The 144,179-nt window shown below is 39.5% G+C and overlaps 6 protein-coding genes and 1 long non-coding RNA gene across 7 annotated transcripts; 6 read left to right on the forward strand and 1 right to left on the reverse strand.

Annotated features, from left to right (window-relative positions):
* Positions 1-5,451: 5,451 nt before the first annotated feature.
* LOC124287806 (probable glutathione S-transferase 5) lies at positions 5,452-10,042 on the forward strand. The gene is made up of 5 exons (XM_046724268.1): positions 5,452-5,654; positions 7,526-7,618; positions 7,764-7,879; positions 8,357-8,464; positions 9,619-10,042. Exons 1-5 carry the CDS (start codon positions 5,522-5,524, stop codon positions 9,775-9,777), a joined length of 609 nt encoding a protein of 202 aa, XP_046580224.1. The 5' UTR covers positions 5,452-5,521; the 3' UTR covers positions 9,778-10,042.
* Positions 10,043-12,280: 2,238 nt separating this feature from the next.
* Positions 12,281-17,028, forward strand: LOC124287805 (probable glutathione S-transferase 5). Its single transcript, XM_046724267.1, has 5 exons — positions 12,281-12,534; positions 14,286-14,378; positions 14,523-14,638; positions 15,116-15,223; positions 16,719-17,028. Exons 1-5 carry the CDS (start codon positions 12,402-12,404, stop codon positions 16,875-16,877), a joined length of 609 nt encoding a protein of 202 aa, XP_046580223.1. The 5' UTR covers positions 12,281-12,401; the 3' UTR covers positions 16,878-17,028.
* A 5,735-nt stretch (positions 17,029-22,763) lies between these two features.
* LOC124287819 (glutathione S-transferase 2-like) lies at positions 22,764-29,850 on the forward strand. The gene is made up of 5 exons (XM_046724282.1): positions 22,764-22,971; positions 26,516-26,608; positions 27,016-27,131; positions 27,900-28,007; positions 29,335-29,850. Exons 1-5 carry the CDS (start codon positions 22,839-22,841, stop codon positions 29,491-29,493), a joined length of 609 nt encoding a protein of 202 aa, XP_046580238.1. The 5' UTR covers positions 22,764-22,838; the 3' UTR covers positions 29,494-29,850.
* Positions 29,851-32,148: 2,298 nt separating this feature from the next.
* LOC124287817 (probable glutathione S-transferase 7) lies at positions 32,149-57,417 on the forward strand. The gene is made up of 9 exons (XM_046724279.1): positions 32,149-32,385; positions 34,148-34,240; positions 35,534-35,649; positions 36,525-36,573; positions 48,897-49,121; positions 53,793-53,885; positions 56,297-56,412; positions 56,811-56,915; positions 57,229-57,417. Exons 1-9 carry the CDS (start codon positions 32,253-32,255, stop codon positions 57,382-57,384), a joined length of 1,086 nt encoding a protein of 361 aa, XP_046580235.1. The 5' UTR covers positions 32,149-32,252; the 3' UTR covers positions 57,385-57,417.
* Positions 57,418-59,859: 2,442 nt separating this feature from the next.
* LOC124287820 (probable glutathione S-transferase 7) lies at positions 59,860-63,605 on the forward strand. Its single transcript, XM_046724283.1, has 5 exons — positions 59,860-60,047; positions 61,482-61,574; positions 62,249-62,364; positions 62,991-63,095; positions 63,407-63,605. The coding sequence occupies exons 1-5, from the start codon at positions 59,915-59,917 to the stop codon at positions 63,560-63,562; spliced, it is 603 nt and encodes a 200-aa protein (XP_046580239.1). The 5' UTR covers positions 59,860-59,914; the 3' UTR covers positions 63,563-63,605.
* An 8,041-nt stretch (positions 63,606-71,646) lies between these two features.
* LOC124287835 lies at positions 71,647-86,446 on the reverse strand. Its single transcript, XR_006901323.1, has 3 exons — positions 86,343-86,446; positions 74,524-74,534; positions 71,647-71,656 (listed from the first exon to the last, which is right to left on the reverse strand). It is a non-coding gene; the product is annotated as an uncharacterized LOC124287835 (long non-coding RNA).
* LOC124287834 (probable glutathione S-transferase 6) lies at positions 84,601-97,237 on the forward strand. Its single transcript, XM_046724297.1, has 5 exons — positions 84,601-84,764; positions 88,855-88,947; positions 93,986-94,101; positions 95,892-95,996; positions 96,964-97,237. The coding sequence occupies exons 1-5, from the start codon at positions 84,632-84,634 to the stop codon at positions 97,120-97,122; spliced, it is 606 nt and encodes a 201-aa protein (XP_046580253.1). The 5' UTR covers positions 84,601-84,631; the 3' UTR covers positions 97,123-97,237.
* The last annotated feature ends 46,942 nt before the right edge of the window (positions 97,238-144,179 follow it).

The raw sequence follows: 144,179 nt of genomic DNA on the forward strand, positions 1-144,179 counted from the left end.
ACGGTGGTATGTAAGTAATCGATTCTGAACCAGCAATTGAAACCAAGATCGGTACGATGACAAACATCAACCAAGCCAGCGAGCCTGACCACCTGATCCCGTTAATCGATTCTTACTACAGGCCTGGGTTGCTAACGATAGATTCTAAACCAGATATTCACCTGTCACAACTTGTTTCTTGGCGCGCTGTTCTTGACTCAAGGTGTGTGGAGACAACCCGACGTGTGACGATGGCGTCAACTGTGAACGGTCTCCCAACTAACAATTTCACGTTGTCACAACGTTATGCATCATTATGCTTGTTATTCTGTGGACTCCCATTTACGTTCTCACATTCGTTGTGATGCGTCATTTTTACCACAAGGTTAAAGTTATTTGATGCTAATGTATTTTAACTATTTAACGTTAATAGTTGAATAGTTTTCTAGGTAGTGAACAGTACATATGAAACAAAGCAGCAATCTACTTCAATGTTTATTCGTCAATTTGCATGTTGTCTTTTAGCGGCATTTAGAAGTTGTCATAGATGACCAAGATATTTTATGGATTTAAGCTTCTTTATTCTATGACACTGTGACACTATGACGTCCTTGTGGATTGTGATGTCACTTGCATTGTGACGTCATAACGCAGTTATGACGTCATAGTGTCGACGTCAGTAGTGTCAGCTGTCACTTTAAGCTGGGCCCGGTCTCGCATATCGCAAGTTAGAGCGCGCAAAGGGAGCCGGGAACCAGTTTAGTGTCACTTCACCTGATGAAGATATCTGTATTGATCCCGGAATGGTATGTTGGAAAGAATAAAGAAGCTTATATCCATAAAATATCTTGGTCAATTTGCATGTTGTTTTGGTCGTGTGTTTTCTGAAGCTGTAGCTGAATAGTAAAGAAAGAATCTCTGAAAGGTTTTACAGAAAACTCTATCGTGCCACCAAGTTATCAGAAACGTTGTTATAACGTTGCGAGGAGCACAAAGCATAACGTTTCCTCAGCATAAATTTGCAACGTTGCTATTACGTTGTGACATAACGTTATAAAATGACGTAATAATAACGTTGTGACAACGTTGTGTCATATGGTTATAAAATGACGTAATAATAACGTCGTGACAACGTTGTGTAATGACGTTATAAAATGACGTAATAATAACGTTGTGACAACGTTGTGTTGTGTCATGACGTTACTAATCTACAACCTTCCAACAATGTTCCTAAACGTTGTGTGTCAGCTGGGCTTCTGTTAGAGCTTCATTTAGAAAAATGAGGTCAAATGTTAGAAAGGGCCGGTGACAGAGTTTAACCAGTATACACCACCCCTGTTTTAGCCCGCTCGTATCCCAGAGAAGTGTAAATAACGTAACTACGTGACAAAGAAATTCGGTCAAATCGCCACAGGGTCGTTCAGAGTTGACTGAAATACGAGTAATAATTATGGAGCCACTCTAAGACGGTGTTTTGTATGTACCAGGCAAACAATCTGATCACAGTGATCACAAAATATTGTACTTACTTACTCGTGATGTAGTTTTGGCGTAAACTAACGACGTTTTTATCTGCCACGTAGGTGTTTAGGTCAGGTAGATCATATCTTTATCAACTGTGTGTAATGGCGATTTCACACGCCGCTAGAGTATGGATCGTCATTCTGTTTCTGATGCTGATTGACAGAAAATAAATGTTACATAAAGAAAGGCAGCTTACAGTCTTCACTATTAACTTGTGGTAATAGAAACGTTTAGACAGAGGAAGGTCATGGTCAACGCGTTTACACCGAAGAAATCGACGGAGCACGTTCACATCGTGGAAATAGATGTGTTGCGGTTTTTAGTCAGCCAGTTGTGTCACTTGCTCGGCCATTTCGACGCTTCATATATCTATAGTTATACAAAAACCAAAGACGTTTTTGGTCACCAACAACTTGAAAACTATTGGTTGGATTGTTTTTAAGGATAATAGTGAAAACGGACCCCAGCGAAAACGAGAAAACGGCCATTATATATACAGAAACAGAAACAGAAAACTACATGTAGTTTATTTTGCTTTAATCCATCTCTAAATCACTATTATAATAAGAAGGCAATAACAATGATAAGATAGTCATGGCAAAGTCCCGTTTTCACTTTCAAATTCCTCTAATTGAAATGTTGATGATGATATTTAATTTTTTTTCAGGAATAACAACAATTCACAATTTGTGTACAAATGTTTATGTGCTAAGTATTGATGTTCAGCTGAAGCTGGGTGTCACGGTCGGGGTTATTAGTATAGTGATCTTGTTCATACATTTTGCTTATATACACAAAGAACTTAATTAAGCACCCCTGCATTTTAGCAATGATAGGTTTTCAACACGTACATAAAATTCTCGTGGTGACCATGATGGAATAGCATGAGGTTTTCTGATTCGTATGAACCTTTGACTCATACAAAACGACAAAATGATTGGAATCCATGCTGATTTTATGATGATAATTGATTATTTTTTTAAAAACCCACTGGTTTTCAAACACAACCATGTCTGTACAAGTATGGAACTGGAATGTTTAATGTTGAATATTTTGGTGAATGTGAACATTCAAAATGTCACTTTGCGTGTCTTACACGATTCAAGGTCAATACCGAGTGTAACCTCCATGTGACTGTATGACAACCAGCACCCTCCTCCTCATAACCCCTGTCAGCCTCCTGATCCTCTGAAGGGCCAGTCTACGCCATTCCTCGTGTAAAACAGCTTCCAATTGGGCCAGGTTCTGTACATGAGGATCCCTTTGTTGTACACGGCGACCAATCTAGTCCCAGATACGCTCCAAAGGGTTATATATTAATTAGGATCGGGGCTCATTCAGTCGTGAGATATGTCAGGGGGTACTTAACTAGGTTCTTTGTGAATATTATAATTCTTTGTGTATATTATAATTATGCCTCATCCGCTAATCCCCATTGGCTCAGCACCAACTCCTCACGTCATATAAACGTGATATTGTGTCAAAGTCGTTTTGACACATTGTGCCTCTGCCCCAATTTCTGTCCATGATACGCGCGACATAATGTATAGAGTGGAAGCTGTCTAAACCGACACACGTCGGGACTGAATAAATAATCCGGTTTGAACAGCGTGCCGGAATGTAGAGCTGACATGGTTACCTACGACTAGAACTAAACCAGTTTTATCACTCTCATATACATTGTTGTATAAGTTGGTTCTCTCAACTCACTAATTACATGTACAAGTACACCCATACTGAACTAAGATTAGATTATCTTTGTTGGCAACCATGTAGTTTCAAGACAGGATTACTGACTCATTGCCACGCGCCGGATTAGACAGCGCTGATTACTGTATAAACACATATTCGGGCGGCTCATTTCATGTCGAGATCCGGAATTGACAGCTGCCGGATTACAGAGCCTTCAAATGATGATAAATGTACTAGCCATGGACGTGACTGAGATTTTACGCCGATATTGACAACTTGCCGGATTGGACAGCTGGCGGTTTTGACAGCTTGCACTATATATTGTTTGTAGGAGGCGAACCAAGATTCCGACATGGATAACATGAACATGCTGAACAATAAGAAAGACAATAAGACATGGTCCAATATTGAATGCAATATGTGAAGAAAACGTAAAGCTTAAGAATCGTTACGGTAAGAAAACGAGACCCTCCCCCCCCACACCCCCTAAACCGATTTATATTAACCACGCCAAAGCTTAAAACACGTTTGAAAGAGTAAACATAAAAATATTGTATAGTAAGTGAATTACAAAAAAATCATTCAAAATATTCACCGAAACATTTTAGTTTAATTATAAAAGTTTAAATATAAAAGTGAAACGTGTAAGGAATTATATATCTTTTTAACGATATTAATTCCAAACAATATGATGATCACGACCTGAGGCATGATCTTGAAGAAGGGGAATCAAATGAATTTAACTGCGGTAAAGTAAATGAAACAATCATAAGGGTTCAGAAAAGAATTTAAGTCTTAAAAACATCCAGGAGCAGGTTCAGATTATATTGAGAACGATTGTATTATCAATTCCATTGATATATTTATAAGTTTCATGGTTTACTCTCATACCTACCGCTGGAAACGATCCCGAGCAATGGTTAATTATAGACATTAAACCAATATAATATAAACATTGAACCAATCTATAATAAAAGAGGATACAATGTATCTTGACTCTGTCTTGGAAAGATTTTACGGGTATTCTGAGTTCACCATTCATCAACTTATCACATATTTTAAATTATAATACACCGCCTGAAGACAGTAAGAAAGAAGCAAACTTGTATGTATGTATGTATGTATGTATGTATGTATGTATGTATGTATGTATGTATGTATGTATGTATGTATGTATGTATGTATGTATGTATGTATGTATGTATGTATGTATGTATGTGTGTCTGCATATATGCTTGTCTGTCTGTATGTATGTATGTATGTATGTATGTATGTATGTATGTATGTATGTATGTATGTATGTATGTATGTACGTACGTACGTATGTGTGTATATGTGTCTGTATATATGCCTGTCTGTATGTCTGTCTGTATGGGTGCGTATGTGCATGCATGTATGTATGTACGTGCGTACGTATGTATGTGTGTGTGTGTCTGTCTGTCTGTGTGTCTGTGTATCTGTATATATGCCTGTCTGTCGGTCTGTATGTGTGTATGTGCATGCATGTACGCGTGTATGTATGTACGTATGTACGTATGTACGTACGCACGTATGTATGTATGTATGTATGAGTACGTATGTGTGTGTGTGTGTGTGTCTGTCTGTCTGTCTGTGTCTGTGTATCTGTATATATGCCTGTCTGTTGGTCTGTATGTGTGTATGTGCATTCATGTACGTGTGTATGTATGTGTGTGTGTACTTACGTACGTACGTATGTATGTGTTTGTATGTATGTATGAGTACGTGTGTGTGTGTGTGTCTGTCTGTGTGTCTGTCTGTCTGTCTGTCTGTATGTATGTATGTTGCACTTATTGTAGGAGTAAAACGTGTACAATTTCACTGAATGCCATCTACTGTATTTCGGTGACTACCTGCTTGTCTAGCTATAGTGTCACACATACCTGAAGTGTGCGATATGCGATGACGCCCACCCAGACCAAGGCAAGGGCTGCACGTACTATCAGCTGCACATATTTTATAGATAGCCTAGCTCTGAGCAGGAGTAATATGACGCATGCATTGACACGTCTCAACACATTGTGTTATATTCAGTTATATTAGAATGAATACGTTCATACTCTGTGCCTTTGGAAACACTAAAATCAATCTTCTTTATCGAAGCGTTGCTATTGACCAAGAAAAAGTGTTTACATGTATTCTTAACCAATCAACGCGTGCGTTAGAAGTCACGTGACAACGACAACAGCGTCCTTGGAGAATGTTCCTATGAATCAGCAGATTTGATATCTCGCTGCTGTAGGAACTTTAACCCTTACCAGTCGACTTGAAATTCTGACGAGGGACGGACGCAATCCACCGAACAGACATGCCTACCTACAAGTTTAAATATTTCAACGCCCGAGGGTTCGGCGAGGTGTCTCGCCTTCTGTTTGCCCTAGCTGGACAAGAGTACACGGACGAGCGGTTCACACAGGAAACATGGCCAGCCGAGAAACCAAGTAAGCAATTACTAGAATATCTATCTGTATTACTGGAAACACAGGTTGTCAGGAGATGCATTTCGGCCGTTGGGTGGTTGTCGGCACGTATGAACTCGGAATGTAGGGGGGTATACCTGACAACGATCCCAACTGCCACGAGTCAAGGTGTTGGGTTGCATCCTTTTAACTGGGCCAGGGCGCAGAGTGTAAGGTTGCGACATACATACATACATACATACATACATACATACATACATACATACATACATACATACATACATACATACTAACATTTGTATAGCGCCGATATCCAGCTCAGCTCAGCTGCTCAAAGGCGCTTAATGTTTTCCGAGCTCATTTGCTGGGAGGATTTTATAAAGGAACCTTTTTGGTATTTTTTCATTAACAAGAACACCACCAAACTGACCTGGGCAGAAAAAAGGCTTTAATACAGGGTCACGTGTATCTCAAGTAGAACAAAAGAATTTAAATGTTTTTAATGTAATTGGCAAGGACAATTACTGACGCTCAAGATATAAAGTGACGTCACTCACAGATCTCATTAAGTTATTCTTTCTGATGCAATATCTTTCTTACTAGAAGATCAATGTAACTGTCAGTGGACTTTGCACTGATCAAGGTCAACGGTGCACTCATTGACTCAATATTTGCAAGTATTTTATGTCGCTTCCTATTAAGCGAGATTCGTTTCTGTTGTATATTTTACGCCTCACCCAGCCACAATTGACGGACAGACAGACAGACAGAAAAAACTTTATTTCGAAATATCGGCCTCATGGCCTATAATACAGTCACAGAATTTGGCAGTTTCATGAAAAACAGTGGTCATAATTTGTATTGGGATCTTACTTTAAAAACATAATGTGAAAATAGTGTTGTGCCGTATATAACTTGAGGGTTTTGCGATTGCAAAATTGACGTCATAGTTCGTGGGCCTTTGTAGGTAGACATTGGAGTTGTTCAAAATAGTTGTCTCTGTGCTGCTGATATTTGTCAGATCGCAAGAATACATGATTTTCAGTTTCTTTTTCTGCGGCATCACTGAGTGAACACAAGCAGTTTGTACTTGGTGCATCCTCATTAAGCCTGTACATGTTCACTTTAAAGTGAAGTTGTTATTCGGAATGCGAAACCTGATAAGTGCACGGTGTTTATATTTTTTTAGTTCTGTTATGTAGGGCTCAAGGCGAAGTTCATATGTAAACATATTCATATTTATGTGAATAATGGCTGAGAAAAGTGGAGCTGTTGATTTCGTTGTGCCAAGTTTGGTAGGCAATATCCTTCAATCGGTTGTCTGTAATGGTTGGTCCAGTGATTGATATCATGAGCATTGGTCTACGCAACGACACCCAAAACGACAAGCATGGGTTGCTGAAAACTCTCAGCATGAATCGGTTTAACTAAGCAATGTGAAAGTAAGGATTTTGAGTAAGAACTATTAAAAGATACTTCTCCTTCCTCCTTGAATTAAGATTTTGAATCACGTTCAGATATACATGTGTTTAACCCTTTCATATAGCTCAAAAAAGGTTTCTTTGAATATCTATTTCATATACAATAGTTAAAATAGACATTCATCGTTGATTAAGTCCTTGTTCTATATTCTAAACAGTTACTTTTGTATATTGGAGGCCAAAAAATCCCAGCTAAATATAGGGTGGCCAATGGTGTAAGGCGCCCACCAGAGCAGGATCCGCTGATCGTCAGTTCGAATTCCATTGTTGACCTTATTACTCTCCTTGATTTTGTCAACACAACCTCAGCGCGCATAAGTAGCCCTTCATCACTTTGTACGTGAAAGCTTCTGAAATTGAAATATTAAGCCTCTTTAAAAAATCGATAATGTTTGTTCTCTTATGTTGCAGACGTTCTGCTCGGACAGATGCCTGTTCTGGAAGTGGACGGGGCGGCATACGGACAGAGCAGCGCCATTGCCAGATTCCTCGCAAGAAGATTCAGTAGGGATTCAAACTCATTCTTTCTGCAATAGATGTTTGTTATTTAACGCCGCACTTTGCCTCGTTTTAGCGTATCAATAATCGTTGCAGTTTTTTAATAGAGAAGCTGGTTATTGCTGTTCTAACTGTGAGTGTTGTGTTGTAGATTTCTATGGTTCGGGAGACATCCAAGCCCTTGAAGTGGACCAGGTCCTGGGTGTAGTCCAGGACATTATAAATGCCATGATCAAAGCCTTTTATGAGAAGGATGAAGCCAGGAAGGTAAGCTACAGTGCCTTGACTCGTCAGCATCCTATACGTGGCGACTGTGGCGACGTAACAAACACGTTACGACATGCTACTTGTTGTTACCCTGTCTGGTTCTTGTCTTCTAGGGGGACACAATGAGTGAGTGAGTTTAGTTTTACGCCGCACTCAGCAATATTCCAGCTATATGGCGGCGGTCTCTAAATAATCGAGTCTGGACCAGACAATCCAGTGATCAACAGCATGAGCATCGACCTACGCAATTGGGATACGATGAGATGAGTCAACCAAGTCAGCAAGCCTGACAACCTGTTCCCGTTAGTCGCCTCTTAAGATAAGCATGGGTTACTGAAGATCGATTTCATACCCGGATCTTCACGGGTCTAGGGGGAAAGAGCGAGGACAATATATACTGCCTCCGAGTAAAATGTGTCGGGGCCGGTGGGTTAGAAACCATACTCACCTTAAGGAATTTGTGTTGGATCTGAACAGGCGCAGTTCATGACGGAGAACAAAGAAGAAAAGCTGCCGCTGTATTTGGGGATGCTGGAAAAGCTTCTGGTGAAAAACGGCAGTACAGGATTCTTCGTCGGCAAATCGGTAACCACATGTCAAATTGTGCTTCTTCAAAACCCACATGAATCTACCTCTCCACATACAAACAGTAAACTCCTTGTATAGCGAACTTGCTTGTAACGAACTGACGGATACAAGGACCTGCTGGTTTTAGCTGTCGTGTAACGAACGACGGTTATAACGAATTAAACTTAGTGGCCCGTTACCTGCATGGACCCTAGTTGGATTTACACCATTCCTTCAGCCGCTGGCGATTGTACTAAATTTTTGCCATCGCATACAACAAACATACTACGATTAAAAGCTTGGTAGAGCTAAATTTACTTTTAAAATTCTGGGACTTACGTGCCGTCTCAGGAATTGTCTTCATGAAATGTAACAAAGATCACAATATTATTATTGTCATCACAATCACAGTGTTCATAACAATCGTATCATAAACCGATTATTTATCAGTCGCTGTTGTCACTATCAGAAACATATGAAAGAGAATCACAGCTATGAAAATCACCTGTCCAGTGATCATGAAAATATCACCATGTAAGTTTCATTCATCGTCAGCTGATGAAATCCACAATCCTACTCCGAACACAAATAATTCAGATAAAACATTTCACTGAAATCACGGAAATGTAGGTCTGTGTGATTTCATAACGAAAAGAAAATAGTTGTAACCATTCTTTGTGAGAATATTTCAAGAAGTCAATGGACCCGTTGTTAGTGTATGGGACATAGCATTGCTAAAAAGCCAGCTTAACTTGAGAAAATAGTTGTAACCATTCTTTGTGAGAATTCGGTGGTTTCACATTAATGTTTGACATTAATTCTAAATGGCATTGTGTATTTCATAATCTTTGACTCGCTGTGCGCATGAACTGTTATCACACGCAAAAACTATTCATAACAGCTTTTCTTTAGAGTGTGTTTACACTGTCGGTAAACGTACGACCAAACCGGAACTAGGCCAGTGGATATTTTTACACGCTCTGCGCATGCGCACAGCTGGTCTAAAAGTAATGTGAAACCACCGAATAGTTCGATAGTTTCGAGCAGACTAGGGACCCGTTGCACAAAGTTACGTTAGAGCTACAACCTGTCTGTGTCAAAGTAATGGAGACTTAGTGCTGAGATCTGTTAGTACAAGTGGGCCCAGCAGTATAAATGCCATCTGTTTTCAGATTACCCTTGCTGACGTCACTGTGTTTGACATCTGCGACAAGATCCAAGCAATGGTGGACTTTGACAAGTTCCCGCAGGTCAAGAAATGCCGGGAAAGTGTAGCTTCTAACCCCAAAGTCAAGAAATGGGTTGACACGAGGCCCGTCACAGAAAACTAGTTCAGTGACATCATAAAGAAACGTTTTGTTCATATATTCATTTGTTTTACACAAATCGTTGAATGATTCCAACATCTAACCTGGACGTCACTGTATTGATCCTGTTATTGCAAACAATTCACGTCCGTTTGTGAAAAGTACCCACTGTACTTATATAGTGCTGTGTGTTCTTAAGAGAAAGATGAGTCAATATTTTCATGATTTTGTGTTCCTCATGTGCTAGTAGTGTTGTTTACAATGTTTACAAATAAAGTTTTTCAAAATTGTTGATTTTTTTTATTGCTGTTTTATCGCGCGTGTGTCTCTCTCTCTTTCTCTCTCTCTCTCTCTCTCTCTCTCTCTCTCTCTCTCTCTCTCTCTCTCTCTCTCTCTCTCTCTGTGTATGTGTGTGTGTGTGTGTGTCTGTGTTTCTCGGCAGGTATGTGCTTGCCTATTTTGATTTAACAGTCTTAACCTAAATACATTTTCATGTAAACAGACTGGAATTTATTCCACTTTTAATTTTATTTCCAGTTCAGTGAATCACACTCATCATCAGTGAAATAAAATTATGTTTTATCAGATAAATTCAGTTATACCACTATACACATAATTCGCAATACGTTATAAATAATGTATGTATTTTTTAATGGCACCTATATGAGTAATACACTTAAAGAGAGAGCCTTCAGAGATGTCAACTTTGGCATTAAAAGACCCTTCCCTTTTATAAATATGTAGACACGTTGACTATCAATGGTATCTATCAAAACGTAGCGTAGTGGTTAAAGCGTTAGTTCATCACGCGGAAGACCTGGGTTCGATTCCCCACATGGGCACAATGTGTGAAGCTCATTTCTGGTTTACCCCGCTGTGATATTGCTGGAATATTGCTAAAAGTTGCGTAAAACTAAACTAAATTCACTCACTCTATCAAAACGCAGCGCAGCAAGAAGAAATAACATTGTACAGACAACGTTGAACATTGCGCACTGTAGGCTCAAAACACGACAAAGTTTTCTCAAAAGTCGCTATGGATGGAAGGATGACGTTTTGCGAACACAAACAAAAGATAAACATTTAAATAATATTTCGAATATGGAGCCAGTGCATGTAGTGTTTATCTCAAGATTATAACTGGTACGTTGTTTTAGGTTACACAAAATCCAATGTTTCCCCTCAGACTTCCATAGTAACGTTATACTGTCTTAAACATATCCAGGCCTTTAACAGTCAGTACCATATGTGTTTGCCTTAACATGGCAATGTCCCCCGCCGCTAAAGAAGCATGAAATATAACATATTTACTCATTTCTATCTATTGGTCAACAGTAGATTATCTTTTGTGTGATGTAGTTTTTAGTCATGGTCACTTCTCAGAATCTTCTCTTAACTCTGGAGTTATTTCAGGAATATATCCAATGCACATATCCAATGTCAGTCTCATTGTGTATTAGGGGTGGGACGAGTCTAAATTTTCTACCCTGGTACCCCACCCTCTATTACCCTACCCTACCCAACACTATCCTGATACCCGTTATGTTAATTCCTGACATCAAATTTGTAAGAATGGCAATATATTCTTCAGCTCGAAGGCTAAAATTTCGAGTTTTTCAATGTCTTAACCATGTATTATATTCAAAACAGGTGTCTGTAAATAATGTCTAAATCTTCAAAGACAATACAACATTTAAGTGACTGGTGTCTGCGTAATCATCCAATGTAGGTTGTCACCAAATTTGAAGACATTGGGTAAAACAGTTCATGAGATACTAATATCCCGTTAACAAGAATCAGGACGTACGGATGCTGCTAAATACATAGTCCCCCGTTCCGCGTTGGGGGGGGGGTGGAGAAGAGAACAAAATCACAAATTTTGGCCAGGTTAACAAATTCCTTTTTCGAATACAGGAAGTTGAACACACAAACTCCAGTTCCGCACCAAATGTCACCTACTTGAAAATATCTCTGCACACATTCAGCTCAAGTCATTTTGTCAAAAATCCAGTACTAAATATTGAACATTTTGGTCCGTTATAATTACTCGATGAATGTATATTAAATGTCTGTCTGTCTGTCTGCCTGTATGTATGTGACTGCTGCACTTATTGTAGGAGTAAAACGTGTACAATTTCACTGAATGCCATCTACTGCATTTCGGTGACTACCTGCTTGTCTAGCTATAGTGTCACCTAATCTCGACCCGAGTACACACATACCTGAAGTGTGCGATATGCGATAACGCCCACCCAGACCAAGGCAAGGGCTGCACGTACTATCAGCTGCACATATTTTATAATAGCCTAGCTCTGAGCAGGAGTAATATGTTGCATGCATTAACTCGTCTCAACACATTTGTGTTATCTTCAATTATATCAGAATGAACACATTCATACCCTGTGCCTTTGGAAACACTAAAATCAATCTTCTTTATAGAAGCGTTGCTATTGACCAAGAAAAAGTGTTTACATGTATTCTTAACCAATCAACGCGTGCGTTAGAAGTCACGTGACAACGACAACAGCGTCCTTGGAGAATGTTCCTATGAATCAGCAGATTTGATATCTCGCTGCTGTAGGAACTTTAACCCTTACCAGTCGACTTCGAAATTCTGACGAGGGACGGACGCAATCCACCGAACAGACATGCCTACCTACAAGTTTAAATCTTTCAACGCCCGAGGGTTCGGCGAGGTGTCTCGCATTCTGTTTGCCCTAGCTGGACAAGAGTACACGGACGAGCGGTTCACACAGGAAACATGGCCAGCCGAGAAACCGAGTAAGCAATTACTAGAATATCTATCTGTATTACTGGAAACACAGGTTGTCAGGAGATGCATTTCGGCCGTTGGGTGGTTGTCGGCACGTATGAACTCGGAATGTAGGGGGGTATACCTGACAACGATCCCAACTGCCACGAGTCAAGGTGTTGGGTTGCATCCTTTTAACTGGGCCAGGGCGCAGAGTGTAAGGTTGCGACATGCTTTTAATGTTTTCCGAGCTCATTTGCTGGGAGGATTTTATAAAGGAACCTTTTTGGTATTTTTTCATTAACAAGAACACCACCAAACTGACCTGGGCAGAAAAAAGGCTATAATACAGGGTCACGTGTATCTCAAGTAGAACAAAAGAATTTAAATGTTTTTAATGTAATTGGCACGGACAATTACTGACGCTCAAGATATAAAGTGACGTCACTCACAGATCTCTTTAAGTTATTCTTTCTGATGCAATATCTTTCTATCTAGAAGATCAATGTAACTGTCAGTGGACTTTGCACTGATCAAGGTCAACGGTGCACTCATTGACTCAATATTTGCAAGTATTTTATGTCGCTTCCTGTTAAGCGAGATTCGTTTCTGTTGTATATTTTACGCCTCACCCAGCCACAATTGACGGACAGACAGACAGAAAAAACTTTATTTCGAAATATCGGCCTATGGCCTATAATACAGTCACAGAATTTGGCAGTTTCATGAAACTGTGGTCATAATTTGTATTGGGATCTTACTTTAAAAACATAATGTGAAAATAGTGTTGTGCCGTATATAACTTGAGGGTTTTGGGATTGCAAAAATGACGTCATAGTTAGTGGGCCTTTGTAGGTAGACATTGGAGTTGTTCAAAATAGTTGTCTCTGTGCTGCTGATATTTGTCACATCGCAAGAATACATGATTTTCAGTTTCTTTTTCTGCGGCATCACTGAGTGAACACAAGCAGTTTGAAATAGGTGCATCCTCATTAAGCCTGTACATGTTCACTTTAAAGTGAAGCTGTTATTCGGAATACGAAACCTGATAAGTGCACGGTGTTTATATTTTTTTAGTTCTGTTATGTAGGGCTCAAGGCGAAGTTCATATGTAAACATATTCATACTTATGTGAATAATGGCTGAGAAAAGTGGAGCTGTTGATTTCGTTGTGCCAAGTTTGGTAAGCAATATCCTTCAATCGGTTGTCTGTAATGGTTGGTCCAGTGATTGATATCATGAGCATTGGTCTACGCAACGACACCCAAAACGACAAGCATGGGTTGCTGAAAACTCTCAGCATGAATCGGTTTAACTAAGCAATGTGAAAATAAGGATTTTGAGTAAGAACTATTAAAAGATACTTTTCCTTCCTCCTTGAATTAAGATTTTGAATCACGTTCAGATATACATGTGTTTAACCCTTTCATATAGCTCAAAAAAGGTTTCTTTGAATATCTATTTCATATACAATAGTTAAAATAGACATTCTTCGTTGATTAAGTCCTTGTTCTATATTCTAAACAGTTACTTTTGTATATTGGAGGCCAGAAAATCCCAGCTAAATATAGGGTGGCCAATGGTGTAAGGCACCCACCAGAGCAGGATCCGCTGATCGTCAGTTCGAATTCCATTTTTGACCTTATTACTCTCCTTGAATTTGTCAACACAACCTCAGCGCGCAGAAGTAGCCCTTCATCACTTTGTACGTGAAAGCTTCTGAAATTGAAATATTAAGCCTCTTTAAAAAATCGATAATGTCTGTTCTCTTATGTTGCAGACGTTCTGCTCGGACAGATGCCTGTTCTGGAAGTGGACGGGGCGGCATACGGACAGAGCAGCGCCATTGCCAGATTCCTCGCAAGAAGATTCAGTAGGGATTCAAACTCATTCTTTCTGCAATAGATGTTTGTTATTTAACGCCGCACTTTGCCTCGTTTTAGCGTATCAATGATCGTTGCAGTTTTTTAATAGAGAACTGGTTATTGCTGTTCTAACTGTGAGTGTTGTGTTGTAGATTTCTATGGTTCGGGAGACATCCAAGCCCTTGAAGTGGACCAGGTCCTGGGTGTAGTCCAGGACATTATAAATGCCATGATCAAAGCCTTTTTTGAGAAGGATGAAGCAAGGAAGGTAAGCTACAGTGCCTTGACTCGTCAGCATCCTATACGTGGTGACCGTGGCGACGTAACAAACACGTTACGACATGCTACTTGTTGTTACCCTGTCTGGTTCTTGTCTTCTAGGGGGACACAATGAGTGAGTGAGTTTAGTTTTACGCCGCACTCAGCAATATTCCAGCTATACGGCGACGGTCTCTAAATAATCGAGTCTTGACCAGACAATCCAGTGATCAACAGCATGAGCATCGATCTACGCAATTGGGATACGATGAAATGAGTCAACCAAGTCAGCAAGCCTGACAACCTGTTCCCGTTAGTCGCCTCTTACGATAAGCATGGGTTACTGAAGATCGATTTCATACCCGGATCTTCACGGGTCTAGGGGGAACGAGCGAGGACAATATATACTTCCTCCGAGTAAAATGTGTCGGGAGTTGGGGGTTAGAAACCATTCTCACCTTAAGGAATTTGTGTTGGATCTGAACAGGCGCAGTTCAAGACGGAGAACAAAGAAGAAAAGCTGCCGCTGTATTTGGGGATGCTGGAAAAGCTTCTGGTGAAAAACGGCAGTACAGGATTCTTCGTCGGCAAATCGGTAACCACATGTCAAATTGTCCTTCTTCAAAACCCACATGAATCTTCCTCTCCACATACAAACATTAAACTCCGTGTATAGCGAACTTGCTTGTAACGAACTGACAGATACAAGGACCTGCTGTTTTAGCTGTCGTGTAACGAACGACAGTTATAACGAATTAAAATTAGTGGCCCGTTGTAGTTCGATATAACCGTAGTTTACTGTATAACTGTTACAAATAGAACCGATTCTGTTCTTATCGTATTGTTATTTATAATTTATATTATAAAAAAAATAGATGTCGACGAAGTACAGTAAGACCAACTGGAATATCACAGCATCAAGAATTAAAATTAGCATCTACCCCTAAAATTGGATTTCAAATTAGGAAATATAAAAACTGCCTGAGTATCGCCAACAACTGAAGGTAGATCACCATACTAGGGACCACGGGGACAGTACTTGTGTTACCTGCATGGACCCTTGGATTTACACCATTCCTTCAGCCGCTGGCGATTGTACTAAATTTTTGCCATCGCATACAACAAACATACTACGATTAAAAGCTTGGTAGAGCTAAATTTACTTTAAAATTTCTGGGACATACGTGCCCTCTCAGGAATTGTCTTCATGAAATGTGAAAAAGATCACAATATTATTATAGGCATCACAATCACAGTGTTCATAACAATCGTATACCGATTATCTATCAGTCGCTGTTGTCACTATCAGAAACATATGAAAGAGAATCACAGCTATGAAAATCACCTGTCCAGTGATCATGAAAATATCACCATGTAAGTTTCATTCATCGTCAGCTGATGAAATCCACAATCCTACTCCGAACACAAATAATTCAGATACAAACATTTCACCGAAATCACGGAAATGTAGGTCTGTGTGATTTCATAACGAAAAGAAAATAGTTGTAACCATTCTTTGTGAGAATATTTCAAGAAGTCAATGGACCCGTTGTTAGTGTATGGGACGTAGCATTGCTAAAAAGCCAGCTTACCTTGAGAAAATAGTTGTAACCATTCTTTGTGAGAATATTTCAAGTAGTCAATGGACCCGTTCTTAGTGTATGGGATGTAGCATTGCTAAAAAGCCCACTTACCTTGAGAAAATGGTGGTAACCATTCTTTGTGAGAATTCGGTGCTTTCACATTTATCTTTGACATTAATTCTAAATGGCATTGTGTATTTTATAATCTTTGACTCGCTGTGCGCATTAACCGTTGTCACACGTAAAAAACTATTCATAACAGCTTTTCTTTAGAGTGTGTTTACGACCAAACCGGAACTAGGCCAGTGGATATTTTTACACGCTCTGCGCATGCGCACAGCTGGTCTTAAAGTAATGTGAAACCACCGAATAGATCGAGCAGACTAGGGACCCGTTGCACAAAGCTACGTTAGAGCTACAACCTGTCCGTGTTAAAGTAATGGAGATTTAGTGCTGAGATCTGTTAGTGCAAGTGGGCCCAGCAGTATAAATGTCATCTGTTTTCAGATTACCCTTGCTGACGTCACTGTGTTTGACATCTGCGACAAGATCCAAGCAATGGTGGACTTTGACAAGTTCCCGCAGGTCAAGAAATGCCGGGAAAGTGTAGCTTCTAACCCAAAAGTCAAGAAATGGGTTGACACGAGGCCCGTCACAGAAAACTAGTTCAGTGACATCATAAAGAAACGTTTTGTTCATATATTCATTTGTTTTACACAAATCGTTGAATGATTCCTACATCTAACCTGGACGTCACCGTATTGATCCTGTCATTGCAAACAATTCACGTCCGTTTGTGAAAAGTACCCACTGTACTGCAATTAGGTATGGAAAAGGTTGCTTTCAAGCTTTTGTGTCCCTGACATATATATAGTGCTGTGTGTTCTTAAGAGAAAGAGGGGCGGTGGGGCGGTGGGGTGGTGGGGCGGTGGGGTGGTGGTGGTGGGGTGGCCTAGTGGTTAAAGCGTTGGCTCCTCACGCCGAAGACCCGGGTTCGAATCCCCACATGGGTACATTGTGTGAAGCCCATTTCTGGTGTCCCCCGCCGTGATGTTGCTGGAATATTGCTAAGAGCGGCGTAAAACCAAACTCAGTCAGTCAGTCAGTTAAGAGAAAGATGAGTCAATATTTTCATGATTTTGTGTTCCTCATGAGCTAGTATTATTGTCGCTTCGCTACATGTGCTTATGAAGAAGATGTTTTCAATATTTACAAATAAAGATTTTTCAAAATTGTTAATTTTTTCTGATTGTTGTTTTATCGTGTGTGTATCTCTCTCTCTCTCTCCCTCTCCCTCTCTCTGTCTCTCTCTCTCTGCCTCTCTCTCTCTCTCTCTCTCTCTCTCTCTCTCTCTCTCTCTCTCTCTCTCTCTCTGTGCTTTTCTCAGCACGTATTTGCTTGCCTATTTTTGGTTTAACAGTCTTACCCTAAAAACATTGTCGTTTAAGCAGACAGGAAGTTATTCCGCTTTTCATTATATATTTCCAGTACAGTGTGAAATAAAATTATGTTTTATCAGATAAATTCAATTATACCACTATACGCATAATTCGCAATACGTTATAGCTAATGTATGTATTGTTTTAATGGCACCTATATGAGTAATACACTTAAAGAGAGAGCCTTTATAGATGTTGACTTTGGCATTAAAGGACCCTTCCCTTTTTATATATGTAGACACGTAGACTATCAATGGTATCTATCAAAACGTAGCGTAGTGGTTAAAGCGTTCGTTCACCACGCGGAAGACCTGGGTTCGATTCCCCACATGGGTACAATGAGTGAAGCTCATTTCTGGTGTCTCCCGCTGTGATATAGCTGTGATATTGCTCAAAGCGGCGTAAAACTAAACTAAATTCACTCTATCAAAACGCAGCACAGCGAGAAGAAATAATATTGTTCAGACAACATTGAACATGGCACACTGTATGCTCAAAACACGACAAAGTCGCTATGGATGCAAGGATGGCGTTTTGCGAGCACAATCAAAAGCTAAACATTTGAGATGATATTTGGAATTGGAGCCAGTGAAGGTAGTGTTTATCTCAAGATTATAACTGGTACGTTGTTTTAGGTTACACAAAATCCAATGTTTCCCCTCAGACTTCCATAATAACGTTATACTGTCTTAAACATATCCAGGCCTTTAACAGCCAGTACCATATGTGTTTGCCTTAACATGGCAATGTCCCCCGCCGCTAAAGAAGCATGCAAAATAACATATTTACTATCTTTTATCTATTGGTCTACAGTAGATTATCTTTTGTATGATGTAGTTTTTAGTCATGGTCACTTCTCAGAAACTCTGGAGATATTTCAGGAATATAGTAGATTTGAATGCACATATCCACTGTCAGTATCAGTGTGTATTAGGGGTGGGACAGGTCTAAATTTTCTACCCGGGTACCCCACCCCCTATTACCCTACTCTACCCTACCTGATACCCGTTATGTTAATTCCTGACATCAAATTTGTAAGAAATGGCACTACATTCTTCAGTTCGAAGGCTACAATTTCGAGTTTTTCAATGTCTTAACCATGTATTATATTCAAAACAGGTGACTGTGAATAATGTCTAAATCTTCAAAGACAATACAACCTTTCAGTGACTGGAGTCGGCGTAATCATCCAATGTAGGTTGTCACCAAATTTGAAGACATTGGGTACAACAGTTCATGAGATATCGTGTTAACAAGAATCAGGACGTACATACGGACGTACGGGCGGTGCTATATACATATATACAAAAACACAAATTTTGACCAGGTTAACCAATTCCTTTTTCGAATACAGGAAGTTGAACACACAAACCCCAGTTCCGCACCAAATGTTCCGCACCTACTTGAAAATATCCCTGCACACATTCAGCACAGGTCATTTTGCCAAAATACCGGCACTAAATATTGAAAATCATGGTTCGTTTTAAGTACTTGATGGATGTCTATTAAAAACACAACACTCCTCAACAAACAAACAAACAAACAAAAAATAATAATAATCCAATCACACCTGTCAGGTAATTCTGTCTGCAGCGCAGGCTACGGAAGTTGCTTGTTTATCTGAATCACACTTCGGCGCAGTGATGACTTAGCATAACATCACTTCCACAGGCTAATTTGCATATCACGTGACCGGACTTTTTCTCTGTAAACAAACATATGAGAGGGCAGATTTAAGATTTAAGAAGTTTTATATTCTTTTAGTCTTATGTTGAAGGGCCGACAAGTTTCTGTAATATAGCTGCTTCCACAATCACAACTAATTCTGTAGACGCATCTTTTGGGATTGGGTTTAGCCTGGTTGCTGCCGCCTCTGCCGTTTGCTCTCAGCATAGTTTTCAAGCTTTTGTCAGAGTAAAATGTCACATCAACACTGGCAGGTTTTCGAAGAAGTCGGCTGATGTGATGGCTAATCTGAGTTTGGTAGTGAATATTGATTCTGATGGGAGCTGGTTCGGGTTTAGGAGGACGGTCATTTCGTTGGTGGAGGTTGGTGACTATGGTCTGTTCTACAAGTTGAGGGTGATGAAGGTTGTTTTGAGGTGGTCTACTTCATCTTGGAGTTGGGCTGGGTGGCAGATTGCCTTGGCGCGTCTGGTCGAAACTATGGCTCGTTTTATTTGTGGATGGTGTTTGGATAGATAGTGAATATACTGGTCAGAGTGTGTTGGTGCTCTATAGACAGAGGGAGTGATCTTGTCGGAGGAGTTGTCGAGCGATACATCAGGCTGAACCAGTGCCAGAGGATAAGTCATTGTCGGTCGTACATATAAGGATAAATAAACACGAATGACAAACCGCATTCGTCTAATATACATTTAACATTAGCAAGCCATGGTGAAGCACCCATATCATATTCTAGCATTTGTGATAAAACATTGTGAATTATAACTGACATTTTACTTCGATGTACATTAGTAGCAAGTTTAGACCAATATCAAATTATTCGCTATTTAATATTAATACAGAGATAGAAAGGCGTCCAGTCTCTCCATAGGGCATGTAGATTGGTGTACTCTTGCGTAGTTTCAGGAAAGATTACATGAATAACCTGTGAACATATTCTTAAATGTTTATATTTGAATATCCCCCACCTCGTAACCATATAACATGATTGGTAGGACCGTGCAGTCAAAACATTTCTAGCATTTGAGAGGATAACAGGCACTGCTTTTAATGCTTGATAGTGAAGTGCCCAAATAGCTTTTGTGAATTTACGATTTTGGTGAAACTGTATTCCAGGTAGACATAATCGTCAACGGTAAACTTATTTTTGCTTTTCTTTGCTGGTCCCGTTCCAAAGATGACCACATTGGTTTTGAGTACGTTTACTGTTAACTTCCAATATCTGTGGAAAAACTCCAGGCAGTGTTGTAGTTGTTCCCGGTTGTCAGCTAACAGAACTGTGTCCTCAGCGTATAGTAACAGCATTATCTTCATATTGTATGGAATTGCTTCCACTGTAACTCCTTTACAATGATAATAATTTATATGGATTTCGATGTGGTTTAAAATTAGAGAAAATAATAGTGGTGATAGATGTTCTCTTGCCGGACACCTTTTCACAGCGGAAGAATCCTGCGATTTCATTGTTATATTTGATACAAGATTTGATATTGTCAGACATGTTGAATATTACTGAACATAATTTTCCATTTATTCCATATGAGAGAAGTTTCTGCCACAGTCCAATTTCTCGATCCATTGTCGAAGCCTTATGAAAGTCAATGTATGCAGAGTATCATTTGGTCTTTGTTGACTTCAGTAGATCTATTAGGCTGTTGAGTACAAATATATGGTCTGTAGTAGCGTATCCCTTTCTAAAACCTGCTTGAAAACATCACGTTTCCTTGCTAATCTCTCACTCATCTCATCATGCACAATCTTCACAAAATCATCATGACTATTGCCTATATATGCCTGGTCCTGCACAGACGCTTCTAACCGATTAATCATATCCAACAGTTGTCTACATGTAAAATGCTTGTGGTAACACTTGTTGGAATGGATCAAATATAAAACTGGAATCAATTTAGAACCAAATGTAACACACATCATATTTAGTTACAAAGAAAAAAGAAACGATGTACTAAACTTGATTTTTATTGTTACCAAACATTACATATATACATGCAAATGCCAGACAAAAAGACGCACATAAATGGCGTTAAACTATAACGTCAGTAAGCAGCTTCTCTATACAGATTGTAGATCTGAAATTTTTCATCTCCTTCTAATACCCATGCCACAACCTTTTTACATATTCCTTTTTGTCACACTCTGCCATATTGAAATGTGTGCCATAAAACAGAAACTGTCTTGATCTACAAGGTACGCTATTTGGAAAATGTATGTAGTACATGTTGTGATACCTACAAAAATGAAATAAAGTGATTAAACAAACCCAACAGTTGTTTCAGAGTATGTGGTGGATCAGAAGGTGGATCAGATGTGATAATTTCTCAAAATCCTCAGTTTCAGTATCACAAATTTGAGGGTCCAGTTCTATCATCCAAGGGGCGGTGGGGTAGCCTGGTGGTTACAGCGTTCGCTCGCCACGCTGAAGACCCGGGTTCGATTCCCCACATGTGTACAATGTGTGAAGCACATTTCTGGTGTCCCCGACGTTATATTGCTGGAATATTGCTACAAACGGCGTAAAACTAAACTCACTCACCCCATCATCCAAGAAAGAAAAAAATGATACATTTTCAATAAAACATCCCCGTCAAACATGCCCACGCAACCAGCACTGTTAACTAGCTCAGGCGGACGCAGCACTTTGAAATTGTTACAATTTTCTAAACATTCATATGAAACAAAACAATAATCAATGACGGATGAGCCAAAATTAGAAACATACTTATAAACCTCTGCTGACGCCATCCCTTTGTTTAGCGTCGCACCATCACCTGTCAGTAAGACCCGGACGACACCAAGATAGGTCTATCTGAGACTTAAATACCTCAGTATCTGCCCTACCTGACCCCCTTGCGGTCTTTCTACATGCACCAGGACCTCGTCTTCGTATCTCAACCCTTACGTAAAATCATCCATTCCATCACATCGCCCATTCAACATACACATATCAGATCTCACCAACAAGTCCAAACATAAACTACCGCTGTTGTTTACAACATACTCCACAACATCCCTAACTGGAATAATGTCAACACCTTCAATATAATCTGCCTCGGTGAAGCACCCACTGTTAAAATCACCGCATATGAGAGTCATATTTGCATATTTATATAGTTATGCAAGCAAAATATCATAAAAAATATCGCATATTTCTTGTAGAGGTATCTGGATGCATTTATCAGACATATGTGATTAACACTTCTGTTTACGTTGTTATATCGAGCTTACCAAAGTATACCTTCAAAGGAATTGTCTTTTACTGATACTCAATGCACGTTCAAAAGTTCAAGACCTCCCCCTGCTGACCAAGTGTTGCATCATGCATGTACATGTAGAAGGTCACGATCATGTCTATTCCATGTCCATAGACCGCAAGTCATGGTGACTCACGTGATCACGTCACTTTCAACAAGACCCTGCCTTATAAAAAGGGGAATCATTTATCTGAAGCGACTATACCTGGAACAGACCAGACATCACACACAAGATGCCGACATACAAGCTCAAGTATTTCCAATTCAAAGGTCGCGCCGAGGTATGTCGCCTCCTGTTCGCCTTGGCTGGTCAAGAGTTCGAAGATATCCGCTACAGTCAAGATGAATGGAAAACGGAAAAAAGTAGTGAGTTGAAACCGGTTGAATGAATGGACGTGTTGGTATGTTGTGGTCCTATAGGTCCAAGGTTGCCATTTGTCCCGAGACTATTTTTAAACAAACCGAAACATGAGTCTCATTAACCAATTCAGACAATGACCACCTTTTCAGCCGATCCGAATTTTCTCGTGTGAATGTGAAAAGAGGCACTACTATGGTTACACTGAATTCCACTTCCTTGTTTCATAAGAAAAATGGCATTTACAAATTGATTTTAATTTTAAAGTTTTAAACAATCGTATTTCTATATTTTATGTCGAGGTTTAGGCAGCATGTGGTTAACTAAGACGTCACAGACTGGCCCTGTTAGAAGAGGTCGTACAATGATTCACAATTCATCTGGGTCACTGGTTACACCTGTTATGTGTTCTTTGCGCTTATCAAGTGTATTTTTGTAACGTATAATGTGATTGATATAATATCAAGTCTGTACCACACCGCCAGACTTTTCTAGCGGCCGAGCCTCGTTTTGAGATTTCCACGATTTGCAGATTTCCGTTTGTCAGAGCACGCTGTACGACAGAGCACGCTGCTCGACGTGTTTGCAAGGATTAGATGAAGCGAGGTGTTGCAATATATACAAGTGATTAGATGTATCAAATAATACTGATTAGTATTTATATATCCAGTTGAATGAGTCTCAAAATTCTGGACTGGTTATTGTACTAAGTTGCGCAACAGGACGGAACCCAGTCAGCAGGAAACGAGACTGTTGTGTTTCAACTGTTTTGACTTGCATAACAAGACGCCCAAGTACTGTAATTTTTACGTTTTTAATACTGTAATGTAATATTTTTATTTTGGTGAGTTTCGGTTTGATTGTTGATCTTTTTGTAGACGGCTTTCATATGCCAACCACGTCAGCGAGTCTGACCGCCCAAACAGGTTAGTCACCTCTAACGACAAGGATCAGGATACTAAATCGTTAATCAAAATATCACATAGCTGTGTTGGTATTGAATGTCTTTGTATGTTTGTGTGTATGATGTATAGGAAAGCAAGTGTGTGTCTCTCTCTCTCTCTCTCTCCCCTCGTCTTCCTCTCTCTTCCTCCTCTCTACCTCATCTCTCTCTCTCCTCTATCTGTCTCTCACTCCCTCCTCTCTCTGTGTCTCACTCACCCTCTTTCTCTCCCTTCTCTCACTCTTTCTCTCTCGCTCTCTCTCTTAATATCTATGTAGGAACCAGATCAATATTCCATCATGGAGAACAGGATTATGCTTAACAATGCTTTGCAAGTTCTTGCGGTGAGGGGTCCATTTCAGTGTGGATAGAACACTACTTTATTTCGGTGACTGCCTGCTTGTCTAGCTATAGTGTCACCTAACTTCGTCCTTGTTACACACATTCCTCTATGAAGTGCTCTATCCAATAAGGCACACCCAGACAATCGACCTTGGCAAGGCCTGCACGTACTATTAGCTGTACATATTTTATAGACAGCCCAACTCTAAGCATGAGTGAAATGCCGCATGTGTCACCGCGCCTCAACACACTCTGCCACTTTCAATTCCAGAATAAATACAATCATACGCTGATCCTTTCGAAATACTTCGATCTTCTATACAGAACCGTTGCTATGGACCGATACAAAGTGTTTACATTGCATTCTTAACCAATCAACGCGTGCGCTCGAAATCACGTGACAACGACAAACGTTAGCCCGGAAAATGCTAGATTACTCCTATGAATCAGCAGATTTAACTGGGCCAGATCGCAGAGTGTAAGGTTGCGTAATGTTTTTGTATGTTTTCCGAACACATTTGCTAGTCGGATTTTCTTAATACCATATTGGTATTTTGTTTTTAACAACAATACCACCAAACTGACCTGGTCAGAGAGAAGGCTTTAATACAGGGTCACGTGCATCTTATGTAAACAAAATATTTTAATGTTTAAAAAAAATGTAATTGGCAAGGACAATTACCGACACTAAAGATATATAGTGACGACACTCACAGAACTCATCGAGTTAATCTTTCTGATAGAATGTCTGTTTTACTATAAGATCAATGTAACTGTCAATGGACTTTGCACTGATCAAGAACGCATCAACGGTGCCCTCATTGACTATATTTGCAAGTACTTTATGTTCCTTTCAGTTCAGCGGCCCGATTCTGTGGTGTAGTGGTTAGAGCGTCCGCCCGGAGAGCGGAAGGTCGCGGGTTCGATCCCCGACCGCGTCATACCAAAAGACGTTAAATTATGGTACTGGTTGATCCCTGTCTGGCGCTCGGTATTAATGGGTACAACAAGGACTGGTCGGCTCGGAGTCAGTATAATGTGTCTGAGTGGTGTTTTCAAGCTTCACTGCGGCATGGTATCTCAGTGGGATAGCACTATTAAACCAGATTAAGTCTTGGCAAGTACAAGCAGCCGCACATACACATACACACGCATGCACGTCGTCATATGAGCGAAATATTCTCAAGCACGACGTTAAACCCAATTTCACCTCACCTCACCTTCAGTTCAGCGTGATTCCTTTGTTTGTATATATTTTACGCCTCACCCAGCCACATTCCAGCCACATGACGGCGGTTTGTAATGTAATCAATCCAGTGATTGATATCATGAGCATCGATCTACGCAACTGGGATACAATGACATGCGTCAACCCAGTCAGCGAGCCTGACCAGCTGATCCCGTAAGCCACCTCTAACGACAAGCACTAGGTTGCTGAAAACTTTCAGCATGAATCGGTTTAATTATACAATGTCAGAATAAAGGGACTTTGAATTAGAACTATTTGAATATATTTTTCTCTTTGAATTAAGATTTTGAATCACGTTCAGAATGGATATAAATGCAACTGTTTAATCCTTTCATGTTACTAAAGAAAAGAGTCTTTATGAACGCCATTTACGAATATATCTTTCATACGCAATAAACATCGATAGAGTTAAAATAGACATTCATCGTTAATTAAAGTCCATCTTGTTATATATTCATGACAGCTTTTTTCATATTTGAGGCAAGAAATTCGAAATCCGTTGCGTGCGCTTAACGGTTTGCGCTGTGGCATGGTAAAGAAGATGTGAGGCTTTAATACTGTCTGTGGCTTCTTTTAAAGGAAACGTTGCCACAAGCTGCATCGGAAGCCTGTCTTCAACATGCACTAGGCTGTTGTGTTTGGGCGTTTAAATCAAAAATGGTGCTGGTGTGTTTCAGCACCCTGGTTTTTCGCTGTTTTTAACAATGTTTCATTTCACTCAAACTCTCAAACTCGAGGAACCCATGCTCGGAGAAGTAATCCTTCATAAATGAACTTTCAAGTACAAGGGGGCGGTGGGGTAGTCTAATGGTTAAAGCGTTCGCTCGTCACGCCGAAGACCTGGGTTCGATCCCCACACGGGTACAATGTGTGAGGCCTATTTGTGGTGTTCCCTGCCGTGATATTGCTGGAATATTGCATAAGCGGCGTAAAACTCACTCACTCCAAGTACAAAAGCGATGCGTTCTAAACATTGCATTCTAAGCGTATTTGAAAACTTTTTCGCCCTATGTTTCAGACGTTCCTTTCGGACAGATACCAATTCTCGAAGTGGATGGGAAGTCTTACAGTCAGAGCAGCGCCATTTGCAGCTTCCTGGCAAGAAGATTCAGTAGGGATTCAAGCTAATTCTTTCTGCAATAGTTGTATGTTATTTAACGCTGCCGGACTCAGCAATTGTTCAGTTATATGAATGCGGTCTGTGACTAATCAAGCCTGGAATAGGGCACCCAGTGATTGACATCATGAGCATCGATCTACGTAATTCGGATACGATAACATGTATCAACCAAATCTGTGAGTCTGACCACCCGATTCCCTTACTTATGATACGTATTGGTTACTGAAGACACATTCCAAAAGTGTGTTACGATTATACGGATAATACTTTATATTTTCCTTAATAATATTCTTAACTTCAGTTTACCCAGATGCATATTTCGTTTGTATTCGTGACAGGGTACACAAGATAGTTTGAAGCTGGTTATTGCTGTTCTAACTGTGAGTGTTGTGTTGTAGAATTATATGGTACGGGAGACATCCAAGCCCTTGAAGTGGATCAGGTCCTGGGTGTAGTCCAGGATATATCAAATACCGTGATCAAAGCCTTTTTTGAGAAGGATGAAGCCAGGAAGGTTAGCTACAGTGCCTTGACTCGTCAGCATCTTATATACTTCGGCCCCGTGCGTCTGCCTCTACAAGAGAAGAGTTTGTAGCTCGATAGACGACGCTGGGGGTTGTGGGGTTGTGTGTGTGTGTGTGTGTGTGTGTGTGTGTGTGTGTGTGTGTGTGTGTGTGTGTGTGTGTGTGTGTGTTCTCATGTTAAACTGCTGCGTGGTGTTTCTAAAAGCTTGCACGATGAACATTAGTACGGGCTGCTAGTAGAAGCAGCTAAATGCACACACAGAAACACACCCGCACGCACGAAATAATAATGAACTTGGCGTTAAACCCCATCTCACATCGCCTATACGGCGGGTAAAGGGAGATGGGACAGGAGGTTTGGTTCCAAAGCCCATGCATCTCAGAACCGTATCTTAGTTCTTCGGTTTCAACGGTGTGCCAAAGGGGTTTGATTCCCCACATGGGTACAATGTGTGAAGCCTATTTCTGGTGTCCCCCGCCGTGAACATCGTCGGCTGCTAACAGCGGCGTAAAACTTAACTCACTCAGTCACCAAATGCTTCCTCCTTGTACCTTTATTAACATGGGGGAAACGCACGGGAAAAGTTTTGATAATATATACTCAGTCTGTCATAAATATATTAAAACTTTGTGCGTTTCCCCCATGCAATGTGTAATGCCCAATTCGGTTGTCCCAAGTCGTGATATTGCTGGAATATTGCTGATATTGCTAAAGCCATACTCACTCACTTTAAGGAATTTGTGTTGGATCTGAACAGGCGCAGTTCATGAAAGAGAACAAAGAAGAAAAGCTGCCGCAGTATTTTGGGATGCTGGAAAAGCTTCTGGAGAAAAACGGAAGTACAGGATTCTTCGTCGGCAAATCGGTAACCACATGTCAAATTGTCCTTCTTCAAAACCCACATGAATCTTCATCTTCACATGCAAACAGTAAACTCCGTGTACAGCGAACTTGATTGTAACGAACTGACGGATATAAGGACCTGCTGTTTTTATTTGTCGTATAACGAACTACGGTTATAACGAATAAAAATTAGCGGCCCCTTGGAGTTCGATATAACAGTAGTTTCTGTATATTATTACAAACTAAATCGATTCTGTTCTTATCATATCAATAATGGTTGTAGTACCATTCCGCCAGCTGATGAAACACACAATCCTAAATTTCAGGTAAAGGCACTTCATATTTATAAAAAACTTGTTTCTGAAATTGTGAAATCAAATTTTTAGAATAACTTTGGGAATAAGTCCGTGAAGATCCGGATTAGAGTCTATGTTCGGCAACCCATGCCTGTCGTAAGAGGCTAACGGGCTCGTATATGGAGGCTTGCAAAGTGGTTCAATCATCATCTTATCCTACTTACGTAGATCAGTGCGATATCAGTCACGATATCAATCATTTGATTGTCTGGTCTACTATGGTGTCTTACAATTAAAATGTTAGTGTGGCGTTAAACAAAATATGTCATTGAACCCAGTGCGCTAGCTTCTGGTAAAAACTGATTAATGAGAATCGTATGGATGACCTCGTTGTTGGTATGTCATTGTAACCCAAGAGCGGCGATTGTTCTTCATATTATCAACCACTGGTCCATGGCATTGCTAGAAAGCCAACGAAACTTGAGAAAATGGTTGTAATCATTCTTCATGAGAATAGTTCAAGCAGACAAGGTACCGGTTGCACAAAGCGACAGGTACCATATCTGGGTTGGAGACAATGAAGTTGCGATCATCTTAGTGCTGAGATCGCTTAGTACATGTGGGCAGTGTGTGAAATAGCCACTGGCCCGGTAGCCCGTGGCTAGTAAAAATCCATTCGGGCAATTAAATCTTCACAGTCACTGGCCTTACTGGCTGGAGAATTTTCATGCGGACATTAATTTTTGTAAATATATCAATCTCTCCGACTTGATAAGTTATAACACATTTTTCAACCATGCAAGATTATGGTACGATACAAATGTTCATCATATTACCAGCTTAATAATGAAACCAGTGTCATGGCGACAATATCTTATTCTCATCTATTTTTGTGATCTTTGGCTTAGTTTCCACATTCAATTTTCGGGCTAGTGAATTATTTTGTGGGCTAGTAACTTTCAGGCATAGCTATCCCGACTGGCTAGCAAAACTGGGCCCCAGTGGGCCACTCGTGCAAGTGGACCCAACAATATATATGTACTCTGTTTTCAGATTACCCTTGCTGACGTCACTGTGTTTGACATGTGCGAAAAGATCCAAGCAATGGTGGACTTAGACAAGTTCCCTCTGGTCAAGAAATGCCGGGAAAATGTAGCTTCTAACCCCAAAATCAAGAAATGGCTTGACACGAGGCCTGTTACAGAAGGCTAGTTAAGTGACATCCACAAAGACCATATAGAAACGCTATTTTTTATATATTCATTCGTTTTACACAAATCGCTGCATGAATCATACATCTATGCTGTATGTTTTAGTAACTGTATTGATCCTGTTATTGCAAATAATTCACGTTCATGGGTGACAAGTACCCACTGAGCTGCAATTAAGCATGAAAAAGTTTACTGTTGAAATTTGGTGTCCCCGACATTCCTTAGTGCTGTAGACGATATTCTATAGAAAGATGATTCAATGTTTTATGATTTTGTGTTCCTCATGTACAAAATATTGTTGTACATGTTATTATGAGAAACATGTTTTCAACATTTACAAATAAAGGTTTTCAAAATTGTTGATTTTTCTGCTTGTAGTTGTATCGTTTGCGTGTGTGCGTGCGCATGTGCATATGCGTGTGTGCGCGCGAATATGTGCTTGCTGATTTATTTTAACAGTCTTACAAGAAAACCATAGTCATTTACACAGACTGGAAGTAATTCCGCTTTGAAATGAATTTCCAGTACATCGTGAAATAACAGTATTTTTATCATAAAAAATCAATTTTACATATAATTCGCAATAGGATGTAAATGATGTGTATTTTTTAATGTCACCTCTGAGTGATACACTTAAAGGGGGAGCATTTACAGATGTCAACTGCGGCATTAAAAGACCCTTCCGTTTTATAAATATCTATATCAATGGTGTCTATCAAAACGAAACAGAAAAAAAGAATCACTTTTATACAGAGTTATGTCCCTTGTCATGGTCCGAACATGGCGCATTGTATGCCCCAAACACAAGTTTTCTCAGAAGTCTCTATGGATGCAAGGATGACGTTTTGCAAGCACAATAAAGAAAGATAAACATTTGAAATAATAATTTGAAAAACAAATCAATTTTGGCTAGGTTAACGAATTCCTTTTCCGAATGCAGGAAGTTGAACACACAAACCCTAGTTCCGCACCAAATGTCACCTATTTCAAAATTTCTCACACGTTCAGCATAAGTCAGTTTTTCAAAAATCCAGCACTAAATATTGAAAAATATGGTCCGTTTTAATTACTTTAATTACTGGATGTCTATTAAAAAACACAACACTCCTCAACAAAAAAAAAATAAACAAACAAATAATAATAATTCAATTACACCTGTCAGGTAAATCTGTCTGCAGCGCAGACTACGAAAGTTACCTGTTAAGCTGAATCACACTCTCGCGCAGTGATGGTTTAGCATAACATCATTGCCAGAGGCTAATTTGCATATCACGTGACCGGACATTGCTCTTGTTTGTAAAGACCCGCGCATATTAATCATATTGTTTTACATCGTTATATAGATAAGTGCGACAATGAGGCTGATGACAATAGTTTAAATGTACTGTATTCCCATAATGCCATTCAAGGACTCCAGACGTCCTTAGAATAGTGAGAGTGAGAAAGAGAAAAGTGTCTCATGATGTGGAACGAAATATATAGACATGATATGATACGTTAAAAACAGCACCCGACCAGTTGGTCTACGAGACACTTATTACTTGATAGTACATATAATATATAAAAGTGGATAAAATACATACATACATACATACATACATACATACATACATACATACATACATACATACATACATATATTCCAGCTATATGGCGGCGGTCTGTAAATAATTGAGTCTGGACCAGACAATCCAGTGATCAACAGCATGAGCATCGATCTGCGCAATTGGGAACCGATGACATGTGTCAACCAAGTCAGCGAGCCTGACCACCCGATCCCGTTAGTCGCCTCGTACGACAAGCATGGGTTACTGAAGATCAATATTCTAACCACAGTCCATTCAAGATTTTGTCTTTAACCTGTTTTATCTATAAACATCAGGTTACTATCTAGGCAGTAAAAAACGTATTCATGCTCTACACAAGTTAACGTGCTATTTCCGCCATATAGCTGGAATATTGCTGAGTGCGGCGTAAAACTCAACTCAACTAACGTCCTATTTATTGTTGAACTTGAAAATCGGAATATGTAGGCACTTTGTGAGAGTGATGTCCCTTTGTTGACACGATACATGCATGTTGTTAATATTGACCGTCAGCTATTTTAGATCATAATGACATCCCCGCGCGTATTTATGACAAACTAATAACCTATTAGTAATCTACTCGTATCTTCTGTTTAATATGATATTCTGAATTGCAATCTAAAAAAACGATAGGTCGGCCCGTGTAAAATTATGAAAACAACATAAACATTCACATTGTACGAGTGAACATTTAAAAACACTTAAAAGTAATATTATCGTATTAAGTTTACAAATTAATTTGTCATGTATGTATGTTTCTTGAATGAAGTCGAAATTGTCGCAACGAAGCACACAGCTGACGTCATCATTATGCCGGGACTCGACTTTTATTCGAGATATGCGAGTTTGTTGTTCTTATACAAAGAGAAAAATCACCTGATATTGAAATTAGCCTGTGGCAGTGATGTTGAAGTGATGATGAAAAGTCACCACTGCGCCTATGTGTGTAAATGATAGACGGTAAAGGGTTAAAGAACTTACCGGTGAATACAGGTTACAACTAACCGAGAATTGCAAATCATTGCCTATTAACAAGTCACGTGAGTCACGTGATCACAACAAGCTTCAGCGCACACGACCCAGCCTTATAAAGGGAGACGATAGTTCATGTGAACTCAAACGTCAAGTCATCTGAAGCGACGATAACTGGAACAGACCAGACATCACACACAAGATGCCGACATACAAGCTCAAGTATTTCCAATCGAAAGGTCGCGCCGAGGTATGCCGCCTCCTGTTCGCATTGGCTGGTCAAGAGTACGAAGATATCCGCTACAGTCAAGATGAATGGAAAACGGAAAAAAGTAGTGAGTTGAAACCGGTTGAATGAATGGACTTGTTGGTATGTTGTGGTCTTATAGGTCCAAGGTTGCCATTTGTCCTGAAACTATATTTAAATCATAACAAGGCACCCAAGAGCTGTGCATTTTATTGAGTTTCTGTTTGAGGTGGATTGTTGGTCTTTTTGTAGACGGCTTTCACACATGTATGTCAAGCACGTCAGCGAGTCTGATCGCGCAAACAGGTCAGTCGCCTCTTACGACAAACATGGGGTGCTGGAAATCAACAACCCGGATCTTCGCGCGGGTGGGTGGGGGTGGAGGGGGTGGGGACAGCTCTTTATAATAACTCGCATATTATCTAACTCGTGATGGATAAATCCTTGCATATTTCTGTTGCAGGTTTATTGTTGATTTTTGTTTTGTTTTTGTCAACGTTTGTTTATCATCTAACGTACCATCAATACAGTCCAGTATATTGACCAGATGTCCGAAGAAATGTGCGTTAGCGTAAAATATAAAATAGAAACATAAGATATGATTCATATATAGTTCAGATGTGTTGCATTACATAAATATGTCTGTCATTTAAAATGTGAAAACATCCTGGTTGTATATCAAGCCGGATAGATCTAACTGGTTTAAACTGGTTTTGCTTTCACAATAAACATAAATTTCATAGTCATTGTACACGATTGAATCACTAGCACAATCAATATCAAACTGCGTGCTTATAAATACCAATGACAGCTATGTAAAACAGTAGAAGAAGACAGTGTTTATTTACTGAATGATCTGTTTGCCAGGGGCGTAGCTACCACTATAAAAAAGCCCGGGCTTACACATGATTGTTGCTAAAAAGGTTGGGGCAAGTCTTCAATACTATCTAAATAAAAACCTTTGCAACCTATCGGGCTTACACGAAAAAAGGGCTTGCTACGCGCCCGTTTGCTGTTTCACAAACTCATCAACATTCCTATATAAGAACATCCAGGCCTAACAATCCAGTGATGTTTATCTATCTACGCTGTTGGGATACGATGACTACCCGATCCCGTTAGTCGCCTCTTACGACAAGCATGGGTTACTGAAGACCAACCCGAATCCGGATCTTATTTGCATTACCTTACCTAGTTTACATGAGCAGACCTACATTGAATAATGAATAGAGGCTGTGCGTCTCGCTCGCTGTAACTTGTATGTTCATAATACTATGTATATCGATCGCTGTTGCGACATGTGTTACAAGCCACCTGAAACAGCATTATAGCGTGTGAGTGAGCATAGGCAACGAGCCAAACCCTGTTTAAAAAAACAACAACCCCGCAAACACCAAACACCCCCACCCCCACCCCCCGCAATCCCCCACCCCACCCCCACACAAATAAACAGTCCCCAAAAACACAATATCAATTATATTATCTGACAGGTTCCTAGGTCTACATTTAAAGTATTATATTTAACAAAGTGATTTGTTGACTAATAATATTCTCATAATTTACTCATTAATGGTTTTCAAACGGATTATTGGTAAACGGTCAACATATACCTAAGCCGTCAAAACGTGTATGTGTCGTAGGCTATGATAATGCAAACATCATTGTGCTAATACAGGACCTTTCTTGTTCTTTTACTTCAACCAATCTACCTCTTCTCCTAATGAATATTCATGTTTCAGACACGCCATTTGGTCAATCAATCTACCTCTTCTTCTAATGAATATTCATGATTCATACACGTCACTAGTCAACCAATCTACCTCTCTTTCTTATGAATATTCATGTTTCAGAGACGCCATTTGGTCAGCTTCCAGTGTTGGAAATTAATGGAGAACCGTATGGGCAGAGTTCAGGAATAATCGCCTTCTTGGCCCGAGAGTTCGGTATGTACTATGTGCACGGTATTTAATACTATTTATACAGTTATTAATTAATTTAGCACTACAGGTCGTGTTCTGGCAACAGTTTAACCAACACCAACACCAAACAAAACGAACCATTAAGGACTTGTGATCGTGTTATCCATTCTCCGATATTCACTCAAACAAACATGTATTTTCCTTTCCATCATTGGGGAATATAATCATCATACTTCTATATCCACTTCAGTACATCCCGTGGCTATCTTCGTGGTCAAGTCGATAGTACATTAATTTGTGGAAATAGGCTGTTCGATTCCCGACGATTCGTAACAGATGTATAAATAATGGTAACTGTTATTGCCTTGCCTTTCGTTCGATAGTAAAGGGATAAAAGTCGAGGCACACACACACACACACACACACACACACACACACTTCATTCATCTACGAGTATACGCTGCTCTGTTACTTAGCACAGACTTGTAGTATGATTTGTTTGTTGTTGTTTATCCATATCCCTGCTACATGACACAGGTCTGTAAATATTTGAGGTCAGACCAGACAATCCAGTTCCGTGTTGACATGAGCATCAATACATCGGCCATGATTCCACGTGTCAGCGGTGGTCTGTAAATAATCGAGTCTGGACCAGACAATCCAGTGATTAACAGCACGAACAGCGATCTACACAATTGGGATATGATGACATGTGTCAACCAAGTCAGCAAACCTGACCACTCGATCCCGTTAGTCGCCTATTACGAAAGAGCTGGCTTGCTGGAGATCGACTTTAACCCGAATCCAAGATAGCTTTGACATGAAGGGGGGAGTAGGTAAAAGTCAAACCATTTTGACTACCACTGCTAACATCAAACTACTGCAACAAGTGCAGAACAGTACTGCTAGGATGCTGACTGGAACCAGGGAACTGACCATATTACCCTCGTCCTGAAATCACTTTGCTGGGTACCCGTAGAGCACTTCATCACTTTCAAGACTCTTTCACGTATTCAGCCATAAATGATGAAAACGCCCCAGCCAATATTAGGGACATGTTACATCGCAACCAACCAACACGAGCGTTAAGATCAGCCGATGATAAACTGCTTTAAGTTCTAGAACTAAAACAAAGATGGGAGAAGTGGTTCTGTGCTTTGCAGCTCAAAAACGTTGGAATGCTCTACCACTGGAAATCTGAAGACTCTGAAGACTTATCTCTGTTCCGCTCTCAGTCATATGTAATCTGGAAACCAGGCGGTATACAAATCAATTATCATTCATTCATTTACTTTTGTAATTATATTTTATTGCCAGGTATTCATGGAAAAACTAGCCTGGAGCAGCTGAAGGTGGACCAAGTGATGGGCATCATACAAGACATCTACACACACATGCTGAAACACTTCTATGAGAAGGATCCAGCCAAACAGGTGAGCCCTAGGACCAACACTGGGTCAGTATGGCTTCACGCCCATTTTAGCAATATTACAGCTATATCACGGCGGGGGACACTAAAACACTTTGTACCCATGTGAGGATACGAACCAAGACCTTTGGCATAACGGATGAACGTTTTTACCACTTGCCTGTCCGCCGGCCGTTAAGCGACAATGAAACATTACCACCATATGACATTTTAAGTGCTTTATTGGGATGACTGTAGTCAGTGTGATATATTGAACCCGATAACTGCTTACAACGACACGGGGGCGGTGGTGTAGCCAAGTGGTTAAAAAGTGCTGAAGACTCGAGTTTGATTCCCTATATGGGTACAATGTGTGAAGCTCATTTCTGGTGTTCCCAGCCGTGACATTACTAGAATATTGCTAAAAGCGGCGTAAAACTAAAATCACTCACTCACACTCACACTACGACATGATGTTTTTCTATATTGAAAACTTACTGCAATATTCAGCCTCGGAGGCGGTCTGTAAATAACTGAATCTGGATAATGAAAACGAGTGAGTGGCATCAAGAGCATTGATCCCAGCAATAAAAAGTCTCACCATGATCACTGATCGTGCCCACCCCTTTCAGTCAGTCACGGACACGTGTCACCGTATCCCAGTTGCGTAGATCAATGCTCATGGTGTTGACCACTGGATTGTCTGGTCAAGACGGCGTTAAAAACAACAAACAAACAAACATCTAGACACGACAAACATACATGTGGAGTGCTGAGATTGTATGTTGAGAAATATGTAAACTCTTCTTTTGTTGAAACGACCTGATTAATCATAATCGCCATTGGAAGATGTGGCACCAATACGTCATCATGAGTATAATATAGCATCGTTTTTTTCAGGCGGAGATACTCAAGGAAAACAACAAAGATCATTATCCAAAATACCTGGGCTTTTTTTGAGTCCATTTTGAAGAAGAATGGTAGCGGATTCTTCGTGGGAAATAGGGTAAGTACACGCACATCGGCTGCAGTCAAAAACGGTTGTGTCGAAGTTAAAGCGAACTGCGCGAATACTTCGAGATACCCGAAGTTCGACACAACCGGAAATGAAGAATTAGCAGGGACAATATTTTGACTTTGAGATACCCGAAGTTCGACACAACCGAAAAAGAGAGAATTCGCAGGGACTATATTTGACTTCGAGACAACCGCACCTTCGACACAACGGTGTTTGTACTAGTTTTTGACCAGCAAATTGTAGACATAAGTGTACTCTCTCCTTAAAAACACATATGAACTAAATAAGATCTAGTACAGTAAAACACTGTTGTGTCGAAGTTAAGGGTCCAGCGTAAATACTTCGTGTTATACTAGGTTCGAGATGCAAAAGGATGACTAAATTGACAGCTTTGTTCAACACAAACGTGTTTAATAGCATTTAATATAACATTTGGAAACTGATACAACGCCTTGTTACTTGTTTTTGTCAGACATTATGGACAGCTGTGCTTTTATCTTCCATTTTGACAAATGCGAAAGAATGTAGCGACCTTAGCTATTGCTCGATCACTTAATCTCCATATTCACCAATCGTTGATAGGTGGTAACTAGTGTTAGGAATTGGTTAAAATCTCATAATTGATGATTGGTTCATTACAACCGTTCAATCATCGAAAGTAATTGGTTTGCGTCATTTATGAAATTTTCCTGGTTATTTTTGTTTTCACAAAAAACATTAAGTAAAAACATGTAGTTCTTTGTGTGTGTTTTTTTTGCAAGTTGCACATCTTTAAAGGATGACTAGTATGTTAGGAATATACATTTCTTGGGGTCCTTAAGATAAATTCAATGGAACGAGCTTGTAGTGTTAATGAAATGTAACAGACAAAACCACCCTTGTGAAAAATTGTTAATGCAAAAAGTGTTCCAGAATTGTTTGTATTCGATTACGAGAAAACATGATCGATTGCTTGGTCGTTTAGTCACTGCGACCAATCCTCGATTATTTCAATTAATCGGACCACTACTAAAACAGGCATAGCTTAACATAGGCGGATCCAGGAATTTTACTAATCGATAGTCATTTTCAAATATGAGCATCAAGAAGTTTATTTTACCCCCATTGTTAAAGGTTCGTTTACAACTCTTCCAGATAACCCTGGCTGACATTGCTGTGTTTGACACCCTCGACGGGAAGATTGACGCCAGTTTAGTAGAATCTTTCCCGCTGATCAAGGAAAACTGCAAGAAGGTCCGCGCAAACGAGAAAATAGCACAGTGGTTGGACAAACGTCCCAAAACAGCCTACTAGTTACGGCCAAACTCATATCGTCTACAGAGGCGGTGGGGTAGCCCAGTGGTGTAAGTGTTCGCCTGTCATCGAAAGCCCAGGTTCGATTCCCGAATGGGTTCAATGTCCGGCGACCGTTGCTTGTGTCCCCGCCGTGATATTGCTGAGATATTGTTAAACACGACTTGCAACGTTACTATCTCTCTCCTGCGTCACTATGATAACATCTGCTAGGCTCAGAGTTTAGGGCTGCCGAACCTTTACCGTTTCCAAGTCACAGAGGGTAAAGCAGAAACTGTCTTTCTTTTTGGTTTTGGTACTAAATTTCTCTGGATGGCGACTAAAAGTGTTCGGAAGCTATTTAATGCTTCGAGTTGCATATGTCGCAAAGTATGTAAGATTTGTGGCGAAAACTGAACAATATGCACAACTATGTTTCTTAACGAAAATAAAATATTTTAATAGCTGGACTAAGTGTATCTTGTGAATGCGTATTGATACTGTTACTACACTTCATGTTACCGTAGTTTCTTGTGTTATAACTGCAGGCTTCCTGGCCGGTTAGACCATAAGTGTTGATACTGTTACTACACCTCACGTTACCATGGTTTCTTGTGTTATAACTGCAGGCTTCCTGGCCGGTTAGACCATAAGTGTTGATACTGTTACTACACCTCACGTTACCATGGTTTCTTGTGTTATAACTGCAGGCTTCCTGGCCGGTTAGACCATAAGTGTTGATACTGTTACTACACCTCACGTTACCATGGTTTCTTGTGTTATAACTGCAGGCTTCCTGGCCGGTTAGACCATAAGTGTTGATACTGTTACTACACCTCACGTTACCATGGTTTCTTGTGTTATAACTGCAGGCTTCCTGGCCGGTTAGACCATAAGTGTTGATACTGTTACTACACCTCACGTTACCATGGTTTCTTGTGTTATAACTGCAGGCTTCCTGGCCGGTTAGACCATAAGTGTTGATACTGTTACTACACCTCACGTTACCATGGTTTCTTGTGTTATAACTGCAGGCTTCCTGGCCGGTTAGACCATAAGTGTTGATACTGTTACTACACCTCACGTTACCATGGTTTCTTGTGTTATAACTGCAGGCTTCCTGGCCGGTTAGACCATAAGTGTTGATACTGTTACTACACCTCACGTTACCATGGTTTCTTGTGTTATAACTGCAGGCTTCCTGGCCGGTTAGACCATAAGTGTTGATACTGTTACTACACCTCACGTTACCATGGTTTCTTGTGTTATAACTGCAGGCTTCCTGGCCGGTTAGACCATAAGTGTTGATACTGTTACTACACCTCACGTTACCATGGTTTCTTGTGTTATAACTGCAGACTTCCTGGCCGGTAAGACCATAAGTGTTGATACTGTTACTACACCTCACGTTACCGTAGTTTCTTGTGTTATAACTGCAGACTTCCTGGCCGGTTAGACCATAAGTGTTGATACTGTTACTACACCTCACGTTACCATGGTTTCTTGTGTTATAACTGCAGGCTTCCTGGCCGGTTAGACCATAAGTGTTGATACTGTTACTACACCTCACGTTACCATGGTTTCTTGTGTTATAACTGCAGGCTTCCTGGCCGGTTAGACCATAAGTGTTGATACTGTTACTACACCTCACGTTACCATGGTTTCTTGTGTTATAACTGCAGGCTTCCTGGCCGGTTAGACCATAAGTGTTGATACTGTTACTACACCTCACGTTACCATGGTTTCTTGTGTTATAACTGCAGGCTTCCTGGCCGGTTAGACCATAAGTGTTGATACTGTTACTACACCTCACGTTACCATGGTTTCTTGTGTTATAACTGCAGGCTTCCTGGCCGGTTAGACCATAAGTGTTGATACTGTTACTACACCTCACGTTACCATGGTTTCTTGTGTTATAACTGCAGGCTTCCTGGCCGGTTAAGACCATAAGTATTGATACTGTTACTACACCTCACGTTACCATGGTTTCTTGTGTTATAACTGCAGGCTTCCTGGCCGGTTAGACCAAAAGTAATTGATACTGTTACTACACCTCACGTTACCATGGTTTCTTGTGTTATAACTGCAGGCTTCCTGGCCGGTTAGACCATAAGTGTTGATACTGTTACTACACCTCACGTTACCATGGTTTCTTGTGTTATAACTGCAGGCTTCCTGGCCGGTAAGACCATAAGTGTTGATACTGTTACTACACCTCACGTTACCGTAGTTTCATGTGTTATAACTGCAGCAATCTCTGCCCCTGCTCCCTTTTTAAATCCAAATTGAAAGGGGTGTGGACAGTCTTTGTATTCTTTTGCCCACTTTTCAATTCTACAGAACAGAAGCCTTTCAAATAATTTACCAGTGACGGAAGGAAGCGTAATCCCTCTATAATTAGAGGGATTACCCTTACTTTTACCATGGCCTTTATTTACTGGTAAAATGCAACCAATATTAAACATCTGCTGAACATATTCATATGAAACAATATCGTTATACAACGTAAGGATATGAGGAAATAGCGATCTTCCCGCACGTTTAACATGTTCATTAAAGATGCCATCTGATCCAGGGGATTTACCACATTCTAAACGTTTAACAGATACAAACAGTTCATCATTGTGGAAGGGGCATAATAATAGTGGATTTACATTTTTGTGACAATAACTATGGTCTTCTTTGGATGACAAGATATCACCAACAAAATTATTAAATGCTCAGTAAAAGATATATCAAATGATTCATCATGATATGGTTGCAATAGGTCGTTAAAGTACTGACCAAACAGATTACATATATCCTCCTGTGTGTCGCACGAGTCACCATTGTAATATAAAACTCGTATATGATCTTTATTGCGTTTGTTACGCTTTGTAACTCTGAGATATTCTTCTATGTCAACTTCAGCAGCTTCATATATATACTGAGTCTCAAAAGAAATGTCGCACTGATAGGGGTTTCTTAAAGCACACACTTTAATTCACTCTAATTAACAATCAAAACAGAGGACTGAGTTCAAACTTGACAATTATGGTTAACACATTTTCGGGAATCACATTTAGAGCTCACACAAGCAAATCACCAAAAATGGTACCATTAAGATACCCCAAAGACAGTATCGTGTGTGGCGTCTATGGGCATCGATGAAATCGTTGCATCGTCTGTACATGGAATGAATTAGCCGGTCGATGAAGGTCATACGCACTTGGGTCCATACTCTGCGAAATGCCTGATCGAGTCTAGCCGTAGTTGTCGGCCTTGGTTGGAGTCCATTCAGTCTTCTTTGAATCTCGTCACAAAGATGTTCTACTGGACTTAAATTCAAGAGTGCAAGATTTTGTAGGGTTTGGATGCCATGCTTTCTTATGAAGTCCAATGTTGCTTTGGCACTGTAGGCACGATCGTTGTCTTGCTGGAAGATGTGATTTCTGTAACGTCTAAAATGTGGTACAACGTGGGGTTTTATGACTTAATCGACATAGCGAGCAGCTGTCATGTCATTTCCTCATCCTGGACCAAGATTCTGGAACACCACGGTATTAAGTAACTGGTTCAGACCGATTGCACCTCACACTATGATGCTTGGACCACCCCACGACTCTCTTTCAACAATACACTCATTGGAAAACATTTCACCACGCCCTCGCCATACTCTCACTCTGCCATCGACTGTCGAAACACAGTATCGGCTTTCATGAGATAACAGCACAGTTGTCCATTGTCGATAACGCCAATTTCGATGCTGAGTTGACCATTTTGGTCGGTTTTGGCGGTGATGAGCGGTGAGGACAGGACTACGATATGGTCTGTGACAGCAGAGGTTTCTTCCGCGCAAACGTCCACGCACTGTATCGACACTGATGGGTCTGTTGTGAGTCCAAATGGTCTGCCCTGCTGTTTCCGTCGCTTTGGGGAAGCGATCCTGCAGATGGTTGCGCACAGCCTTCCATTCTTGACGTTGTGATGTTACTGAAGGTGGCCCACTTCGTGGACGGTCTTGAATGCTGTTAGTGACCTGATACCACCCCTGCTGTCCTAACATGAACATTAAAATGATCGTCTACCCTCCATGCAGTCTGGACAACTTGCAACCGTCCCACGACTTGGTTACTCTGATTTCTCGTAAGACGTGGCATGGTGGTTGTGTCAAAATAAAAATTATTTCAGGCGAGTTTGGGACTCGCTTTCATGTCACGACATGCACGTGCATTTTCTTTTTCACGAATGTCATACGGAACCTTTTACCATATGTCTGCCTTTTTCTGTGCGTTTGGTCCATATGCTGTTTCATCAGAAAACACACTGATGTTGGTAATAACTGTCAATTTGGATTGAAAAACATGTTAAGAAAACGGTACAATCATAATAAAAACACAACCTTGCAAGAACAGAATTGCGCATTTGGTTTTGAAAAGCGACGTTTCTTTTGTGATTCAGTATATCTTGATATTTATCATTTTGGAATTTACTTTTGGAATGATGATGATGTTTTCTAAATATACGCTTCACTTGTTTATATTTTACATAATATACATCGTCACTATTGCGTGGTTTTCCATGTGAGACCCATTCTTTATGAGCAACTCGCATTGAATTATGGTTATGTTTTAGATTATGGTTTTTCCAGTAAGGTTTCAAATGGGATTGGAAGTTTGCTGTCGGGATAAAAATTTCAGCTGAAGCGTGAAGTGACTTGACTATGTAATCAAGATAATAATAATCGCTTTAGGGGAGGAAAAACCATTTACACTGAAAGAGACGTTTCTGAAATAGTTCTCAGTCTCATACCTATATAACATAAAGTCAATGTCACTGGCTTTCCTCCAGTTTACACGAGCGTTACCACAGGACCGATGACGAGCATCTGTAGCTAAGTATACCTGTATGGGATAGTGGTCAGATATACTGAAAGGCTGACGGTAATCTATGGCGTAACCAATAACATTACATCTATGCCCTGTGTTGACAAAAACAATTAATCATAGTTTGGATATCCCTACATTAGCTTGTATAAGTATGTAAAATAGGACTCACAGAGAGGGGAGAGTGACAGAGAGAGACAGAGAAGAGGGAGAGAAAGGGGGAGATGAGAGAGAGAGTGAGAGAGACAGAGACAGAGAGAGTGAGAGTGAGAGAGAGGCAGAGAGATGTGGGGGAGAGGAGAGGTGAGAGAGTGAGAGCCAGAGAAAGTGAGAGTGAGAAAGACAGAGAGAGAAGAGTGAGAGAGAGAGAGACACGGGGAGAATCGAGAGAGACGGATATAGCGGAGGGAGAGAGGGAGGCACAGAGAGAGAGGAGGGAGAGAGAGACACAGAGAGAGCGGAGTGAGAGCAAGAGTGAGAGAGAGACAGAGAGAGATAGGAGGGAGAGGGAGAGGAGTGAGAGCGAGAGACAGAATGAAGAATGAGAGAGAGACACAGAGATAAGGGACAGAGACGGAGGGAGGAGGGAGAGACAGATAGAGAGAGGGGGAGAGAGAGACAGTTAGAGAAGAGTGAGAGAGAGAGACAGAGGAAAAGGGGAGAGAGAGGCGAGACAGACAGAGCGGAGAGAGACACAGAGAGGAGAGAGAAACAGAGAAGAGTGAGAGAGACACAGAAAGGAAGAAGAGAGCGGGAGATAGAGAGAGAGAGAGAGGGATAGAGAGAGACAGAGAGAGAGGAGGGAGAGGGAGACAGACAGAGAGTTTTGGGAGAAAGCGAGAGAAAACCTTTGGTCTACCCAGTCACCCAACCCACAAACAAGCTGAGACGGGGAGGTACCAGTTCTTTAGTCCCAAGAAAAACGCTTACTCATGTATCATCATCATCATCATCAAACTCTTTATTACGTATGAAGGCCACAGGCCCATATACATATTAATATACATATTCGAAACAGGTATGAAAACAGGAAACAATTTCTTACAAGGTTTAGCATTTACCTGTCTACCTGAGTAGATTTTCTTACACCCCCAGTGAAAAATATCAGTAACATATATATGTACATGTATAGCTGTAATGGATTTTGTTTAATAATTTTAATACCTATTTCTATTTTTCTAACTTTTCTCTTATTTTGTATGCATAATAGATAAAACGGGCTAGATTATTTATGTCTTCAGTTTTGTTTTGTTTAAGGATATTTCTAAACGATATTATATTTACTTGCAAATTCTTAGGCAAACATCTATCCAGAAGATCTTTATAAGCTGGACATTTCAACAAAAAGTGATATTCATCTTCTAAATCTACTTTACATGCAGGACAATTTCTTTGAGATACATCAATATTCTGCCACCTACCAACGTTATTCTTTAAACGTAAGACACCAGCTCTGAATTTGACCAATACTTTACTGAATTTATATTCCAAATTTGCAGACAGATACCCCTCAGGCTCAAGAAGACTCTTATATTTTGCATATAACGTATAACGTGAAATGTTTTCAAGAGTAGATGTCCAATTTTGGTAAAACATATTGATCAAGCATTCTTTAAAATGTGAATAAAAGCGCACGGATCACCGACAGCTTGTGAAAACCAGACAAATCCAAAGCCGTGTGAGCAAAGTATATGGCGGATCTCAGACGCCCATGTGTGGTACCCAGCAGTATCTAGGTAGTATAACATATTATATGCCTTTTTCGGAATTCGTCCATCATGCATTGTCATTAACTTAAGCCAATATGTCATCGTTCGAACGTAGGAATTAATATAAACTGGAAACCGTCCACACTCTCCATATACTATTGCATTTGGTGTCTGTGGACCGACATTTAAAAATATTTTGCATACTTGTAAGTGAAATTTTTCAATGCTATCGTATCTTTTAACCCCCCCAAACTTCTGATATGGTACTTGTTGGTCCCTGCTTAGAGTTCGGCATTAATGGGTACAACAAGGACTGGTCGGCTCGGAGTCAGTATAATGTGTCTGAGTGGGGTATTCATGCTTCACTGCGGCATGGTATCTCAGTGGGCTAGCACTATTAAACCAGCTTAAGTCTGGGCTAGTACAAGCAGCCGCACATACACATACACAAGCATGCACGTCGTCATATGAGCGAAATATTCTCCAGCACGACGTTAAACCCAATTTCACCTCACCTCACCTCTGACCCATACAAGTATATTGGCTGAATTTGGCTGTCAAATATTTAAAAAAATACTTCCAAAGGTATTGGTCCTAATTTCCTTAAATTTATACTTAATTTCATTAAAGCCTTCTTACTACGAGCTGCAAGTTCTGAGACAGCTTGCCTGAAACTACAATTACACGTGAACACAAAACCTAGATATTTGTAGCTGTTTACCGTTTCAATGTTTCTCCCATTATAAAGCCAATTTTCCTTAACCGCTATTTTCCCACCTCTCCTAAAAACAAGAACATTTGCCCATTTTGTTCGTCTTTCATGTAAAACACTAGTATATATTTTCCCAAGCTGAGTAAAGATATCCCCCGGTAATTATCGGGAATATTAACATCACCTTTTTTGTGCAGAGGAACTATAATTGCTTTACTCCACACTTGTGGAAAACAACCGTTTGAAAATAGTTTATTGAACATTGCCACTAAAAAAGACATTATTTTAGGTTCGCTTGTTTTAATCATTTCTATAAGGACGTTATCAATTCCTGGAGATTTACCATTTTGCATATGCCGTATAGCCTTGTGAATTTCTTCCTCAGTTATAATGGATTCAAGTATCTCCTTATCAACTTCACTCATTTCTACAGATTGGTCTAAATTGAGCAGTACATCTCTGGTTCAGTTATATCTCTCCTTTTGAAAAGTTCATGAAAATGATCGTACCATCTTTCTTTAGTTATATCATTCGTATGGGATTTTAGCTTCGAAATCTTTCTCAGCTCCCTACAGAATACAGTGGAATTGTTCCTTGCAAGATATAGTTTATTTGTTTTGTGGTATTGGTATTTACGTTTCCACTGTCTACATAAACCTTTACATATATTTCTAAGTCTACAATATTGAGTTTTACACACTGAAGTTCTGTTTCGTCTAAATATACGTAAACTACGTTTAGTTTCTTCTTTTTGCCTTATGACACTCTGGTCCATAAAAGGTGAATACTTTCGGAATAACGGACACTCTCTTTTGCATACAGTCTGCAGCATCAAGTAAAATTCTTAAAAATGAGTCAATGGCTAAATCTACATCCTACTCTAAGACATTTATGAAATTGTCGAAATGGAAACCTATATCTGATACATTTTCAATGAAAGTGCTAGCGTGATCATTATTCCATCTATACTTGAATGTACTTGCACTCATGTCTTTAGTTACCAGTGTTTCACCTGGACCAGTGAATCTAAGGATCAAAGGCATGTGTTTACTCTCTATTCTATCTCCTACATCGAAGTTCGAGAAATACTTAAATAGTCCAGGTGATGATATAACGTAATCAATTAGACTACAACCCTGTTCGGAAACACAAGTAAACATTCCTCCAGTATCTCCTTCCACCCGGCAGTTTAAGATATACAAGTTAAAAACCTAACACAAATTTAACAGAAATTTCCCAAATCTATTTACACAAGCGTCATTTGTAAATCTAGCATTTACAGAGACCGCTTCACCCTCGGGAAAATAGTCATCAAAGTTTTCACTCTGGATATCTGGAGGCTGATTTCCAGTCCCAACCAGAGCATTTAAATCTCCACACAGAAATATATAGCAATCCGTAAGATAATTTGAATTATCTAATAACCACTGTTCTCGAATAACCACAGTGTTTCCTGTGAGTTTATAGTAAGAAGATCCCTCTGGGGGAGCGTATGCTACACGAAGTAAAACATCACGATCTGGAGATTTACCATTTTACCCTCTGGGGGAGCGTATGCTACACGAAGTAAAACATCACGATCTGTGTCTATAAGTCGCTTATCTAATCGGATACAAACTGCGTTATCAATATCAATAGGAACCCTCGAACAAAATTCAGAAATGTTTTTTATATAAATATATAAATACCTCCCGAAAGTCTGCCATATTTAGCTAGTTTTATGGCTGCACAAAAATACACTTCAAAGTCACAGAGTTCAGGAATGTCAATATACTTATCAGCAAATGTCTCTTGCAGGCATATGAAATCAAACTGGAGCAGAAAATACATAAAGTCACCGTCAACAAGCTTATTTAACAGGCCGTCAGTATTCCGAGTAAGAATCGAGAACGTCGCGGATTGACGAGAAGAAAGTTGACTGGCTAAACCAGAGTCAAGTGGAACATTCACATTCTCACAGCTCGAAATTCGCGATGAAACCCGGCCGCATTCCTATTACGTGATCGTACGTTTGCGTTTGGTGTCGAAGAGCCCGTAAACTTATATATATGCGCAAAGGTCTTGGTCCCGATGTTTGGTTGATTTCCCTCTGCATTTGATTTGTCCACAGTAACAGTCCTGTTCAGCTGAACAGCACTATCTGATTCCGCACTGGCTACTTCAGAGTGTGGTACTCGGGGATTAATGATGAGACGCCCGTTCTTAAAGTATGCAATAAGCCACTTATCTCTTTGCTCAGTCAGAATATTACGTTGACGTTTAGTCAGGTCATTTGATAGTCCAATCTGTGAACTCTGGAATCTAGCACTGGCACTTTGTCCTCTGTCAACGTGATCCTCGCGATCAGTGGCCGTGGCCGACGAGTGCTATCGTGTCTTCCTATGCGATGCGCCCTTATAATGTCTGATCGACGTCAGGTGCGGTCTTGAGTGTGCTTGTTTAAGGTATCTATAACAAGATCTTTACAAGAATCATAGCATTCATGCTCACTTTCCTTTATATTATAAAACACCACATTATCTCTACGGCTGTGTGCCTCAAGCTTGTCTAGGTCCTCGGCCTGCTTTTCTAACTTGCATTCCACTGATTCCAGTCTGGGTGTGTAGGATAAAGCACGGTTCCGAGGTTATGGTTGGGAAAGTAAGACCCGAGACCGGAGGGTGGGGAGAAGTAAGACCGAGAGCGCTAACCGAGGAGGAGTGCTTTATCATACATATATACCGTCAATGATGGATAATTAGATGATCATGTAATGAAGCTACATAACAGTAACTGAAGTGCTAGTACAATCATTTGAATGACAGTAGGCCTAACTATAAATAGATTATTCAACCCTCTTTGTCGGCCCGGTGGCTGTGAGGTAGAGCGCCCGCATATGAATTATACGGTTCCAATCCTGCTAGGGAAATCATTTGCACATTTAAGTTGATCTTTGACGATATTTTTCAATTGATTTCAAACACTAACATATCATCTGAATTTGAATGTTGATGTTAATATAGAGTAAGGAAAAAGTAAAACCTGGGAAGAGGTCTTACTTACGAAAGGTAAAACCTGGGAGCAAACCTCAGATGCGGTAATTCCGGGAAAAGAAGCCATGTCTAATATATAGTGAGAAGCAACCTTCAGATTTATATGTGATTTATATGTGATTTCCTGCTGGTGCTCAATTCTGTTCACATCATCACCAATAATTTTCACAGCACTGTCCAACTGATCAAATTTTGTGCTGAAATCTTTAGCTGAATTTTAATTGAATCTACTTCAGTTTCATGGAACTTCTGAAGTCTTTTAATTCATCCAGTATTGCTGACTTTACATCATTTAAATCCTTCATGGTAAGAGGGCCTTGGTTGCTTTCAATGTCATTTGATAGCGTAAGTTTATCCCGCACAAAACTGCTGGGCACATAGAAGACATCAATTGCATTCTCAATGTGAACACTGCCTTGATACGATACGCTGATCAAAGGTGTGCTACGTGTGACGTCACCCAAATGGCTCGCATGTAAAGACACATTTGGTAAATATTTCACCCAACCTTTGCTGGATTTCGTGCGGCAGTATTGTATTGTGGCAAATGTATGGTGGCTGATTAGGGCTCCGAATTTTAAGGCGAGAAAGCGTTGGCCCTAATCAGTCACCATACAAATGACTCATGTATCGCATTATTGCAAACTGTGTCACGGACACTGAGTCGTCTGGGTCCTACGCTCGAGTCTGATAAGCCTTACTGCACACCCCGAGTTACACAGAGGAGAAGAGCACACTGCACAGCGAGCAAGCAACATGCCTTCTTACAAGCTGATCTACACGAACAATAAAGGGCGGGGTGAACTGTGCCGTCTGTTGTTTGCCTTGGCTGGACAGGAGTATGAAGATGTCAGATGGACAAGGGAGACCTTACAGGCCGAAAAACACAGTGAGTTTTGTATATGAACATAAGGCACGTCAGGAAGTAAACTGTGTGAACGCCGTGTGTTGTGGTGGTAGTAGTGTGTGCGTGCGTGCGTGTCTGTGTGTGCGTGCGTGAAGGTGGAGATTGGGCAGGTTGAGCGAGGGGTGTAGGAGAGGGAACAGTTAAAAATAGATATTCATAAGACCGAGTACTATAGTATGACCAGAAATTATTGAGAATTTTAGGAATATGTTTAATTGGATTTCTAGTATAGACAACCTTGACCAGCTATCAAGTGCTTGGTTTCATTCAAGAGAGACAACTCCGTTAATCCTTTTTCATTAGTTTGTGAAGAGTTATCCCCCTTTGTTTACTTGCTAGCAGACGACATTTCAGTGATCCTCAGTATGGATGATTTAGAGAAGAGGAAGTTGATTTTAGAGTTTTATAACAAGGACATCAGATCAGCTAAAGTGATTTCAAGTAGAACAGGCATCCCTTTGTCCACTGTTTATCGTGTTTTGAAAAATATTGCAAATGGATATGGCATTGAGCACCAGGGAGGCACAGGTAGGCGCAGAACATTGACTGTCGGTGACAGGAGGCGGCTTTAGAAAAAATAATGCTGGATATGATTGATAGAGGAACTGTGGCTGTCTGTAAGGAGACAATAAGAACTGAGCTGCATGCAATGGTTGGCAGAAAAGTCGAGGAATTCCATCACCGATCATGAAACCTGAACAAAAGGAGCGAAGGTTGAACTGGTGCTTACAGCATAAAAATTTTAACTGGGACAATGTGATTTTCTCAGATGAAAGTTATGTGTTGCTGTTTCCTAAGACACTGAAATTCTGGACCAAACAAACTGAAAAACCTTTGTATCAGCGCCCAAAGTACAGTCCGAAATTTAACGTGTTGGGTGGCATATCTGTGTTAGGGGTAACGCCCCTCTGTGTATTTGAAGGGAATATGAACAGTGAGCGGTACACAGATATTCTCGAGGGACATTTACTTCCATCTGCTCACGTGTTCTATGGAAATCTTTGGATTTTCCAGCAGGACAACGACCTAAAACATCGTTCAAAACATTCACTGGCCTGGTTTCGGACCCAAAATATGACATTATTAGATCGGCCAAGCTATAGCCCTGACCTAAATCCAATAGAAAATGTTTGGGGACTTATGAAGGAAAGTGTCAATAAGAAAAATCTGACAAATATTACTGAAATGAAAGAAGAGGTGGTCCGATATTGGGACAGCATGGACCACGACTTTCTAACGTCTTTGATCAGTAGTATGCCCCGCCGCATTGAAGCCTGCATTGCTGCCCATAGTGACTTGACAAAATACTAACTGTTCACCTGTCTTTGAATCTGGAGTTATGTTCTGCTAATATTCACATTTAATACGTGAGTAATGAGTGAAAAAATATATAAAAATTACAATGTTTAAATTCTCAATAATTTCTGGTTGTACTGTTTCTGTGTGGCAATGTGTCAAGAAGTCCGAATACAGACACAACATTAGTAAAGCTGAGTGAGGTCAACTTGACCCTCGCCATTGTTGGATCTCTTGAATTGAGCTGTTACAGCACGGCGTGATGTTCAAAGTGGCATTATGACTTAAACACACAACACCTATCACGTTATTATGATTACTATTTATATGTTGTTTCTCTAATATAATCCGAGACTACACAGTTTTAGTGCGTCAACTAATGATTGTTTTTTTAAGAGAATATTTGAACAACTTTCGAAAATGGTAAAATATGTCTTTTTCCTGTGATGTTATGTTGACGGTAGAACGCACAAAGTGATGTTACATTGATGGTAGAACGCACAAAGTGATGTTATATTGATGACAGAACGTACAAAGTGATGTTGTATTGATGGTAGAACGCACAAAGTGATGTTATGTTGATGGTAGAACGCACAAAGTGATGTTATATTGATGATATAACGCACAAAGTGATGTTACATTGATGGTAGAACGCGCAAAGTGATGTTATATTGACGGTAAAACGCACAAAGTGATGTTACGTTGATGGTAGAACGCACAAAGTGATGTTACATTGATGGTAGAACGCGCAAAGTGATGTTACATCGATGGTTGTGGTACAAATGAACACAGTGACTGATCATTTTATGACCACTTCAAGGGGTATTCAGGCCGTTGTTTCCATTTTTTTCTGTTATTGTTCTTGTTATGAATTCTTCAATTTTACAAATGCCCTTCATTGTTGAGATAAATATGTAAAATGATAGGATAAGCTGTTTAAGACTTAATGGCTATGAGTAAGATATGATTAACTATGTGAGTGTTTGAGCCTAAAGCAAAACATTACAGAGTATGTTGTTATTTCAGATTATTGTGGAATTAATGAAATTCTCTATTTTCTGCCAGAAGCTGAAAACAGTCTGACACTCATATAATACATGTAAAATATTTTTCTGATTCAATTTTAAAAAAAGAGCATAGATCATCATTAACTAACTTCATTTTCATCTCCTTTTTTATGTATATTACTTTGTTAATGAATCTATACTGAAAGTCTAATAGCTTGCAATCATTTGCACATTTCATATACCAAACAAAGGCATATTTCCAGTTGATATCAAAATCAGAGTTCAAATGTTCTAATACTTTGGGAATATAATCCTTAAAATTCTTAATCAATATATCATAAAATATCCTTGAGCTTGCATCATTTGAGATCATATCGAGATTAAAACTGTTGATATTCAGCTGACATAAATGATGTGTTTTATTTCTAATAAGATGCCACCAGTGATGATCCTTGGTAGAATAGGTCTACAGCAACCCATGCATGCAACAAAAGGCGACTATGCTTGTCGTAAGAGGCGACTAACGGGATCGGGTGGTCAGGCTCGCTGAATTGGTTGACAAATGTCATCGGTTCCCAATTGCGCAGATTGATGCTCATGCTGTTGATCACTGGATTGTCTAGTCCAGACTCGATTATTTACAGACCGCCGCCATATAGCTGGAATATTGCTGAGTGCGGCGTGAAACTAAACTCACTCACTCACTCTAATAAGATGCTTCCAAGTATCTGGGATATTGTGTAAAAAAGCGTTGATAATCCAGGAAAGTTAATTTTATTATGTACATCTGTTGGATTTATTCAGAGCTGAGAAAGCCACTTTCACCACAAATATATCTGATACTGTGTAAACCATGATCAAACCAAGTCTTTATCATATATGAGGATTTTAAATGATGATTTAACCACAGTGGTTGTACCATGATTTGGTCTACATCTTCATAGTCTAGGTTGTGTTTTCTATAAAATACCCCCCAGGCTAAAAGTACATCTCTCCAAAAAGGGTTGTCTGAATTAGGTAAACAACCAACATCATTTGAGCCCAGAGTTAGCAACTGTCTTAATTGAAAGATGTTATTAAAGCTTGTATTCTTCTTTATAAAGCGTTTTAATGACGATAGTTTCAATGCATTGATAAAAGAATCTAGGTCTGTCATTCTGAGGCCACCTTCATGATAATTTCTAGTTATGGTTGTTCTTTTAATTTTGTCGTTTTTATCACGCCACAGACATTTGAAGATTATGCTGTTCAAATCATTAATAATGGATTTGGGTGGGTTAGGAAGTGCGGAAAAGATGTGTACTACATTTGAAATAGTTTTAATGACGGGGATTTTTCCAATTGAAGTGAAATTCCTTTTTCGCCAACTAGCAAACAATCTTTTTATATGTTTTAAGCGTCTCCTTGTGTTAATCACCCATATGTCATTTAGTGAAGCATTCAGTGTAAGTCATAAAACTTCAAAGTTTCCACAGTGCCAGTCAAGATTCAAATCATTGGCTAATGTGAGTTTACTGAGTTTGTTCACAAACTGCCAGCAGAAAAATGGGTCCCGGTCGGATAATTCATGTGACTATAACCTTCTAGTGCCTCACAGGCAGCTTGGGTTATCTGGTTTAACAACGAACTTTGGTGTGGAGTTTAGCAATATAAAAGCCATATTATTATTACTCTTCTGACATTCTTACTTTGTGGCCGGCGGTACCCCCGCTCAAAGCGAGTGCTTACATTGTATATGATACCACTACTTTTGCATGTTGTGACTAGTTGCACGTACATCTAGCTGGGTCACTGACAACAAGCACAGGACGAATATATCAGCGAAAAAAACTTGACCTGCTAAACCCAACCCCGTGTGACACAATACTTGGAAACCTCTTTAGTCCGGACTCTCTGCATAACGGACAATAACGTTTTGAACATCAATATATGCAATATATATATATATATATATATATATATATATATATATATATATATGTACAAATAATTTTTTATTCAGCAATGGTTCGGTCATCCAAAATATTTCAATCCGGACGAAGTCACTGGGAGCGGTACCGTCCGAATTAATGAGGTTCACTGTATACATACAAATTCATAATATCGCAGATTTAATCTTTGAAAAGACTGACTGATTTGGTATTACATTATTATTTTTACATCATAACTTTCATGTTTGTAAGTTCAAAGAAAGAGTCGATGAATCGATATTTGCCATTCGTCATTCGAGGTAATTCGCTTGTTAATGTCTCAAGACAAGTAGGTATGCTAGCATACTTTCATTAAGCTATCATTTGAATACCTAATGTAATGAGAGTTAAATGGTTAATCGAGGGTCTTTTCTCTTCAGATCTTCTATTCGGACAGATCCCGGTGCTTGAGGTGGACGGCAAACAGTATGCACAGAGTATGGCCATTGCGGGTTTCCTAGCGAGGGAGTTCGGTAAGCTGAGGACCCATTTACCTTATGCCACCTGTATCGTTTAACATTTCACATCTCCAACTTCATCCAACAAGAGAGCAAACGGACGAAAAAAATACATATAAATAATGTTTTTCGTGAACTGTATAACCTATTTCATAAAATCTTAAGATTTAGATCACCCGGTAGTGGTGATTAAATACATTTATTCTCAAGATCGAGTTGCTTTGCTTCGGAAACAATTTAGAAAATGAAGAAAGATCAGACTGACCTGTTTTTTTATCAAATTAGGGCATAACAGAAACCTGGAAATCGTGGAAATCTCAAAACAAGGCTCTGCCGCTCGAAAAGTTTGGCAACCTGGCACGGACTTGATATTATATCAGTCACATGATGCGTTACAGAACTACACTGAAAAAACGCAAAAGGCACATAACAGGTGTTACCAGTCAACCAGATGCGTTGTGAATCATTTTACGACCTCATCAAACTGGGGCAGTCTGTTAAAAGTTACGTCTTAGTTAAGGTCATGCTGCCTACACGTCCCCATAAAATATAGAAATACGATGTTATTAAAGTTTAAAATTAAAATTCATTTGACGTAATTACGATTTTCTTATGAAACAAGGAAATGGAATTCAGTGTAAACATAATTGTTTGTGATGTCTATTTTCACTTTCACACGAGAAAATTCGGATCGGCTGAAAAGTAGGTTATTGTCTGAATAGGTTAATGAGACTCATGTTTCGGTTTCTGAATCGCCTCCTATGATAAGCATGGGTTCCTGAAGACCAATTTTAATCCGGATCTTCACGAGTAATTGCCTGAGAGAATGAATAAATGGTATTTACAATATTGAATCACATCAGTAATCAGTAATTCAGAAAGTCGGGAAGAGTAAGTCTGTAATACGTTTTCACTTTGAAGAAATGAAGGAACTGTATAAACAATCAGCTTGAAACATCTGTTCAATCAATCTTTATTTTCTTTGTAGTGGAGGCCATAGGCCCAGGCTACACTTTAGGATTTCAGATCGGTACATATGTGCATATATAGTTCAGAAGATAATAAGTTAATTTACAAAATGTACAAAAGGAAATACGATATTATTGGCACAGAAGTGAATCTCTAAGTTTCATTGCATTGTGTATATAAATAGCTAGGCTTTTTACAATATATGGATTGCCAGTTGACATGAGCATATTAAACTTATGAATGGTGGGATTCGAATAAAAATTATGTTTGTAAATACAAACATCTGTTGTTCAGAGAGACAGTATAGCCCATAAAGGTTCACAGAGACGTAAAATTATTCATAATAATTTCTTCTTCATTTTAAGACGTTTATAGGCTTTACGTGTGGTGGTCCACGTGTTGGTGGTCCTGTGATTAAAGCGTAGGTTTGTCACATCAAAATTGTTTGAATACATATATAAAATGTATGGCGACCTTTCAATTGGTCTTTAGCGCCCCTTCTGAATGCCCTTGGTCTTGAGAACCCATTCTGCATGTCTTTGGTCTTCAGTGACAAATCTGTATGCCCTTTGTCTACAACGCCCATTCTGCATGCTCTTGCTCTTCAGGACCCTTATACCTTCAGAAAACCACCCTCATTTAATCTGGGTTTCAGTCGCGGTCTTAGTTCAGATTGTCGACATCTGGTCATCAAGACTGGATCACTTACAGACCACAATCAGATAGGTGGAGTCAGTGTGTGACGCTTTACGCCGCTCTAACAGCACGACAGCAATATCACGACGTGGGACACCAGCCAGAGTTCGTGTGTGAGTTTAGTTTTACGCCGCATTCAGCAATATTCCCGCTATATGGCGGCGGTCTGTAAATAATCGAGTCTGGACCAGACAATCCAGTGATCAACAGCATGAGCATCGATCTGTGCAATTGGGAACCGATAACATGTGTCAACCAAGTCATCGAGCCTGACCACCCGATCCCGTTAGTCGCCTCTTACGACAAGCATGGGTTACTGAAGATCAATATTCTAACCCGGACCTTCACGGGTAGTGGGACACCAGAAATGTCCGATAGGCAAAATATTGCTATGAACTGCCTTACACGAGAAGCAAAACTTTTTTTTTTTTACATAACTGGCATATACAATTAACACAGTTCATTGTCTGCTGAACATAGTTCATTTCTCTGCATTGCACAACACGTTTATTAAACTTTAAGTTTGACCAGGATATTATTTTTACGCCAATTGTATTGTGGATTCAGCTTTTGATTCTGTGTCCCAACAATCCCAATTACTTCATCCTAGGATCAGCATTCTGACTGAGCTTATTTTGTGTAATTGTTCCCGACATCCAGAGACTCTCATTTCATCGTGTGGCTCAAACTAGAGTATTTAAAGACAACTGTCATTTAGCTGAGACGTTCTAAACTAAGGCACACTATGTTGTCATTCAAAGGATTCCATGGGAAGACCAGCGTTGAGCAGATGGAGGTTGACCAAGTGATCGGCATCATCAACGACATCTTCAGTGCCCTCATCAAACAATTTCTCGAGCAGGATCAAGAAAGGAAAGTGAGTGCCATCGCCATTATCAAACCAATAAGCGCCAATCAAGCAGTACACTTATTTGATGTAAGCCCAGTGCATAACTTTGACCTAAACACTGCATGGAAGGATACTAAGGATCAAATCTTGGATTCAGACCCACGATCGGAGGATCTTAGCACAGCAAAGGGATGCAACTCTGCCCCAGCAAACTGGAACTGTAGCACCTTCAAGCAGTGGTCGATCTGTGTTTTGCTTAAATAAGATTATTATTTTGAAACTATTTAGTAATTGTGCTCTCCCCGTAACAATATTCTCAAAACAACACAACAATTTATGTGTAGTGCATAGATATACGTATCAGTGAATATTTGATACACAAACAATGTCGTAACAATCTGGAACCTTTTTTTCATTATTCACAGGCTGCCATAACAAAGGAAAACAAAGAGACAACTTTTCCAAAAGTCGTTGGCTTTTTTGAGAAGATTTTAAAGAACAACTCTACAGGATTTTATGTGGGGGACAAGGTAAAGTGGATGTATATTATTACAGTATTACAGTATTACAGGAACATGCATAATCACAAGGTCGGTCAGTGTTGTGTTCACGATATGACCAAGGCCTAAATTGATGTTGTTGAAGTATGCCCATGATATGACAATGGTCGGTTAGTGCTATGTCCATGATCTTATCTAGATCTGATCCTAACATGACGTTCCACAACATTAAGATCGAGATCAAACAAGGAAGGTATGGCTATCAATAATTTCATAATTCCATTGTGTATTGGTATTTGTACTGTACACATGCTAACCAACATTTGTCTGTATCTATTTACAGCTTGGATTTGCAGATCTCGCCGCCTTTGACACCCTTTCCAAACTGGAAGGAATCAATTTGGATGATTTTCCCTTGGTAAAAGCAAATAAGGAGAAAGTGGAGTCCAATGAAAGAATTGCAAAATGGCTACGAGAGCGACCGGACTCCGAATTGTGAACATGCCAAAATGGCAGTCAGATATGCCCAAAATGAAACAAAAGCCCACCATGGTCGCCAAGAACAAGGACATTGCTACATAACCGAGTTTGTAAATTGTTAGACAGCTTAAGATTGAAATAGTACAACACCTGCGCTTCAGGTGTTCCACTATGGCCAGCGGGTTGGGGTTTATATACTACCCATCAGAAGTTTAGACTCACTTAAAGCACTCACTATACGTGGTTACATCGAAGATGAATTTCTCCGCTAAATTGGGGGAACCAACTGCAAACCTTATGCAGATGAATTGCATGAGGATCATGCATCAAATTGCTGTAAAACATGTGCAAATATCGTCATGTGAACAGCTGCGTTTTGGTGTAAAGTTTTAAGAATTCTCCAATTTCACGGATTTTTATCATTTATTGAACTCATGACAATAATCTTTTCAACATTATGAATTTGTTTTACGATACATCAGTTCATGTGTAAACAGTACCTTTAAACAGTATGGAATATTTTGCAAATCTAGTTTAGGACAGTTGACTGAAGTAAGAGGCTACATTTACACTAGTGAGTCTAAACTTTTGATGGGTAGTATATAAAGCTTCAGATTTTAGTAATAAGTGATCTGTGTCCAGGTGAGGCGATCTCTTTGTAGAATTAGTGTTTGATACATTGATATACATGAATCTGTATAAGAATTACGTGTTTAAAAGATTTAACTTGAATTCCCTAGGACTGCCAATTGTTTCGATCCTTGTCCCATTTTAACGAATATTCATATATTCTTCTGTTTCAAATAAATAAATTTATATCTTGCCTCAGATCATCTTCTTTGTACGATAAACACATCAGCAAACAACCACGATTAACTCACATAACAACATCAAAACAAGTTCTATATTACAACTACCACAATTCACACAAACATTTAATAACCATGAAACAGCCATGTAATATGAGATGGACACGGCACTTACATGCCTCGTCTCGTAAATATGGACATTGTTATTGTAGAGTGTGAGCAGCTGACCTCGTTAGTTAGCTCCATCGTCTGGAAATAGGCTAGGCTTGGCCTCACATTCATGACTGACATTTTGGTCTCCGAGTTGAATCATTTGGGATACGATAACATGCATCTACTGAGTCAGTCAGCGTGGCCACTCGATCCCGTTTATCGCCTTTACTGACCTGCAAGGGGTCAGGAGCTTCACGGAGTTAAATAATACTATGGTATACTGCAGTAGTGCAGTGGTAAGGTGTCTGCCTATCACGCTGAAGGCCCGGGTTCGATCCCCGGTGGAGGCACCTAGGTTCGGATCCCGAGGTGGGCACATTTTCGTAGTATCCTTGGACAAGATACTTAGATCCACATTGTCTCAGTTCACCCAGCTGTAAAATGGGTACCCGTGAGGATGTGCTGGCAATGTGAGTGTTTAGTTCATTGCGCCTGACAGACAGCATGGCTGTATGATCCCCAGGGAGTTGAAAAAGTATCGGAAAGTACGATAGTGTCCTATGACCGGGGATAGTAATGTACGTAGCGTCCCGCGAGCAGGCAATGTGCCTGGATGTGAGCGCCATATAAGTGGACTATTACTATTACTAAATTACACAAGATGGAAAGTTATGCAATGTATATGCCTCGATGAGTTGATACATACAACTACAGTTATCATATTGTATTGAATACATGTATCATTAACATCTTGAACGAAGTAATTAACACAGAACTTTTGTTAATCTTAACAAGACCATCTGAAATAACGAGTTAGTTGCACGAAAATTCAAAGAAACAAAGCAATAGACAAACAGGCTTTCCGTGCTCATTCACATGCTTCTTCATGTATCGCATTAATGTGTACAGAGACAAGGACATCGACTCATCTGGGTTATGTTCTAATTCGTAAACTCAACCGAACATAAAATATTTACAAATAATCACACAACTCTGTATTTGGGTACGTTCACGTCAGCCTGACAGGGCGGCAAGTTTATTGAAATACATTGAATACGAAGTTTACATCCACGGCTGGAACCGATTTGAATGGCTCCTCAGTGCTGTGTTATCTGGGTTGCAGATCTGTCCATGTGCTCCAGTAGAGATTTCCGATTGGAATTCCTGGAAGCCTGAAACTTAGAAAACGGTTTTAATACATTGTAACATATTCGATATTCATAAATTATTATACTGTATTACATTTTGAATCACAAATCAACTTCAACTGATTTTTCACTTTCATCATGAATCTTAAGATGGGTCCAGTGACATAGTACACGGTAGGTCCAGTGACGTATTACATTTGTATATGGGAGGCCCAGTGACCAAAATCAACCTGAATACAGTTTTGCTGTTTAGGAACCACTGATATAAGTTTCACCTGATCCATATTTACCTTGACGGATGGGCGGGTGGGTGGGCACATATTATATACACAACCACGTATTAGTAAATATATTCATACACGCGAGTCTGATAAGCCTTATCGCACACCTTCATAAGATACACAGAGTGGGAGTACTCACTGCACAGGGAGCAAGCAACATGCCTTCTTACAAGCTCATCTACACGGAAAATAAAGGGCGGGCTGAAGTGTGCCGTCTGTTGTTTGCCTTGGCCGGACAGGAGTATGAAGACGTCAGATGGTCACGGGAGAACTTCCAGGCCGAGAAACGAAGTAAGTGTTGCATGGGAACACCAGACGCGTTGGGAAGTAAAACTGTTTAAAGGCACAGGCAGCTTTCCAAACAATGGAATAACAAAGGTCTAATTATCCAGAAATCACTTGAGTTCCGATTAAGTATAATCTCGAAACGAACAGTTGCTTTTTATAATTGTACATTTGACGTGATCAGTCATTGCTATCTGTTTTTGAGCCTATCTATGTTGTTTTGTTTGTTTTTTTCATCAAAGTTAGTTTTAAGGCCTGTCGTGAGGAATTCAAAAGTGAATACCGCTATTTAAGCACTCATTATATAACCTTCTGAAAATAATTACATGTCCGCAAAATATTGAATGAAAGCAAGTAGTGAAACGTTCGAATACTGCATGTAGCCATCAAACCTAGAATAATATGTAGGACAGTTCTTGGTTTGAGTGAGTGAGTATGGTTTAACGCCGCTTTTAGCAATTCTCAAGCACTATCACGGCGGGGAACACCAGAAATGGTCTTTGGCTACGAGTGAGTGAGTGAGTGATTGCGGGACATGACTTGATATTGGAAAAACACCCAAAGTGATGCAGGTCTTTACCACTTTGGTCAACACGGATATTAATATGACAAGGCGCGCAAAATTAGGATTGACAAGAAACGATCACATGATTCTGACGCCCTAAAGGAGAGTAACTCTTCAGCTCCTAAGGCGGCCCAGCTCTAGGCGAGTGCTTGTATGATAACACTACCTTGCATGGTTAAACAGTGTCAAGTAGTACGTACATGTAGCCGGTGCACTGATAACAGAACAAGATGGAGATATCAGCGAACAACTTGATCTGCTAAACACATCCCCGTGTGACACTTTACAATGAAACCTCCTTAATCCGGACACTCTGCGTAGGGGATATTCATGGTTTGAACGTCAATACATGTATATATTCAAATACATTTATCACTGGTTCGTATAATCAAATATTTTCACAACATCTGAAACATCTTAAGTTCGGAAAATCTTATTTCCAGACATTAGTATATTGTGCGTCAAATAGATTCTCAAACAGATTCTAATTCATCAATGTTTCGTTTATCGATAAAAAGTATTTAAATCCTAAATGAGGTTCACTGTACATGAACTCAGAACATCCCAGATTTGATTCTGTATTTAAAACCCCCCAAATAAACACAACTGTTATCTCCAACACTATCTTACATCACAACCATCATTTGGGCAGTTCAAAGAAAGAGTTCATGCATTACGTGATGATTCGATATTGTCCTTCGAGATAATTCGTTTGAAACTGTCACAAACAAAGAGGTGTGTTAGCATCAAGGATGTAGTTTTTTGCTGCCAAATGAACCATTTCCTTCTTTGATGACCTTCATAATGCTGTCATTTGAATCTCAAACTAACGCACGAGTAAGTTTAGTGGTTAATCGTGGTTCGTTTCTCTTCAGATCTTCTATTCGGACAGATCCCTGTGCTTGAGGTGGATGGCAAACAGTATGCACAGAGTATGGCCATTGCAGGTTTCCTAGCGAGGGAGTTTGGTAAGCTGAGTATCCATTTATCTTATGCCACCAGTATTTGTTAAACATTTCACATCTCTAACGTCAGCCAGCAAGAGAGCAAACTGACGAAAAATAAATATAAATACTTAGTTGATGCAAATAATCGAATCCCTATGCCGTAGATCGATGCTCATGATGTCAATCACTGGATTGTGTGGTCCAGACTCTTTCATTTACTCACCACCGTCAGATGGTGAATGTGAGTGAATATATTCGGATTTACGCTGCTTTTAGCAATATACCAGCAAAATCACAGTGGGATTACACTAGAAATTCCACATAGCCAGTATTGCGTTACAAGCGAAAGAAAAGGGTTCTTTTTATATACAACTAGGATGTATAATTATTGGAATCCATTGTGAGTTGATGACAATGATATCATTTTTGTGGTCTGGCACAAACTAGACAATTTGAAGACAGCCGTCATATAGCTGAGACGTTCTGAACTGAGACGTCAAACACTATGTCGTCATTCAAAGGATTCCACGGGGAGACCAGCCTTGAGGAGATGAAGATGGTCTTCATTGCCCATTCTGTCTGCCCTTTGTCTTCAAAGCCCATTCTCTTTGCATTAACCAGATTAATTAAAGACAGCCGTCATATATCTGAGACGTTCTGAACTGAGGCCTCAAACAATATGCTCTTATTCAAAGGATTCCACGGGAAGACCAGTGTTGAGCAGATGGAGGTCGACCAAGTGATCGGCATCATCAACGACATCTTCAGTGCCCTCATCAAACGGTACCACGAGCAGGATGAAGAAAAGAAAGTGAGTTTCATTTCTTTTATCAAAACAATAAGCGCCAATCAAGCATCATTCATACTTGTCGTTACCCCAGTGATAACATTTGTCATTAAACATAGCATGGAGCGGAAAACCAAGGATACATGTTTCGGATTCGAATCCACGATCAGAAATCCGAGAACAGCAAAGGGATGCAACTATGATCTGGAGCTATGGCGCCTTCAAGCGGTGGTCAATCTGTGATTTCCTTAAATTAAATTACCATTTTAAATGTTTGGTAATTTAGGTGAGAGAGTGAGTTTAGTTCTACGCCGCACTCAGCAATATTCCAGCTTTATGGCGGCGGTCTCTAAATAATCGTGTCTGGAGCAGACAGGGATCAACAGCATGAGCATCAATCTACGCAAATGAGATACAATGGCATGTGTCAACCCAGTCAGCGAGCCTAACTATCCGATCCCGTTTGGCGCCTCTTACGACAAACATGGGTTACTGAAGATCAGTTCTAACCCGGACCTTCACGGGTCTGGTAATTTAGGTCTCCTCACTCATGGCAATATACTGAAACAATTTATATGTAATGCACAGATACATGTGTGAATGAAGAAAAAGAATGTAACAATCTGGAACATTGTGTTCCTTATTCACAGGCTGCCATAGGAAAGGAAAACAGCGAGAAAACTTATCCAAAATTCGTCGGCTTCTTTGAGAAGATTTTAAAGAACAACAATACAGGATTCTATGTGGGGGACCAGGTAAAGTGGATGTATATCATTAAGTCAAACACACACTAACACAGTATTACAGGTCGGCGTCGGTCAGTGGTGTGTTCACGATATGACCAAAGCCTAAATTGATGCTGTTGAAGTATGTCCATGATATGACAATGGTCGGTTAGTGCTATGTCCATGATCTAATCTTGGTCTTAAACTAACATTCCGTTCCACAACATTACGATCGATATCAAACCAGGAATGTATGGCTATCATTACTTTCATAATTCCATTGTGTATTGGTATTTGTACTGTACACATGCTAACCAACATATGTCTGTATCTATTTACAGCTTGGGTTTGCAGATCTCGCCGCCTTTGACACTCTTTCCAAACTGGACGGAATCAATTTGGATGATTTTCCCTTGGTAAAAGCAAATAAGGAGAAAGTGGAGTCCAATGAAAGAATTGCAAAATGGCTACAAGATCGACCGGTCACACAGTTCTGAACATGCCAAAACGGCAGTCAGATATGCCCCCAAAAAACCAAAAGCTACGAATTAATTTTCCCAAGAAACAAGGACATTGCTACATTACCGAGTAATTGTAAATTGTCAGACAGCTGAAGATCGAAATAGTACAACACCTGCGAACCGGCATCTATAGCACTTCAGGTGTTCCACTATGGCCAAAGGGTTGGAGTTTATATAAAGCTTCGGCTTTTAGTAATAGGTGATTTGTGTCCAAGTGAGGTGATCTCTTTGTAGAATTAAGACAATCATTGTTTGATGCATTATGATGTATAACAAAGATGTATTTAAAAGAATAAAATAGAATTTTCAAGTACTCTTTGTCCTTTTTTAATACATACATAACCTGTCCTAGATTATCTCCGTCTTTTTATGATAAACACATCAGGCAACAACCACGATCACGCACAAAACAAAAAATCCCATAGGTACTTTATTCAAACTATCACAAGTCGCACACATTTTACTACACCTTTAAATATTAATCGTATTACAGCAGACACAACCAAAACCAGTCCCTGTCAGTCAGACCGCCTCCGTGGTGTAGTGGTTAGAGCGTCCGCCCGGAGAGCGGAAGGTCGCGGGTTCGATCCCCGACCGCGTCATACCAAAAGACGTTAAAATATGGTACTTGGCGCTCGGCATTAATGGGGACAACAAGGACTGGTCGGCTCGGAGTCTATATAATGTGTCTGAGTGGGGTATTCATGCTTCACTGCGGCATGGTATCTCAGTGGGCTAGCACTATAAAACCAGCTTAAGTCTGGGCAAGTACAAGCAGCCGCACATACACAAACACACGCATGCACGTGGTCATATGAGCGAAATATTCTCAAGCACGACGTTAAACCCAATTTCACCTCACCTCACCCTGCTAGTCATGAAAACCCACTTTCCTGGCAATTACTGTCCATATAATATGAGGTGGACACGTCTGGACATTTGTGACGCCAAGGCAAATACAGTATCTATCTGTTCACTAACGCTGCATTGCAAATAGGCTGGACTGAGCCTCATAGTCCTGTGATTGACGCCTTTAACGACCTGCAAGGGTTGAAGACCAGAAACTCTGATCTTCACGGATGGAAAGCTATACCATATACATGTATCCATGTGTTGATACATTCAATTAAAATCATCATACTGGATTGAACACACGTATTATTCACATTTTGTCAGATTTACACAGAATTATTTAATCTTAACAAGCGCATCTGAAATAACAAATGAGTTGCACGAAAAATCAAAGAAAAAAAATATGAGGCAAACAGGCCATCTGTGCTCACTCCCAATCCAAATATAAAAATTTATAATGGATATGCATTTTACAGTTGATGATTAATCACGAAAATCGTCATCAGAAACTTGCCAACCACTTGATCTCAGCTTTTTCTGATTGTTGCCCATGATGTTTCCCTGTCTTAAGATCCCAATCACTGGTAATTACAAAACCTTTGGTTGATATCAATTTAAAGGACCAGCATGGTATATCATCAAAAACAAATTCGCCATTTTCTGTTTCATGATCTCTTAGGACACGCACGACTTGTGCTGTGACGTGATGTTCTGGTCCAAGGTGGATGTTATGTGCTCTGAAAACACGAAATCCTGAGTCCTGAGAAAATTTGAAAGCTATTCTAATGTCTGCACCATTCGAAACGGCATTTGAAAGGGCTGATATGGCTCCCTGGGAAATGCTACCATTTCTAAGGGTGTGCAGTAAAAGGAACCATCGTTTTGTGTCAACAAACCAAGTAAAAGACTTCCTCTCTGTTATAACACTCTGGTAAACGGTTCTTGAGAATCCTAAACGGTAGGTTTTTACAGTTCCTGACGTGCTTACTATCCTAAACACCCAGCTCAAGTTCTTTGTAAATGATTTTACATTTTCTCTTGCTAGCAACGATACCAGGTAAACCGTGATATGATCCCTAGACATTCGGATTCCTTCAACCTCCATTACAGTTTTATAAAAATGTACCTTCACCGTGTGTCCTTGTTCTACAAGGAACATTAACTGCTTCAGCGTCTCACCTCTGGATCCATAAGCGTCACTGACATGAACCTGCGCCCAACAATCATCTGCAAACCATGCAAATACTTTGTCCCGGCCGGGACGATGATCTAACTGACGATGATGTTCTACAAACCATCTAATCCCATCAGTCGTACCTAATGATGTCACCATCATGAAGTGAAAAGATGCTAGCTTCTCGAAAACGAGATGACATTTTCTGCGTGTTGCACTGAAATTCCAAATTAGCTGGCAACTAATCATCTTTGACAGATCCGTGATCCTTCCTGACACTTCACAGTTGTCGACAGCGTATCTACGATGGTTTCGCAAGATCACTGTTATAGTCATTCCTTGCAAAACTGCTGAACGAAGATTTTCTTTGGAACCAAACCCGTTTCCAAATACAGGGAGAGGGTAACCTTTATCATTGTTTTGCAATGTAAACCATGTTATATTTGCTCTGAGGTGTCTTTGTGAAACGTACTTTCCACCTATAGAGTATCTTTTCATATGAATGTGGCCCGTAGTGCATGCCACAATGAACCACCAGGATCCTTCTGCATCAAAGCTGTCCTCGTTGTCAACACTGACATGTTGAAGAGTCTGACAACATACCTCAGCGCGCCATTTTTCACAATCGTTTACTTCAGTCAAATGGTAGTGGATGGTCTTTTGGACAAACTTAATTCTTCTTCCATTAAGAACGTGCTTCTGAAGGCGCGTCTTGCTCCCAGAAACTTCAGCACCATGTGCGTCAGTGTGTACCACCTTCTCCCACTTCAGTTTGCAAGCATCTGTTGGAAGTACAGAAATTTTAACTGCAGCTGAATTAACTCTCTTATACCTGTTCTCGTGGTGATATATCACATGTTGCGTCAGAAGAGCAACTTATCCCATGCATGTACACTCAGTTTTAATTATACACAACGCAACCCCCCTCAGTGATGGCAGTAGTGGTTGAATAATTTACTACAAGACTTTGTAGGCAATGTGTTAATCTTTGTGCTTTGGACGTGTGAAATGCCAATACTGTTGACTTTATGGCAAAGTATTATCCTGGCATGACACATGATGAGATAGTGCCAGCTTTGGCGGTCTGTACAGTACAACCAGAAATTATTGAGTAATTAAGATTGTAATTTTTATATTTTTTTTCACTCATTACTCACGTATTAAATGTGAATATCAGCAGAACATAACTCCAGATGCAAAGACAGGTGAATAGTAAGTATTTTGTCAAGTCACCATGGGCAGCAATGCAGGCTTTAATGCGGCGGGGCATACTACTGATCGAAGAAGTTAGAAAGTCGTGGTCCATGCTGTCCCAATATCGGACCACCTCTTCTTTCATTCCAGCAATATTTGTCAGATTTTTCTTATTGACACTTTTCCCAAACATTTTCTATTGGATTTAGGTCAGGGCTATAGCTTGGCCAATCTAATAATGTCATATTTTGGTTCCGAAACCAGGCCTGTGAATGCTTTGAACGATGAACATTTCCATAGAACACGTGAGCAGATGGAAGTAAATGTCCCTCGAGGATATCTGTGGACCGCTCACTGTTCATATTCCCTTCAAATACACAGAGGGGCGTTGCCCCTAACACAGATATGCTACCCAACACGTTAAATTTCGGACTGTACTTTGGGCGCTGATACAAAGGTTTTTCAGTTTGTTTGGTCCAGAATTTCAGTGTATTAGGAAACAGCCACACAGAACTTTCATCTGAGAAAATCACATTGTCCCAGTTAAAATTTCTATGCTGTAAGCACCACTTCAACCTTCGCTCCTTTTGTTCAGGTTTCATGATCGGTGATGGAATTCCTCGACTTTTCTGCCAACCCACTGCATGCAGCTCAGTTCTAATTGTCTCCTTATAGACAGCCACAGTTCCTCTATCAATCATGTCCAGCCTTAAGTTTTCTAAACTCCTTTGTTTGTTTTTAGAAACAAGAATACCAAGCCGCCTCCTGTCACCGACAGTCAATTTTCTGGGCCTACCTGCGCCTCCCTGGTGCTCAATGCCATATCCATTGGCAATATTTTTCAAAACACGATAAACAGTGGACAAAGGGATGCCTGTTCTACTTGAAATCACTTTAGCTGATCTGATGTCCTTGTTAAAATACTCTAAAATCAACTTCCTCTTCTCTAAATCATCCATACTGAGAATCACTGAAAATGTCGTCTGCTAGCAAGTAAACAAAGGGGGATAACCAATGAAAAAGGATTAACGGAGTTGTTTCTCTTGAATGAAACCAAGCACTTGATTGCTGGTCAAGGTTGTTTATACTAGAAATCCAATTAAACATATTCCTAAAATTCTCAATAATTTCTGGTCATACTATATAAGCCCCTTGAAATTTACCGAGGTGGTCGACATAAGTATCTCGTGTATCCACCCCGTGCCAAGATGACAGAGCACACACACACACACACACACACACACACACACACACACACACACACACACACACACACACACACACACACACACACACACACACACACACACACACACACACACACACACACACACACACACACACACACACACACACACTTTTCTATACGGTACCAGTGAGTCTGCGCACACGTTTCGAGACAATTGCCGCCACTCCTCATGTAATACGTTAAGAACTCACCAACAGCATGGGAGCAATGTGGCCTAGCGTTGCCGTTCACTGCTTATGCGGCGGGTAGCCAATGGTTTGTTAACAAAATGAGGCACAACAAACTGATCAAGAATGTCCGTGATATAGCGTAGCCGTTAAGATTTCCCCGTATAGTCACCAATGTCATTGGTCAGTGATGGGAGACACATACCCACACCATTAATAACCCTCAACGAACGGGTTGGTTGCTTGGTTTGTTGTTTTACGCCACAGTCAGCAATATTCCAGCTATATGGCGGTGGTCCGAAAATAATCAAGTCTGGAACAGACAATCCAGCGATGACCAACCACGTCTGACCACCCGATCCCTTTTGTTGCCTTTTGCTGAAGACCATTTTTAACGAGGGTCTTTACGGGTCAAACAGGATGTCAAAGGGATATTGGAAACTGAAGCGAAGCATAAAGAATGTCTCGCAAAGCTAACACAGGTGAATGAGTTAAAGCGATATTTCGAGACATGTCGAAGATAATTCTCTTCCAGTGTCATAAGGTAACCTTGCAGTTAAAGCGCCTCTTAATCACGTCAAAAACCGAGATGAATTCTTCGCATGGGTACAATGTATAAACCAATTTCTTATGTCTAAACGTTTGTACCAAATTTCGTTCTTTGTAATGATAACATCACGATAGTCAATACATACATACCCTGACTGATTCTTGTCAAGTTCTTTTTGGGTCTGTGCATGTAAAACTGTGAAATTCCATTTTCAATCCTGACATTCCCACAGGTACGTGTACCGTTAACTTCAAGCCCTTCGAGCATACACCTTTGACTTAACTGTGTTGAGAGAAATATTACACTCAGCAAGTCCATGCTGGATCTGACCACGCATGAATCACTCCCAAAACATGATCACTTCCAGTTTCAACAGAGTCCAAGTATCGATGCAAACGCACCGTCCGCTAAAGAAATATTCTGGTTAAATATGTAAGCTGTGGGCATATTGTCAAGGAACACTGAACACGTCTCCATGGCGGCAATGCTGTCATTTCCGATTTGGAGGTCACCGACAACTTAAAATAATTGATATGATTTTTTAAAACCTTTTTCTGTTTCTTCTTACAACACGTACAATGCACATCTGTACATGATTGAATACATGGGAAACTGCAGGAAAGTATTTTGTTGGTATTTTGAAATATAGACAATCTACAAAAATAAAGTGTGATGATATTAATTTAATCATATGCGATTAGCCAAATGCACCTGTGAAACTCAATTACAAATGACTGGCCTAAAAGAACGAGAGCCCACAATGGAAGTGTCAAAATGGTTAGCTTGGAATAAAACAAAACAAATGGAGTGAGTGAGTGAGTTGAGTTTTACGCCGCACTCAGCAATATTCCAGCTATATGGCGGCGGTCTGTAAATAATCGAGTCTGGACCAGACAATCCCGTGATCAACAGCATGAGCATCGATCTGCGCAATTTGGAACCGATGACATGTGTCAACCAAGTCAGCGAGCCTGACCACCCGATCCCGTTAGTCGCCTCTTACGACAAGCATAGTCGCCTTTTGTGGCAAGCATGGGTTGCTGAAGATCTATTCTGCCCCAGATCTTCACGGGTCAAAACAAATGGAAGAATAGATAAAACTACAATTATTTTTTATCTCCAAATATTTTGCACCTGTCACATATTGTCAACAAATTCAATGTTGTCATAAGATGGCAATAAAAGGCATTTTTACTTATTAGACTTAGCTATTTTCGTTATTTCTGCTGTTATCAATTTCATCTTAAACTCTCATTTCAAATGACCCCAAGGGTTTTCAGTGTGCCCTGGTAAAGCAACACTGTGTAGCGAATAAAAAAAAAATGACAAAATAAAAAAACCTCAAACAAACAGTGTTAAACAGGTGATGTTTGCACAGGGGGATATTGTTTTCATCATATTGATGCAGTGGCCGAACGACTTAGGTCGAAATGGGTGACTATCTTGTCAGGGTCATGCCGAACAGGAGACAGATAATTTCGTATTTTTATTAAAACGGATCACGTGACTACCAGCATATGCATAAACTTAGGTGGCTGAGGGTGGCTTCGAATCCCGATTTGCGCCGTCTATGTTTTTAAATTTATAAGCACCATACCCGTGCTCGAGAATAAACATCAGAGAAGTGCATCACTTCCGGCTTTCCTCCCAGATAAGGCAGATGCCCTCTGACGTGACTTGGAACAAATTCAAAATTTAAAATCATGTAAATGTCTTGTGAAGATGAGATTAACAAGGCATTTACAATGTCGTAAAGATGAGTTTTACAAGACATTTACAACTTTGTAAATATGAGATTGACAAAAATTAACAATTCTGTAAAACACCATATTTTTCTTGTGTACGATACTGAGTCAAACCCAATTCACTCACTCACTAAATTTTGTAAAAAATCACTTTTGTTAAATAAAATCGGAACAATATTTCCCTTTAGAGCAACTAGTCAAACTTACATGCTTGGCCAGTTGTAAGTGGAAACTTCCTGAAACCTTCTTCTGGAACGGTACCCAGCGTCACCAGAGATAAAACAGCGCTATGCTACTCCTTCTATCAGTGTCAATGCTCTTGAATATATTATTACGGGAACTACGGCAAAACATCAAAATCACTTCAGTAAGAAATTAACCTTCGAACGCAATGAATATTACAGGATTTTTAACTATATTTGTCACCAAAACAGGATAGATTGATATTATATGTATTTTAAAAGAGCTATTGTTCTGTCCGGACCAGTTCGCTCGATTTTCATCCTAAACGTGGAAATGGATAACGCGATTTGGGGGGCATAATTGCTATACGTTTGAACACTCTACGTTTAATGGCAATTGCATACATTAATGAGTGCGTCATGCATTTGATATTTGCGACACTTCTGAAAGGCACTCTGTAACTATGAGAAAAATAATATACTCATGAAAACAAATAAGGGAACACATGAAAGTACAAGTGTTCCTTTATTCTATTCCAGGTTTCTTCACAAGCTGTGTGTTGCACTTTGATTGAAATTCTAAAAAATAAATAAAGGAACACTTGTACTTTCATTTGTTCCCTTACTCGTTTCTATGAGTATATCTCACGCCGCTGACCAGTTATTTTCAAACCGTCATATGATATTTTCCTTTAAACTGAACAGGACTGGAAAGCAAAACTGGACTGGCGACAATGTTTGACAATTACACACATGGAACTAAATGAAGCACCCCCTAATATCTTTTAGGGCAGAATTTTTAATTTTATTGCCGACCAAAAATAAAAAAACAACTTTATTTTCATTCCAACGCCGCCGACTCGAACCTAGAAGGTACCGACTCGTCACATAAATGTTACCACACAAAAAACATCAGAGTTTTGACCCTTGACAACAGACCGATCATGATGTCTGCTACTCGCGAATCGCATAGCAGACGAAAACGAAAACAAACATCTGGTTTATTTTGAAGTATCACCTTCATGTCCCTCTTAAAGTGGGAGTAGTGACATCTTAATTTGATAACCTTGTAAAATTTATGAACTCTATAAACTCATTCAATCACAATATATTTGTGTGAGATACACTGGTCTCTAATATTTGTCTTTATATAAGGGCGGTGTATTCTCTTTTTGCCTGCACTTTAATTGGCTATAAGCGGATTAGGATTAACAGTCCAGTGCCTGCACAATTATAGCACAGGCTATACTGTTGTTTCGTTGATCTTAAAGCTACATTGGATTCCATCAATAGAACCAGTTTGACGTATAAACTTTGGACTGCCAATGTCAAAGGTACGTTTTTCAGATTAATTTGAAATATTGTACACACATGTTCGGCAATGCTGTCATTTCCGATTTGGAGGTCACCACGACAACTTAAAATAATTGATATGATTTTTAAAACCTTTTTCTGTTTCTTCTTACAACACATTACAATACACATCTGTACATGATTGAATACATAGGGGAGACTGCAGGAAAGTGTTTTGTTGGTATTTTGAAATATAGACAATCTACAAATATAAAGAACGTGATGATATGAATTTAATCATACTTTGCGATTAGCCAAATGCGCCTGTGAAACTCAATTACTGGTGACTGGTAAAAAGAACGAGGAGCCCACAATGGAAAGTAACCAGGAAATGGTTAGCTTGGAATGGGAACAAAACAAATGGGTGAGTGAGTGAATGAGTTTAGTTTTGCTCCGCAATCAGCAATATTCAGCTATATGGCGGCGGTCTGTAAAATAATCGAGTCTGGACCAGACAATCCCGTGATCAACAAGCATGAGCATCGATCTGCGCAATTTGGAACCGATGACATGTGTCAACCAAGTCAAACGAGCCTGACCACCCGATCCCCGTTAGTCGCCTCTTACGACAAGCATAGTCGCCTTTTGGCAAGCATGGGTTGCTGAAGATCTATTCTGCCCCAGATCTTCACAGGTCAAAACAAATGGAAGAATAGATAAAACTACAATTATTTTTTTATCTCCAAATGTTTGCACCTGCAATGCATATTGTCCAACAAATTCAATGTTGTCATAAGATGGCAATAAAGAAGGCATTTACACTTATTAGACTTGAATATTTTCGTTATTTCTGCTGTTATCAATTTCATCATTAAACTCTCGTCCATTTCAGAAATGACCCAAAGGGTTTTCAAGTATTGCCCTGGTAAAAGCAACACTGTGTAGAAAAAAAAATAAAATGACAAAATAAAAACCCCAAACAAACGGTGTTAAACAGGTGATGTTTGCACAGGGGGATATTGTTTTCCATCTTATTGATGCAGTGGCCGAACGACTTAGGTCGAAATGGGTGACCCCTATCTTGTCAGGGGCAATCATGTATGTCATTGCAAGGTGGCTACACACAACTGTTTGACTGTGTGAGCGGAATAATTGGTTGCAAAACATCAACTTGTATCACTATATTTGTTGTATGTTTACCCATTATTGCCCACGATCACACTTTTGAGACACATGTGTTTTTCATTACCTAAAATTGTTAACAAGTGACCACAGTCCCAATTATGGGACTAATGGTTAAAGGGAAGTAGTTTCAGTGCAGCATTTGTCTTTATAAGAGTTATTTCCCTATACACCAGCAGTTGATGCTGACATAACACCAAATTCACATGTGCTTGACCGAAATATGCTTCACATAAAAAGGAAAGTGTGCCATTATGTTTTGTATTACTCTTAAATGTGACAAATTATTAACAAATGATGTCTTGGACATAAACTGAATATGTTTCTGTCAGAATTGTTTTGCAATGGATTATTATTATGTAAATCTGCGTTTGAATATTTTCCCAATAATGGGACAGTGGGCTTGAGAGGTCTGGGGTTTTCCTATGGGATATGTCTCACAGTTTGAGCCTTATCAAGGTGTTAGAGGGTGACAGGCGGAATGCCAAGGTCTTGGCATGGGTGGATCAGTTGTGGTTGATATGATAGCAGAACTTCAAGACGAATATGGCCGTTCATATCACCTCATATTTGACAACCTGTTCATAAGCTTGAATCTGATGGATGCGCTGAGCGACAAGAACATAACATGCACCTGAAGGATGCGTGCAAACTGTCTTCTGAAATGTATCCTGAAAGATGTCAAATATATGAAAAAGACAGCCAGAGGGACATGTGCCCAAACCACAGACATTGAGTTAGGTCTCACAGTTGTCAGATGGAATGACAACAACATAGTCAAAGTTGTCTGAAACAAGTCTGGTGTCCAGCCACTTCAGAGAGCAAAGAGATGGTCGAGAGCTGAGTCAAAACAAGTAGCTGTTGAAGAACCCTTTATGATCCGTCACTACAATCAAACCATAGGTGGAGTTGGTCGTAGAGATCAAAATTTTGCAAAGTATCGCACAGCCATTCGCTCCAAGAAGTGGTGGCCTATATTCGCTTACTGTTTGGTTTCGGTGTTCAACAAGCTTGGCATCTTTATAGAGCTATCCCAGCAAGAAGGGACAAGCCGTTGGATTTGCTTACCATCCGCTGCGGGGTAGTCCAAGTATATCTTGCACGAGCTCAAGCTCAATCTTCACTTGCTAGTCCTAGTCGTTGAGATGTACTACATCACTTGTCAATCGTGCCCCACGTCAATCGTGTCAGATATCATCGAGTTGATCACTTAGTTCAGAGCTGGCCAACACACGTGTGCATCGTGTGGAATGAAAACCATGCGTCGCTGCACCAAATGCAGAGTAGGTCTCCATGACAGAAGCTTTGTACAGTCCCATACAAAGTAATAAAGGTTTGTCCAAAGATACAATTGAAATAACTCTTTCATGCTACCAGAAAAGGACTTGTGTTCGTTTGTTTAGTTCAACAGCAAGTCCTAATAATGATGCCAAGTCATTTACATACAACTCTCAGTTCACTTCAATTAAAGTTCATCTTTTCATCTACTTATATTCATACATGTGTTCAGTATTTCGTACCCACTGTCCCATTAATGGGACAGGGCAAGTCTCTGCGCTAAATGGCAAAACAATAGTATTTACTTACAACCAGACTTGATTATGTTCATTTGAAAACGTATTTGTTCATATCATAACAAATTTACTCCGAAAATAAATTTGGGCATTAATGGGTTAATATTACTGAATGTCTTGGTGTTGATGAAGGTAGACCTTGGACTGTCGACTTTTCATGTTACTCTTCGCCGATGATATGTTACTGTTTGATAGCACTGTCCGAGGTTTCCAAGAAGGATTAATAATCTACCGATATATTGTAAAAAGTGGTGTTTAACCGTCAATGTTAGTAAAACTAATGATACCCAACTAGAAATTGTGTCTTCTTACACATATTTGAGTGTTCATTTCTCATGCAGTGGGTCATGGCATATAACATGTCATATCCAGAAAGTGTTAAATATTTTAGGTTTCCAGCTATCAAATTTCAGAAAATTAACCTTATCTGTTCTTCTCAACATCCTTTACCACAAAGTACTCCCAACTCCACTGGATGCAGACAGGGTATACAATCATTTCTTATAGCAAATTCTCTTTCTGGGTAGAAATACACCCAACGTCAGGGATGTTTATCTTTCAAAACTAGACAATATATAACAATTGTAAAATATTGGACACGGTTATTGTACCAGAAGGATAATGGAATATTATGCCACACATACCGTTATCAATATAAATTAGCAGAAGTTGGTAGACAATGTTGAGGTCATAATGTAAAACAATTGTTAAATAAATATGGTTTTAGTTATGTGTGGCACAATCAGAATGTAAGTTGTATAAATAAGTTCTTATTGGATTTTAAACAAAGGTATATATCAACAGATCAACAGACATGGTTTGAATTAATTATAATATGTTCGTTTCCCAAACGTATTGTATATCAATCTGTAAAGAAGGAATAATGTTGTGAAGAATATTTGTCAGTTGTGAATGTTACTTCATATAGAATAGCCCTTAATAAATTTCACAGATTAATGATAGAGGAAGAAAAACTTCATATTGCTATAGATCAACAATTTTGTCATCTATGCATTGTTCCCTGTATTGAAACAGAGAACCATTTCTGCTTAATATGTTCTTTTTTTTTTTTTGGTCAGATTTGAGAAAGTTGTGAACTGAATATTATATTGTAAATTCATCATATCCTACATTTTATCAGTTACTATTATCCAAAACCCCACAAGTTATTAATTGTCTTGCAAAGTATGTATTTCTTGCCAGAAAAAAATATATAATCAGTTGCAATTATAAAGATGAATATGCATGGCACCCTCTATACAAGGTGCATACATGTCCTATTACTTGTATAATATCTCTCTCTATCTCTCTCTCTCTCTCTTGATATCGATTGATATCGGTTGATCTACAAAGATTTCATTATTTAATATTTTATTAATAGATTAAAAGATATTTAGGGTGAGTTTATCATTTTTAAAAATTGTCTCAGTCGCTGCCACAAGTTTGAAGTCAGAGATTGCGAGAAATTGTGATAACAAGTAAAACAAATGAGAACCAAGAGCCCTATTCAGAACATTTTGTCTTTTTTTAAGTTGTTTTTTTTTTAATACTTTTTTTATTTTTCACCGACCGACCCATGTTCAGAATTTGGTGGCTACGTGAAACACATTAAAAAATGATGCCCTTATTATACTGATGTAGCTATCATAATGATTATAGGTCTGTGGTGCCATTGTTTAGCAGCATAGTTCAGGTAATGAACAACAAGGTTTCAGTTTGAAAAGGTTTGCCACAACGCTGCCAAAATGCATCTGAAGCATGCTAATACCCACACATGGCATGAAAAGCAATCTCTTTGCCTGGCCGTTTAATGGTATAAAACTTGTGAATATGACATCCAATTCATCCATACACATTACATGGTGACTTTAACTGGGACTGAGATGGCAGATAGTGGGTATACTTGCAGCTGGCATGTCATCAAAGGCAACGTATGCAGTGCTGTTTTGCTCAACGGCCGAATCTTCGGAATCCAACACACGGGCCAGGGCAACCCAGGACTACCACTTCAGCTGAAGATCGCAATGTGGCCCGTTACGTGAGGCGTGAACCCTTCGCCACGAGAACTTCTTTGAAGCTAGCCTGGGTACCCAACAGTCGTTTGTCAACCAACACAGTCCGTAAGCGTCTCAAGGCTCTTGGATTCAGGTATCGAATCACACTGATTGATTTAGTTACGCTTAAACCACTGGGCTACCCCACCAGCGCCGCTTCTTAGAAATGTGTAATCAACAAAATCACTGTACTTGCTAGGGTTCGACGACGGTAACCAATCCATGCCTTTCTCTTGACGTGATATCGATTACGTAATCAAAACATCAATGTTACGTCATCTCGATGGTATGACGTCATTGCCGGAAAAGCCGAGTGAGTAAAGATAACTATCTATAGTGGCCTAGTACTTTGCTGTGTATTGTTAATGATAAAAGCGTTGACATACTCGTCATAGTCACAAATTGAATAGGTGAGTGAGATTGGTTTTACGCCGCGTTTAGCAATATTCCAGCAATATCACGGCGGGGGACACCAGAAATGGGTTTCACACATTGTACCCATGTGGGGAATCGAACCCGGGTCTTCGGCGTGACAAGCGAACGCTTTAACCACTGGGCTGCCCCACCGCCCCGACAAGTGGAATGGGGAGCATTCATATAAACAAACATTGTCCATATCCTTTAAAGACTTTAATAAACTTTACATGGGGGTTTAACAGGGAAACAAGTTGATGGTCGGAATCCACAGAATGTTTGTTTTTCTACGTTATGACATCATTGATGTCACTTACGGCCCTGTCAAACAGTCGGCGCACATGCAGCTGGCATTAGTGTTTGTGCGTGCGTGCGTGCATTCGTGCGTGCGTTTCGGTTTCTTAGTTTGTTACGAGGCTGTTCATAGTATGAGCTCTATCGACAGCATTCTTAGGCGGGGCTTGATACTGTGGACGGAGTGGAAATTCTTTCAATGGTTTTTCAGTACATTATCTCACAGGTTGAGTGAATGTTTCTTAAAGGCACAATGTCACACCACATTTCTCTAAAAATACATGATGCATTTCTCTCAGTTATACTGACTATCAGCCATCAGGAAAGCTACCATATAATATATTCGCATTTAGATTGCAATATTAAATTTAAAAGTTCGAATGAATGAATGCAACGTTGCGTTAAATCGACTCTCGCGCCCTCCACCGGCCGAACATTATTTCAAGCGCACCCCATAGAGTCATGTCCCTTGGAGTGGTCTTTACGAATATGCTACGCACAACTTGTGATTGAGACCAGTTAGGCAAACACCGACAACACCGCGTGGGACAGTTGTCAATGTACGGAGCAAATGTTTACATTCCATATATGGCAAGTGTTCTCTGTTTGGAAGCTGGTCGCCTCGAAGTTTTAATTATCGATTTCAGACAAGTCGTAAGGGATAATAAGTCTTTTATTGCATCAATAGGAAGCTAAAGTGAGTGCATATGCCCCCAATATATAAAATATAGGCCAAAATATTGTCGAAAATGTGTGACATTGTGCCTTTAATGTTGCATTCAACATCATGAATGTCATATCCCAGCTACATATAAACGATTAAGTGTGAAGAGGTCAAAACAACTAGTGAAAACATAAATTAGGGTGACTTACATAGTTCAATAATTTTGGGAAGATGCAATGATGAAGGACAAAAGTACTCTGTGCTTGTACAAGAAAACAATATACAAGTAAACAGGAACTATAACGTTTCATACAGATCTGTTTTGCAAACGACAGACATAAACTAGGAACAAAAGACATAAATTGGATACAAGTTCGTATAATGCCAACCCCAGAAAGCGACCAATCACTGTTATCCAACAAAACGGTTCATGGGTGTGAAAGGTAAAGTAGCGGTGGAAATCATATCACGAATAAATCTCTGAAAATCGGTTACGGCTACAAAACCATCTCATATAGAAAGTACCTTTCGTAAAAGAGTTGTTGATTGACCATTGTTGTCAACGAAACCGTGAAGGGTGGTTAGTCGTGGGTGGTTGGTCACGGGTGGAGCTTCACGGGGGAAGCAAGCTGTAGTGACAAAGGCATGTGGTGACGGTAACAAAAACGTTTGATTGCAAGACAAAAGAAAGAGACCAACTGGAGTTGTATACCGAAGCTAATGAATACGTATCTTGTGAACTTCGCGGCGCTCATTTACAATGGATTCTTGCACACTTTGACATGTTACACCCAGGGAGAGCAATATTGAGAGAGAGAGGGAGAGGCAGATGTGTTCAGCAAGGGAGACAGGGACAGCCATCAGAGATTGTGTTTGTTATACACCAAAAAGGATATCGAAGGTGTCAGCTGTGTTTTGGAAAAGAATCTCAGGTATTTATGACATACAAGCAAGCACACAAGGATATTTTTAAACTTAAAAGCGAAGAAGTCTTTTGAGTTCCCAAACTGAAATAACATCTACACTGGATGTTGCATACGAGTAGTGACGTTTTATAGTTGCTGACGATGAAGGTAGTGCTGGTAGACATGCAGATATCTCATGGCGAAAGAGAACAGTAAAATTGTCTACTTTTATCCAATATTCTATTCAATAACGTGTAGCCTTGCTGCAGGTTTTGTATGACATAATTATTTAATTTTTTAAATGTTTTATCTTTGTAAAAAAATATTTAAAATGCTTAATGTTTCGTATCAGTTCGTTTCAGTCCATAAATCAGTACAACGCTGCGAGTACTCGTCAAGGTTCGGAGTTGGAAGAACCATCTGCCGTTGGTGTTATTTCGGCTGGCCTTTGGGATTCGTATGTATCAGTACAATTAAATATATCTTTTTTTGAAATTTTAACATTGATTCGATTCGTGCTTTTATATTGATAACATTTCATTTTCGTTTTGATATGTCTTTGATGTTAGAAATGTTTACATTTCAGTGGTTGTTGTGTTCAGAAACGTACGAGCAGTTTTCGTACCACCGTCTCAAAATACTTCAGTGTGGTATGTGTATGGGCATCGTATATGGTCAGTGACAAGCTGATATAAATAATAAACAATACCTGCAAATGAAAATTATTTTGATCGAACTATGCATAACATCGAACTATACATTGGCGAAGGTAAGCATTTAAAGTTGTTGTCAATTATTTATCCTTTTATCAAGATTTTCAATTCAGTATACCGATTATTTATCCTTTTATCAAGATTTTCTATTCAGTATACCATGCCTCCGGCCCACGGTACATGTATAGATATTTTGGTCAAATTAACTCCATATCAGTACAATAAGACAGATGCATGAATAACAGTAAGTACAATCCAAATGTCACCAGAGCATTGCAATTAATTTAAACAACTGTCATTCACAATCTTATGATAAGTCCTTAGTATAAATGTAAGATCACGTTGAGTGTTCATAGCTTGACGTTAATACAATGTATCTCTGTATGATCACGTGTTTTAACGGCTTTGACACCCAATATTTGTGGAACAACTCTAGGACTAATGCAAGGGAAGTGCTGTCTCCAATACTGTTTCACTATAAGTGGATGATTTTGATATGTCATTCTTGGAAGATGGTTAAAACGTCCGCTCGTCACACTGAAGACCCGGGTTCGATTCCCAACATGATTACAATGTGTGAAGCCCATTTCTGGCGTTCCCCGCCTTGATATTGCTGGAACAATGCTTAAACCATACTCACTAACTCACTCAATCCATTGTAAAGTGTATGAGGCAGTTGTCTACCTGTACCAATGTATCCACATTTGTTACCCGCCGAGTATATGTAAAGACAAAGGTTATTATTGATTAGAATTGTACTGGTTTAAAAGACTGAGTGCTTTTAGCAAATAAATCATATTTTAATGTCATTTGTATTTTTCAAGGGTAACCTACGTTTGCCTGCGGACTACGGAGAGAAATTGGCTGAGTGTGTCGCGAATCCCTGAAGCTTACACTCGTAAGTTCAGATATGTTCTTTAGTTTAATGTTTAATGTCACACTTCCAGTCTTATGACGGCGATGTGGTAACTATTCGAATATGGTGCAGAAAATCTAGTGATTGACATCATGAGCATTGATCTATGTAACTGGGTTACGATGACATGTGTCAAACAAGTCAGCGAGCCTGACCACCCGATCCCGTTAGCCGCCTCCACTTGTTTCAACCTAAAATGAGGATCGTGTAATATTAAACTATTAAAACAGTTACAATTCATTTCGCTATTTTGAATATGCCAAAAGGTCATACATTCACTACAGACATGGTTCAGTTTGAGGAAAAAATTGCAATCACATATTACATTGATATTTTACCATTGAACAACAGGACCCGTCACTTTGGTTAAGCCGAGGAACAAAGTGATGTCAGTTCATGTGTTTGATCATCTCATGTAATCATGCATATGCCATTAATACACAGAGCACCGGACTCTCCCCATCACGATACCCATAGATAAGCCAGTGGTGCAGCAATATGCGTTTGTGTTTCAGATGATGGTGATCGAGTTTATAGGCTTCCTCAAGGCCGTCATCATCCTACTTCTGAAACTGATATTGCTTTTTCTGAAGAAGCGACACCACAAGGACCAGCATCAATCAGAGACCAACAACGACTCAGGGTTCGGCTCACCCACCCCTTCGAACAATAATGATGAAGAGTTCGACCTGTCCTCAGAACTGGATGCTGAGATAAGCAGACTCCGTACCGAGAACAAGGCTCTCCGAGATATCATATCCAAGGAGCATCTTTTACCACGAAGGGACGTCAGTCGAAATGTAGTGACCAGTACGTATTGCCGAAGGGGGACGAGTCTCACTGACGTCTCTTACCACCCGGACGTTGTGACCAGCACTCCTCGGTCACCGACGTCAGACGTCGGCATCCACGACGTTGTATGCCAGAAGCTGATGCTGAAGCTGCAACTGGAGAGGGAGGAGAACGCCAGACTGCAGAACTACATCAACGATATCATGTACATGGTGCTTGAAAACAGACAGAGCTTACTAGAAAAATGACAAATACCAGATACTGTGTGTTACTCATTTTCAACTTGAATGATAACGTTGTTTTGTTTGTTTGTTAGTTGTTACACGTTGATAATAAACGTGACTTGAAAGCCAAAAGTTGGACTTTATTTGAAAAATAGCTAACGAGTGCTCTTTTATGCCGCATTCATCAATTATTACAGTTATGTCACGACAGTTAAATCTAGGTTTACTAAATAAAAGATTGATACTATGAACGACTACAAAATGTATTGATACCTTGACACTATCAAACAGGATGTCGTAATGCAAAACAACCTAAGCGCTATGAATGTCGTAGGTCTATGGTAGGTATAGGAGTTATGGGAATAGTGAGTGAGTGAGTTTGGTTGTACGTCGCTTTTAGCAATATTTCAGCAATTATCACGGCGGGGAACACCAGAAATGGGCTTCACACATTGTACCCATGTGGGAATTCGAACCTAGGTTTCGGCGTGACGACCGAACCACTGGGCTACCCCACCGCCCAGAACAAGTTTGAGAAAAGGTAATGCATACGTGGCAGATTACTGTATTGTAAACAACAGTATGTGTCAAGATTAGTATACGGTTTAAAATATTTCCTAGCCCTCGAAGATGCTGGTTAGCAGTGGTCTTCAGCAATCAATGCTTGTCTTAAGAGGCGACTAACGGGACTGGGAGGTCAGGCTCGCTGACTTGGTTGACACATGCCATCCCATTCTAACTGCATAGATTGATGTTCATGATGTTGATCACTCGATTATTTACAGACCGATGCAATATAGCTGCAATATTGCTGAGTGTGGCGTTAAACAACAAACAAAATAAAAGTACAAAACAAGATTTCCTTCATCGGACTTTATTATAGAGACTGTTAAATGCCAAGAGAGGTGACGCTGACGTTCTGTCCTTGAGCATTGTTACGCCGCACTCAGCAATATTCCAGCTATATGGCGTCGGTCTGTAAATAATCGAGTCTGGACCAGACAATCTAGTGATCAACAGCATGAGCATTGATCTGCGCAATTGGGAACCGATAACATGTGTCAACCAAGTCAGCGAGCCTGACCACCCGATCCCGTTAGTCGCCTCTTACGACAAGCATGGGTTACTGAAGATCAATATTCTAACGCAGACCTTCACGGATATTGAGCATTGTTGAACATGTTCTCAGGCCATAATTTGAATTTCACCCACGGCTGCTTTGTTTTCAAGTGTGAATTAACTAACTGAAATGTCAGTAAAACAAACACAGCCTTTGAACGACGAACCTTATTTTCCCTACTATGATATCCCGATTAATGGGACAAATTTTACGAAAAACCCATGGCTCAAAGCTGCAATGCCCAGCAACATTAGCAATATTCCCAAACATCACCCCGGGTGACACTAGTAATGGGCTTCATACATTGTACCTATGTGGAGAATCGAACTCGGCTCTTCTGCGTGGCGAGCGAACGCTTTATCCATTAAGCTTCCCCACCACGGGCTAACGAATGTAGTTTTCTGTCAAGATGACACGGAATAATTCAATAAAAATACCAACTAAATATTTACTTACACCAAGTTGCGGACCAATACTAGTTTTGTATCGTTGCATGAGCAGTAAAACGTGTTTATACAGTATGGTTTTGTTTACCATAGCATGTGTTGTGAATCTTTCGGAGGCTGGGACCCCATACCGCTATGTAAGCACTCATTATATAACATCCTGAAAATAATTACATGTCCGCAAAATATTGGATGAAAGCAAGTAGTGAAACGTTCGAATACTGCATGTAGCCGTCAAACCTAGAATAATATGTAGGACAGTTCTTGGTTTGAGTGAGTGAGTATGGTTTTACGCCGCTTTTAGCAATTCTAAAGCACTATCACAGCGGGGAACACCAGAAATGGCCTTTGGCTACGAGTGAGTGATTGCGTGTGTGTGTGTGTGTGTGTGTGTGTGTGTGTGTGTGAGAGAGAGAGAGAGAGAGAGAGAGAGAGAGAGAGAGAGAGAGAGAGAGAGAGAGAGAGAGAGAGAGAGAGAGAGAGAGAGAGAGAGAGAGAGAGAGAGACAGAGAGACAGAGAGAGAGAGAGAGAGAGGTAAAGATATGGTTCATTCTTCACTTATGATTCATTATCCCCATATCGGCTGCGTACAGACAACATGGCTGCATGGACTGATGATGAGGTGATAAAACAGTTAAACAATTGGTGTCACCCTACCTAACTGTCCACTTACTTCTGATGCCGACTGTTTAACAAGCATTCTAGAAGTGGATGAGTCAATAAAGAAAAATACAACTTTATGGATAACAACTTCTTATGTATTGTATAGAGCGACGGTTCGGTGTAGATTCTTTATAGCGGTGTAAGAATTGTCCCCGAAACATAGCTCTATACGATACATAAGAAGTTGTTATCCATAAAGTTGTACGCTTCAGGATAACAGTGTAAGAATCTACACCGAAACATCGCTCTGTACAATACATCAGAAGTTGTTATCCATAAAGTTGTACGCTTCAGGATAACTGTAAGAATGTACACAGAAACATCGCTCTGTACAATACATAAGAAGTTGTTATCCATAAAGTTGTACGCTTCATTATTGACAACAGACACTAGCTGCAAGTAAATGGAAGAGTAAACTTACAAACGCAGATGCTGAACTCTAAAGCATTTAAAAAAGCATGCCCTATGCGCAGCGCTGAACTTATTCAGCGTTATGAAAGGCCATTCTCAAACTTCCTATAATCAGTCGCCAATTTGATTAATCTTACATATGACGGGTATGCACTTTACAACACGAGCCCTGATCGAGTGTTACTGCAACACTCTATTGGATCATTCAGCACAGCTGTGCTTTGTCCCAGTGTTGAAATCAACTCGGAGGAGAGAGAGCCTGCAAAATGTCGACCTACAAACTCATATATTTCGATGTTCGTGCTAAGGCCGAACTTGCACGTCTAATGTTTGCATACCAGGGCCAAGCATATGAAGATTCGAGATTTGCTATGGAAGAGTGGCCTGCGCTAAAACCCAGTAAGTCTGCGCGGTATAACGAGGTTGTAGAATCTTAAATTCTTCGGCAACGAATTGTGGTATTTTCGTCACATATCGATGAACATCTCGTTATGCTAGCAATATTATCCCTTTCTGTTCCTGTTATTTGTTTTAATTATGATTGTCATGTGAAGCAAAATACATGTGATCGGCATCACACGATGTCTGGATGAAAACTTGATCTGGGTCAATGGCGGGCGGAGGTAGTCTCAGCGCCTCAGCTGTGCTAATGTGAGAGCGACGCTGGGGAAACTAATATCGAGTGGAATACAGCCTCGGGTAAACTGGGTCAGATGTTTAGGAAGCGTTATGTTTTTACTTACGCTTAATTGTGCCAGACAACCGTTGTGTGCTTTCAAAGTACAGTGGGAATACAACTGAAAATACCATCTGTATCGTAGATCCTGATCGTCAAATGCATTACGATGTCCTGTGTACGTAACTTACGTAGATCAGTACGATGTCCTGTGTACGTAACTTACGTAGATCAGTACTATGTCCTGTGTACGTAATTTACTTAGATCAGTACGATGTCCTGTGTGCGTAACTTACGTAGATCAGTACGATGTCCTGTGTACGTAACTTACGTAGATCAGTACGATGTCCTGTGTACGTAACTAACGTAGATCAGTACTATGTCCTGTGTACGTAATCTACGTAGATCAGTAGGATGTCCTCTGTACGTAATTTACGTCGATAAGTACTATGTCCTGTGTACGTAATTTATGTAGATCAGTACTATGTCCTGTGTACGTAATAATGTAGATCAGTACAATGTCCTTTGTACGTAATGTACGTAGATCTTTGTCATGTCCTGTGTACTTACTTTACGTAGATCAGTATTATGTCCTGTTAACGTAATTTATGTAGATCAGTACTATGTCCTGTGTACGTAATGTACGTAGATCTTTGTCATGTCCTGTGTACGTAATTTACGTAGATCAGTGGTTTATCCATTGTGTAGACTACCTTATGTTGTATGGCAAAACTGTTCTTACTGATAACGAGGAGGTTGGTATTGCCAACTTCATTTACTCAATCTCTATCCTGGCGGTAAAGTTGATTTTACGTGAGTGAGTGAGTGAGTGAGTTTAGTTTATGCCGCACTCAGCAATATTCCAGCTATATGGCGGCGGTCTGTAAATAATCGAGTCTGGACCAGACAATCCAGTGATCAACAGCATAAGCATTGATCTGCGCATTTGGGAACCGATGACATGTGTCAACCAAGTCAGCGAGCCTGACAACCCGATCCCGTTAGTCGCCTCTTACGACAAGAATAGTCGCCTTTTGTGGCAAGCATGGGTTGCTGAAGATCTATTCTACCCCGGATCTTCACGGGTCGGTTGATTTTACGAATATTAGTAGCTCTAACTAAAGACTTTTATAATCTAAATTAATTAAGGCATTGATAACATAGGCGTTTATTGGTGAAGTTCAAAATATTTTGCAACGCCGGCTCAGCGGTCTGTAAATAAACATGTCTTGATCAGACAATCCAGTGACTAACAGCATGAGAATCGATTACTCAATTGGGACACGATAACATGTGTCAACCAAGTATCGTAGGCAGTTTGGAACAGGGTTTATCGGGGATATCTATAATATTCCTTGAGTTATGTAAATTGAATATCTCTCTAAGTAATGACCATGCTGTCAATTGGAATTAATCAACACAACATGACCATTGTCAGTATAGCCACCACCATAGAGTCCTTAGCTGACTATAATCAAAGTTAGACAAAGGCTGGTTGGCCACCGAAGCATGACGATGAGGATGAGGTGTGGGATACTGCAGGCTGAGGACACATCTGTCGTAAATGCGACACGTGAGAGTCTGATCAGACCCTTAGGGATAAATTGAGAATGCTTTGTGTTAGTCGAGACTTGACCCTGAGACAGCGACTAGGCAGGTTGGCTGACCATCGCCTCCGACATGCCGCCTAGTCATTGTTGTAACATCATGTATATGTATACAAATTGAAACACGAATAAAAGTGTAGTGGACCCACTGATGGACTTCTGTCATTGAAGACACAGATATCCCTTAACAACCCGGGATACAAGTGAGCGAGCCTGACAACCCGATCCCATTAGTTGCTTCTTACAACAAGCATGGGCTGTTGATGACGGACTCATTTTCAAAGAGAGAAACAAGACAATGATGCATAAGACTAGAAGCAGAAATGGAATAAGCTTGATTACGAGACGTGCAATGTACTCATAATAAAAACAGCCGGAACATGTTTCAACACCCTAGCAACCTATTCTTGTAAGAACCGACTAAATGGTTCGGATGGTCAGACAAGTTAACAAGGTGTGGGTGTGTGTACATAGCTAGTCAAAGTTCAAAAGCTGATTATCAGCAGTGTTGCTTTTAAAACATACACTCTACAAATCTTCGGAAACGGGCGTCAAATGTCTTGCTGGTTCACGTTCAATCCTCTGAAAAATAAGGACTATGTTTTGCCATTTGATCTGATTTCGTTCATCACATTGACTCAAATACAAATATGTTCAAATGCAAAGTAAATCCCAAGTACGGGTTGCCTTGTCGTGGGAGGCACTGCGATGTACTGAACAGAGTTTCATCCCTTTGGCATACCAGGAACCACATTCGTGACCAACTCGTGTTATTCCGGGACAAGCCGAATAGCGACTCGTGCCCCTCTGGAAGGATTTCATATTGGCGTATGAACATCAGAACTACTTTAAACAAGAACGATAACTCTATTCCTGTTTCATTCCAATGTTACTTAACATCACCGAAGTACTTGTACATTGTATTGCTGTTTTTCTTTTTACTTGTTTATTTTAAAGAATTAATTAAACCTCTTTAATACAACTAAAAGAAGGAGAAGGACATATTCTAATGTAATTATTACCAGCTGTTCACCTTATATTTCCAATTATGTTGATGTTCTAAATAGGGTTTAATAATCACAAATGGGAATTGTTTCATTGAATATGCCAATAAAAAAAAAAATTTCAGCTACATTAATTCCCAAAGCACATACTCAAGAATGACTTTAAAATATTCCTCAAACTAACCATTCGTATAATCTTGCTGTCATACTCCTGGTGGAATTGTAAATGAATTTCGCTGAAAAAATATGAATGACCCCCCAAAAAGTCAGACTAAAATATCCCCAGAGATGTGAAATATAACCCCAATGTTTAAGATTAAAGTTGATTAGTTACATACAAATATTATATTATTGTTTTGAAACTCGTAGCGATTTATGATTACATTTCCTAAAATTGTTGGAAGCGCACGTACAATCTCCATAACAAGCCCGCAAGCTCGTCAGAAATACACTCAGTTGGACCCATGAGAGCCGTTATGTCAACAAACGCACGTACGTGTATTTGAATCTCTCACCGTCAATCGCATGATTCTCATTAAAAACTTCATAATAGGCAGCAAAATCCTGTTAGCTACGTTTTTTGTACTTTTAATAGGACGATATATATTTTTCATGATTTTTTAAACAATGACATAATGCCATAAACGATATAAGTACTCGGGATTATTTTTATTAAAGCACAGCAGTCATTTCGCGCGTTCTGATCGGTTTGTCGTATTTTCGCGCATAACAAGCATCGATAGGGGGACGAGCTTCTTGGAGTTTACGGAAAGGGACGAGTGGTGACGAATGCAGGAACCTATGATGGTGGGTTCGAGTTCCGTTTCGCTCCGATTATGTGGCCGTGTTTTGGGGTTTCACCAAATTGGAAAAGTCTAAACCTGAACCATTTCGCACTTTTCCCCTACAGCAAATTTCCATACTGTGAAATAACTCGAATACTGTTCGAGGGGCGTTAAACCAAACTCACTCACTCACTCACCTCTATAACTGTGACTTGTATTTCCCAAATGAAAAGGACAATTAACTGCATGTTTAGTACTTTATAGCAACAGAAGAAATGTGTAAATATCCCTCAATGTCATTTCAATTCCCTCAAAGTCATTTCAATCCCAAATCTTGTTCAATTCCAATATGCTGGATCAATAATGTGTTATTGTGGTAAACACATGGTGTAAACGAACATCCAATGATTGTTTCAGAAATGCCCTTCGGACAGGTTCCAGTCTTAGAAGTTGACGGAAGGATGTTTTCCGAGAGCGTTGCCATAACTAACTATCTAGCCCGGAAGTTCGGTAAGTATGCAAAATCACGCATGCGCATGGATCAGTGACGGAATCCTGTCAGTGTGCTTTACGGTTTGTCGAAAATGTTATATCATCGATATTTGACGGCAACATGCACGTGGAAATAGGGCTAGTACCAGTCACAATTTTCTGCTCGGGTACCCCACTCCCTATTACCCTACCCTATGAAAAAGCGTTCATTTTATGCACAGGATAGAAGCAAGCTGAGTGAGGTCCAGAAGTCAATTAAAGCAAAAGTACAGCAGTGTAAACGGGACTTTAAGTGAGTGAATGAGTGAGTTTAGTTTTACGCCGCACTCAGCAATATTCCAGCTATATGGCGGCGATCTGTAAATAATCGAGTCTGGACCAGACAATCCAGTGATCAACAGCATAAGCATCGATCTGCGCAGTTGGGAACCGATGACATGTGTCAATTACGCCAGCGAGCCTGACCACCCGATCCCGTTAGTCGCCTCTTACAACAAGCATAATCGCCTTTTGTGGCAAGCATGTGTTGCTGAAGACCTATTCTACCAGGGATCTTCACGGGTTACGGGATTTTTAAGGCAAAGTGGAGAGAGAATTCAAACGAAATAACACCCACCAGGCATGGGAAGGTCTTGAAACCATCATTGGGACAGAGACTAGAACACAACTTAGAGCTGTTGGAGAGGAATTAACATTTGCGCAGGAGCTGAACACCTTTTATTCACGCTTTGACCTCCATGATTTTTCTGATGTTACTGACAGACTGTTATCCAATCTAACTGATACTGAGAATAATCTTACTCTGACTGAAGAGGACGTAAAATTCAGATTTGGACAACTAAACATCCGTAAATCGTCTGGCCCCGATGGCTTAAGTGGTATGGTTTTAAAAGATTGTAAGGAACAACTCGCTTTTATTTTCAATAAACTTGTTCAACTTTCACTGGATAAACAAGTCATACCATCAGCCTGGACACTATCTGAAATCACACCAGTACAAAAGAAGCCGAAGCCTTCCGTAAACAATGACATCAGACCTGTAGCTCTTACGTCAGTCGTGATGAAGTGTTTTGAGAGCATTGTTCTCTGCATGCTCTCCAATCAAGTGAAGGAGTGAGTGAGTGAGTGAGTGAGTTTAGTTTTACGCCGCACTCAGCAATATCCCAGCTATATTCCGGCGGTCTGTAAATAATCGAGTTTGGACCAGACAATCTAGTGATCAACAGCATGAGCATCGATCTACGCAATTGGGAACCGATGACATGTGTCAACCAAGTCAGCGAGCCTGACCACCCGATCCCGTTAGTCGCCTCTTACGACAAGCATGGGTTACTGAAGGCCAATATTCTAACCCGGACCTTCGCGGGTTCAAGTGAAGGACAAGCTGGACCCTCTACAATTTGCCTACAGAGCCAAGCGAGGTGTTGAAGACGCTACGATCTCTTTGCTGCGCAACATCTACCAACACCTTGAGAAAGCTAGAGCGTATGCACGCATTCTGTTCGTGGCCTTCTCCTCCGCCTTCAATACTATCCAGCCTCGCATCCTCCTCCAGAAACTAACTGACCTTCACGTAAGCCCTCAACTCATACGATGGATAGCATCATTCCTGACCAACAGAAGACAGTATGTGAACGTCAACAACGCTACATCTGAGGCGACCGTCACTAATACAGGCGCCCCCCCAGGGATGTGTACTGTCTCCTATGCTCTTTACTCTCTACACCAATGACTGTGTCAGCTCCCACTACAACTGTGATAGGGTAAAGTTTGCCGATGATACAGCAATTAACAGTCTCCTGTTCGACAACGAGAATTCCTACAAAGAGGAAGTATGAGCCTTCACGGCGTGGTGTGAAGCCAGTGTTCTCGAACTAGTTATATTAAACTAAAGAGCTCATCATTGACTTTCGCATGAAACGATCACCAAATCACGTGCACACCTCTAACTATCCAGGGTCAAGAAATAGAAGTAGTGGAGAAGTACAAGTATCTAGGGACTATTATTGACAATAAACTTTCCTTCACACAGAATACCGATGCTATGTACAAAAAATGCCAGTCCCCGTCTACACTTCTTGCGAAAACTCCGTTCATTCTAAATAGACTCTACCATTATGAAACTGTTCTACAAATCATGTATTCAATCTATTTTAACTTTCTCAATACAGTGCTGGTATGGACCCTTAACGCTCCAGAACAAGAACAAGCTGAATAGTGTTGTGAGAGTTGCAGGGAAAATAGCATTTTGTGATTTTGGAATTTTAGAAACTCTATACATTTCAACCGTTTCTGATCTTACCTCAAGAATTTTAAAGGACCCATCTCATGCTTCAAACTCTTGTTATAAGCTTTTACCTTCCGTTCGCAGATATCTTATCCCCAATGTTAAATCTAAGAGAGCAAAACAATCTTTTATTCCTGTTAGTATGTCTCTTTTAAACCAATCTTAAATATTATGTTATCTGTTGTGCTTGGCTCGTAGTTATTATTATAGCTTTTGTGCTTAACTTTTAGGGAGTCTACATGTGCTATTGCTTTGGATGTCTTCAATATTATTGTTTATGTTTGTATGTCTGTAAATGTCATTTACCTCTGATGTACATTGGGTTCCCTCTTGGGTAATAAAGTATTGTCTATCTTATCTTATCTTACCCTACCCAGATACCCGATAAGTTAATTCCTGACATCAAATGTGTAAGAAATGGCAATATATATTCTTCAGCTCGGAGGCTAAAATTTCGAGTTTTTCAATACCTTAATCAAAACAGCCGACTGTAAATAAGGTCTAAATCTTCAAAGACAATTCAACCTTTAAATCATAAAAGAACAACATATTACATTGTTTAATCTATTAGTCACATGATCATAACGGGTCCGGGTACTGAGATGGGTACCCGGGTCCAACTCATTACCCACACGACCCGAGTATCCGGGTTACCCGCCCCAGCCCTACGAGGAAAGTGCATCTCTTCGGTCTATCCTACATGAAATGCACACGCCGTCATTTTTAATAACTGGAATACAAATCAACGCGGTGTTAAACCCATCACCCTCCCCGCCATCAACAAAGCACTACTAATTGTATTTTACTCCATCCGTACAGATCCTAGTTAGAATTGATCTTCAGTAACCTATGCTTCTCCTAAAAGGCAACTAACGGGATCAGGTGGTCAGGATCGCTGACTTGGTTGACACATGCCATTGTTCCCGATTACGTAGATCGCTGCTTATGTTGTTGATCACAGGATTGTCTGATCCAGAGTCGCTTATTTACAGACCGCCGCCATATAGCTGGAATATTGCTGAGTGTGGGGTTGAACAGCAAACACAACTAAAAACAAAACAAAATTTCCTTCATCGGATTTTTTATATATACTAGCCACATAAAGAAACTGTGCATTGTCAAAATATTATCCCAGTTGATAAGTACGATAACAATGTCAAAGGTACATATAAACTTTAATGGAGGGATCATGAGACCATAACAAGTCGGGAGAATTTCAATTGAAAAGTCAATCACAATGACGTCACGAGTCCACAAGCGGGACAGGGTTCAAACGACCATGTCACAAGCTCAAGAACGGGTATGTCCACATCGGCATTGAGAACAGCAGTGCATCGACGACGCATAGAGCCTATCAAACGTGCAAGGAAGGCTTGTGGGATGTCACGCCAGATTCTCTCAAGTTCTGTTGCAAGGTCAATGACGTTATCTGGCGGATGAGGAAGACGGCGTAGACGTCGATCCATCTGGTCCCAAACATGCTCTATCGGTGAGAGATCCGGTGAATTTGCAGGCCAAGGCAGTAAGTCAACGTTGTGGTGTTGCAAGAAATTAATAGCAACCCTTGCCGCATGAGGGCGGGCATTGTCCTGTTTGAATGTTAACCCAGGGCCATGACGTTGCAGAAAAGGAATTGCCACAGGTCGAAGAATCTGATCCCTGTAGCCCACACCAGTTAAGTTGCCCTGAACAATCACCAAAGGAGTTCTTTGGCGTGCTGTTATTCCACCCCAAATCATCACGGAACCACCACCAAAGCGATTCCTCTCCAAGACACAGGCCTGTGCATAACGTTCTCCCACGCGTCTATAGGCACGTTGACGTCCATCACTATGGGAAATGTTAAACCTGGACTCATCTGTAAAAACAACATTTCTCCACCAAAACAAGGATCCGCGGACATGATTTCGGCACCACATTCGGCGATGACGTTGTGTCAGGATAGGCCGTATGGCGGGACGTCGTGGTCTGATCCCGTGATGACGTAAACGTTGTCGAACCGTGTTGGGGTGGATACGGCGAAGTCCTGGGATGGTTCGGGCAGTCATCACTGCAGTCTGAAACCTGTGGCGAAGATGGGTCACCCTTATCCATATGTCCTGTCTTGGCGTTGTTACACGTGGACGTCCAGAACGTGGCCGATCGATGACGTCATTTGTGTTCTGGTAGCGTCTCACCAGTGCAGAAATGGTGTTCCGGTGGCAGTGGAAATGTGCAGCCACTTGTCGTTGAGACATTCCCCCACGGACCATCCCAATGGCCTCATGACGTTGTGCAGACGTGAGCCTTGGCATGCTATGCGTTTCAATAACCGTTTAATTTTTTGAACGATCGCAAGGGCAGGGGTTGAGCTTTCCAAAGTGACAGTATTGTGTGGCATTCATTTGCTCTGTTTCTCTTTCCCGGAATGCACGTGCAACAACGTATTGCACGTCTCAAGGACGAACCCACTGACGTCACGGAACGTGGCACGTGCATGCATGTTGGATACATGTCACTAATCTCTGAGTTTGAATCCTTATGTGTCTACACAGGTTTGATAAATTTAGATTTTAAATTTTTGTATGCACAGTTTCTTTATGTGCCTAGTATGTAAAGATTTTAAAATGCCATGAGAGATCACGCTGATGTCTGTCCATGAGCATTGTTGAACATCCTCTGAGGCCATAATTTGAATTTGAACCACGCCTCCTTTGTTTTAAGTGTGAATTAACTAACTGAAATATGCGGCGTTAAACAGCAAACAAACAAGTGTGTATTTCACTCCAGGGCTGTACGGAAGTACCGAATTCGAGACTGTCGAGGTGGACCAAGTGGTGGGCATCACCCAGGACATGTGGAAGGTCATCGTAGACTGGGTACACGAAAATGAAGAATCGAGAAAGGTTTGTTGTTAAAGTAGCCACATCTCCAGATGACGGGGAACAGGACAGACCCTCCAGGCTAGATATGATGGCTGCTGACTTCTTTCTTAACTGGTCACTAAAATACAAATGCTGCAAAATAGATTCAGGACATTAAAGATGATCGGATTGCGGAATCGTTGAATAGCTAACTGCATTGTACTTGTTAATTTGTCAGTGATTTGTCTAGTCCAGAATCGTTTACTCGCAGGATGCCTCAATGCAGCTGAAAACTTATCCGACTATGGATCAAGAGGTTAAGTGAGCAGGCTCGGTGACTAGCTGTTTGCATTTTGTCTTGCCCTGAAGCTGTAGGCGATGAACTCGTCACTGATTTATTTAGTCCAGAATCGTTTAGTGTACCTGCAGCTATACGATTCTGGAATAGATAAATCAGTGACGTGTTCAGGTAAAAATGAAAAGTTCATGGACTACGGTTCAAGAGAATTGAGTGACTGATTTGCCTGGCCCTGATTCCTTGAAGGCACAATGTCATACCACATTTCTCTAAAAATGCACAATGTTTTTCTTGCAATAATACTATCAGCCCTTAGGGAAGCTACAATATAATTTATTCTTCGCCTCCCCCCCCCAAAAAAATAAATAAATAAAAATAAATATATATATTTAGATTACACTATTGAATTAGAAAGTTCGAATGAATTAATGCAACGTTGCATTAAATCGACTCTCGCGCCCTCTAACGGTCGAACATTATTTCAAGCGAACCCCATAGAGTTATGTCCCTTGGGACGCTCTTTACAAATATCGCATAAGGCAACTTGTGACTGAGGCCAGTTCGGCAGACACCGAAACACCGCAATCGTTTACATGCCATATATGGCAAGTGTTATCTGTTTGGAAGCTGTTCGCCTCGAAGTTTCAAATATCGATTTTAGGCAAGCCGTAAGGGATAATAAGTCTTTTATTGCATCAATAGGAAGCTAAAGTGAGTACCAGTACCCCCAACATATAACATATAGGCCAAAATATTGTCGAAAATGTGTGACATTGTGCCTTTAACGTACAGGGCACAGCAATGCCACGTTAGCTAACTAACAATCTCGAGGATCGAGTGACCAGGCTTGGCGATAAGCGTGTTGCGCTTTACTCTGATCATGACTAGTTGATTCTTTTTGATCTGGTAATAAGCGGCCCTGACCCAATTGCGTGTGGAACATGAGCGTTAAGCAAGAGCTGTGTTTATAAGGTAATTAAGATGTCTAGAACACTATAGGTTATCACTATAGGTACCTGGATTAGAATAGGTCCTCATCACTCCACTGATTGTCACTGTAAGTTGGGACTCTGGCAGTAGGGTAACCGAATGGTTAAAGCGTTCGCTCGTCACACTTAAGATCCTCGTTCGATTCCCCACATTGGTACAATGTGTGAAGCCCATATCTGGTGTCCGCCGCCGTAATATTGTTAAAAGCGGCGTAAAACCATACTCAGTTGTAACTTGCGTCTACACTGGATTGGCATGGGATTATTTGGGGAGACAAGGAATTTGTGTGATTCATATTTGTTTATCTGGAATTTTTAAATATGTTCTTTTTTCTCAGGTTTTGGACCGCTATTATAACTTCCCAGTCACCATCTGCCGAGACTGCCTGATACAATGGTGATCGGACGTTGCTGTCAATATTAAGTTATTCTTTGGTTGACCGAGACTCGACGATTTCCGACCGCCTTCATATAGCTTGAATATTGCTGAATATTGCTGACATCGGCGTAAACCAACACTCAACTGACATGGTTGTCTGTTGCAGGCTGACTTGCAGAAAGAAAATGAGGAGAAAAATTTCACAAAGCATCTGGCTAACTTGGAAAAGATTCTGAAAAACAATGGCACTGGCTTTTATGTTGGTAATCAGGTAAGTTTGTCCAAATAACATTACAGCGTATAATCTCCCTTTTTCAATAATGAGTGGCTCAACTGACGAACAATATTTTTTATGTAAAGTTGGCAATTTCGGAAATATATAAATTACAGACTATAGCCATGCTATAACCCAGCAACCCCTAATTCCCTTCAACGTTCACTTAAACCCATCATCATCTTTAATTGTAAATGAAGTTCTCAATCAACTCTACATTTCCAAAAAGATGCAAAATGCCGTTTTAACCTCTTGTCTTTGCTCACACCCTTATGTCTTGAGACAAGGTAATAAAAATAACATTATCCAACGTCTTAAGGTATATCGCGTCCAGGATCGAACCAGCGACCTGTTGCTCTGGAGTAAACGCTTTATCAACTGGACCACGAAGGTGGTTTAAATTAAACATGAGGATGTGGTGCAGATATGTCGACCACAATGGTGGTCTGATTAACGTGACCAAGGGTCCCCATTTTGCTGATTCCGGATCCTGGAACCAACGTTCATAGCATCCTGGCACACCTTCTTGACTCGACTCTGCCGTGGGGTAGCCTAGTGGTTACAGCGTTTGTTCTTGACGCCGAAGGCCCGAGTTCTATTGCAACATGGGTGTAATGTGTGAAACCAATTTCTCGTATCGCCAACCGTGATAGTACTGTATATAGATACACATGGTGTCAAACTCGACTCACTTATTTACGACTCAGCAGCGTCCGAGTCTTTTCCTGGAAGGGCTTGTATGGTAGCAGCATTGGTCACTTATAAAACATTATGCGTACGGCGTGGCTTATAAATGCTGATTGACTGGTTGAAAAGGTGTACTGGACGATTGTTGATCAACCTTTGCCTTATCCATTGACATAATGTCAGACAAGGGAACAGCGGTTCATGACAGGTGTGAATCGTCTCTGCCATACTGATGTTTCTCTCTTAAAGCTTTTCCTTGGTTTACTATTTGTTTCAGCTATCGTATGCTGATCTGGCGGCCTTCGACGCAATGGACATACAGGTACCCGACGCTGTAGTCGATCAGTTTCCCCTGGTCAAAGCCAACAGGGAGCGAGTGAGGACAACCGACAAACTCAAAGATTACATCGCGTCACGCAAAGAGGCAACACTCTGAATCCGTGATACCTTTGTCAGATATTTCACTTGCCAACTGAAATTCGTTTATCGTGAAATGTTGTCTTGTTTAATTACGCTTTACATCTTCTGATTAAAATGCTGTAATGGTTTTATATATAGTTATTTTGTATGTTATTAGCGGGATTCAGCGTTAAAATGTAGAGGTCCTAGCAACCCTTGTTGTTCGTAAGAAGCGTCAGAATATTTGGGTGGTTTATTAATTTAGATAAGTGAATTGGTTTTCGGTTTTAACAATATTCCATGATGATATGAACCCTACCCGGAAGGCATTGGCTCCAATATCAAATGGATTAAGCATTCACTTCAGTGTGGTCTTTGGTCAATGCATAAACAGTAACGAAGGAAAAGCTAATCTGTTGTGAGATTGCCCTGTCCGTTAGTTCCCTCTTGACCCGCCATCTGCTGTCCATATGTCTGTCAGTTGGGGTCTGGAATCTGTCTTGCCAGGCTGAAACTTTGTTCTTTGATGATGACAGCCGTTATGCTGGACCACAAGGCTGATCTAACTTTTAAACATGGTCATGTGTGTTTTAAAGGATATGCTTTTGCCAATCATTCTTTATTTGAAACATTAAAGCAAATACTTCCAAATCGTTGTTATGTTACGCTTACATTAAGTATTACTGTTTTCGAATGAGAAAATCTATGGAGCTGAAACTTGATATGTAAGTACATGAACACTCACAGTTGCTTCTCCAACTCGTGAAGGTCCGGGTTAGACTTGGTCTTCAGTAACCCACGCTTGTCGTAAGAGGTGACTAACGGGATCGGGTGGTCAGGCTATATGACTTGGTCGATACATGTTATCGTATCCCAATTGCGCATCCATGCTCATGCTGTTGATCATTGGATTGTCTGGCCCAGACTCGATTATTTACGGACCGTCGCCATATAGCTGTAATATTGCTGAGCGCGGGGTTAAACCAACCGACCGACCAACAAGGTGTCCGTCAACAGCTGAAAACATTCCTGCTGGCAATATCCTCACAGCGAAGTTCTCTATAATGGCATGGTAACGAATTTGTCAAGCGCTGAGACGGAGTTGAGACTGTGGACATCACTTTATGTTCCGAGCAGTGGTGGGAGTATAACCACAGACTAAATATTTTATGAATGCTTCGTTTATCTGCTGCTACATACAATAATCGGAAATGATGAGTGAGTGAGTTATAGTTTTACTCCGCTCTTAGCAATACGCCAGCAATATCACGGCGGGCACACCAGAAATGGGCTTCACACATTGTGCCCATGTGGGGAATCGAACCCGGGTCTTCAGCGTGACGAGCGAACGCTTTAACCACAAGGCTACCCCACTACCCCATCAGACACTACACCGCAGAAGCAAACTTTCGAGCTAGTCACGCCGAGAACCAGATAGTGAAAATGTTCAACATGCCCATGTCAAGGACATTCATGAAAATATGATATTAAAGACTACATTAATGATCAGTCATACGTCACTGGGGAAAACTATTTTGTTTAAAATCTATATATTGTGATAAACACATTTATTTTAAACACCACTGTTATAATATAACGGTTATAAACTAAAGATGTTTTAAACCTTAAAACGCATACATTGTATACTGAATGTCCTATTCGGATAAATACATTTGTTTTAAATAAAGCTGTTCTGTTTTATGCCAGAAACCTTAAAATAGGTATACTGAAATAGCTCTTCGACAGGTGATACCGATATGGTTTATGATCGGCAGAACAATGCATAGCTTGTTAGTGGTTTATTTATCCCGGTTTGACTGCCAAGACTGATCAATATTTTATATCTGCCTTATAACTGGATCACAATATGTATATGGGATTGTTTGCTCAGAATGAGGTTTGGCTCCGTATCATGTGATTAATTTGATCATCACTATGACACTATTCAAATCTTGTTACTGATGCCAACAATGTTTCCAATATCTTGTTAGAGCAGTGTTAATAAGCACCATTAAGCATTCACCTGACACCCAGCCTTCCACAACTAATTATAGCAAACCCCGGGTTAGAAGCAAAATGTGCATTAAGAAGAGGCGACTGACGGGTGGTCAGACTCACTGACCATTCAGAGAGCATTGCTATTGATTCATGTATGTTAAGTTACATGTATAATCATTTTTTGCAAATGATATTGATACATCACAAACATAAAGGTAATTTTGAAAAAAAGCGAATAGTTGAATATTCCCTGTTCGTATTCCTTACGAATTCACGTAATTGTTTACGTAATTGTTGCCGTTATTGTTTACGTAATTGTCCACGTCACTGTTTACGTAATTGTCCACGTTATTGCTTGTGCAATTGTTCACGTTATTGTTTACGCAATTGTTCACGTTATTGTTTACGTAATTGTTCACGTTATTGTTTATACGATTGTTCATGTCATTGTTCACGTTATTGTTACGTAATTGTCCACGTCACTGTTTACGTAATTATTCACGTTATTGTTATGCAATTGTTCACGTTAATGTTTACGTAATTGTTCACGTTATTGTTTATACGATTGTTCATGTAATTTTTCACGTATTGTTTACGTAATTGTCCACGTCACTGTTTACGTAATTGTGCACGTTATTGTTTATGCAATTGTTCACGTTATTGCTATATGATTGTTCACGTAATTGTTCACGATATTGTTTAGGTGATTGTTCACGTTACTGTTTACGTAATTATTCACGTTATTGTTATGGAATTGTTCACGTTATTGTTTGTACGATTGTTCACGTAATTGTTGACGTTAGTGTCTGTACGATTTTTCACGTAATTGCTTATGCAATTGTTTACGTTATTGTTTACGCAATTGTTCACGTTATTGTTTACGTAAAAGTCAAATGGAGAGGACGTAGGAATGTATATATATATATATGTTCATATTTCATACGTGTTTCTGTGATAATTGGCAACATAAGTAATTGATAGAATATGTGTCTCTTTTTGTAAAACTGCCCTTTGGCCAGGTTCCTGTTTTTGAATATGACCGAAAGCGGTTTACAAAAGGTGGAGCCATAAATATGAATGCTGACCAGACAGTTTGGTTAGGTGGCCAATTAATTTCTGGTCAAAGAGAACATCACTCATTACTTCAGAGACAATGTACAACAGGGAGTACAGGAACTAAATAACATCAACTACTCGAGATAAAGCAGCCTGTATTTGCCTATATGTTATAGACTTCAAAACTAGCATTGCAATTTAATTTATTTGAATTGGGTAGGATTATAGACAGCAAGACTGAACGATGAACACACTATATCATTTAGAAATGTAGCATATATCATTTTCAAATGTAGCATATGTAATATCTTGGGAAAACACATCCTCAGTAATGTACCGACTCTCACGCGGGAATCGAACGCACACTATAGACTAAACCAATTTATAAGTGTGAGTCCCCCTAATAAGACACCGATTGCTCAAAGCAAAGACCAAACACGAGTATATTTAGTGTGTAGTCGTTGTTCGAGATATTAAGTGTCTTTGTCACAAAGGCAGCCACGTGCACTTCATTGCCGTCCACATCTGTCTAGTCTTACCAGTAACCCTCATCATCGACATCTTACCAATGACCCCCATCATCGACATCTTACCAATGACCCCATCATCGACATCTTACCAATGACCCTATCATCGACATCTTACCAATGACCCCATCATCGACATCTTACCAATGACCCCATCATCGACATCTTACCAATGACCCCATCATCGACATCTTACCAATGACCCCCATCATCGACATCTTACCAATGACCCCTATCATCGACATCTTACCAATGACCCCCATCATCGACATCTTACCAATGACCCCCATCATCGACATCTTACCAATGACCCCCATCATCGACATCTTACCAATGACCCCATCATCGACATCTTACCAATGACCCCCCATCATCGACATCTTACCAATGACCCCATCATCGACATCTTACCAATGACCCCCATCATCGACATCTTACCAGTAACCCTCATCATCGACATCTTACCAATGACCCCCATCATCAACATCAGCGATACTTCATCCACATAATGACATCTATTCGTTACTTGATCCTCCTCTTGGTAATTATTAGAAGAAACGTGTCCATGTGTACCGGAACCCAGTCATTATGCCGCTAAGGATCTGCTGACGAAGTATGACCAGACTTTCACGTTATTCATATGTAAATCTATACAGGGGTGTGGGTGTTCCAGAAAACTCTCACGTCTCATTTGGTGAGCCAACATCAGAACTCTGAGATCGAATATGTAAGTCAGAAAAACATATGTTAAACTCTTTGCTCCATGAACGATTATGTAGTTACAATGTATGTTGAAAACCTTATGCAATCCATTAACGAATATATCACCAAAATATATGTAAAAACCTTAGTTCCATTAACGATTATGTCGTTAAAATGAATGTTGGAAGCTTTATGTATCTCATTAACGAATACGTCACTGAAATATATGTAATTTGTTTTAGCTCCATTAACGATTATGTCGTTAAAACGTATTTTTAAATATTTATGTGTTCCCATTAACGAATACGTCACTAAAATATATGTTAAACCCTTAGCTCCATTAACGATTATGTTGTTAAAATGTATGTTGATATTTATATGTGTCCCCATGAACGAATATGTCACTAAATATATGTAAAACCCTTAGCTCCATTAACGATTATGTCGTTAAATTTATGTAAAACCCTAAGCTCCATTAATGATTATGTAGTTACAATGTATGTTGAAAACCTTATGCAATCCATTTACGAATATATCACTAAATATATGTAAAAACTTTAGCTCCATTAATGATTATGTAGTTACAATGTATGTTGATATCTTTATGTATCCCCATTAACGAATATGTCACTAAATATATGTAAAACATTTGTTCCTTGAACGATTATGTAGTTTAAATGAATATTGAAATATTTATGTATCCCCATTAACGAATATGTCATTAAATATATATAAAACCATGTCGCCATTAACGATTATGTCTTTAAAATATATGTTGAAACTTGATTCATCCCCGTTAACGAATATGTCACTGAATATATGTAAAAACCTTAGCTCCATCAACGAGTATGCCGTTGAAAGTATGTTGAAAACTTTATGTATTCCCGTTAATGAATATGTCACTAAATATATGTAAAAACCGTAGCTCCATTAACGATTATGTCGTTAAAATGTATGTTGAAAACTTCCCATTAACGAATATGTTACTTGTTACGGTTAAGCAATAGCCGTGACAAAAGGTTTGTGAGTCTCCTTTAAACCATCAAAATAAAACACAGGCAAGTCAAAATATTCAAACATATGTTGAAAAACAATGAGCAAGGTTACAATGAATGCCAATACAGATTCTAAAACAATACTTTTGAGTTACGAATCTAAAATATTGGGTCACAAATCTAAAATATTAATTATAAGTTTATAATTACCGGAGTCTTGATGTTGACGGTTGTTGAATATTCAGTGCTGGCGAGGTCATATGAAAGTAAGTAGACAAGGTGTCGTAACTCGATGTTAGCAGACAGATGAGCGTAAATCCAAAGCGGTCCTCAAAGTCCCGTCGAACATCTCAGCAGCCGGTCCTTAAGTACCTATTAAACAGTTCTGGATTTGTTGAGCAATAGCCACGCCTCACTACGACCATTTAGATCACACTTCCAGCTTCTCAGCGCTACAAACTTTTGTGACCCATATAACTAAAAGTTAATCACTGTGACATCTTACTTAACAAAAACACATTCTCATAACACACTAAATATATGTAAAAACCTTAGCTCCATTAACGAGTATGTCGTTAAAATGTATGTTGAAATATTTATGTAGTCCCATTAACTCCTTAGCTCCATTAACGATTATATCGTAAATGTATGTTTGAAAAACCTTATGCATCCCCATTAACGATTATGTCGTTAAAATGCATGCCAATACCTGTAACTTTATCTATCCTTCATTGATGATTACTTTGATCTCAGACTAGATCATTTACAAACCGCCGCCAAATAGCTGGAATATTGCTGAATGCGGAGTTATACAACAAACAAACCCTCATATCCACCCCCATTCCAACCAAAAGTGAAACCAGTTTACATTATCAAATATGTTGACATGTCATGAAGTGTGATGGTAAAAATATGAATGAATAAATAACACAGCTTCAATTGAAATGTCATGCATATAGTATGTTTCTAGCATAATATATACTAGTGCTCGAAACAAACTATACACCACCAAATATTTTTAAAAGTAAAGACGATGTGTAAGACACAACCTTTACGGAGGGAAACGGCGAAACAAGCTAACAGATCGCCTAAACTTCGCAAAAATCCAAAACGACTTTTCTTATGTAACAAGAAATGCACGTGCATTCTGACGGTATAAAACAGCCTACGCAACACAGTAGTAAAAAGGAACACACAAATGCGAGAGCTGTCGGAATGGTGCAATACCCGAGCAACTGTCATCAGAATGATGGGACGACTAAGACAAAAGTGGTAGACCACGTGTGACACTTGGTCGTCTTAACTGGACAATTCGTTTTGTAACGGCGACGTTACCTGCAGCGTATCATTCGACATACCGGTGACTAAGAGAACATGGCATTCGAGCACGTTGACCCTTTAGCGGAGTGCGAAACCGAAACATGAGTCTCATTAACCAATTCAGACAATTACCTACTTTTCAGCCGATCCGAATTTTCTCGTGTGAAAGTGAAAAGAGACACCACAAACAACTATGGTTACACTGAATTCGAATCCTTGCTTCATAAGAAAATGGCATTTAAAATTAATCTTAACTTTAAAGTTTAATAAAATCGTATCGTGGTTATCTGCCGGGCTTTCAAAACGAGACTGGTCATTATTCATGACAACATGAATGCTCGAAGATGCAGGGATGAAGTTTTACAGTCAGTTGTGATGCCATTTATCAAGCAACAACCACGCGGCATTGTCTACCAACACGATAATGCAAGGCCTCAAACAGCAAGGCTGACAAATGGCTTTCTGCATAACGCTAAAGTCGTCTGTTTTGCAGTGGGCAGCATGTCCTCCCGACATGAATCCAATAGGACACTTACGGGACTATCTGGATCGACAAATCAGCGCCACCTGTCACCACTCAACAACTGAAACAATTTCTCCTAAAGGAATGGCAACGGATCACGCCTAACGTCATTCGTCGTCATCAATGCGTCGACGTGTTTTGGCGCATATTGAAGCTATTGTGGTCACATTACTATTGATTCAATAAATTTTGATGACATTTTGATGAAAAACCCGCCTTGTTGATTTGTGTTCAGTGTCAGTCAAACGGTACTTTCGACGTCGTATGAACTGACATTGTGTACATTTCTGTAGAACTGAATACTCTATTGAAATTACACAGATGTTTATTTATATATGCTTTGTTTTCATTTAAGTTTGGTCAAACACACTGTATACTATTTTTTAGCAATAGTATATTGTTGTTAACGTTTTGCCACCACCTGGGTTATTCCAGACTTCACTCCTATATAACCTGACACATAGTGATATTACTTAAATACCGTTTGCCCTAACAAGCTCATTAACAAGCTTTGAAATAAACTCTGTCAAAAAGAAACGCAACCCCTGTCCTCAGATATGAAAAATTCGTTTGAATGAAGTTATTGCTTCCAAACTAAATTTTATTCGAATGTATTGAAATGATACACGTAATTAATGAAGATTACCATCCAAACAACTGCATTTGTACGCATAAGTGTATTTTATTGCTTATTCCGTCACAACGCATGAAATGACCCCTCATGGTGACTTCGCACAAAAAAAACACATGCAAATCATGAAAATGGCAGTTAATGTAGGGGTGTATAAAAGCCCATGTGCTTCCGTATTATATTCATTCATTTGTCGCCGAAAAGCTGTGTTAAAAAATGCCACGATTGAGTGCTGCCGACCGAAATATCGCCATTGGTCGTGTTCAAGCCGGAGAAAGTTTTGGAACTGTTGCACGGCACCTAAATGTTCACAAAACAACGATATCCTGACTTTGGAGCCGCTACAACAACTTCAATTTGACCAACGATCGCCCGAGAAGTGGAAGGCCAAGAATCACGACCCCTTCAAGATCGGTACATCCGGGTCCATCACCTGCGTAATCGGCATGCCCTACCAACCGTGACTCCCACACAAATACCAGGTTTGAGGAGAGTGTCAGCTCAAACGATTAGGAACCGTCTGAAAGAAGCGGGTTTACGTGCCTGTAGACCAGTTGTTGGACCTGTACTACGCCCCTACATCGACGCCGACGACTCAGGTGGTGCAACAACGTAAGGATACGGACTTTACAAAAACTGGAGGCGAATCTGGTTTTCTGATGAATCACGTTTTTCTTTTGCAACGTCGACGGAAGACAGCGTCTGTATAGGGAGACGTCATAAAACGTTTTGCGCCCATCTGCGTCCGACAGGTGGACAGGATTTGGCGGAGAAAGCGTCATGGTTTGGGGAACCATCTCATACAACCAGAAATCAGACTTGGTGATCGTTCCGGGAACCTGATACAGCCCAACGTTCCATCAACCACGTGTTACAGCTTCACCTTCTCCCGATTATTGACCAACAGACACAGATTTTTCAACGGGACAACGCCCGGCCTCATACTGCACGTGCAACAATGAACTTTCTGCAGAATTCCAACGTCAATGTCTTGCCATGACCCTCTAAATCACCAGACCTCAACCCTATTGAACACCTGTGGGATACTCTGGATCGACGCGTACGTCAACGTCAGCCGCCGCCACAGACGCTGCAACAGCTCGCCGTTGCACTGCAGGAGGAGTGGAGAGCCATTCCCCAGGAAAGAATCCGGCGTCTTATCCGTTCTTGTCCAAGGAGATGCCGTGCAGTGATTGCAGCGCGTGGTGCTCATACGAGATTTCTTTTTTTCGATGATTGTTTTGAACAGGAGCACCTCGCTCAGATGCTTTGATAATTAGGATTGATAACCTCTCAGTATGAAACGACAGGGGAAAAGTCATCTGGTTTCAGTTGTTATCTGTGTTGGAGGTATTGTTATTCATAATGAGATCATTATACGTTAATACCCGTGTGACAACCAGCTTCTCCTACGTAGGCAGTCTTTACTTAAAATCTATAGTGAGAGAAATACACCGTAGATACCAGTTGTATCATGCGAAGCCCTGACTCTAGACATACAAGTATTTCGTCAGATTTCAAGTGGAGGATCTGACAGATCCTGGAAACGCTGAAATGTAAGTATACACAACTTAAGATATTTTTCCTGCTGGGTATCACGCAACTTCCCTTACAACTTCAGAATACATTCGACTTTGTATAGAAATACAACTGAAAAGTGTAATCTTAAATGAACATCTGTAACTATTAGGTTTGTTCCATGTCTTTGTTATTCATGATAAACTGAAGCACAAAGAAAGGTCAACCCACAAGTTTAGAATACATTTGACTTTGGTGTTTCAATGTATAGAAATACAACTGAAAAGTGTAATCCAAAATGTAACATCTGTAATTAATAGAATTGTTCCATGTCCTTCACTAATACTGGGTACGGAAATCCTACTTAATAAATATGTAACACAACTCTTTAAAAAATACACTATGTTCTTTTGAAAGTGGTCAAAGGTAACATGTGTTATAGTACGTGATCGGACTACCAGTTGTCAAACTTCCATTTTGTAGAAATGGCCGAATAGGTTAGATTGCTGACTCTGATAAATGGCGATTAATTAAATGTGGTTTCGAATCCTGAATGGGACTTGACATATATAACGTACAGGAATCTGTACTTTATCAGGAATCAATGTAATCCAAAATATTATGTTAAAACCGATTTACACATACACAAATTATTCCAGTTTGAGTGAGCAGACAATATTTAAAATATTGTCATCAGCAACCAATGCTTGCTCTAAGAGGCGACTAAGGAGCAAACAAACAAACAAACTTTCACCAAAATTTAAAAGCGTCCAAATAACTTCCACAAATAGTTGTTTTTGAAAAGCACAGTAATTCTTTTTTAATTTTCCATAGAACAAAAACAGCATATATTACATTTCAGGTATAATTCAAACACCAATGTAAATGTTGAAAAGATATTTTTAAGTGGAAGTCTTATCTGACCATTTGTCAGAGCACACACCTGTATCGGGTTCAGTGCATTTGTGGCCACGTGGTGCCTCGAACGAGTTTACAGCAATGATACATTCAGCGGTGAAGATCCAGGTTAGAATTGGCCTTCAGCAACCAATGCTTGTCGGGACAAACTGGATCGGGTGATCTGCAAGCTGCAATCATCGTATCCCTATTCGTAGATCGATCTTCATCATGTTAGTCACTGGACTGTCTGGGGCAGACTCGATTATTTATTAACTACAAAGCTGGACTATTTCTGAGGGATCCGTTAAAACAACAAACACACAACAATCATGTATTAAACAAATTCTAAGGAAGCAAGGTACTGATGAGATATACCCTATAGGCTCGTCAAAGGTCTAGTCTGCCTCGGCACATGAAGAATCCGAACTGTTCCATGTTTTGAATGATAGCTTCGCCATCAATACTAATCTGACGGTGAACTTGGAACCTCACAGAGATTGAGAAATCAACTCAGATCAGTAGGGTTGATGTCAAAGGAGAGAGATAATATATTGACAAATCGTTACTGCAGGGACCGTGGCATCTTGGCAGGAATCTGAGGACGTGGAGGAGGATCGAGCGGACAAATGGGAGCAGGACAAGCGTCACAAGCGAGCGAATTCTGGAAGCAAAAAGGCACGTATAGATGACCTTAAGCACACGTCCCATAGTGTCCTTAGTACAGGCGTTTGTTAACATGGCATCTTTTCGCCATGGAGAACTGGATGCCCCACAGACAGTAGTCACCATTTGAGAAACCAAAAATAACGAATTCAACTTGCGTCAGCAGATTTGATACAAAGGATGATCCTATGTTGACAAATCATCATTGCACTGACAGTTGGGATAGTGGCAGCATGGCTTGAATATGGGGACATGGAAGACGATGCACTATACAAATGAGAGCGTGTTTTCATTGCACGTCACATTGGGGAGCACTTTCTAGCGGCAAAACAGCACACATACACACAAAGAAGCATGTGTCTCTTTCGTTGGATAATCAGTCATTAAGTGATGTTATCTTTGCCATGATTTCAAACATGACATGAACATTGTGAAGGAGGATTGGACGGACAACAGGTACAGGTATTATACCCGGCATCCCATATTGTTCTACCGTTGTTTTGACAATCACTCACTAGCTTCCAGACCCGTCTACGACGCGAAATATCACAGTTCTAGACAAATATTCCCCAGCAGAACGACACCACGATGATCCTTTTGCTTGCCCTGAATACAAGTCTCAAGCCACTGGGACAGATGTTATAATCCAAGAGGTACAAGATACATTTGGTTGTTCAAATGTAAGCCAATCTTTAGGAACTGGCTGGAGGATGTGGAAGTTGACATATGGGCATGTGGCATCCATTACCTCGTACAGAAAGTCAACCTTCGGGAACTGGCTGGAGGATGTTGTGGTGGTCATCCTGGCATGTGGCAGCCATTACCTCTTACAGAAAGTCAACCTTCGGGAACTGGCTGGAGGATGTGGTGGTCATCCTGGTATGTGGCAGCCATTACCTCTAACAGAAAGTCAACCTTCGGGAACTGGCTGGAGGATGTTGTGGTGGTCATCCTGGTATGTGGCAGCCATTACCTCTAACAGAAAGTCAACCTTCGGGAACCGGCTGGAGGATGTGGAAGTTGACATATGGGCATGTGGCAGCCATTACCTCTAACAGAATGTCAACCTTCGGGAACTGGCTGGAGGATGTTGTGATGGTCATCCTGGCATGTGGCAGCCATTACCCCTAACAGAAAGTCATGTGGAAGTCATCCTGGCATGAGGCAGCCATTATCCTAGGGCAACTTAGAGCTCCACACTGAAGTAACGTACCAATTGCGTTAAAAATGCACAACAATGTCCACCAATATCACATTTAAGACTTCCTAAACTGTCATGACCTTTTATTGAAAAAATACCCTTTCTAGAAATGGCACATGTTCTGTATATATGACGCAGATTGAGGGCTAACGCAATTTTTCAAACCTTAGGGTCCAAATTGCATAGAGCACTTAACGTTTACCAGGTGTATAGTTCTTGTAGGTCCCATAATTCTGATACTGTTTTGCGCCATTTCCATATGAACTAGTATAGAGTGTATATAATTTAACGAAGGCAAAATTCAAATCAATTAAAACTTGTTTTGGCAGATGATATCACACTTGTTACAATACATGCCACTCTACTCCAAACATCTGGACACTGCCTAAAAAAGACAATATCCTTGTTTTGCAGAAATCTTACATCTTGGAGACGCAGATATTTCAGTAATTTCTCAAGATAAATGGTTGCTTCAGGAAGGACTCACTCGGACTACACTGACTCCATTGGCGTTAAGACGATTCAGAACGGAAAGGCACATATGTTTATAGTAATGTTCATTGGCTTTTCTGAACCAAGACGCCACATCTTTGGTAAATTCATTCTCCACAGTCATGCTATCTTGGCAGTAACGACAACGCAGCTTACTGCATAAACCATCGAAATCAGTCACGATTTTATTTTGAGTATCAGCCCTGCATATGTCCTAGCTAGAGCACTCGCTACAATGAATGCTATCGCATCAGGGGTTAACCAACCAGCTTTGTTTGTTTTACTTATTATTTCTGTTCTTGTCGTTGGCTTAAATACAATCTCTGTTGTTGTATTCATAAAATCGAAAATTACAACATCAGTAAAACTTATGTTTGGTCATTTCTCAGCTTTATACTTGATGCTTGGAATACTGATAGTAGTAATTAGCATTCCCTCTGGTTTTTTAAATCACTTCCCGTATGATGACATTTGGGTTCAAATTCTAGGTTTTATGACTGTGTTGGTATATTGCCTTTCAGCTTACAATGTAATGTTTATCGTGGTTGACCGCTACATTCTTGTATGTCATCAAGCTAAATACAAACTGTGGGTAACTACAGACAGAGTCATCTTCATCATTATCTTCTGCTGGTTGTTCTGGCTCACAGCAGTGGGTCTCGCATTCATATCAACACCCACCCTGTTTCAGTACAAACCGAGACTTCTGCTTTCTCTCCCTGTATTTATATCCACATCGTTTTCCATACATGTGCTTCTTGGTCCAGTGTTGACATCATGTGTAGTGACTTTCTGTTACATGAGGATCATACAGTCAGTCATGAGACTGAATAGGGTTGGCACAGAAGTCCACAGAGGAGTTCATGTGGACAGGTCAAATGTAAGGAACGTTATATCAGAGGACAGAAAACGGAAATCTGTTGTTTTCGTATCGCTTCTTCTTTTCATGTATGTATTTCCAATGATTCCATTTTTTATAGCTGTACCCATATTGTCAACGAGTGAGTATATACTACCACAAGGCCAGTGGTTTACGGTTGTGCTTTTTTGTGGTTGTTTTCTAAATGTTTTAGTTTATGTGTTAGGGTATCCGCCATTTCGAAAAGCGTTTAAGGACATTTTTTGTAAGTCGTACGTGCGAAAGCAAAAACAAAGAGAAATGGTTGCAAAAACTATGTGAGGACAATGTCCATTTTGCAAACATCTAGATTTTGACCGGTATGTACTGTGGCCTTTGTTCTTAAACTGTTCAATGTAGTTTCTAAAAGCCTGTGAAATCCTCTCAGATTTCCGACCAAGCTCATAATAGGCCTAACATGGCAACCATATTGGAAACATGACATGATACTCTTCTTAATGTTTATTGTGACCTTTGCTATGTATTTATTACATGAAATGAGATACACTTGTTTGTAATATCTCAGTGATTCTCATTTTCTTTTGGTGCCACTATTTAACCATGTTTTGTCAGTATTTATGTCAGTTCATGTTGATATTTGGCACTTTGATCTTTGGACTTTGTGTAGAATTTGAAATCTAGTCTAAATCAACGTTCTTTATGACTATATCGGTTGCATGAACCTATACAAAACCTGTACTGTGACTAGCTATGGTGATGTGTAAAATGTAAGGACACTTAGGTTAGTGTGTGGTGCTGTGACTAGCTATTGTGATGTATAAAATGTAAGGACACTTAGGTTAATGTCTGGTGCTGTGACTAGCTATGGTGATGTATAAAATGTAAGGACACTTAGGTTAATGTCTGGTGCTGTGACTAACTATGGTGATGTATAAAATGTAAGGACTTAGGTTAGTGTGTGGTACTGTGACTAGCTATGGTGATGTATAAAATGTAAGGACACTTAGGTTAGTGTGTGGTACTGTGACTAGCTATGGTGATGTATAAAATGTAAGGACACTTAGATTAATGTCTGGTACTGTGACTAGCTATGGTGATGTATAAAATGTAAGGACACTTAGGTTAATGTCTGGTGCTGTGACTAACTATGGTGATGTATAAAATGTAAGGACACTTAGGTTAATGTCTGGTGCTGTGACTAACTATGGTGATGTATAAAATGTAATGACTTAGGTTAGAGTGTGGTACTGTAGACTAGCTATGGTGATGTATAAAATGTAAGGACACTTTGGTTAGAGTGTGGTACTGTAGACTAGCTATGGTGATGTATAAAATGTAAGGACACTTTGGTTAGAGTGTGGTACTGTAAACTAGCTATGGTGATGTATAAAATGTAAGGACACTTAGGTTAATGTCTGTGCTGTGACTAACTATGGTGATGTATAAAATGTAAGGACACTTAGGTTAGTGTGTGGTACTGTGACTAGCTATGGTGATGTATAAAATGTAAGGACACTTAGGTTAGTGTGTGGTACTGTGACTAGCTATGGTGATGTATAAAATGTAAGGACACTTAGATTAATGTCTGGTACTGTGACTAGCTATGGTGATGTATAAAATGTAAGGACACTTAGGTTAATGTCTGGTACTGTGACTAGCTATGGTGATGTATAAAATGTAAGGACACTTAGGTTAATGTCTGGTGCTGTGACTAGCTATGGTGATGTATAAAATGTAAGGACACTTAGGTTAGTGTGTGGTACTGTGACTAGCTATGGTGATGTATAAAATGTAAGGACATTATTACGAGATTAAAAAGTCGTTATTCGACATTTAAATGTCGTTATTACGACATTTAAAAGTCGTTATAACGAGTTCTGGAAGTCGTTATAACGAGTTCTGAAAGTCGTTAAAACGGGATGAAAAATCGTTCTATATATCGCAATATTTTTTATACGGAAATGTTCCTGCATGAGCTTCGTACATTTAGACTTTACAACACATTTAAAGTTAAAAATATCTAAATGCAGTTCAAGTCAAGAAGATGAAAGTAATTTCAGCTAATTCTAGAGGACTTAATAAATAAATATATATCTGAGTTAGGAATGGCTAAAACAAAATTAGAGAAAAAAAACAAATAAAAAGCAATATCAAAATGTTTTTAATCTTTTAATCTGAAGATAGTCCTGGAAGCCCCATTATCGCAAATCCCAAACAACAATACTATTATATCCGTTTCATTTTTGTTTCAATGTAGCTAAAATGCAATTTGGATATATAGTTTCTTTTGCCTTGTAAGTACAGAACAGAAAGATTGGATCATATCAAATATACTGAGTCAAAAAAGAAACTTCACATTCTTTCTTCAGGGCACTATAAAAGAACAAGAGATGGTAAGATGGTTAAATTGTTATTATTTCATTGCTGAGATCTGTGTGATGTACTCGATACACTGACAGTGCCATAATCAGTTCCATTAGGCTACACCGCCGTTCCAAAACATGTGTATACAGAATGTCAAGTCACAAGAATAAAAATGCAAAATTTCTCAGTTCAATATCGTGTATGGCCGCCCCGCGCATTCACCACTGCCAAACACCGTCTCCTCATCGACTGCCTGATGCTTGTGAACACGTGGTTGGGGATTCTGCGCCATTGCTCTTGCAAGGCAGCGCCAAGTTCCTGCAAATTCTGGGGTTGGTTCCTAAGACCACGAAGCCTTCTCCACAGTGCATCCCATACGTGCTCTATTGGATTAAGGTCAGGGGACCTCGATGGCCAGTCCATGACGTTGATTCCAGCGTTTTGAAGGAAATGTCGTGTCAGCATCGCGGTATGCGGCCGAGCATCATCATGCTGGAACTGTAGACCTGGACCATGAGCCGCCATGAAAGGAACGAGTTCAGGGGTGAGCACCTGGTCGCGGTAAGCAGCAGCTGTGAGGTTTCCACGGATGACCAGAAGTCGGGAACGGTTGTTCCCACAGAAAGCACCCCACACCATGCAACTTCCGCCCCCGAATCTGTCGACTTCCTGTACACAACATTGGGCATACCGTTCACGACGTCGTCTCCAGACTCTATGCCTGCCGTCCGCGAATCTGAGGGTAAACCTGGATTCATCGCTAAAGACGACTCGATTCCAGTCTCTCTTGGTCCATCGGAGGTGACGTTGGGCCCACAGCAGACGTTGACGTTGATGAAACGGCGTCAATATTGGCCCACGATATGGACGTCGAGAATGGAGATTGGCAGCCCGCAACCGATTTCGAATGGTCTGTGAGGACAGTCGACCTCTAAACATCTCAGCCCTGGTTCGTGTAGCCGGTAGAGATCTGTCACGTAGGTGACGTAGGACGATTTGACGGTCTTCTGCTCGTGACGTCACACGTGGACGACCCGACCTTGGGCGACCAGAAGTGGTGCCAGTTTGTTGTAGACGACCTGGCAAGTCATACACAGTTCGACGGCTGCATCCCATTGCTCTTGCGACGTCAATAACTGATCTTCCCGCTTGCAACATGCCAACGGCACGTTACGTTGCACATTTGACAATCGTGGCATTTCAAGTACCGTTAGAACTGTGGTTTAAAAGTGTTTTTTCAATTCTTTAGGCCAATGTAAACACGTGCATATGAAGAAAACGTCGATGCGAAGATCACGTGATCGACTGCACGTGCAAAACCTGATTTGGCACTAACGTCATTTGCACGACGAATGGATGGGTTTGAGTGGGTTTTGCTAACGTTTTTCTAGAGTCGAAAGATAGGGATCCCATTTCGGATACATAGATGTATCATCAGAGAAAAATTATTCATTATTTTGCAAATTACATTTTGTGAAGTTTCTTTTTTTGACTCAGTATATATACTAAGCAGCAAAAGGAATTTTCCTTCGAAGAAACGGAAAACTGTAATATCATTGAATGTTTTGATTGTATATTTTTGACAACATCTCCAACTTTGCCTGAGCAAAGACATTCCTTCCCAAACTCAGAATGGAACCCAGGAAATGGTCTCAAAAACGCAACCTGATCTCGGAGATGGTACGGTGTTCTCCATGTTATTTATGCAACTGGTTGAAACATTCACATAACAACGTCAGCAAGATGTCGCGACTGCCGACAGCTCAGAGGAACCAGGCGCTAGAAAGACTTGAAGCTGGCCACACTGCTCAAGCCGTTGCCAATCACTTCCAGGTCAACGTTCGGACCATGTACAGGCTGCAGCAACGTTTCCGGGCCACCAACACCACAAATGATCGCCCCCGTACTGGCAGACCAAGGGTGACCACAAGACGACAAGACAGCCATGTTGTGCGACAGCATGTACATAATCCCTTCCTGCAGACATCCGAAACAGGACGCCAGACAGTGGGAACACACGGAAGACCAATCAGTACTGATACAGTACGCCGACGTCTTAACAGCGGCAACCTCCATTGCCGTAGACCTTACCGTGGACCTACCCTCACCCCTTGTCATCGGCGTGAACGTCTACAGTTTGCCCTACAACACCAAAAGTGGCGATACAGGCACTGGAGAACTGTTCTGTTCAATAATCATAGTCGGTACTGCGTATCAACTGCAGATGGCAGAACAAGAATATGGCGACGACTTGGCCAGCGTTACTCGGACCAATGTGTTATGGAAAGAGACTCATGGGGAGGTGCAAGCATCATGGTATGGGGTGGAATAGGCCTGAACCAGAGAGTGGGTCCTGTGGTGTTCCAGAACCTTGGTTCAGGGAGAGGAGGCGGCATCACAGCGGTGCACTACATCGACCAAGCTCTCAGACCCCACGTGATACCACATTTCGCACGTCACCGGAACAACATTTTCCAGCATGATAACGCCCGGGCCCATACTGCCAGAGCTACACGGGACTTCCTACAGCAGATCGGTGTCAACTTTATGCAGTGGCTAGCCCTTAGTCCTGATTTAAACCCAATTGAACACCTTTGGGGTGAAATTCAGAGGAGACTGAATAATGTCATAACAAGGCCGAACACAGCCGATTTATTGCACCTTTCAGAGTGTGGTTCCAGGTGCCAATGGCCTTCATCAATCGATTGGTGCACTCCATGCATAGACGCTGTGCTGCAGTTATTGCCGCTCGTGGTAGTCACACTAGATACTGAAGACAAGGGTCTGAATGGACTGCAAACGTTCATGTAATATCTTGAAATTGTGCTGAGTTATTTATTGATGTGTCAAGATATTGTACACAAATATGTTTTTGATCCGTTTATTATGACCATTTCTGTAATGATTTGATTACAGTGCCTATCTAAGTTTGAATTCGCACTGACGGTTTTTGTTGCTGCTGAGTATAGAAAAGATTATATTCCATAATATGCTTGCAGGATATTCATATTGATAAAGCTACATCCAATAACATGAGAAATGAATATGGTTTACGATCAATCATAGCCCCTTTCATATCTAATTCTGGAGGTGGTGCCGTGCTCTTTAATAATGATACTGATCTCAAGATACATAGGACCATAATAGATGAACATGGCAATTATATTATTGCTGATATTTCAAAAGAGGATAAGAGAAACTAATCTCTATGATCCTAATAATGATGATCCTCAATATTACATTAATCTATTTGAAAATATTTTAAAATTTGAAAATGATTCATTAGTAATAGTTAGAGAGACTGGAACCTAGTGCTTGATTGCACAATTGATCTTGAGAATTATACGCATGTAAACAACCCAAAGGCGAGCAATACTGTATTAGAAGTTATACAAACTTATAATTTATTGACATTTAGAGAAAGTTGAATGATAAATTTAGAAAATACACCTGGTGGAAATATAATCCAAGACAACAAGCCAGACTTCATTTCTTTATTGTATCTGAAGATATATTTGATATAACTTTGGATTCAGATATTTTGCCAGGTTATAAAAGTGATCACTCATCAGTAACATTAACCTTTTCAAACACTTTAAACCAGAAAAGACGACGTGATAATTGGAAGTTTAATAATTCCTTACAGTTAAGCCCTGAATATGGAAATTTACTCAGAACTGTTTTAAATGATACTATTCAAGAATACTCAACAGATAAAAATTCAGGACTTTAAAAACATTGAACACATTAATCTCACAATTTCTGATTGCTAATTTCTAGAAACCTTTTAATGAAAATTCGAGGAAAGACTATATCTTTCTCGGCCTACTTAAAAAAGCCAAAATTACAGAAGAACTAGAACTAAAAATAAAACAGTTTGAGGACAATATTAGAAGAAACTTTCAAAACATCATGAACAACTTCTCAAAGAATTATCAAAGCATAAGAAAGAAATGGAAGAAATTAGATATGAAGAAGTAAGAGGAATACAAATCCGAAACCGAATTCTTTGGGAAAGAGAAAAACCCTCAAAATATTTCTGCCATTTGGAAAATAGAAATCTCTAAAAACATGAACTAATAAATTGAAAACTAACGATAACAAAGAAATTACAGACAGTAAGTCAATACTTAATGAAGTAAAGTTATTTCATAATAATATCTCTGCTGCTCATGAACAGTATTAGGAGGAAGACTGCTTGAATGATATTAAAACTCTTGCTCTTAACAAAACACTAAGTGACAATCTTGAAAGAAAAATCAGTATGGAGGTAATTAGCAATGCTATTTACAAGATGAAGAATAATAAAAGCCCAGGGATTGATTGATTTCCTATTGATTTCTATAGACTTGTTGGAAAGAATTAAAAGTATGGATATATAGATTTGTTCAAAATGTATCAACTAAGAATGAAATGTTTTCAAATATGAAGAGGGGTGTCATCATTTTGCATTTCGCCCTGAAAAAATAAGATGGATAGATATGTTTACTTTTGAAACAACATCTTGAGTCATTCAACATGGTACTCTTTCTGAAATTTTTGCTAATGAACGGGGATGTAGACAGAGAGAACCACTCTCCCCATACTTTTTTGCATGATAAGAAACAATGAAAACATCAACGGCATTGTCATCAATGATAATGAATTTGAACTGAATCAAAACGCTGATGATACTTCACTATTTCTTGATGGATCTTAGGAGAGTTTGTATACTGCTATTAAAAAAATTAATACATTTTATAAAATGTCATTTTTGAAAATCAATTAAGATAAATCAAAAGCAATCTGGATTGGATCAAAAGCTAAACCTACTGATAAAATATGTAATGACCTGAACATTGAATTGGTAACCGGTGAACTTGATGTACTAGGTGTTAAACATACACCAAATCTGAAAGAATTATGAGTGATTACCACCAGAAAAAGACTGGGAGAAGTTAATAGACTCTTAGGATCTTGGAGAAATAACATTTAACACTTATTGGTAAAATAACAGTAAAAAAAAATAGCAATCACCAAACTAGTTCATATTTTCAATTCTTTGCCCAGCCCACAAGCAGAATTGATTACTTCCCGTTGAAAAACTATTTGTTAAAAATTCATTTGGAATGATAAAAATGATTAATAAAGAGGAGTGTAATACATGCAATATACTTTTCAAAGATACATTTAATTTTGGAGCAAACTTTGAAGCTTTTATTAACATTGAAAATCCTTTTGGCATGATGTGCTAAAAGCATGGAATTTTTTTTTCACAAACAACAATATGTTGATCCAAATAACATTAACAAAATTCTATCCCAACCAAAAACTCTACACACTTTATGAAGAACTGGGCAGAAAAAGGGATTATAACTATAAGGGATATATGTGATGAAAATGGATTTCTATCAATAGAATCTTTTAAAGGAACATATTGTATCAAAGGTACTTTTTAAGATTTTAGATATTTACTGAACATATTACCTGATTCTTATATACATACTTTAAAGCACTGCCACTCTATCCCAGACAGGAATTCGAATGTTAACCAATGCTAGATAAATTTAATAAAAGCATCAAAAGGCTGCAGGATTTGTTTTATGATAAGCTTATTTGCAATCATAAACATCCAAACATTTGTAATAATTGGCAGCTTTTATCATCAAAAACAGACTTTGATTGGAAAAGTATATTCACATTATATAGAAAGGGCTTAAAAGAAACAAAGCTTATAGATTTTCAATATGGATTTCGACATGGTATTATTTATACAAAAGTGAATTGTTCAAAATGAAATAACACTTTGTCCTGTTTTTGCAACTATGTAAATGAGAGTCTGTGTCAGGTGTACTGGGAATGTCAGGAGACACAAACCATTTGGAAAAATCTACAAATTTGGCTTAACAGTTTATATCCTCATCCATCTGTATTTAAAAAAGACATGAATTTTTTGGTACTCAACATCAAAATAGCTTACTAAATCACATCATCATTGCTGCGAAGAGACATATTTACATATGCATTATCAAAATATGCCTTAGATAAATAACTTTAGATGTAAACACTTTATGAAATTTATGAATAAAATATTATTTGTGGAAAATCATATATCAACAAAACATAATACAATAAATTTCAATCACAAATGGAGCCTTCTCTTCCCAGTACTTAGATGACTCCAAACTCTATCAATTTGTACCTGACATCATCTATATGTTTAATTATTTATGCATGTATATTAATATATGAATATATTGATATTCTACCCGTGCATCATGTATCTCTATTATGTATCACGGCTTTGTATCACGGCACGCCAAGGTATAAAAACTTCTCAAACGTTGCATGACTAAGATTGATCATATCTTTTAATGTCTGAATAATAAGGTTTTGCTTCAGCACAATCGTATTGAGGAAATGGTTGATGATAAGCTTTTAACAATTAATTACAGGTTTTTAAGATGTTTCCAAATTATAGTGAAGAATCTAATGTGGGTTACATATTATCTATGGACCCGGAAATATATTCAGTGGCATATTGCTAATATTTCCCAAGACATATATACCCGTGGAGATCTGGTTAGAATTGATCTTCAGCAACCCTGATTGTCAATTCAAATCAATATCATATTCCGACAAACCACCACTGGTGGTACAGGAACAGTGCAAATAAAGTCATAACATAAATGATGAATTGTTATGATCACTTGGTAACAGTGAATATATTAGTGCGTTTATCTTTTTATAGTGTCATTGATAGTTCTTATAAAACTTGAAGTATTCTTAACAAGTGGATAATCATATTAGGTAAACACTAGTTTAAATTTTGCGAGGTTCAGCCATTTACTGTGATAAGTCGGGATATATTGGGATCATATGTTATCAGTGAGTGAGTTATCAGTTAACGTCACATCGGCAATATTTCAGCCATATCGTGACTTATGTTATAAAAAAACGAACAATTAAATAGATAGTGGAATTCGTCGGCTATAGCCGCTGAATTACAAAGATGACCATTTCCGTTTATTCTTGGGAGATTTTCCAGCGGCAAGTCTCTATTGGTAAATGATGGTTCGATGTCCGAAGTGACATAATGGACCGAGCGACGTAAGCCTGCAGGTAATAGAAGGTATTTTTCAAACGACGGCAGATCTTTGGACTGTTTATAATAATTCCCCTTTGAAGTTATGTGAATATCTTCCCTCCATTTCTGTATAAAGTGATTTTCAAGAGTTGATTCCACCATTGAGACTAGCCACTGTTTACAAACACAACTAGGATTATCAAATACATAAGTTAAGCCACAACTGTTTAAAATACTTTTTATGTGAGATATCCATACTCTCATGAGAGTGGGTTTTTTTGTTATTCGTATTAACATTGATTAAGTGATAATTAATGTGGGTCACAAAGTTTAAAATTTTGAGTGTGGGTTTGGGCTCGCATCTCGCGTCATATATGTTCAATGGCAATATTATTTTTAGCGGTACGCCTTTTTGATAGCACTTCAGAGTTGCCTCCCTTGGCTGGCTTTATTTTGTTTTGACTTCCGGTCGTATGTTCGAGAAAATCCCGTAACGTTCTAAAGAGAATAATGATGGAGCCTAGCTTTGCTAGAATGCTCGAGAACTGTGTAAGAGCTATATAAAGGCTGGTTGTTGCGTAGTGCGACGGGACTTATTTATTGTAGCTTGCTCATTGTTTGCTAAATATATTATTGAATATTTGAGACTTGTCTGTGTTCTATTTTGCTGGTTCAAAGGGGACTCTTAAACCTTTTGTCACGGCAAATTATTAACCGTAACAATACTTTATAATTACAGAGATTGAGAGAGTTGTTTCGTTTGCAGAGTTGAAGGACACGCGATGATAACTTATACGGGGAAGATGCGCTTTCTAAATTATACACAGATGCGATCATTCTTTTAGCTATTGTAATGTTCACAGGGAAACAACCCAGTTCACCATAAACCAGTAGCAAACTTAAGAAATTTAAGGTGAAACTTTTCAATGTTTACAGTATTTTCATACCCCCATATTTCGCTGCGATATAAGGCAGTAGGTAGTATTAAGATATCGAACAGTATCAAGTGCCAAGTTTCTTGATTTCTTCAGTAGTGCAGACATGGCCTTCGTAGAGGGAGACAATAAATTCTTGATTGCGAAATTAAATCTCCTATTGCGGTGAAAGGTGATGCCAACATTCGTATAATTATCTACAATTTTAATTCGTTTAGAGTCTAACTGAAAAGATAGTTTAGATGTATTATCGACACCCACTCCAAATATCATAATCTTAGTTTTTGCTATGTTAACACGGAGGTTCCATGTATCACAATATGTTTTGAATACATCAAGGGAACTGTGAAGTTCTTTCTGGGTTTCGCCTAGAAGTATTGCATCATCTGCATATAACAAAATAATAAATTTGGTACACATGTACACAAAATCATCATACACACAATTGACGTCAACGCCCTTTCAACCTTTGCCCTCAAGAAAAATATCCAAATCATTGGAAATAATCGAAAATAATAATGGTGAAAGATTTTCCCCGTGTCGAACACCAGCATATCTAAGAACGAAATTGGAGATTTGGTTAGCAACCAGAACACAAGATTATATATTACTATACATACTTTGAATTAACTTGAAGAATCTCCCCCTATATGTTGTATGATAACATTTTGTACCAAAGACCCTACTCTCCATACACTATCAAACGCTTTTGTAAAATAAATAAAAGCACTAAAAGTTTTTTGTTTGCAGGGTTTGAAATATTGGTTTAACATGAATATATTATCAAGCGTTGACATGTTTTCTCGGAAGCCAGCCTGTGATGGGCTAAGAATAGTATTTAATTTTACGTAACTGTTTATTCTGGTGTTCAAAAGACAGGTGAATAACTTTCCTAAACAACTAAGAATTGTAATGGGTCGGTAAGAGTTCGGATCAGCAGAGTCGTGTTAGGATGCATGCAGTGGATTAAACCAACACTAAGTCTTCAGGTTGAGTGTGAAGGAGTACAAACGCTCTCAAAGGAAATGTCGGTTAAATGTGAACTGCAGTGGATGGCTGACATGCTATGAATCTGACTATTATGGAATGCTTTTGTTGCTAGCTACATTTTTTACCATAACCATCTACGATATCCACTCCCCTGCACCAATACCCGTGAAGATCCGGGTTAGAAATTGTCTTCAGCAAACCACGCTTGTCATTAAAGGCAACTAACGGGATGGTCATGTTCGATGACTTTGTTGACACATGTCATCGTTTCCCAGTTGTGAAGATCGATGCTCATGCTGTTGGTCATTGGATTGTCCGGTCCAGACTCTATTTACAAACTGCCGCCATATAACTGGAATATTTCTGCGGCGTTAAACAACCAACCAGGCAGTCCAGACAAATACAAACTAATTAAACTCACTAATAGTAATTATTCCACACATAAATCACAATATGTTTTAGAGTAAACCCGAAGCAGTACCGCAGTAAATCGGGTTTTATGAAACTTCTGTCATCTAAGATACCGCAATTCATGATGCAGAGTTGTCTCCCTTGGATGCACCAGAAACCTATGATCGTGGGTTCGAATCATTGCACTGTCAGCACCATGACAAAGGTGATGGCTTGACCAAGAGTTAAATGCCTGATACCTACATTTCATTTGGCTTTAATCTGACTTTAAAAGGACGCGCCACGATATACCCAGAATACTGTTCAAAGGGGAACTTACTCACTCATATAAATCCCAACACTGCATCATCTGGTCATAGTCATGTGATTTACCTTATAGTGTCTGCGAACACACCCAGTGTTCTGTGTTTACTTGATATGTAAGTGATGGGCAACTGGTTGATGGCATAATTTGTCAGGTAACCCTGTAGTTGATAGTAAGAGCAATGATCTGCACAGCGTGAAGTAGGCCTATGGTAGATAGTTAGAGCAATGATCTGCGTAGCGTGAAATAGGCCTATGGTAGATAGAGCAATGATATGCATAGCGTGAAGTAGGCCTATGGTAGATAGAGCAATGATCTGCATAGCGTGAAGTAGGCCTATGGTAGATAGTTAGAGCAATGATCTGCGTAGCGTGAAGTAGGCCTATGGTAGATAGTTAGAGCAATGATGTGCGTAGATGTGAAGATAGGCCTATGGTAGATAGTTAGAGCAATGATCTGCATAGCGTGAAGTAGGCCTATGGTAGATAGTAAGAGCAATGATCTGCGTAGCGTGAAGTAGGCCTATGGTAGATAGTTAGAGCAATGATCTGCATAGCGTGAAGTAGGCCTATGGTAGATAGTTAGAGCAATGATGTGCGTAGCGTGAAGTAGGCCTATGGTAGATAGTTAGAGCAATGATCTGCGTAGCGTGAAGTAGGCCTATGGTAGATAGTTAGAGCAATGATCTGCGTAGCGTGAAGTAGGCCTATGGTAGATAGTTAGAGCAATGATCTGCGTAGCGTGAAGTAGGCCTATGGTAGATAGTTAGAGCAATGATCTGCGTAGAGTGAAGTAGGCCTATGGTAGATAGTTAGAGCAATGATCTGCGTAGCGTGAAGTAGGCCTATTGTAGATAGTTAGAGCAATGATCTGTGTTCTAAGTCGAAGTGTTAAATTACACCCTGTCAACAGGGATCAAGTTTACCTGAAAATACATCTGCAACTCCAACTAAAATGTCATAAATATGATATATTCTAACACCAAATATTTTTGTTAATGTTTTGCCACCACATGGGTCACTCTTGACTTCCCTCCTATATAATCGGACACACCGTGATATCATTTAGATACCGTTTACCCTAACAAGATCATTACAAGGTTTGAAATATTATATGTGGTTGTTTTGAACAGGAAGGCCTTGTTGAGACACCTTGATAATTAGACTTGATTAACCTCTCGGTATGAAAGGACAGGAAAAAGTCATCTGGTTACATTCATAATTCGTGAGGACAGCGCTGTTTAAGTTAACATATAAGCTCTACCTACCTACAAAAGCTCACTAATGAGCTCATTTAGTCAATGGCAGAATAACACAGCAGAAACCAGCGGGATCATGCATAGGCCTGGTATTGTATACACAAAATATCGTAAAGACATAAAAGTATTTAGTCAAATCTGAAGTATAGGATCTGACATAACCTGGAAACGTTGAAATGTAAGTATAAATAATTTAAGATAATTTTCCTTCATGATATCACACATCTTCTCCTATAATTTGAGATTGATGTTACAATGTCAGGTAACTGTTGTACGAAGTTTTTGTTATCTATGATAAAACAGAAATAAAACTGACGCACAGAAGAAAGTACACATAATCTGTGATTATTTACCAAAATCCAACGTAAATATTTTGAAAGGTGATTTGTCAACACGTTTACAATGGTTGTAATTTGTAAGTCACAATCAAAACGCGTGGAAAATAACAATAGAAAAGGTGTGTACCATCTTTTTTGCCTCAGTTTATATATTGTATATGAGCTCACCACTACTCTCCTGATTTTTAAGGCATAGGCAAAATACTTTAAAATAAGTTTAAGAAAGATATGTAAAAAATAGTTTGCGTCAATTTTTATATTGTATGTGAATTCCGCACTACTGTCCTGAGTCTTGTTTTGTTCCTTCACTAATCCTAGGTATAGAAATCAACTATTTAAAAGAATACACAGTATCATTTAGAAAGTGGTCAAACGTAATAGTGTTAGTACGTGATCAAGACTACCAGTTGTCACACTTCCATTTTTGGTGGCAGAATTGCTGACACTGGGAAATGACGATTAAGTAAATGACACTAACATGGTTTCGAATCCCAAATAGGACTTGACATATATAACGTACAGGAATCTGTTGTTTATCGAGAACATGTCATCCCAAATATAATGTTAAAACCGATATATGCATACACAAATTATTCCATTTTGAGTGAGCAGACAATATTTAAAATATTGTCATCAGCAACCAATGCTTGCCCTAAGAGGCGACAAAGGAGTTAGTCGTTAAACAACAAGCAAGCAAACAAACAAACTGTCACCAACTCTATATGCATCCAAATAATTTCTACAAATGGTTGTTTTGCATACAAAGCATAGTAATTATTTTGTTAAATTTCAACAGAACAAAAACAGAATATATTACATTTCAGGCATAATTAAAACAACAATGTAAATGTTGAAAAGATATTTTTAAGTGTAGGTCTATTCTGACCATTTGTCAGAGCACACACCTGTATCAGGTTCAGTGCATTTGTGGCCACGTGGTGCCACGAACGAGTTTACAGCAACGACGCATACAGCGGTGAAGATCCAGGTTAGAATTGGTCTTCAGAAACCAATGCTTGTCGGGACTAACTGGAACGGGTGATCTGACTCACTAATTTGGTTGCTGCAAGCATCGTCTAGCCTACCTCGGTACATGAAGAATCCGACCTGTTCCTTGTATTTAATGACGGCTTCGGTGCCCCACAAACACTTGTCATCACAGGCATTGAGAAATTAATTCAGATGAGCAGGTTGGATGTCAAAGGAGAGTGATGATATGTTGACAAATCGTTACTGCAATGATCGTGGCATCTTGAGAGGAATCTGAGGACGAGGAAGAAGGTCGACTGGACGAAGGAGAGCAGGATTTTATTGCGCGTCACAAGACATCAAAATCCTGTTTTCACCGTTTGTTAACACGACATCTTTTCGACATTGAGAATTGGATGCTCCACAAACAATAGTCACCATTTGACAAATCCACTCAGCGAACTGAGATTGAGAAATGAACATGGATCAGCAGATTTGATACAAAGGAACATCCTGTGTTGATAAATCATCATTTCACTGACACTTTGTGTAGTGGCAGCATGGCTTGAATATGAGGACATGGAAGGAGATCCACTATACAAATGAGGGTGTGTTTTCATTGAGCGTCACAGTCGGGAGAATTTTCTGGCGGCAAAACTGCATGCATACACGCCAAGAAGCATGTGCCCCACTGGACCTTTCACTGGAAGATCAGTCGTGAAGTGATGTTGGATTCCCATGACTACAAATAAGACATGAACATCGTTCAGCCATATCGTGACGAGAACAGTTTATAAATATATTAAAGATCAATAAAGTTAGACATTAAAAACCTGTTGACGAAGAACAGTAAACCTACTAGTGTATGACAGATATCAATTTAAAACTAGTAAGTAAATCTAAAAAATTGGAACTATAAATGACAATACAATATAAAAACAGGCTATAGATTGCCAACGACTGAAGGTAGATCACCATACTAGGGACCATGGGGACTTACAGTACATCGTGGAGGAGAATTGCACGGATAACAGGTACAAGTATTAAACTCGGGATCTCATACTGTTCTATAGTTGTTTTGACCATCACCCACTGGCTACGAGACCCGTCTACAACGCGAGATCTCACAGTTCTATACAAATTTCCCCCACCAGAACGACACCACGATGATCATTTTGCTTGCCATGAAGCCAAGTTTTAACCCACTGGAACAGATGTTGAAATTCCAGAGGTACAAGATGCAGATGGTTGTTCCAATGTAAACCAATCTTCGGGAACTGGCTGGAGGCTGTTGTGGTGGTCATCCTGGCATGTGACAAGCATTACACTTAAAAGGAAGTCACATTTTGCTCATGACGGTCATTTTAGCAAGCCACAACTATCTAGCCAACCTACAGCTCCATACTGAAGTCACGTACCAACTATGTTAACAATACACACACTGAAATGTCAACCAATATCACCATTACTACTTCCTAAACTGCATGACTTTTTATTGAAAAACAGTCTGCAAATGGTCTTGTTTGAACATATTTTATTCAGTATTGAAAGGGATTGGGCACAAGTTATTAAACCTTTTAACGCCCGCTCCCGACAATTACATGGAAAAAAATACATGTAATGGACAATGAACAGAGGCAAGACATATTACACATTAATTGAAACGCTTACTATGTACAATGAATTTATGGACGTGACTAAAAATATTTTCATTTATAGTTTATGGCTATGGCTGCCGTGCAGAATAGTGTTAATATCTAAACTAGCTTTTAGGATTTCAATGCTTTGTATCAAGTCAAACCGGCAGCTGACATACTTTTGACATTTTAAAAAAGAGCATCTTCCACCCGAGCACCACAAAGGCAAGCTTTACTTTCAGATAAAGTGACACGGAAAAGATCACCATTTAAAGAACTACATGAGTGTCTTTAGTTAGTGTGTAGAATATTAATCTTCCTTTCACCAAATATGAAATATTTAGGAATTTTATCAATTGTTTCAGATAATTAAATTTAAATGATAGTAATGAATCGGTACAATCTATTGTGGGTGAGAGATTATTCCTTAAAAAAGCACAATCCTAGATAAATGACTTTTGGAGAACTGTGGTTCGAAACTTTGTAATAGCCAAATAAAACTTGTTACGCTAATGGTCTGTATAAATGCCGCATATTTAAGGCCAATCCGCAATTTCTTAAACCTTACACTCAACTTTTTTCCCAGTCTAAGTAAACTTAGACTCAGCTATATAGCAGTGTAACGAATAATACTGAGTCAAAGTTTACTTAGAGTGCTTTTTTCCAGGTGTATGGTTATTCTGGGTCCAATAAATCCAATAATGGTTTGCGTCGTATCCGTATTTATCTCGCTGAACTAGTATAGAGTATATTTAAGGGGATAGATATAAAAAGGCAAAATTCAAATCAATTAAAACCTATTTTGGCAGTCAATATTACACTTGTTACAAAAATGCCACTGTACCACAAACCGCTGGCCTAAGGGTTTTTAAGGTGAGTATTCAGCCATGACAGCCTTGATGCAAATTTTTTCCTGATTTATTTTGCAGGAATCTGACATCTTGGACGTGAAGACATTTTCAGTCAGACTTCAAGATAATTGGTTGCCTGAGGAGGGTGCATCGTACCTTCACTGCCGCAATTGATGTGAGATGATTCAGAAGGGATTCCTTGTAATGTTCATTGGCGTTCCTGAACCAAGAAGCCGCAGCTTTGGTGGGTTCATTCTATACAGCTCATGTTATTTTGACAATAACAACTCAAGTTGTTCCAGTATGTTTGCGCAGTGTAAACACCAAAGACCTAGTTCTTGGTGACAATAACTCTGACCTGACTATACCAGGACCAGGATATACACATAAACCTGATTCTTCGAAACACACCTGAGTGTATCCGTGTACGAATAACATACATGAATACATTGACTGATTATTGCATGAAACATTGAACCCAGTCACGATTCGATTTTTAGTATCGATCCTGTCTATGTGGTAGGTATAGCAGTCGCTACAATGAATCATACACTGGAAACATCAGGGGATAACCAACCAGCTTTGTTTGTTTTATGTATTCTTTCTTTGTTTGTTGTCGCTATAAATACAATCTCTGCTTTGGTATTCGTGAAATCGAAAATTACTCCACCGTTGAAACTCATGTTTGGACATTTCTCAGCTTTAAACTTGATGCTTGGAGTACTGATCATAGTAATTAGCATTCCCTCTGGTTTCTTAAATCACTTCCCGTATCACGACATTTGGGTTCAAATTCTAGGTTTTATAACTGTGCTGGCATATTGCCTTTCAATATATAATGTAATGTTTATCGTTGTTGACCGCTACATTCTCGTATGTCATCAAACTAAATACAAACTGTGGGTAACTACAGGGAGAGTCATCTTCATCATCTTCTTCAGCTGGTTGTTCTGGCTCACTGCAATAGCATTAACATTCACATCAACATCCACTCTGTTCTATTACGAACCGAGACTTTTGCTTTGTCTCCCTCCATTTATGTCTACAGTTTTCTCCCTACATATGCTTACTGGTCCAGTGTTGGCATCATGTGTTGTAACGTTCTGTTACATGAGGATCATACAGTCAGTCATGAGACTGAATAGGGTTGGCACAGACGAAGTGGGGACACACAGGCCAAATATAGGGAACTTTATGGTAATGGACAGAAGACGGAAATCCGCTGTTTTCGTTTCGCTTCTTCTTTTCATGAATGTATTTCCCATGATTCTATCTTTTACCGCTATACCCATACTGTCCAGGAGCAAGTATATACTACCACAGGGTCAATGGTTTACAGTTGTGGGTCTTTTAGGTTGTTTTCTAAATGTTTTAGTTTATGTGTTAGGGTATCCGCCATTTCGAAAAGCGTTTATGGACATTTTTTGTAAGTCGTACGTGCGAAAACAAAAACAAAAAGAAATGGTTGCAAAGTTTATAGGAAAACCATCTGCCTGTTAAAAATGTCTTTTGTGAGGACAATGTTTTGTTTGCAAACATCTAGATTTTGACCAACATGTACTATGGTATTTTTCTTAAACTCTTCTGTGAAGATTCCAAACGCCGACGTAAATAGGGTTTTACTTGTGAACTTGATCTGGTTGTGATCTGTTTGATATGTTTGTAATTTCAGCAATTGTAAGATAAGCCAGGGGTTAATATACTATAAATGTTAAGAAAAAGAAACGAATAACCCAGAAAGGTCTTGCGAAAATGTTGTATTTTCAAATATATATAACTCGTCCACAAATAGACTTTAGTACTTGATTTTTTACATCAGTTTAGATGAAGGAAATGTCTATGCAACCTAGTGGATAATTTTAGATAACGGAGACGGTGAGCGCGATGGTGACGACGTCAGGGCTCCTGACTCTCAGTCAGGAGTACCCGGATGCACCGATCTTGGGCTGCAGTGGTGACTCGAGGTCTTCCTGTGCGAGGACAGTCATTTGTTATACCTGTTTGGTTGTAACCAATTGCAAGCCGTGATATCGTGCTCAGACTAACATTCAGACGCCTGGCAACAGAACATTGGTAATCTCCAGCGTGCATTCTTTCAATGGCGATGTTCCGCGTCAAGACGTGGCGTAGTGATTTGACCTTGAAACACCTTCAAAACGAATGCCGATTTCCGAAGTAATCTGGATTTTTAAGAGCCAGACAGTGCATGCTCTTTGCTGCACAATTTCAACTGAAAGGTGATTTCTGTTGAGTTGTGGCGATGCCTTTTTAATCCTTGTCAGAATTCTCATCAAAATCAACATTTTCAGGTAAAGTGCATATTTTACGTGTGCAATTGTGTAAAATCATGTTATCAGCACTTTTGTTACATATTATGACGATTGTTTGATCTGTAGTGTGTTAGGTAAGTCAGTGTTTGATAGTATGAACAATGATCTGTATTGCGTTAGGTACGTCAGTGTTTGATAGTATAAACAATGATGTGTATTGTGTTAGGTAAGTCAGTGTTTGATAGTATGAACAATGACCTGTTTTGCGTTAGGTAAGTCAGTGTTTGATAGTATGAACAATGACCTGTATTGTGTTAGGTAAGTCAGTGTTTGATAGTATGAACAATGATCTGTATCGTGTTAGGTAAGTCAGTGTTTGATAGTATGAACAATGATCTGTATTGTGTGAGGTAAGTCAGTATTTGATACCATGAACAATGATCTGTATCGTGTTAGGTAAGTCAGTGTTTGATAGCATGAACAATGACCTGTATTGCGTTAAGTCAGTCAGTGTTTGATAGCATGAACAATGATCTGTATCGTGTTAGGTAAGTCAGTGTTTGATAGTATGAACAATGACCTGCATTGCGTTAGGTAAGTCAGTGTTTGATATTATGAACAATGATCTGTATTGTGTAAGGTAAGTCAGTGTTTGATAGTATGAAGAATGACCTGTATTGCGTTAGGTCAGTCAGTGTTTGATAGTATGAACAATGATCTGTATCGTGTTAGGTAAGTCAGTGTTTGATAGTATGAACAATGATCTGTATTGTGTGAGGTAAGTCAGTATTTGATACCATGAACAATCTGTAGTGTTAGGTTCAGTGTTTGATAGCATGAACAATGACCTGTATTGCGTTAAGTCAGTCAGTGTTTGATAGCATGAACAATGATCTGTATCGTGTTAGGTAAGTCAGTGTTTGATAGTATGAACAATGATCTGTATTGTGTTAGGTAAGTCAGTGTTTGATACCATGAACAATGATCTGTATTGTGTTAGGTAAGTCAGTGTTTGATAGTATGAACAATGACCTGCATTGCGTTAGGTAAGTCAGTGTTTGATATTATGAACAATGATCTGTATTGTGTAAGGTAAGTCAGTGTTTGATAGTATGAAGAATGACCTGTATTGCGTTAGGTCAGTCAGTGTTTGATAGTATGAACAATGATCTGTATTGTGTTAGGTAAGTCAGTGTTTGATACCATAAACAATGATCTGTATTGTGTGAGGTAAGTCAGTGTTTGATACCATGAACAATGATCTGTATCGTGTTAGGTAAGTCAGTGTTTGATACCATGCACAATGATCTGTATTGCGTTAGGTCAGTCAGTGTTTGATTGTATGAACAATGATCTGTATTGTGTCAGGTACGTCAGTGTTTGATACCATGAACAATGATCTGTATTGCGTTAGGTACGTCAGTGTTTGATGGTATGAACAATGACCTGTATTGCGTTAGGTAAGTCAGTGTTTGATAGCATGAACACTGATCTGTACTGTGTTAGGTAAGTCAGTGTTTGATAGCATGAACAATGATCTGTATCGTGTTAGGTAAGTCAGTGTTTGATAGTATGAAGAATGACCTGTATTGCGTTAGGTAAGTCAGTGTTTGATAGTATGAACAATGATCTGTATTGTGTTAGATCTGCAGCGTTTAACGTAAGTCAATGGTTGATAGCACGAACAATGACCTGTATTGCGTTAGGTAAGTCAGTGTTTGATAGTATGAACAATGATCTGTATTGTGTTAGATCCGCAGCGTTTAACGTAAGTCAATGCTTGATAGCACGAACAATGATCTGTAGCGTTTAATGTAAGTCAATAGGTGGTAATGTATGTAATGACAAGGAATATAGAATGCTATAAATCATTTAAAGAGCGGAATAGCAGCTGATCCTGACAATATTTTAATCGAAATGATTAAATCTTCCCAAGTCGAGTTAATGCCCTTCCCCCATAAGTGTTTTAGTGCGGTATTTGAAAGTGGCTCGTTTCTAGAAAGCTGGTCTCGTTCAGTTATCGTCCCTATGCATAAAAAGGGGGTTCAAGACAATCCAGATAATTATAGAGGCATATATTTAATGTTGTTATTGGGAAAATATTTACAACTGTTATAAACAACAGAATCTCAAACTGGTCAAATCTAAGAAACTTCATTCCTGAATGACAGGTGGGTTTTAGAAAAGACTATTCAACAGCTGACCATATCTTTACACTATATGTAATAATACAAAAGTGTCTATCGTGTAATAAACACAAAATTTATGTAGCATTTGTTGACTTTAAGAAAGCTTTTGAAATTGTGGATCGTTGTAAACCATGGCAGTGCTTACGAAAGTCTGGTTTACCAAAAAAAAAGTCTTCTACTTCAAAATCTATGTACGCGAATATTAAAAATTGTGTTCGTTGTGGTGATGATGTCACCGATTTTTTCGACTGTCCCATGGGAGTTCGACAAGGGTGTATTTTAAGCCCCAATTGTTTCCTTCTTTATAAGCGAACTGAGTTATGATATTTCTAATTCTGGTAAACATGGTGTGCAAATGTTTCCAGATATGATTGAAATTTTTATCTTCCTATTTGTCGATGATGTTATTTTAGTGTCAGATAGTATCGTCGGTTTACAAATTTAACTGAATATTTTGGAACGGTACAGTGAAGCCTCGTTAATCCGGACGGTTGCGTTTCTCAGTAAATTCGTCCGGATTGCGAATAGTCCGGACTACTGAATCAAGACCCAAGCTGCTTCCCTAAGAATTACAAAAACGACACAAATGTATACAAATGAATGGAAATTATCTGTTAAGTTAAAAAAAACCCAACAAAATAACATATACTATCCCAAAAAAGAAACACATAGGCGTTTTGTATTTTAAAAAATGTATTAATTACCAATTGTGTTCAAACAATCGTCAAAATATGCAACAAAAGTGTTAATAACATGATTTTACACCATTGCACAAGTGAAAAATCGACTTTACCTGAAAATGTTGATTTTGAATAGATTCCTTATAAGAATCAAAAGGCATCGCAACAACGCAACAGAAATCACCTTTCAGTTGAAATTGTGCAGCAAAGAACATGCACTGTCTGGCTATAAAAATCCAGATTACTTTCGGAAATCGGCATTCGTTTTGAAGGAGTTTCAAGGTCAAATCACCACGCCACGTCTTGACGCGGAACATCGCCATTGAAAGAATACACGCTGAAGATTACCAATGTTCTGTTGCCAGGCGTCTGAATGTTAGTCTGAGCACGATATCACTGCTGGCAGCTCCTTACAACCAAACAGGTGTAACAAATGACCGTCCCCGTACAAGCAGACCTCGAGTCACCACTGCAGCCCAAGATCGGTACATCCGGGTACTACATTTGCGTGGTCGTACTGCCCACGGGTGAGAGCACAGCAGCCAGGGTACCTGGACTTCGGAGGATATCCGGTCAAACTGTACGGAACAGGTTTAGAGAGATTGGACTGAGAGCCAGGAGACCCGACGTCGGGACCATGCTGCGTGGTCACCATCGCGCTCAGCGTCTCCTTTATCTAAAACTATCCACGTGGTTGTATAGACATTACCTTCTTCTAAACTGATGTAAACATTCATGTACTAAAGTCTGTTTGTGGACGAGGTATACATGTTTGCAAATAGAACATTTTCGCAACAGATTTCTGGGTTATGCGGATTTTTTGGAATAGTATAGTTATCTTTAGAAGAGGTGGACCTGACGCCACAAAAGAAAACTGGTTTACTTAGCACTTATCAATTGTTAATAACTATACCTATCTCGGACTAGTGTTTTCCCATACTATGAACTTTAAAAAGAGTGTTATAGATCTGAAGTCACGTGCTTAGACATCCTCGATAATCTCCAGGGTATTATCTTCCGATAAATCTCCACTACACCCTGACTGCATCTACGGCTCGGCCCCATGATTTTATTACCTCCCTTGGCTGGCTTTTTATCCAATCAGGTGTCTACGCTGGGAAGTTGAGCGTACCAATCACAACTCACTTTCGCTTCTTAAATTATCTAACCGATTAAACTTGGCAACACAATTGATGCAGAGGCACTCTGAAAGAGGTAGAAGGAGTTCTTGCATATATAAGTTTCAGATCTGTCAATTTGTCTGTATGATTTCCCCCAAAATCTAAGTCGCACTGCGAACAAACCTTCGCGGCTGCGACCGCTATCTTTGTTGAAACTGGCAAGCTCTGTTGTAACGGCGGCTTAGCTGATTGGCCACTGTGAGAATGCGGAGCCAGCAAAGGGAGGTAATAAAATTATCGGGCCGTAGTGGAGATTTATCGGAATATATACCCTGGAGATTATCGAGGATGGTGCTAAGAAGGCTCTTATTAATTTTATGTAAGTTTCCGAGCCTCGAAAATATATTTCAAATTGTTTGATTCACAAATCCAACCGACTATGCTTTGTAAGTCTGAAATTTCAGCAATATCTTATCTGAACTGTAATTTGTTTTGTGAAATGTCTGTAACATGTGTTGTGTATATATTTGTATTATTTGTATATGGGCCGGAGGGTGCAAAGTACAATAAAAATCTTTGATTTTGACTTGACTACTTGAATTATCTCTAAATGTTAAATTACATCCTGTTAATGGGATCAAATATATAGAAACTACATGCCAATATCCTTAATTGGAATTTCATATATTACAGATTGTATCTCTAGCAAAGAAATACGTGTGTAATGGTTTTGAAATCACATGGGTCACATCAGGCTTCCCATGCTACCTATATAAAATGACATCATTCGAACACTGTTACCCTAACAAGCTCATTAACAACCTTTGAAATATTATCCGTTGTTGTTTTGAACAAGAAGACTTCACTCAGAGACGTTGATAATTAGTCTTGTTTAGGGGAAAAGCCATCCGGTTACACTCGCTCTGTGTTTGAGGTATTGTTATTCATAATGAGAACATAATACGTTCATACCAGTGTGACAACCAGCTTCTCCTATGTACCCAGTCTTTATTCAAGCTCTACAGTCGGCTTACTCGGTCACTGAGAGAAATACAGCCTACATACCAGTTGGATCATGCGAAGTCCTAACTCTGGACATAAAAGTATTTCGTCAGATTTCAAGTGGAGGATCTGACAGATCCTGGAAACGCTGAAATGTAAGTATACACAACTTAAGATATTTTTCCTGCTGGGTATCACGCAACTTCCCTTACAACTTCAGAATACATTCGACTTTGTATAGAAATACAACTGAAAAGTGTAATCTTAAATGAACATCTGTAACTATTAGGTTTGTTCCATGTCTTTGTTATTCATGATAAACTGAAGCACAAAAGAAAGGTCAACCCTGCGGCTTTGTGATTATTCTCCAAAAACCAAGGTAATTATTTTGAAAAGTGATTATAGCAACACGTTTACAATGCTTGTGTTTTGTAAGCAACAATCAAAACACTTTGAAAATATTAATATAAAAGGTGTTTACGATCCTTTATACATCAGTTTATATATTGTGTGTGACCTCACCACTACAGTCTTGATTTATTCATTCAATAACCTTCTAGCGACATTTCAGGCAAATAGTTTCTTTTAGAATCACATTTAGGCGATAGCGAGTGGGAAGTGACTGGTCTTGGGCAGGAAAAAGAAAGCCCTCAGTTTCATATCGCTGTATCATCCAATCAATGAACCTCAAATTTCAGATTCTTTCCAACAACCTTGGCACGCTTAAAAAAGCTGTAGAATTCCTTGCTTGACATGCATCACCAGAGTACTACCCGATAAATAAAATACAAAATATGTGCAATAGTACACAAAAGAATTCTATCATGAAGAGCCTTCACATTAATCAAACCCCGACCTCCAGAACTGATTGGCATATATAAACGATTAAGAGAGGAACGAGGATGGTGGGCTCTGTTATCAGACATGATCCTTCTGGTCAGGCAGTCAAGACTTTGGATGTCTTGTTTTGTCCAAACAACTACTCCAAGGAGTAGGGAAGAACTGGCACAGCAAAAGTATTAGTGGCTTTGACCTTGTGTCAAGCATTTAGCTATGAGCTCAATATTTTCTTTAGGCAACCATTATATTCGGTCCGAAGTTTGTCTTGAATCTGGGCATTCTGGAGCTTGTCTCGATCTTGCAGTCCACGATAGGTGATCCTGATCAATGAATACAATGAAGAGACTTCAGAATCCATTCATGAGGGACAGAGTCGTATGCTTTTTTGTAGTCAATCCAGCTCATGGAGAGGTTGCGGTGATATGTTTTAGCCTCTTCCAAAATCATTTTCTGTACAAGAAGTTGATCCTTGCACCCCCAGCATCCCTTCCTTGCCCCCTTCTGTTCTCTGTATATTATATCATTGGAAGAACATTGACACGAGGTTTGTCAAACACCCTGTGAATATTTTATATTGTGTTTTCAAACATGTGATAGGGCGGAAGTTTTGGGGATCAGGCAAGTCTCCTTTCTTGGGGAGGAGCAGTGTGCGACCTTTGCAGAACCACGGAGGAACATCACCTGTGTCCACACGAGAATTGAAACAGTGAAGTAATGGTGTTTGGACACAGGGGAACAATTTCCAATACCGGTTTCGAATGCCATCAGGCCCTGGAGCTGTATAAGACTTGGACTTTTTGATAACTCTTTTCAGGCAATCTGGTGAGGTGTAACAGTCAACGACCCAGTTATTTTCTCATGCATTGCTTGATCGTAATCACTGACACATGGTGCCTACAGGTTACAGTCGTTGGGTACAGACCCAAACTGTTTCCAGAACCTTTCAGTGGCATCCATGGAAGGCCGTTTATCATGTTCACCATCACCTGTTGTTTTGAGTTGCCTATAAACATCCTTTTCATTATTTCTAAAGAGTTTATTTTGTTTTATAAATTTGTTCTTCTTTTCCCCTTTTCCTTTCTTTCAGTCCAAACCTTTAATTTTGCCTTAAGGGAATCGATAATTTTATTATTAATCCTAGGTATAGAGGTCTTATTTAATAATTATGTAGCAAACCAATTTAAGTAATACACAATGCCATTGCGAAAATGGTCAAATGTAACATGTTATAATGCTGATTAAGACTGCCATTTTAGTGGAACCGCGGTTGCCGAATGTGTTAGATCGTTGACTCTTAGGAATAACGATTAGGTAATGACTCTGAGAATGTGATTAGAATCCCGAATGGGACTTAACCTATTTCATGCAGGAGAATTTGTATTTTACTGAGGATACGTAATATCGAACATAATGTTAAAACTGATTTATGTATATACAAACTATTTCATTTTGAGTAAGCAGAGTTGATAATATTTAAAATATTCTATTGGGCACCAGCAACCCATGACTGCCGTAAGAGGCGAGTAAGGTGTTAGTCGTTAAACAACAAGCAAGCAAACAAACAAAATTGATAAGCATCCAAATAATTTCCACAAACAGTTGTTTTGCACGGAAAGCATAGTAATGTTTCTTTAAAAAAATTTTTTTAAAAAGTGGGAAAATTCAAGCATAATTAAAACACCAATGTAACTGTTGGAATGATATTTTATCGTGTAAGCCGGATCTGACCATTTGTCACAAACTTGGGTCGGGTTCTGTGCATTTGTGGCGAGGTGCTGGGTTTACAGCAATGGAGTATTCAATGGTGAAGATGCAGGTTAGAACTGGTCTTAAGCAACCAATGCATGTCACGACTAACTGGATCGGGTGATCTGACTCGCTGATTTGATTGACACATGTCATCGTATCCCAATTGCGTATATCGATAGACATCATGTCAATCACTGGATTGTCCGGGGCAGACTCGATTATTTTTAGAACGCCATCATAAAGCTGGAATTTTGCTGAGGGTACCGTTAAACGACAAAAAAAGCAATCGCACAATAGACAAACACTAATGAAGCTAATGAATGTAATTTTCCAGCTTTTGGGGGTTCGTATTCGGGAAAGTGCATGTTAAAAGGTCACACTCGCCAATTTGTCTTCGGCAAATCATGACGGAAATCGCTGTGGACAAATGAAAACTAATTATGCAAAATACCATGACATTGTGGCAAGACTGGAATTGCCGCTTGTCATAATAACAAATGAACATTTAGAAAGTTTACTCGTGTTGAATAAAAACGATGAAAAGATAAAGGTTTGATACAGATGTAGTTTGAATGATTTTGACATGGATTAGCTGTGTGATTACGTAATTAAATCTGTGTAATATAGATTGCATGTTACTAGAATGTATATTTCAACATGTCCTGAAGAAGGTGTGACATTATTTTGCTACGATTGTAAGTAATGTACACCAAGAACAAATTTAAGCGCTGAAGAGAGAAAGACTTAATCGCTGCCGTGAGACCGAAAAGGTAACTGATAAAATCATTTGGGTTAGCAAGGTTTATTCAGGAAAGATGTGAACGTTTCCAGACGGCAATGACGGAAGAAGCACGTAAAAGCTCACGCGCGTCCCATTGGAAATAACCTGGTTAGGTATCCTACATTTCAGCACAAACTACATAAATCATAAAATTTATTCAACATGCATCGTTGGACATTATTTGATGGTAAAAGACGATAATATGCATGATGAATGCAAATACATAATTGACGTTTAACAAAGCTGTTTACAACAATCATTGAACTGCAGATATACAGATTTTGGCAGATTTTAAATTGAAAATAGTTTTGAAATGAGAGAGAATTTACTTGGTCTCGTCTCTATATGGGAAAAGTATAGCCGTAGCAACGTTAAATATTAACCCTCTCACTATCACAGAAGCATCACAAATTGACTAAAGGGTCGTCTAAAGCCTAGTCTGCCTTGGCATATGAACATTCCAACATGCTGAATGTGTTTAATGTCAGCTGTTCGCCAAAGTACCAATCTGATGGAGAAACCGTTGCCTCACAGACACTTGTCATCAAAGACATTGATAAATCAATTCAAATCAGTAGGGTGGATGGTGTCAGGAAATGTTGACAAATCGTCACTGTAGTGACAGAGGCAGCTTCAGGGAACACACTGAAGTCACATAACAGTTTTGTTAACAATGCACACATTGCAATGTCAACTACTATCACATTTACTACTTTCTGTTAGTATTACCATTACTATTACTGTTGTCCTTTTTATGACAAAATACTCTTTCAGGAAATGGCACATGGGCTGTATATGCAGATTCAGGGCCAACAACGCAAGTCCAAAATTGCAGAAAACACTAAATGCCACAGAGTCTCAAACCACTAGACACTGCAAAAATAAATATCAATTATCAGCCGTGTCAGCTAAAGATGAAAATCATTTCCTGATGTATTTTGCAGGAATTTGACATTTTGGTCATGAAGATAGTTCCAGAAAATTGGTTGCTTGAGGAGGGACACACCAGAACTACATTGCCTCTTTTGACGTGAGATGGTTCACAAGGGAAAGGAAGAGATATTTATCGTAACGTTCGTTTGGGTTCCTGAACCAAGAAGCCACAACTTTGATAAATTCTTTCTCTACAATCATGTTATTTTGGAAATAACTATAACACAGGATCTAGATGAGAAGACATTTGACTACACCAGGACCAAGATATACACATGAACCCAAGTCTTCAAAACAAACCCTAGGCATCCCTGTAAGAAAGTACACAAAGACTACCAATTGTCCAATTTCAATACTGTGGAAGCCGTGGTGGCTGAGCGGGTTAGGTGTCTGACTTTGAGGGTGTGTGTTCGAATCCCGGATGGGACTCAACCCATTAAAAGTGCTAGAATCTGTTCTTTAGTGAGAAAGAGTTATCCCAAATATAACATATGTTACACCTATAAGAATAACCTACATGAATTCACTGATTGATGATTGTATAAATTATCGAGATAAGTCACAATTTGATTTCGAGTATCGACCGTGCCAATGTTTTAGCTACATCAGTCGCTACAATGAATTCTACCGAACTTGAAGTATCGGGAGTTGACCAACAAGCTTTGTTTGTTTTACTTATTCTTTCAGTATCTGTTGTCAGTATAAATACAATCTCTGTTTTCGTATTCATGAAATCGAAAATTGCTTCACCGTTAAAACTTACGTATGGACATTTCTCGGCTTTAAACTTGATGCTTGGAATACTGACCATAGTAATTTGCATTCCCTCTGGTTTTTTAAATAGCTTCCCGTATCAAGACATTTGGGTTCAAATTCTAGGTTTTATTACCATTGTGGCAACTTGGGTTTCAATGTATAATGTAATGTTTATCGTGGTTGACCGCTACATTCTTGTATGCCACGCAGCTAGATACAAAAGGTTGGTAACCACAAGCAGAGTCATCTTCATCATCTTCTTCTGCTGGTTATTCTGGCTCACCGCAGTGGGTCTGGCATTCATATCAACACCCACCCCGTTTCAGTACGAACCGAGACTTCTGCTTTTCTCTCCCTCTGTTTATGTCTCAAACATTCACCATACATATGCTTCTTGGTCCAGTGTTGACATCATGTGTAGTGGCTTTCTGTTACATGAAGATCATACAGTCAGTCATGAGACTGAATAGGGTTGGCACAGACGAAGTGGGGACACACAGGCCCAATGTTAGGAACTTTATGGTAATGAACAAACAGCGGATATCCGTTGTCTTCGTTTCTGGGCTTCTTCTTTTTCATGTATGTATTTCCCATGATTCCATTTTTTACCTCTATACCCATGCTGTCAAAGAGCAAGTATATACTACCACAAGGTCAGTGGTTTACGGTTTCGCTTTGTTTTGGTTGTTTGCTCAATGTTTTAGTTTATGTGTTAGGCTATCCGCCATTTCGAAAAGCGTTCATGGACATTTCGTTGTAAGTCGTACGTGCGAAAAAGCAAAACCAGAAAAGAAATGGTTGCAAAACTCCAATCTGAGTAAAACCATCTGTCCGGTTAGAATCAATTATGTGGCTTCCAGAGGAAAATCTTAAATTTACAAACATCCAGATTCACCCATATGACCAGCATGTTATTGTGGTCTTTGGTCTGTCTAGTTTCTAAAAGCTTATGAAAATCCTCTCAGATTTCCGACCCAGCTCATGATATGCCAAGCATGGCAGCCGTATTGAAAATACTATTATGCTCCTCTTAATGTTTATTGTGACCTTTGCTATGTATTCATATACATGACATGATTGGTTTAATCGATTGAATTATATTCAATCTTGTCTTGCCTCAAGTCATCTCACATTATGTGTCACATATCAAGACCAGCAGATGTGGGGTTATGACGCATCACCCTTGATACTCAGGGTGTATTCCCAGAGTGGTCTCTCTGTCTATTACGTAAGGTGACTGTTGATGCTGTTAACAAAGTGATAACTTCAGAGTACAAAGTGAAAGTCTTGTTACCACTAGTGGTTTGTGTAATTATGTACCTTTAATTTTAATGCCGTTAGCTGCTTGTCTGATTTCTCAGTTTGATGAGGAGGAAGTTTGTGTAATAATTTATCTTTATTTTATTTTGTGTGTGCTTATCCTTTTTTTGTATTTTTGCTATAAGTACACTTCTGGGTGAATGTTGGTCATATCAGCCATGACGTTTAAGGAAGAGATTGTTCCTGGTAGGCAAATTGGACTTGATATTTTGATGGAGGGTTTTAGGTACAAGAAGAAGCAAAACAAGAATGTAAATGTATCGTAAAACACTCTTTGGTTTGTTGTGTTTCTTTTTCAACTTGGTTCTCAGAGCTCTTTCTAAGCATCACGCCTCCGTAATTAGTCCAACACTGTTGGTAATTAAGCTGATTTGATCAAGAGAGGCTAGTGTGGGAACACTTAAGTGTTCAGGGGCCACTGTTGGAAGGGCCACTCCGGGCATAAACCACACTCAGTCAAGGCCTATTTTGCAAGCTTGATCACTGCTGCGGCGAAGTGAATATTGTTGTCGTCACTGGCCATTGCATTTGTTCTGTCGTTCAATTTGTACTACCATTATATTCTGCATTGTGTATTGTGATTCCTTTGTAGTCATTTGTGCACTTAATTTTAGAATACAACAACAATGTTCATTATATCTAATTTCTTTGTTATTTGTTGTTCTCACACTAATTTTCATTAACCTATTGATTCAAATTGGGAATAGACACCTTGCATGCATACAGATTCACAGTGACAAAATGTCAGCACAAGATCAACTTCAACTTTCCAATATACAGCGGAAGCTCTCAAAACCGGCAGCCCTCCAATCCGGCATGCTCTCAATATCGGCACTAGAATTGTCCCAACGGTCCCAACGAATGTCCGTTTAGAGGGCTTCCACTGTACTAACTTCCCAATTACACAGAGCATTATTCCCGCAGCTCCATCATCTGGTGTCCACATGTCACAATTTTTAGGTGCAATCAAGCTTTTTATACGATTCTAGATTCGATAAAGATCCTAAAGAGGACCATACCACTCTACTGCCTCGTTAATGATCAAGATAACAACATACACACCAGCAAAGATTAAGAGATACACACGTTCTATGATAGACATATTCTAACATATCTAATCTGATGCATCTCTGACAAATACAATGTCCAATGCAATTACCTATTTGGACGTGTACCAGATAGTCTCGTGTTTTTTCAGGCGAACAATTGACTTGCCTATGTATGTGTTTATGACTAGTATCATGGATGGAACAGGATATGCCCACCCTTTGAAAACTGTTTTAGTCGTTTTATTGTACTTCCTTGCAAAGTGTCCTTTCCTTGATCTAACCAATGTAAACTATCGCATGGGTAAGTGAGTGAGTTTACTTTTACGCCGCACTCATCAATATTCCAGCTATATGGCGGCGGTCTGTAAATAATCGAGTCTGGCTCAGACAATCCAGTGATCAACAACATGAACATCGATCTACGCAATTGGGATACGATGACATGTGTCAACCAAGTCAGCGAGTGGCAGAGCCTGATCACCCGATCATGTTAGTTGCCTCTTACGACAAGCAGGTGATGCTTAAGAGCAATTCAAACCCGAGGTCCTATCGCATGCAAATAGATTAGTTAGGAGAGTGCTTCAGTTTATACTTGTAACCATGGTTACCCGACAGTCATCAAATGATAATGCAGACTTTGGTATTAATCAGCATCGAATGCCGTTGTTTTGTACATTGTTATCCGATCCGCATCATTATCAGTGATATTAATTATAATTGTATTTTCCTAATTTCACTCTTCTCCGGAAGTTTCTTTAGTCTAATCTAATGCGACAATACAATTTCGCCCACGTTCGATGTGATAATTTACCCGTGGGATCCAGGTTAGAATTGGTCTTCAAGACTTGCCATTTCCGCAACAAAACGATCCGAAGTCGCCAAAATCGGTCATGTATAGAGTCTAACGACCAGTCAGAGGTCTTTGGTTATATTCTAAGCACAAAGAAGAATAACTAGCTTAGTGTCAAGCACAACGTCACTGGAAAGGGTCCACTGGTCGAACGAAAATCAATTTCCTTTGTTAATGACTGATAGTTGATTTGTTGATGACATATGTACAATGGAATATCTTGGAGCAGGTGCCGTTTGGCGGTGTTTAATGATGTGGGCTGGCTCTCACATGGCTGTAAACTTGACCTTGTGACGATCAGACAAAATCTGAATTGACATCACCGACATCCCAGACAGGGTTGTTGTACCACATTTCGATAACCATCCTGTAAACACGAGGGCAGTCTTCATGGACGACAATACTAGGCGACATCGTGCACGTGCCGTTGGTGATTCCATACATCAAGAGACGGCAGCAACTCAACTGGGCCCATCAGGTGTTCAGATCTCAATCCAATAGACCATGTTTAGGACATTATGGGTCGCAGAAGATATCATCAATACAAAACCTTAATGTATTGGCACAAGCCCTCCATAAAAAGAACGCAATACCTCATCGTCGAATTCAACATTTGATACAGAAAATGGAGGAGGGTCAAAGATGTTATGGCAGCATGGCTGAGATAACACGTGCTCGGTTATTTATACGTGTCTAAATGTCTTCAGGATTGTATGCCAGAAACCTGAAAATTATCCCACGTGTTAACATCATACTACCATAGCTATCAGCACTACAAAACCAGTGTTGCGATACTTCTTTCCGTGAGTATATATCATGATTTCGGTATGGCTGCAATGGTTGAGACAAAACCTTTGTCTAAAATATTCTCATAATGCGACCGTCAGAATTTGTTTCAACGAGATGTGGTTATTTTGTTTGAACCTCTAATTGACCAATTTGAATCGAGTATTAAGTTCAAACTCGAATAAATGTTTGCTCTTATTTCAAAATATGCACTCTGACATTCTCGTCACAATCAATACTCGCTGTCAGGGCTTAAGGTG

This window comes from Haliotis rubra, unplaced genomic scaffold, assembly GCF_003918875.1.
Source record: "Haliotis rubra isolate DU_JTF1 unplaced genomic scaffold, ASM391887v1 Scf406, whole genome shotgun sequence".
Taxonomy (NCBI): domain Eukaryota; kingdom Metazoa; phylum Mollusca; class Gastropoda; order Lepetellida; family Haliotidae; genus Haliotis; species Haliotis rubra.

Excerpts from the sequence above, each read along its gene's own strand:
- LOC124287834 (XM_046724297.1), top strand. The coding sequence starts at position 84,632 with ATGTCGACCTACAAACTCATATATTTCGATGTTCGTGCTAAGGCCGAA. Across the intron at positions 88,948-93,985 it reads CTATCTAGCCCGGAAGTTCG|GGCTGTACGGAAGTACCGAA; the intron begins GTAAGTATGCAA and ends ATTTCACTCCAG. Across the intron at positions 95,997-96,963 it reads GCTTTTATGTTGGTAATCAG|CTATCGTATGCTGATCTGGC; the intron begins GTAAGTTTGTCC and ends TATTTGTTTCAG.
- LOC124287820 (XM_046724283.1), top strand. The coding sequence starts at position 59,915 with ATGCCTTCTTACAAGCTCATCTACACGGAAAATAAAGGGCGGGCTGAA. Across the intron at positions 60,048-61,481 it reads CTTCCAGGCCGAGAAACGAA|ATCTTCTATTCGGACAGATC; the intron begins GTAAGTGTTGCA and ends GTTTCTCTTCAG. Across the intron at positions 62,365-62,990 it reads AGCAGGATGAAGAAAAGAAA|GCTGCCATAGGAAAGGAAAA; the intron begins GTGAGTTTCATT and ends CCTTATTCACAG.
- LOC124287817 (XM_046724279.1), top strand. The coding sequence starts at position 32,253 with ATGCCGACATACAAGCTCAAGTATTTCCAATCGAAAGGTCGCGCCGAG. Across the intron at positions 36,574-48,896 it reads TCATTATCCAAAATACCTGG|TCGTCTGGGTCCTACGCTCG; the intron begins GCTTTTTTTGAG and ends ACGGACACTGAG. Across the intron at positions 53,886-56,296 it reads TTTCCTAGCGAGGGAGTTCG|GATTCCATGGGAAGACCAGC; the intron begins GTAAGCTGAGGA and ends TGTCATTCAAAG.
- LOC124287806 (XM_046724268.1), top strand. The coding sequence starts at position 5,522 with ATGCCTACCTACAAGTTTAAATATTTCAACGCCCGAGGGTTCGGCGAG. Across the intron at positions 7,880-8,356 it reads AGAAGGATGAAGCCAGGAAG|GCGCAGTTCATGACGGAGAA; the intron begins GTAAGCTACAGT and ends GGATCTGAACAG. Across the intron at positions 8,465-9,618 it reads GATTCTTCGTCGGCAAATCG|ATTACCCTTGCTGACGTCAC; the intron begins GTAACCACATGT and ends ATCTGTTTTCAG.
- LOC124287819 (XM_046724282.1), top strand. The coding sequence starts at position 22,839 with ATGCCGACATACAAGCTCAAGTATTTCCAATTCAAAGGTCGCGCCGAG. Across the intron at positions 22,972-26,515 it reads ATGGAAAACGGAAAAAAGTA|ACGTTCCTTTCGGACAGATA; the intron begins GTGAGTTGAAAC and ends CCTATGTTTCAG. Across the intron at positions 28,008-29,334 it reads GATTCTTCGTCGGCAAATCG|ATTACCCTTGCTGACGTCAC; the intron begins GTAACCACATGT and ends CTCTGTTTTCAG.
- LOC124287805 (XM_046724267.1), top strand. The coding sequence starts at position 12,402 with ATGCCTACCTACAAGTTTAAATCTTTCAACGCCCGAGGGTTCGGCGAG. Across the intron at positions 14,379-14,522 it reads ATTCCTCGCAAGAAGATTCA|ATTTCTATGGTTCGGGAGAC; the intron begins GTAGGGATTCAA and ends GTTGTGTTGTAG. Across the intron at positions 15,224-16,718 it reads GATTCTTCGTCGGCAAATCG|ATTACCCTTGCTGACGTCAC; the intron begins GTAACCACATGT and ends ATCTGTTTTCAG.